General features: G+C 41.5%; 6 protein-coding genes and 1 non-coding gene across 8 annotated transcripts in view; 4 read left to right on the forward strand and 3 right to left on the reverse strand.

Moving 5' to 3' along the window:
• Positions 1-9256, forward strand: part of LOC138953527 (cytochrome P450 3A24-like) — a 17391-nt gene extending 8135 nt beyond the window's left edge. Inside the window, exons 8-14 of the mRNA XM_070325362.1 lie at positions 370-497; positions 2546-2624; positions 3992-4149; positions 4567-4658; positions 6282-6419; positions 7296-7461; positions 8255-9256. Of these exons, the coding sequence (XP_070181463.1) occupies positions 370-497; positions 2546-2624; positions 3992-4149; positions 4567-4658; positions 6282-6419; positions 7296-7461; positions 8255-8332 (839 nt within the window). The 3' untranslated portion in view covers positions 8333-9256. The remainder of the gene's footprint in view (positions 1-369; positions 498-2545; positions 2625-3991; positions 4150-4566; positions 4659-6281; positions 6420-7295; positions 7462-8254) is intronic.
• Positions 9257-16126: 6870 nt separating this feature from the next.
• Positions 16127-39766, reverse strand: LOC138953528 (cyclic GMP-AMP synthase-like receptor 1). The gene is made up of 4 exons (XM_070325363.1): positions 39173-39766; positions 21180-21384; positions 19934-20189; positions 16127-18327 (listed from the first exon to the last, which is right to left on the reverse strand). The coding sequence occupies exons 1-4, from the start codon at positions 39654-39656 to the stop codon at positions 18148-18150; spliced, it is 1125 nt and encodes a 374-aa protein (XP_070181464.1). The 5' UTR covers positions 39657-39766; the 3' UTR covers positions 16127-18147.
• Positions 39767-39837: 71 nt separating this feature from the next.
• LOC138953529 (protein cornichon homolog 4-like) lies at positions 39838-47746 on the forward strand. Its single transcript, XM_070325364.1, has 5 exons — positions 39838-39989; positions 41543-41611; positions 42128-42240; positions 42605-42745; positions 43142-47746. Exons 1-5 carry the CDS (start codon positions 39915-39917, stop codon positions 43170-43172), a joined length of 429 nt encoding a protein of 142 aa, XP_070181465.1. The 5' UTR covers positions 39838-39914; the 3' UTR covers positions 43173-47746.
• Positions 47747-58347: 10601 nt separating this feature from the next.
• LOC138951796 (WD repeat-containing protein 26-like) lies at positions 58348-76121 on the reverse strand. The gene is made up of 15 exons (XM_070323347.1): positions 75724-76121; positions 75271-75370; positions 71752-71808; positions 69410-69546; positions 68784-68881; positions 68321-68477; positions 67439-67577; positions 66880-67020; positions 65326-65445; position 65028; positions 64163-64307; positions 63527-63605; positions 62724-62853; positions 61149-61322; positions 58348-59750 (listed from the first exon to the last, which is right to left on the reverse strand). The coding sequence occupies exons 1-15, from the start codon at positions 75921-75923 to the stop codon at positions 59716-59718; spliced, it is 1713 nt and encodes a 570-aa protein (XP_070179448.1). The 5' UTR covers positions 75924-76121; the 3' UTR covers positions 58348-59715.
• Positions 76122-84271: 8150 nt separating this feature from the next.
• Positions 84272-92016, reverse strand: LOC138953917 (BTB/POZ domain-containing protein 19-like). Of its 2 annotated transcripts, XM_070325902.1 has the most exons (5): positions 91897-92016; positions 89253-89753; positions 88292-88474; positions 87526-87722; positions 84272-86000 (listed from the first exon to the last, which is right to left on the reverse strand). In XM_070325902.1, exons 2-5 carry the CDS (start codon positions 89296-89298, stop codon positions 84906-84908), a joined length of 1521 nt encoding a protein of 506 aa, XP_070182003.1. In that variant the 5' UTR covers positions 89299-89753; positions 91897-92016; the 3' UTR covers positions 84272-84905. The 2 variants fall into 2 exon arrangements, with proteins under 2 accessions (XP_070182003.1, XP_070182004.1); XM_070325903.1 differs by lacking the exon at positions 89253-89753 and having other exon boundaries at positions 91897-92010.
• A 12001-nt stretch (positions 92017-104017) lies between these two features.
• Positions 104018-104095, forward strand: Trnat-agu (transfer RNA threonine (anticodon AGU)). The gene has a single exon. It is a non-coding gene; the product is annotated as a tRNA-Thr (tRNA).
• Positions 104096-121175: 17080 nt separating this feature from the next.
• On the forward strand, positions 121176-121591 carry LOC138952818 (uncharacterized). The gene has a single exon (XM_070324554.1). The coding sequence runs from the start codon at positions 121177-121179 to the stop codon at positions 121456-121458; it is 282 nt and encodes a 93-aa protein (XP_070180655.1). The 5' UTR covers position 121176; the 3' UTR covers positions 121459-121591.
• The last annotated feature ends 3953 nt before the right edge of the window (positions 121592-125544 follow it).

The following is a 125544-nucleotide window of genomic DNA, read 5'->3' on the forward strand; positions in this document are numbered from 1 at the left end:
AAAACAAGCTCTGAAAATTAAAAATATAAAAATTATGACTAAAATTAAATTTCCGAAATCGATTTAAAAACAATTTCATCTTATTCCTTGTCCGTTCCTGATTCCAAAAACATTTGAGAGGTGAACAGAGAGAGAGAGAGAGAGAGAGAGAGAGAGAGAGAGAGAGAGAGAGAGAGAGAGAGAGAGAGAGAGAGAGAGAGAGAGAGAGAGAGAGAGAGAGAGAGAGACAAAGAGACAAAGAGACAAAGAGATAAAGAGATAAAGAGAGAGATAAAGATAGAGAGGCAGACAGACAGAGACAGAGAGACAGGGACAGACAAAGACAGAGAGTGGTGCATGTTTGTATATGTTTCAAACTTTTTGTTCTAGCCGCCTTTCCATTCCTTGTTCCTGCCTTGAAATGGCTTGGCTGCAGTGTCTTGCCGGACAAAGAAACACGGTTCGTGGTCAGCACCATTCAAAAACTGGTGGAAGACAGACGGAACCACTCAAAGAAGGTGACACGTGATAGTTAGGCCAAATAAAAATATAATATGTTGGTTTAGGGTAACCCGACCGATCCTATTTTTTCCCGCCGACCCTAAACTTTTTTGTCATTTCTCAACAAAAAAATCTACTTTTGACACATTTTGCGAACCATACCGAGACTAATGGAAGTAACTTCCTTTAAACTCGACTAAATCTTTAAAAAATAAAAAAAATAATAAAAAAATAATAAAAAAGCCGACCTACCGACCCTATCTTTTTTGGTCACGTTACCCTAAACCAACATATATTTTTGTTTGGCCTAATTAAAGATCGTGCTGTTTCCTTTATCATTGTTTTGAAGTGTTTCTGCATACTCCCTCAAGCTCAACATCCCCCACACCAAACTCAAAACAGCAGGTCAACGCTCATTTTCTTTCCAAGCACCTAGCCAATGGAACACACTACCTCTCCCCCTCCGTCAACAACAGTCCCTCGAATCATTCAAATCTGCACTCAAGATATTCCTTTTTTCCAAATAATCCATGCATTCTACACTGCCCACCCCATCCCACCCTGAATAACTGTACATATTTTAATGGTTGATGGTGTGTGTGTGTTAGTGACTTTAAGTCTCCGTGTGTGTGAATGAGTGTATGTGCGCCTTGAGTCGCCTGTTGGTGAGATATGTGCGCGTTATAAATATTCGTATTATTATTATTACATGTACATTTTTTGTGTGTATGAAAACGCAGCCAATGGAAGGAGAAGCATCATTTTTAGTTATCTCTAAATACCAAATGTGTTTTTGGGTGTTTTTTTGCATTGTAAAGCGAATATAGCTGTCAGGGAAGCGCTATGTGCTCTATTCTGACAGGGAAATTGTATGTTTCATGTTGTAGGTTTTATGTCGTACGCTTTATGCCCTACATTTTATGTCATACTATAAAACATATCGACATATTGCGTATTGCTACAGCCGAGTAACATGTGCCCCTTCTGTTGCATTTATCTAAAATATGATCATGGCCAACACATTTTTGTGATTGAGAAAGCCAACACTATGATAACAATGGAAAAGCCGGCACAGTTACTTTGATTTTGATTTGATTTGATTTGATTTGAGCCAATTGTTCAGGGGGGTGTGGGTAGGATGGGGCACGAGCCAATCCAAAAGACTTTATGTAAACAGCGTGTATGGTTCAATTCAAGGGTACTGGTAAGCTCCATTAAGAAGACAATTTTTACATTGTAAACATGTAAGCCTGATTCAGACACGTTGACATTCAGTAAAAACACACTTAAAGTCATATTCAACAAGACATGCTTGTTTTAAGGCCGTGGGGTAGCTCATTCAAGGAATGAAAGTTCACATCCGAAAATCGGGAATTCCTCATTTGAAAAATGATTTCCTGATAGTTTTCGTGTTTTTCAAACCATTCGAGGTGTCCAAAATCATTGAGCAAAGCTTGAAAATTCAGAGCTACCTAGTTTCCAGAAATTGTTTCCTAATTTTGAACTCTACCACCTGGGACAGTAGGGGCGACCACCCCCAACCAGGCGCGTTCACAGGTGGCGGATAGTGTGATGGCCTTCAGATATGGAGGTTAGCTGCGAAATAAGCCAGGCTTGCCAGGACGAATAAGCAGTCGCGGACCAACTGGCGGTGCTTCCAACAGGATGGGGCGGGGTAACAGGTGGCACTGTTACACTCAAGAAATACCCCAGGTCTCCAATGACGGGAGCATCATGCGATCAAGAGCCGCATCTTAAGTTCTAGCCCTGGGGAAGGTCACCTCAGATAAACAAACCAGCCAGCTATGGCCAAATAGCCGGGTAGACTGGACTCGACAGCCCTGTAAAGCCACCAGTCTAGGAGAAGGACCACTCCGATATAAAAACACGCTGAAGCCGGATGAGCTGGGCCATGTATGGCGCATAACGACAGCTCAACGCATCAACGCTCATATGACAGACGACAACGGAACTCTACCAATTTCGATCCCGGTCCTTCCGATGTTGTTATCAACTTTTCAGTCGCCCCTCGTATGTGACAGTCTTTGATTGTGTCTTTCTGCAGACAAGCCCAGATCTGATGCAGCTGATGCTGAATGCTGAGGCAAGCGGTGCAGAGACAAACAATAACTTACACGAGAAAAGTGAGTGACTTCAACCTTTACCAAATATTTCTCATGTCCATTCAGTATGTTGGGTATCTGATAAACAAAAGGGAAGTTGTATCTGATCAACAAAAGGGAAGTTGTTGTATCTGATAATCAAAAGGGAAGTTGTTGTATCTGATCAACAAAAGGGCAGTTGTATCTGATCAACAAATGGGCAGTTGTTGTATCTGATCAACAAAAGGGAAGTTGTTGTATCTGATCAACACATGGGCAGTTGTTGTATCTGATCAACAAAAGGGAAGTTGTTGTATCTGATCAACAAATGGGCAGTTGTTGTATCTGATCAACAAAAGGGCAGTTGTTGTATCTGATAAACAAATGGGCAGTTGTTGTATCCAATATACGATGGAAATGCAATTAGTGTGTTGCGTAGTTTCTCAGTCTCACTTAAAAAGAAACGATTTCGTGGCAGTTGGAAAGTGTGTTTTTATGCAGGGATGGACCCTTGTCAATTTCTATTAATGATTCTGATACGGTATCGTTCTTCAAGAAGAGCAGGTGGGTTCACTTCATCTAAACACCGACACAAGTGCGACTCTGGTCCCTGCTTGGCTTCCATCTTCACTGAGAGAGCGCGACCCGAATTTTTGAGCATTAGAATTATAAAGCAAGAAAATTACACACACACACACATACACACACACACACACACAAACACGCACACGCACGCACATACACGCACGCACACACACATACAAACACACACGAACCGTGACACACACAATCACACACACACACACACCACACACACACACACACACACACACACACACACACATGCGAATAGACGATGTTCGGAAATAAATCTGTCAATGTTTTATGGATTGTTGAAGAGTTGCTTTCCCTTGTTTTAATGTCCGGAAAACGATAGTAGCAATGAAAATGTCGACCAAGACCCTACAATGTCACATGCAGCTTGCCTCAGTGTGTCTATGGGAAAGCAAGGACAAACAAGGGAAAGTCTTGCAACTCCTCCACAACGCATAAAATCCTGACAGAGTGGGTTTTTCCCGGAAATCGTCAATTGAAATTTATGCACAAATTGTTTTCGAAGGCCGGGAAGGAAGACATCTGTCCTGCAAATAGACGATTGTAATAATAAAAAATTCCGTCGGGTTAGTATGGGTCAATTGTGAAAGAGTGAGTACCCTTGGTTTTCCTCTGACAAATAACTTGACACGTGCTCCTGTCCACGTGTTTCCGACACACCCCTCGCTAGTGATTGGCCCCTCCAATGTTCGTCCGAGTAAAAAGCAAGGGCATTCAATCTTTCACAACCCAAACAAACCCGACAGAGTTATTTCCGGAATTGGTCTGTTGAAATTGAGTCGTAGCATGCACAGGTCTGTCGACGGACGAGATAGTGTCCCAAGGCATCACGTTCTTTGTGGCTGGATACGACACAACGTCCATCTCCCTCCAGTTCCTCTTTTACCTGCTGGCCACCAACCCCCCTGTGCAGGAGAAACTCTACCGCGCTATTGTGGATGAGATCGGAGATGTAAGTTCTTTAATTGATATATCTGTATGACTGTTGTTCTCTGTGGCAGATTTGCCTCTGAAGCTGCGATAGGTTTATCATCGCTTTGTCTTCTGTCTCTGTTAATGTTTATTTCTCTCTCCCTATCTGTCTCTGTATAGATCTCTCTGTCACCGTGGCACACACACACACACACACACACACACACACACACACACACACACACACACACACACACGCACGGACACACACACACCGCGCGTGCGCATACACACACACACACACACACACACACTGTTTAAGATATTGCACTGGTTCGCACGAGTGAAGTCGCTTATTGCATCGACGAACCCGCCGAATAACTGAGATTGCCACTAAACAGTTGTGTTTCATGTTCCAACAATTTCTGCATTGTTGTAAGCTTCTAAAATATTTCAGGAGAAGGAGGCAAGCTATGAAAATGTGAAGGACATTCCATATCTGGACTGCTGCTACCGTGAAGCATTGAGGCTCTTCCCTCCACTACCGCTGTGAGTTGCCTTTACGCTTGTTCTCTTCTTCCTCTTACGCGTCATGTCAAGGTTCAAGTTTCAAGGTTTCAAAGTTCAAGGTTTAAGGTTTCAAGGTTTAAAGGTTAACAGTTTTAAGGTTCAACGTGGTTTTTGTTTTTGTTTGTTTTTATATTATATTTGGCCCACGTAAAAGTCACACTCCTTCTCGTGAAAACAGTTGGGCTCACCGTCTCATATCTGGCCATGCTTTTACATGAGAGAAGACCATCATCCCTCCACTAAGACACACACCGAAAATCAACATCGTGGCTGCTTTTCGTGGTGAGTAGAACTAAGTGTTTTGAAGAAACAATAATTTCCTTAAATTTTTTTTTTAGAGGTGGCTTTTACGACATGAATTTCATAAAAATAAAAAAACCAATTCCCACTGTGCACAGAGAGCACGTTTGTTCGTTTGTTTGTTTGTTTGTTTGTTTGTTTGCTTAACGCCCAGCCGACCACGAAGAGCCATATCAGGGCGGTGCTGCTTTGACATATAACGTGCGCCACACACAAGACAGAAGTCGCAGCACAGGCTTCATGTCTCACCCAGTCACATTATTCTGACACCGGACCAACCAGTCCTAGCACTAACCCCATAATGCCAGACGCCAGGCGGAGCAGCCACTAGATTGCCAATTTTAAAGTCTTAGGTATGACCCGGCCGGGGTTCGAACCCACGACCTCCCGATCACGGGGCGGACGCCTTACCACTGACTAGGCCAACCGTGCCGTTCAGAGAGCACGTATAATGTTCAATTTTGGTATGTGACCAAGAGGGATGGGATGGTCTTGTCCCATGTAAAGTACCTGATCAGATCTGAGACGGTGAGCCGCACTGTTTACACGGGAAGCAATGTGCATGAGGGACGACTGACAGGCGTGTACATGGGATGAAAACATCCCGTCGCCGCTTGGACAATCAGCAACAATCAACGCCATGACTGCCTCATGTGCAGGGTGAGATTTGTTTAGTGAATGGATTTTACAGACTGACGTTTGTGTCCGTTAAGAATTGAATTCTTAAAAAAATATTCCACTTTGCACAGAAAGCAAACAAGATTTCATTCTTAGTATGTGTCCAAGTGAAGGAATGGTCTTCCCCCATGTGCAATCCTGACCAGACTGAGATCATGCTGAGTCCAGTCGTTCACACCGGAAGGGCTATACCATTAAAGCAGCTAAGATACTGGGTAGTTTGTTTTTCTTACCTTGGAATTACTCAGGTGCTTGAGTACATGTATACGACCGTTTTTTCCAGTCAGTTTATGCGAAGGTGCATGCATGTCAGTGTAGGCCGGTGAGTTGTTTGTTTACCAGGGTTTGCTAGTGTGTGATAGGGTTCGTGTCCGTCTGAAGATGTTAGTTTCTTTGTTAGTCCTGTGTTGCTCTTCGACAAGCGCTTAGAACTGTACCCACGGAATACGCGCTATATAAGCTTCATATTGAAATTGAAATTGAAAAAAAGTTCCTGCGCGTGCTTGCGTAATTTGTGCGCGCGCGCAAGTGCGTGCGTATGTTTTTGCGCGTGTGTCCTTTAGACATTACGCATAATCCTTTGTGTAAAAAAAATAAATCATTCAAGATTTGAACTTTTCACAGGATTGCTCGCAAAGCTTCAGAAGAGAGAACGATCCACGGCGTGAAGATTCCTGCTGGGTCCAGCGTGGGAACATCCATCTATTCCCTGATGAAAGATGAACACTACTTTCCCAATCCCCATGTCTTCCGCCCAGAAAGGTGAACGCCATGGTGGTCGATGGCTGATTATACATGGGAGTTGTATGCTGAATTAAATTCGTGACACCATTGTTTGTATTACGATGTCTTCTCGAACGTTTGAGGTCAGAGGTTTAACTTTCGAAGTCTTGGTTTGTTAAATCGCTATCGTTTGTCTTTAACCAGTCGTGTTGCAAGATATGTAACATGCATATAATGGCACATTACTTCCCGTGTAGACGATTCGGCTCTAAGTTTGTTTGTTTATTTGTTGCTTAACGTCCATGGTCCAGCCGACTACGCAGAGCCATATCAGGACGAGGAAGGGGGGGGGGGGGATGAAGGGGGCCACTTGTCAAGCGATTCCTGTTTACAAATGCACTAACCCATTACTTGTGTCCCAGCAGGCTTTAGTAAAACTAAATTAATACCTACTGGAAGATTACCAGTTTCCAGTATGTTAAAATAGGCTTAACCTATCTACTGCTGGACCCACATCAGAACACTAACAGATTAAACTATACATGAATCGCGAGACAAGCGGCAAGAGAAGAGATTTTTGGAAAAAATACAGGTGAATGAGCAAGAAGGCAGAAAAAAGAAAAGAATTCATGAAGAAAAAGAGAGCATGACAGGAAAGAGGAACCAAAAATCTACCTAACAGCAAACTAGAAAGCTCCTGCGGTTCCAAAAACAGGAGGGGCTTTTAATTTCATAACCGCAGTGCCCCACTGCGGGATTCGGCTCTAAGATCTGGCCAGGATTTTACATGGGACCATCAGCAAGCAGAGCTGAAGGGTTTTTGTTATGAACAACTGTGTCATCAATAGTTTGTCTGAATTAAAAGACAAGGGTCACGCCGACTTCAACTAGATGCATTATTTGTTTCTTTTTCAGGTTTGACAAGAAAAACCAAGACAGAATTCCAAAGCTGCTGAGTGATATTGTGTTCGGAGTTGGCCCTCGTCAGTGTATCGGGAAGCGACTGGCTTTGTATGAAGCCAAAATGGCTGTTGTTTCCGTCCTCAGACACTTCCGGTTCGTCAAGATCAAGGAGACACCGGTAAGGCCACGTAAACTGTGCAAGCAAATTATTGCACCCCAACAAAAACATTCATTCCCGTGTCATTTCAATCAATCTTTATATGCCATTAAAGGCCCTGCACTTGGCTATCTGCCACACTTTTCGGATCACAGATTTCTGTTATAGGTATCACGTGACCGCCGTCGAAGTAAGGGTAACCCCAAAATGAAAGTTTCGAAGTAATCCATTAAGTCATTGCTGAAATACAGCGCTTTTTTTGGTCATGGTACCCCTCAAAATGGACGCAAACAAATCTCGTGTTCTACTGCTCGTGCGCTCCACACCTGCATCAGTAGAAATGACATGGCACAATTGATACGCAAGATAGCAAAACAAAACAACCTGTTCTGGATTGATGACTGATTTTTCTTTCTTCTTTGTATGTAAAAGTTGTCAGGTTGTGCCTATTCTGAATTTTTGTCGATTTTTTAAATGGTACCTCACGTTTTTGTCTTCGGCGACGACGGTCACGTGATACCTATAACAGAAATCTGTGATCCGAAAAGTGTGGCCGATAGCCAAGTGGAGGGCCTTTAATGGCATATAAAGTTTGAATGAAATAATACGGGAATTAATGTTTTAGTTGGGGTACGCGCAGGGACATACGTGTTAAATGTACTTGTGCGTTTGTTAGTTGGTTGGTTGTTTTTCATGTCCATTCAACCTATTTGGCTATATGTTCGAGACCTATTAGATTGTGTATCCTTTCTCAGTTTACGTTTGCGAGTCGAATGTAATATTTGAGAGATACACGATCACTTTTTTGTTTCAGGAAACGATCAGATTGGCAGCCGATACGATGTGCACTTCTGATAAACCCATTCTGATTGGTTGTCAACGACGTCACTAACAGACAAACATAAATTATTTATAGCATGCCTTCTAATTTAAATTATTAGTTAAAAGCGCTTTGTGCTTGTGACCGACCAATCCCGGCCGCCATGGATTTGTACTTTTGAATTTTGACTGAATCACTTTCCTTTTTTGTTAATTCTGTTTTGAGCTGGATCATTTCCAAGCAACCTGTAAGTCAAATCAAAGCACCACTGCTTGGTTGTTTCGTAGTGCTCTATGATATAAATGACCAACCAATCCATTAGGGTTTGATACTTTTGAATTTGGAACCACTTTCTATAATTCTGTTTTTTGACTGGAAATGAAAGGGAGTGTTCATGCAAATTACCAACCAATCCATCAGGGTGTGGTACTTTTGAATGTTAAACCACTTTCTGTTCTTCTGTTTTTGAATGGTTCATTTCGTGTGTGTGTGGTTTTTTTTTAACACAATCAATACATATATTTACATATTCGTAAAGATGTATCTGTCTTCTGGATTAATCATTTCGTGTTCAACTTCATGTTGTCAACCATGGTTGTGTTACATAAAAACACAAAAACTGACAGACACAATTTGGGTGGCCATATCAGTTTGTTTGGTTACTGGCACAGTCCTTCGCGTGTAAACACTCGAATCTACATCTCAGATCTGTCCAGGCTTTTTGCATGGGATACGACCAACCTTCCACTAACACACATACCAAAAATCAACATCCTGACTGCTTTTCATGCAGAATCACACTTTTTTCGACATGCGTATGTTTCTTAAAGAAGCTGCTAGGAGCTTTTAAGCTTTTAATTCATTAAAAAAAATTCTAACTCTGCACAGGAAGCATTCGGATCTTTCTTTCTTTATTTGGTGTTTAACGTCGTTTTCAACAACGAAGGTTATATCGCGACGGGGAAAGGGGGGAGATGGGATAGAGCCACTTGTCAATTGTTTCTTGTTCACAAAAGCACTAATCAAAAATTTGCTCCAGGGGCTTGCAACGTAGTACAATATATGACCTTACTGGGAGAATGCAAGTTTCCAGCACAAAGGACTTAACATTTCTTACATACTGCTCGACTAAAATCTTTACAAAAATTTACTATATTCTATACAAGAAACACTTAACAAGGGTAAAAGGAGAAACAGAATCCGTTAGTCGCCTCTTACGACATGCTGGGGAGCATCGGGTAAATTCTTCCCCCTAACCCGCGGGGGGTCGGGAAGGACTCGTGCGTCTTAACTTAACAGTAAGAGTATAGCTAGTTCAGTAGTTGTTAGCGACATTAAAGTTTGCGAAAGGTAACTTCCATTAAATGCATTTCAACGGTGTCACTGTCTGTAAAATATTTATTTTACAACAAAATAAACATTCCCTTGAAACAATTTTGCACTGATAAGGCAAAATGCCCAAGTAGGTGTAATTCGAATATGTACATGAAAATTGTACCAGTAATCTCAAGTCACTTATTCTCACATACACGAACATAATCACAGGCATAAAGCTATCAAAACACAGTTTTGTAGAATGCACATAATGTGTACATCCTCACATTAGATATTCACAAATTAATCTCTGATCACATAATTTATCCATCAATCAAACATCACCTTTTGCAATATCACCCAGGGTAATTACAAATGTACAGAGGTCATCCCTCACAACTGAGGACAAAATGTATCCCACATTCCATACTATTTTCTCTAATTATTTCACACAGAGAACCTTATTCGTTTCTCAAAGCATTACGTTTAGTGAAAAACAATTGAGAGAATTCAAGCTCTGAAATTTGAAGTTCAACTTCAAGTGAATGTTCTCAAATCATATTTTCACACAAGCAGACATTATCTTCTGTCAGAATATCACACACTGCAAACATTATACATCATATATTCACATAGACACACATTATCTTCTGCCATTGGTTTCCTGCGCTACAATCAATAAAGCTCAACCACACCAAAAGCTTGTATAATAATAATGAAAAGTCAAATAAAGTCTGTTAGCACACATCTAAACTTAAAAGATGTTGCCAAAATATCACACAGAGCTTAAAAAGTTTCATACATACCTCGATCAACTTGTCAACATTCAAAAGTTTATGACAAAGAAAATACCTAATATTTTGTTAAAGACAAGGTAAGTGTGGCCAACCATTTTTAGAAACATTAAAGTTACTGCGTAGTACACCACAGAAAACAACCAACTGATGTCTGTAAAAAAGAAAAGGAACTCGAGCCATTCTATTCCCTGACCGAACTTATTTTTTTTATCTCTTCCTCCTGACTTGTTTTGAACTTACAAAGAAACAAGTCGCGTAAGGCGAAATCACTACATTTAGTCAAGCTGTGGAACTCACAGAATGAAACTGAACGTAGTCCGCTGCTAGTGCAAAAGGCAGTGAAAGTGACGAGCCTGTTTGGCGCGGTAGTGGTTGCGCTGTGCTTCATAGCACGCTTTACTGTACCTCTCTTCGTTTTAACTTTCTGAGCGTGTTTTTAATCCAAACATATCATATCTATTATGTTTTTGGCATCAGGAACCGACAAGGAATAAGATGAAAGTGTTTTTAAATTGATTTCGAAAATTTAATTTTGATCATAATTTTTATATTTTTAATTTTCAGAGCTTGTTTTTAATCCAAATATAACATATTTATATGTTTTTGGAATCAGGAAATGATGAAGAATAAGATGAACGTAAATTTGGATCGTTTTATAAAAAAATTTTTTTTTTTACAATTTTCAGATTTTTAATGACCAAAGTCATTAATTAATTTTTAAGCCACCAAGCTGAAATGCAATACCGAAGTCCGGCCTTCGTCGAAGATTGCTTGGCCAAACTTTCAATCAATTTGATTGAAAAATGAGGGTGTGACAGTGCCGCCTCAACATTTACAAAAAGCCGGATATGACGTCATCAAAGACATTTATCGAAAAAAAGAAAAAAACGTCCGGGGATATCATTCCCAGGAACTCTCATGTACAATTTCATAAAGATCGGTCCAGTAGTTTAGTCTGAATCGCTCTACACACACACACACGCACAGACAGATAGACAGACACACACACACACAAACATACACCACGACCCTCGTCTCGATTCCCTAACTTGACTAAATGTAAAAACAATCAAAAACGACAAAACTCGATTTTTCAAACGTTACAAGGACAGTTCCTCTTCTCCGACATCCAGGGGACACAGCTCCCACGATATTCGGCAAATTAAAAGTCAGCTGTGCCTAGTCTGTGTGAAAAAAAAAAATTAAACATTTTAAAAAACGACTTAACGACCCTCATTTTTACATTTAGTCAAGTTTTGACTAAATGTTTTAACATAGACGGGGAATCGAGACGAGGGTCGTGGTGTATGTATGTGTGTGTGTGTGTGTTTGTGCATGTAGATCGATTCCGTGGAAATGATTAGGCAGATCTTCATGAAACTTTACATAAACATTTGTCCAGATATCCCCAGACAATTTTTGTGCATGTGGATAAATGTCTTTCATGACGTCATATCCGGCTTTTAGTAAAATTTGAGGTGGCACTGTCACGCCCTCATTTTTTAACCAAATTTTAGTTGAGCTATCTTCGACGAAGACCGGACTTTGGTATTGCATTTCAGCTTGGAGGCTTAAAGATTAATAAATGATCCTCCTTGTCGGTTCCTCATTCCAAAAACATATAGATATGTTATTTTTGGATTAAAAACAAGCTCAGAAAGTTAAAAAGAATAAAGATATAGAAAAGAGTGCTATCCTGCTCAGCGCAACCACTACCGCGCTGTACTGGCTAGTCAATTTCACTGCCTTTTACAGGAGCGGGAGACTGACGATGCTATACGGTCTTTGTGAAAAAATGCAGTGCATTCAATTTCATTCTGTGAGTTTGGCAGCTTGACTAAATGTTGTAATTTCGCCTCACGCGACTTGTTTAACTTTGTCATATCGGAAAACAAAAACAAAATTTCTGGCCTAATAAGCCACACAGTAAGCAGTCCTGAGTGACGATTAAGTGGCAAAGAAGAAATTGAAGCAAACCACAAGAACTCATAAAAAAAAAAAAGTAATAAAAATCAAAGAAAAAGATTAAAAAAAAAAAGTCAAATGAAAAGAATGGTGAAACTCGCCCCACATCTACCCCATTCTCTAAGGGCGTATTAATCGAGCTTGTATCTGCTTTAAGTGAAAGACTAGGTACAAAAGTAAGATACAACAGCCATCTATCACTCATTTTAAATGCCACTTGAAGCTAGATGTCACAAACAACATTTTTCACTGGGAGGAAGTGACTCAAATTTCCCAGTAATCGAATAATGCAGTAATGAAGAAATGAAAAAAAATGGAAAAAAAAAGAAACACAAACTTTTGTTAATGGTTTGGTCCATGCAAGTAAAGTTATAGATCATCACTTGAGTATTAGCACAGAGCGGTGTGCATTACAAGAAAAACATGCGACCACCTTCACACAAACATTGCCATCTTATCAAACATAATATGGAAATATCATCCCAAGTCCGCAGCTACTGAGTATATTTGTAAAATTGTGATATATTGGTCAGTTACAGAATTAATTCTGTAACTGACCGATATATCACACTTGTATATAAACAAAGTAGTCAGACAAGTCAAAGTCTGCAATACACATCAAAGCTACATTTGTTATGTGATTAAATACCTAAATTGAATTACATTATTCTAAAATACTGTTTTGAAAAGAAACAAAAATCTGTTCATTTGTGACCTAACACTGCATTATCGCTATCAATAAAACTATGGCTAAGATATTATCACGCTCAACCTTGACAAAACATAAATCTTGCGGAACATTGTTTCTGTTTCCCAAACATCAACACAACTTAATAACAATAACAACATAACATCCCCACAATGTACATTCAGTTCATTCAGACTGGTGCAATTATAACAAAGTTCATACACACTGAAGTGTATTTACCAGCAGAGACCTCGTAGGGTTTGATGTAATTTGCTTTTCTGCATGGATGTGTTCCGCAAGAGACGTTGTAAGCGGCCAGTGACTCATTTTATTCCACCAAAACAATCAGCCTATGATTCATTTTATTCCATCAAAACAATCAGCCTATTATTTATTTTATTCCACCAAGGTAATCCGCCTATGATTAATTTTATTCCACTAAGGCAATCACTCAGCCTATGATTCATTTTATTCCACCAAGGCAATCAGCCTATGATTCGTTTTATTCCACCAACTCATGCGGCCAATATTGACTCATTTTATTCTATAAACGCAAGTGGCCAATGACCAATCTTATTCTACCAACACAAGCGACCTATGACTCATTTGTTTAACCGATACGATGCCATTATGAGTCTGTTTTATTCCACCAAGGCAATCTGCCTACGACTCTTTTTATTCAACAAAAGCCAGCGGCCAATGACTCATTTTAGTCTACCAACGCAAGTGGCCAATGACTCATTCCATTCTATCAATGAAAGCGGCCCTTGACTCATTTATTTAAACAATACCACCGGCCTATAATTAATTTTCTCCAACCAAATCGAAAAGCCAATGACACATTTATTTAACCAACACAAGCGACCAATGACTATTCATTCATCCAACACAATAAGCTGCCTATAATGATATTTATATTCTGACACAAGCGGCCAATGACTCATTTTATTCTACCAACACAAGCGGCCAATGACTCCTTTTATTCTACCAACTGAAGCGGCCAATGACTCATTTTATTCTACCAACACAAGCGGCCAATGACTCATTTTATTCTACCAACTCAAGCGGCCAATGACTCATTTTATTCTACCAACTCAAGCGGCCAATGACTCATTTTATTCTACCAACTGAAGCGGCCAATGACTCATTTTATTCTACCAACTGAAGCGGCCAATGACTCATTTTATTCTACCAACTCAAGCGGCCAATGACTCTTTTTATTCTACCAACACAAGCGGCCAATGACTCTTTTTATTCTACCAACACAAACGGCCAATGACTCATTTTATTCTACCAACTCAAGCGGCCAATGACTCATTTTATTCTACCAACACAAGCGGCCAATGACTCATTTTATTCTTCCAACTGAAGCGGCCAATGACTCATTTTATTCTACCAACACAAGCGGCCAATGACTCATTTTATTCTACCAACACAAACGGCCAATGACTCATTTTATTCTACCAACTCAAGCGGCCAATGACTCATTTTATTCTACCAACTCAAGCGGCCAATGACTCATTTTATTCTACCAACACAAGCGGCCAATGACTCATTTTATTCTACCAACTGAAGCGGCCAAGGACTCATTTTATTCTACCAACTCAAGCGGCCAACGACTCATTTTATTCTACCAACTGAAGCGGCCAATGACTCATTTTATTCTACCAACTCAAGCGGCCAATGACTCTTTTTATTCTACCAACTCAAGCGGCCAATGACTCTTTTTATTCCTATCAGGGCACTTTCCCCCTGGATTTTTTCCCCCCTGACTTTATCCCCCCGAATTCTTCCACCCGGATTATTTCCCCCCGTGACTGTTTCCCCCTGGGACTCTTTCCACCCGTGACTTTTCCCCCTCGGACTATTTCCCCCGTGACTCTTTCCCCCTGTGAATTTTTAGCAATGTTTTTTATATCAATTGATGATCACGTGAGAAGACACAAACATTTCCACCCCTTTACAAATTATTCGTACATTCATATTTTCACGTGAGAAGTGAGCAGTGTTAGCCACTGTAAGTGAAATCTGTGAATGTGTGAATGATCAGTATCCGTGACTGTCAACTTGATTGCCACTATTCTGCAAAATGGATCAACAAAGAGAGGCCGATTTCAAAACAACAGAGAGAGGAGCAAGATGCGTTGTTGACAAGAAATACATATATTTAAAACAGAAGGATTTGGCAGGTGGAAAGCAAAGCTGGGAGTGTGAGAGAAGAAAGATGGGCGGTTGCAAGGCCAAGATCCATTTGTTTGAGACAATGGTGCAGAAGGAAGTCAATGAACACAACCATCTTCCTGAGTCACACAGAGAAGAAATTATGGCAGTGAGGAGTTCACTGAGGCGCCGAACTGAAGAAACGGAGGAACCGCCTCAAAGACTTCTTTTCAATTTGCTCAACACATCGCTGGTCATCCTCCACCACCCAAAAGAAGGAAATACAAAGACTCTAACGAGCGCATTTTGCGGCTTGTTCGGTCATATGACAACAGGAACCTTGACACATACCTACTCGGAATTGCACACAATGTTTTCTTTTAGACGCTTCTAGATGTGAACGTAGCAGAGATTGCCAATACCAAGACTCTAACCAGCGCATTTCGCGGCATACAGTGTTTTCTTTTAAACTATTTTAGACTCTTTTAGATGTGTATGTATGTGAATGTACGTGTTTTAAACCAAAGCTGCTGAATTAAAAGTAGGAACCACACATGTGTAAGAATGCACATTTTATTTATCCATTTTATCAAAAAATTAAGCATTAAGCATTAACAAAAAAATTAAAATAGAAATAATAAAATAACGGAAAGAGTCAAAGGGGGAAAGAGTCACGGGGGAAAGTGCCCCAGGGGGGGAAAGTCACGGGGGGAAAAAGTCTCAGGGGGAAAATGTCACGGGGGGAAAAAATCTGGGTGGAAGAATTCGGGGGGATAAAGTCAGGGGGGAAAAAATCCAGGGGGAAAGTGTCCTAGAATCCTTTTTATTCTACCAACTCAAGCGGCCAATGACTCATTTTATTCTACCAACACAAGCGGCCAATGACTCTTTTTATTCTACCAACACAAGCGGCCAATGACTCTTTTTATTCTACCAACACAAACGGGCAATGACTCATTTTATTCTACCAACTCAAGCGGCCAATGACTCCTTTTATTCAGCAAACGGAAGCAGCAAATGACTCATTTATTGAACAAGACAATACAATGCATGTGACTAAGTTGGGGGATGGTCTTATCCCATGTAAACGCTCAGTCAGATCTCAGGTGGTGAGGCAAACTGTTTACATGGGAGGGAGTCTGCTTAAGCAAATATGCAAAAGTAGTTTGTATCTTTTTAAAATAATGTAAAACGTCCATCACTGGCTCGTCAGCCAGACGATATCTGTGTCTTCAAGCGTTCATTTCTTCATGTACAGTAATCCTTGCAATAAAAATCATCATTTTGCCAGCCCCTATGTACAATGCAAGGACATTTACGTGGACCATATAAACTAACGCTACGAAACACTACACCAGGATTGTTTTTTGTTCTTTTTAAAGTATGGTCACATCTTCTATGAGAATATTAGAATGCCCCTTGTATACACAACTCGTCAAGAGGGGGGAGCAGGCTGGGGGGAGGGGGGGGGGTGTGAGGAGTGGGGGTGTTGTTAAATAAGAGTTTGGGGTTGGTGGCTGAGCGTTAAAACGTGTTTTTTCAATTCATTCTTTGGAAAAAATGCCGTCTCCTAGACTTGTTTCACCAAGAACTTTGACAAAAGTTTCATTCAGACAATGATTTCATACCATTACTGGCCAATCTCCTAGACTTGTTTCACCAAGAACTTTGACAAAAGTTTCATTCAGACAATGATTTCATACCATTACTGGCCAACAAATATACATGTATTTCTGTCAATGCCCTGTCCATGCTTTGATGTTTGAGCATTGCTCTGTCATGTAGACTTTATTGTTTCTACACTGTACCTCCTAAGTTTATCATCCTTACGCACGCTGTTTTCTCTTGCCAATAAAGAAAATATTAAATTCACTCACACATTGGTTTTTCTTAAATCCAAATACCCAAAGGCAAATGGCACTTTCACACAGCATTTTTTCCAGCACAACTTTTCCCACACACACAACACAAGAGTTTCTTGAAGGTCCTACCTCTTGGATGCTGTGTACTGTATAATCTGGTCAACTTACAGTAACCACATATGCCACGTCAACAGGCAAACGTCCCGTTTCTGCGGAGTTGGCCCATATCAGGTCAACCGTCCCAATTGTGCAGGTTTTTGGGTTTATTTTGGATGTCTAAAGTTATGTTTACTGAGCGATTCCCGACCAACTTTTTCAAGACTTGACCAATTTTTTATTGGTGTAAGATCGCCCAAAAGTTGTCGCCATGTGAATTGTTCAACTAACCCGGTGATTTTTAACCGACTCCTTACGACTGGTGCCAGGAGGCATTGATAAGCAAGCTAATGAAAGAGTTCATTAGCACCCAGCTATGTGTATAAGCTAACAGCGACTGATCAAGTTAGTGGAAGTCGTTCCAAAATTGCTGGAAACCTGAAGAGTACGGTTTTGAGTCAGCTAACAGTCCGATGAAAATTTGGCGGACTGTACACATGGAAAACAACTGTTTGACAACTTTACCTTACCAACATCTTACATACTTCTGGTTCAAGAAAAATTGACTGCAAATCGGTTGAAAATCGTCTCCGTGAACAGCATTTATAGGATTCTGTCTCTACATTACAGGGACGTAGCAGACCCACAACATTTGGTACGGCGAGGGGAAAAAAAAGCCGATTTGCTTCCCAGGTCCATTGATCGACGTAATGTGGATGTGTTTGTGAACTCACTGTTTCTTCTCGCATCTGCTTTTGTTCTAGTTATTACCCCTGACTGATTTGTGAGGATGTGATCATCATCGGATTTCTTTAAATAAAAAAAGTCTAAAATTTGGTACGGCGATCGCCGTACCTACGTCCCTGCATTAACTTTTCAGCCACAGCTCTTCAACAAAACTCGTCTCACAATTGATAGAAAATTGTCCATGTAACCAGAATTTTACATTTGCAACTGTTACTAATAGCCAAGTCTTTTTTTCCTGAAAAAAAGTCTGACACAGTCTCAGCACTGCAGTCGGATGCTTTGGGTGGGGTTGTTGCAGAGTTCATCATGAATCTCGCGCAGACTCTGTGAGGTAGCCAGTAGCTCTTGCTGTGTGTACTGAGCGAGCAGGTTGCAGGACGGGACAAAGATGTGAGGCATAGACCCCTTCTCCAGGCAGACAATCAGGTGACGTAAGGCCTGCAAGACAGAGCCCGAAAAACAAGTGAAAGCATCTGTTTAACATCTGAGACAATCACCACATTTAAAACTGACACACACACACACACACACACATACACATACACACATATCATTGTAAACAAAATCTTTGCTCCTGGCCCTGGAAAATCCCTGGTTGCAGTCACATCAGAACAGAAACAAACCAAAGCTGAATAAATATCTAAGCCAGAATCACCAAGGTCTTTATTTATTTATTTATTAAGGAGATTTCTATAGCGCATAACTAAAAGCACTATGCGCTTTACAATATCACTAGGTATAAGCACACGCAAACATACTCTGATTAAATAGAACTTAGCCTAACAAGACATACTAAGAACACTAAACATTTGAGTTCATACAAAAATAGAGAATTAAATTAAATACTGGACAAACGATTAAAATAAGCTTAAGGCCTACACCGACAACAATGGACTATTTCAAATACAAAAATTTAGTTAACTATAAAAGGCAGTGCATAAAACTCCATAATCCTAAGAAGGTCGAACAAATAAAAAACATAAAAGACTATTTAACTATAATTACTTCATAAAAGTGACACGAGGGTACGACATGGATACCATCTCTGAGTCTGCACATAAAGTTGAACCTGTCCGTCCCTGTCAGGATTTGAACTCGTGACCCACAGATCACAAGTTCAGAACACAACCTACAGAACCACCCGGCCCCCAAAAACATCTTACAAGTCGCGTTAGGCGAAATTACTACATTTAGTCAAGCTGTGGAACTCACAGAATGAAACTGAACGCACTGCATTTTTTCACAATGACCGTAGTCCGCCGCTAGTGCAAAAGGCAGTGAAAGTGACGAGCCTGTACATGTTTAGCGCGGTAGCGGTTGCGCTGTGCTGCATAGCACGCTTTACTGTACCTCTCTTTGTTTTAACTTTCTGAGCGTGTTTTTAATCCAAACATATCATATCTATATGTTTTTGGAATCAGGAACCGACAAGGAATAAGATGAAATTGTTTTTAAAACGATTTCGGAAATTTAATTTTGATCATGATTTTTATATTTTTAATTTTCAGAGATTGTTTTTAATCCGAATGTAACATATTTATATGTTTTTGGAATCAGAACATGATGAAGAATAAAATAAAAGTAATTTTGGATCGTTTTATAAAAAATTAATTTTAATTACAATTTTCAGATTTTTAATGACCAAAGTCATTAATTAATTTGTAAGCCTACATGCTCAAATGCAATACCGAAGTCCGGCCTTCGTCGAAGATTGCTTGGCCAAAATTTCTATCAATTTGATTGAAAAATGAAGGTGTGACAGTGCCGCCTCAACTTTTACAAAAACCTGGATATGACGTCATAAAAGACATTTATCGAAAAAATGAAAAAAAACGTCTGGGGATATCATTCCCAGGAACTCTCATGTAAAATGTCATAAAGATCGGTCCAGTAGTTTACTCTGAATCGCTCTACTGTCTACACACACACGCACAGACACAGACACAGACACACACACACACCACGACCCTCGTCTCGATTCCCCCCTCTATGTTAAAACATTTAGTCATAACTTGACTAAATGTAACAATTAAAGCAGACCCACCTCCACTAGCCGCTCCCCCAGTTTGTCAGGAGTCCAGAGAGAATCGTCCGGTGACTGTTGACACGTGTGCAGTACCACCGTCCTCAGGTGGTAGGAGGACAGTGGTCTGAAGGCGTCTGTGTCGGAGGTGCGCAGCATCTTGAGGATACGCTCCACTTGTTTCCGCACTCCCTGGGGTGTGTCCAGGCCCCCCTCGTGTCGCAGTAAGTACTTCTCTGCCCTCACAAACGACAACCGCCACACACTTTCTTCTTGACTGGAACCGGAGAGAGAAAAACATTGATGAGGTTTGTGTTACTGTTGACTGTTTTCAGGCTTAAGGAGGGGTTGGAGAAGAGGGGTTGGATCAGGAGCGTGAGATAAAAAATTTTTTGTTAATGTGCATTCTCACTGCAAAGATGGGCGGGGATGTAGCTCAGTCGGCAGCGCGCTGGATTTGTATCCAGTTGGCCGCTGTCAGCGTGAGTTCGTCCCCACGTTCGGCGAGAGATTTATTTCTCAGAGTCAACTTTGTGTGCAGACTCAGTCTCCTCGGTGTCCGAACACCCCCGTGTGTACACGCAAGCACAAGACCAAGTGCGCACGAAAAAGATCCTGTAATCCATGTCAGAGTTCGGTGGGTTATAGAAACACGAAAATACCCGGCATGCTTCCTCCGAAAGCGGCGTATGGCTGCCTAAATGGCGGGGTAAAAACGGTCATACACGTAAAAGCCGTGGGAGTTTCAGCCCATGAGCGAACAAACAAACAAACAAACTGCAAAGAAAGCTACGACAGTACGGTGCGGTTTAAAGTTAAAAATAAACACATGAAAAGAAATTGACTTTGGTAAAGACAGAAAGGTCACTTTAATGTATTCAAAACTGACATTTTGTGCTTCTATAAATACTACGATTACAAGTTCACTATATATGTACGAATCATAGAGGCTGATGTAGCAGACGGCCACACAGAAAGGGAAGCAATCGTACTAAGACTTGAGATTTACATAAGTTTGAAAATGGACGGTTGTCTCCCTTTGCAATCTTTCCAGTGAGTTTCAGTCATAAACGTGTTTTTGATAAATCTGCGTAACCACACACACACACAAACCACACATACACAAACCACACACACACAGTGAGAAACAGTACACACACTTACACAGACACACACTCGCACGCGCACACACATACACACACACACACACACACACACACACACACACACACACACACACACACACGCGTTAAAAAAAAATGCTCACGTGAAAGGGCAGGCTAGAGGTAGAGCGAAGTAGCCCAGCTGACGACAGAAAGTGATGACCTCCGGGGTGAACCATGTCGTCATTTTCTCTGGAAGACCGAAAGAAGCGGTGCAGGACGGCCAGGCCTCGTGGAAGTACAGAGCGGGGACCAGCTGAAAGACGTACTGTTCTCCTTGCCGTTCAATCTTCACTTGTGTGTAAGGTTCTGAAATAGACACATCGTCACATGATCAAGACGACATGACGTCACATGATGAAGTCAACATAACGTCACATGATGAAACCGGCATGACGTCAGTCACATGATGAAACCGACATGACGTGTTGATTGTCCTACGCCGAAGTACCTGAAACAGATACGACGTCACAACATGACCTAATGCAGCATGACATCAGATCTGAAAGTGAATAAAAGACCTCATGTTCACCTCGGTGTTTGAATATGATTCTGAAATAGATACAAATTCCTATTATGACGTAATACAGCATGTTGTTGGATATAAAATGAGGCGATTTTCGCTCTATCGGCGTGCATTTGCGTTGATTATTTTGACCACACATCACGTGAACATATTAATGATAAAGAATAACTTCCGATCTGGAATAAGTTGAAAAACTTAACTTTTTCTTTTGCCCCTGTATGTATGATCGCATACTATTGCATGACGTCAGATCTGAAAGTAATCAGACCTCTTGAGTCGAGTACCGACCACGTACCAGACTGTTCGTTCTCTTTCAGAAAAGCTATAATTTGTACTTTTGACTTTCACATTCGTGTTAATGTACCACAAAAAGGGTGGCTCAATTGTTACAGCGATGACGCATTGTAGCCTATTTATTGTACAACCTATTTCAATGACTCCTTCTTCACAAGTCTTATATTAGAAAATTGGTTATGTGTTAAGGTCACTGCGACAACTATAAACACTCCGTGACACGAGATAATTTTTTTAAATTTCTCTCTGCGTCATATTAGACAAACATATTAGTCTTTTCAGTCAGATATGACACATCATTAATTTGACATCAGACGCAATTGTATGTCTTTCAACGTTTAACTGTTGGCGGCCGCTAGAATATGTGAGACGAGAGATACAAATTTGTTTTCTTGACTGCGATACACGCCATATAAAAAAAACACTCGTGGTGTAACATATATATACATATAATAGCAAGTAAAATAGAGGCTTGAGTCAGTAAAACAATGATATACCTGTGATGATCACACACTGACCTGCGGAGAAGCACATCACACACACACACACACACACACACACACACACACACACACACACACACACACACACACACACACACACTCACTCACGCGCACACACACACACACACACGCACAAACACACACACACACACACTGACACGGACACACACACACGGACACACACACTGACACGGACGGACACACACAACTCTAGTAAAGTTGTCGTAGCACGTCCGTCTATGGCCAAAGTGATCCGGGTTCGATTCCCGGCATGGGCGGTCTATTTTTCCTCCGGAGTAAAAATCTCGTGGTAGTAATTTTCTCGTGTTACACCGGCGCATTGATCGACCGAGCGGTCAGTGAACTCTGAGGAGACATTCACTCCCTGGTTGGTTGAGATAGAATGCCGTATCGGAGGGGCCACTTATACGTGTACGTCTGCTAACCTGCCTCAAATGCGTCTTTGTGTGTGTGGTTTTGGGGGTGGGGTGGGTGGGGTCGAAAGAGCATGCAAAAGAGAGACTGATGTAGACTTAGAGACATAGAGAGAGAGATGGAGGGCGGGAGAGAAAGAGAGAGAGAGAGAGAGAGACTGAGAGATAGGGAATATATAAGCAGTGCCCAAGTTATACGAGAAACCACATTTTTCATTTACGAAAGGCTCAAACTGCAAGTCAGCATTTTCAAGATCATCAAAGTTGGTGGATGTTTCCTGCACGTCATTATAATTCACAGGTTTTGCCCAACCATCCGGCTCATTCAACGTCCGTAGTTAGGACTAGGCGTATCCGCAACACCACTGGAGCTTCATTAGTCACTTTTAATCAACATTTCTCTATAATGCCTACATGTGTGTGTGTGTGTGTGTGTGTGTGTGTGTGAGTGTGTGAGTGTGTGTGTGTGTGTGTGTGTGAGTGCGTGCGCGCGCGCGCGTGTGTGTGTGTGTGTGTGTGTGTGTGTGTGTTTGTTTCTGTCTGTCTGTGTTCGTGCGTGTGTTCGTGCGTGTGTGAAATTAGGCATAGTTTCAATGGAGACGGTTGGAAGTGAACAAAGTTTATGCGCTTTGCAGTTGCAATGTTAGAGACGGGTAGGGACCAATCGCCCTCTTTTTGACGAAACACAAGCCATTTTTGCGACAGCAAAATCAGCGGCGAGTAATGAAGTCTCTTTTACATCCTCACTCACAACAGTGGCTGGTCCGGTAGGGAGATTTAATAAACGAAACGTCGGGACGTTTCGTTTTGAAGTTGTGGTAAACGTCATCATTTCGGGGGTCTCTCGCTGGAAAGGTGAAGGTCAACTGAAACGGAACGTGGAACGTCAAAACGCAGTCACGTTTTCCACCCCCAAAAAACGAACAATATTTCGTCAACTTTTGTGAGTATTTTTGCACACTAACAGTTTTATTTGTTGGCCATTTTATGCATTGCTAGATTCATCAACCCTTTCACAGTCTTTCAGCGCTGAGAATGTGTTCATTGGAGGTAGACAACTGTTGTGAACTGAAATATTTTGAAGGGTGCTGATCCTGGTACATTTATCCAACTTCATGGTGAAGAAAGCAAATGGCGAAGCAGAAGTAGGTCATCGCATCGAATTTTTATTCTGGCTTCGTATGTGATTTTGTATAAACAAAGTCTGTGTGATTTATTTGGACTGAAAATAATCAAAGTATGCCCGATTCTGGACCACCTCCTAGGGGTTTTTTTTCCATTCTGATCGAGGACAGACGTGATAATTTCACTTGAAGATTTATCGCCCTTCCTTCATTCCGAAACGAAACGTGAATACATCTAAATCTTGTCTGGGGCCTATGCCGTCTCGTTTCACGTTCCGTTTCGCGGGGTGACTCATTCACCAAACGAAACGAGCTGCAAAACGAAACGTGCTGTCCTTGAATCTCCCTAGTATGTAGCTAGTCATCGGTCGGCTGACCGTGAAACTGACGGTGGGTCGACGTTGAACCGCAAAAGTCAGTAATATGAGCGCGAACAACTGCCGGTCCAACTGAAAACAGTCGCCCGACTGCGGTTGGGCTTACAGGCACCTTTTTCGGTCGATCGACCGCAGTGTCTCTACTTGTTTTAACTTTCTGAGCGTGTTTTTAATCCAAACATATCATATCTATATGTTTTTAGAATCAGGAACCGACAAGGAATAAGATGAAAGTGTTTTTAAATTGATTCCGATAATTTAATTTTGATAATAATTTTTTTATATTTAATTTTCAGAGCTTGTTTTTAATTCAAATATAACATATTTATATGTTTTTGGAATCAGCAAATGATGGAGAATAAGATGAACGTAAATTTGGATCGTTTTCTAAAAACAATATTTTTTTTACATTTTTCAGATTTTTAATGATCAAATTTTCTCACCCTGTCCTTTACCACCCCCCCCAAAAAAAAAAATTTGAGTTTGGAAAAAAAAAGTTTAGGGTCGGCGCCGAAATTTAGATACCGGTACCGCCAAAACAGGACCGATGTTTACATCGGAAGTTGTAATGTTCTAAAAATACCACTGAGCGGCTGACTGTCTAGTCAGCCGACTGTCAGTGCTACCGCGCTGCACATATTACCCGTCAAAACACGGCCGGTCAGCAGACTGCAGTCAACTGACTTGACAGTCAGTCGACTGTGGTTGCTCGACCGTCCAAAATACGCTGTTCATATTACCGGCCCCTGAACAGCAACTTGTGCCCTCCCCTGTTCAAGATGTTCCAGCTGCATGGCATATGATACTCATAAACACATCTGACCCATCTGCCAGCTGAGCTGGTATTCGCTCCACCCGATCCGACAAAGGAATTAACACCTACTTGAAAACCACTGCTACATGCAGCTAGCCGAGGAATACAGAGGCAGACAGGCCGCCATATGACGTAACAACACCTGGGTCCGGTAATATGTAGCTAGTCATCGGTCGGCTGACCGTGAAACTGACGGTGGGTCGACGTTGAACCGCAAAAGTCAGTAATATGAGCGCGAACAACTGCCGGTCCAACTGAAAACAGTCGCCCGACTGCGGTTGGGCTTACAGGCACCTTTTTCGGTCGATCGACCGCAGTGTCTCTACTTGTTTTAACTTTCTGAGCGTGTTTTTAATCCAAACATATCATATCTATATGTTTTTAGAATCAGGAACCGACAAGGAATAAGATGAAAGTGTTTTTAAATTGATTCCGATAATTTAATTTTGATAATAATTTTTATATATTTAATTTTCAGAGCTTGTTTTTAATTCAAATATAACATATTTATATGTTTTTGGAATCAGCAAATGATGGAGAATAAGATGAACGTAAATTTGGATCGTTTTATAAAAACAATATTTTTTTTACATTTTTCAGATTTTTAATGATCAAATTTTCTCACCCTGTCCTTTACCACCCCCAAAAAATTAAAAAAAATTGAGTTTGGAAAAAAAAAGTTTAGGGTCGGCGCCGAAATTTAGATACCGGTACCGCCAAAACAGGACCGATGTTTACATCGGAAGTTGTAATGTTCTAAAAATACCACTGAGCGGCTGACTGTCTAGTCAGTGCTACCGCGCTGCACATATTACCCGTCAAAACACGGCCGGTCAGCAGACTGCAGTCAACTGACTTGACAGTCAGTCGACTGTGGTTGCTCGACCGTCCAAAATACGCTGTTCATATTACCGGCCCCTGCAGGCTCCCCGGCTCCCGTCTCTTTCTAGGATCAAAGACTAGTCAGAACATGGACACAGACGGCTAAGCGTGCTTAGGATCTACCGGTGACTGGACACGTGCATCTCAACATTTAACATTTAACAGATAATGGCATTACACAAAACATAAAGCGATCGGCAGCATGAACTACAAACACTAGACTGGACAATGACTGTCACACCAATATTGTGATCTCGCGCAAACGAATGTCGCGCTACCCTCCCTCCACCCCTTCCACCACCAAGACTAACAGGGGACAATGGAGTAAAAGTTTCGTACACCTGGCATGGGAAGTTAAATTGGTCGTGTTAGCTTGAAGTAATTTATTTGTTATTTATTCGTCAGGGGAGTAACATTTTTGTACGAAATGTTTACTCGGAACTCACCTGTCGTGGGGAGTCATTTTCTCGTGTGATGGGGGAGTACGTTTTTTTGTAAAGGGAGTAACATTTTCGTACGAAATTTTTCCTCCGGAGTAAACATCTCGTGGGAGTAATTTTCTCGTGTTGCACCGGCGCATTGATCGACCGAGCGGTCAGTGAACTCTGAGGAGACATTCACTCCCTGGTTGGTTGAGATAGAATGCCGTGTCGGAGGGGCCACTAGGTGTACGTCGGCTAACCTGCCTCAAATGCGTCTGTGTGTGTGTGGTTTTGGGGGAGGGGTGGGTGGGGTCGAAAGAGCATGCAAAAGAGAGATCTTTCTTTCTTTATTTGGTGTTTAACGTCGTTTTCAACCACGACTTGAAGGTTATATCGCGACGGAAAAGAGACTGATGTAGACTTAGAGAGAGAGATGGAGGGCGGGAGAAAAAGAGAGAAAGAAAGAGAGAAAGAAAGAGAGAGAGAGAGAGAGACTGAGAGATATAGGGAGACAGAGAGAGCGAGAGGGATGGAGGGTAGGAGAACTTGAGAGAGAGAGAGATAGACATAGAGAGAGAGGGATGGAGGGCAGGAGAGAGAGACTGAGAGAGAGAGACTGAGAGAGAGAAAGACAGAGAGAGAGAGAGAGAGAGAGAGAGAGAGAGAGAGAGGGATGGAGGGCAGGAGAGAGAGACTGAGAGAGAGAGAGACTGAGAGAGAGAGAGAGAGGGATGGAGGGCAGGAGAGAGAGACTGAGAGAGAGAGACTGAGAGAGAGAGAGAGAGGGATGGAGGGCAGGAGAGAGAGAGACTGAGAGAGAGAGAGAGAGAGGGATGGAGGGCAGGAGAGAGAGACTGAGAGAGAGAGAGACTGAGAGAGAGAGAGAGAGAGAGAGAGGGATGGAGGGCAGGAGAGAGAGACTGAGAGAGAGAGAGACTGAGAGAGAGAGAGAGAGAGAGAGAGAGGGATGGAGGGCAGGAGAGAGAGACTGAGAGAGAGAGAGAGAGAGAGAGAGAGAGAGAGAGAGGGATGGAGGGCAGGAGAGAGAGACTGAGAGAGAGAGAGAGAGAGAGAGAGAGAGAGAGAGAGAGAGAGAGAGAGAGAGAGAGGGAGTGTGTGTGTTTGTGAGTGTGTACGTGTGTGTGTCCACCCGTCTTCAGCACAGTGCGTGCTCATTTGCGTTTGATTTCGAAGATTGTTGTGATGTTGGGTACTGAATCAACGTATTGGCTATTACAACGTGAAACATGAACACAAGGACACCCACACTCTACAAGTGACCCTATAATTATGCTACTTAGCAAGAACGCGGACTTCATTCACAAAATAAACAACGATGATGTCACGGGAAGAGATGGGACTGACAGCGACAGACAAGTACAGCAGTGGTTTTCCTTTACTTTACCGTTCTACTAGCTCACTTGAGTGTTTTATTGTTCTGTTTGTTCAGGTGGGTGTGACTGACTGAATAGTTTATATTTTCCCCTCAGTATAATTATCTTCTTGCAGTACTTGCTCCTGTTGTCAAGTGTCTACTACTAGTAATTGTATTTCTTTTCGCTTTGTTGTCTGTCTGTCAGTCGGTGTCTGTCTATGTCAGCCTCTCTCTATCCCCTCACGCACAAACACACACACACACACACACACACACACACACACCCACACACACACACACACACACACACACACACACACACCCACACACACACACACATACACAAAACACAAAATTCACACACACACACACAAACCCACCATAAAGACCATCCCCTCCTCATCGTGGTATGGTGGTGAAACAGAACCAAGCTATGCCGTCGGAAGAAAATCGCTGAAATCTCACTGCCCCTAAAAAGTGGGGGTGTTTTTTCATTGTGAGAAGTATACCGGTAGGGTTCTCCCTTGGCGGACAGGTTGGTTGCTGGCTAACGGGGCTCTGGTGAAGACGGAGGTGTGCTGGACAGTACCGGTGTGACGGCACAGAGGCCCAAGGACACAAGCGGTCATCTCAGCAACCTCCAAACGGGTAGACTGGACTCGACAACCATGGTAGGTAACCAGTCTAGGAGAAGGAAAACTCCGAAATAGAACCACGGGCAGACCAAGCTCAACAGCCCAGGAAGGCAATTGGTCTAGGGGAGGGACCCCTCATCAACGTCCATGGCCGAAGCCGGAGATGCGGGACCCCCTGGGTGCCAAAAAGCACTGCATCACGCAAATCACAAAATGATGGAGACAAACCAACTCTAGTGAACGACGAAGAAGAAGAAGAAGACACACACAAACGAATTCAAGCGCGAACACTAAAACACACACACACACACACAAACATTTAAGCACCACAATCTCTCTCTCTCTCTCTCTCTCTCTCTCTCTCTCTCTCTCTCTCTCTCTCTCTCTCTCTCTCTCTCTCTCTCTCTCTCTCTCTCTCTCTCTCTCAAGTGTTCCCCCCCCCCCTCCTCCCGTAGCGAGAAACGATGGGGGAGGTCGAGGATTTTGGGAAACTGAATCAGAAAACACTGACGATGGAATATAGTGACAGCTATATAAAACAGTATAAGCAGATAAGGAGCAGAAAAGTCAGCATGACCACAATCCGCTCAACGTGCAGGCAGACACTGAACAACAAGATGCACGAATCGATACAGCTCATGTGCACAACAAGACTCTGATACTGACTGGCTTGCTCGGGGTTGGGGCAGGAGCTAGGTCTGGTTGAGAGTATGCCCTCCCCCCCAGTACAATATGCCTGTGGCCCTGATGATGCTAACCGTTAACGTTTATTTCTTCTCCGGAATTCCTAGACTGCAAAATCACCAGAGCATGGGTGGTAGGCCTAGAGTATATCTGTCGACTTTTTTTTTTAATTGACTTTATTTGGATTTTATTCATTTGTTTTAATTTAACTTTATTTTAATCTATTTTTCATTGTTTTATTTTTGCGGAACGGCAGGCAAATTTCACGACACATTGAGAAGACACAAGATATTGCGTCAAACTGCGGCAGATCGGAGTGCGCATGAGACACTCTGCCTATAGTTGTGATCTGCGACAGGCAACTATAAGTTTTGCCGTGTCCTGTGCAAGGCAACACCAAGCAAAACAGAAAAGTGCTGCTGCTGGGTGCATGGTCAGTGATACATGTAACAGTCTCTCAGAGACTCAATGTTTGAGTATTCTTCACGCTCTTGACACGAGTCAGGAGTTCGGAACATAGAGCATCTCCTAGCAGCAGAACAACGACCGAAAGAATTAATTCGGTTAGAAGTGGATTAAACTAGAAGTAGGACAGAGCCAATGAAGGGGGATACTAACTTGTAGTTATCATCGGCTTGTGATTCGGTGCTTTCGAGCTTTGGTCTCTCAGTTTTGCGTGTAGTCTTATATATATATACGACTTGTGTCTGTGTGTCTGTCTGTGTGTCTGTGTGTGTGTCTGTGTGTCTGTGTGTGAGTTCGCGATGCACGGCCAAAGTTCTCGATGGATCTGCTTCAAATTTGGTGGGCACATTCAGGTAGACCCGGTACAGGACACAACCTGGTCGATATTTCAACACGTGCTCTCAGCGCGCAGCGCTGAACCGATTTTGGTTCCACCTCAGCTATTTTGGTTCCACCTCAGCTACCCGGGCCCCCATACCGACACACCAAAGCCAAAGTTCTCGGTGGATCTTTTTCAAATTTGGACACCGTATTCAGCTACACCCCGGACACAATATCATCGATGAGATATTTCAACACGTGCTCTCAGCGCGCAGCGCTGAACCGATTTTGGTTTTTGTGTTCATTTCACCATTATAAGTAACTCTTCCTTATCTTCTCATCTTCTCCATGTTTTCAGCGTTTACCTCCCTTCCTTCGTATGGTGCACTATAGTATGAAGGGGGCATCTTCGGATATTCCCGGCGTTCTGTTACTATTTTTAGAAGGTCACCGCAGTGTCCAGAACGTAAATTGGACCCGTAAATTATCCTCACTGTAAAAGTGCAAAGGTCGAATCAATTTATAGCCACGCGAAAAATACACTGTCATCTATCTCTCTATAGATACGGCTTCTCTGTGTTTGTGTGTGTGTGTGTGTGTGTCTCTATGTGAGCAACACCTGTGCATTGTTCAGTTCTGTTTGTGATGTGGTCTGGCGGCTTTTGTGTAATTTTATGTGAAAGCGGACAAACACTCAAGTCCTTAATGGCTCAAAACCGTAGGACTTTTAATATTAGTTTTAACGTAATTTTATATACTGGCCTTCCTTTGAGAAGCCATAACAGTTCAAAAGGGCTTAGAGATAAGCTCTAACTTGCTCAGTCCTGTTTGAGTGGAGTTCGCCTCCAAAGGTGATTAACACGGTTACATTCGTCGACAAGGATGGGACTCGATATGGTCAGGAATGGCATTATGGCCACTGAATCATTTTCGTGCTGTTCCCATTCCACGAATCTGGGAGGGACCTAAGCTTGGCGGGTCCATTGTTCGGACCCGGCGAAGCCGGCGTACGGCTCTATGTACTTCTTTCCGGCGAAGCCGGCTACCCGGCGAAGCGGGTATTCATTCTAGTTATATCTATATATATATATATACGACTTGTGTCTGTGTGTCTGTCTGTGTCTTCGCGATGCACGGCCAAAGTTCTCGATGGATCTGCTTCAAATTTGGTGGGCTTATTCACAGAGACCCCGGACACAACCTCATCAATGAGATATTTCAACACGTGCTCTCAGCGCGCAGCGCTGAACCGATTTTGTGCGCGCTGAACCGATTTTGGTTCCACCTCAGCTACCCGGGCCCCCATACCGACACACCAAAGCCAAAGTTCTCGGTGGATCTTTTTCAAATTTGGACACCGTATTCAGCTACACCCCGGACACAATATCATCGATGAGATATTTCAACACGTGCTCTCAGCGCGCAGCGCTGAACCGATTTTGGTTTTTGTGTTCATTTCACCATTCCCAGTAACTCTTCCTTATCTTCTCATCTTCTCCATGTTTTCAGCGTTTACCTCCCTTCCTTCGTATGGTGCACTATAGTATGAGGGGGGCATCTTCGGATATTCCCGGCGTTCTGTTACTATTTTTAGAAGGTCACCGCAGTGTCCAGAACGTAAATTGGACCCGTAAATTATCCTCACTGTAAAAGTGCAAAGGTCGAATCAATTTATAGCCACGCGAAAAATACACTGTCATCTATCTCTCTATAGATACGGCTTCTCTGTGTTTGTGTGTGTGTGTGTGTGTGTGTGTGTGTGTGTGTGTGTGTGTGTGTGTGTGTGTGTGTGTGTGTGTGTGTGTGTGTGTGTGTGTGTCTCTCTATGTGAGCAACACCTGGGGATTGTTCAGTTCTGTTTGTGATGTGGTCTGGCGGCTTTTGTGTATTTGTATGTACTGGCCTTCCTTTGAAAAGCCATAACAGTTCAAAAGGGCTTACAGATAAGCTCTAAATTGCTCAATCCTGTTTGAGTGGAGTTCGCCTCCAAAGGTGATTAACACGGTTACATTCGTCGACAAGGATGGGACTCGATATGGTCAGGAATGGCATTATGGCCACTGAATCATTTTCGTGCTGTTCCCATTCCACGAATCTGGGAGGGACCTAAGCTTGGCGGGTCCATTGTTCGGACCCGGCAAAGCCGGCGTACGGCTCTAAGTATTTCATCCCGGCGAAGCCGGCTACCCGGCGAAGCGGGTATTCCTCTAGTACAGTATATGTGAAATGTGCTATTAACCTGCGCGGCATGCCCGGCTATAAGCCATATCACTATCATGGACAGCACACATTTTTTTTCTTTTCAGTGCGATGTGTTTCAGAGTCAGCTACCGGGATATCTTTCATCCCGCCGTTTGCACGATCATAAATAGGATCAACGTTAATGGCTAGATGGCTTACAATAAATCAGCGATATAAAGATTATATATATCTCCCTGTCTCAAAAAAACACGTAAGTCGTGTTCGTAACACCGTCGCAGCCATCCATTCTTGTTATCATTACACCCCCGTATATTCATGGGGGAATAGGTCTCACTCTGTCTGTTTGTTTGTGTGTCTGTCTCTTTGTCGGAACTTAGATCTCTGGTGCTTGTGGGTGGATTGAGCTGGTGTGTACTTTGGAAGTGGATACACACGCCTACAGCCAAAAATTGGGTCAGTTCATGTCTGTAGCGAAACATATAGGGCATAGTTTATGTTACCACAAATCCATTTTGGAATTCTACTTCATCTCCTGACCCCGTTTACAGTCAGCACTTGTTTCATTAATTGTCCTGATGTTAGCATGAAAATAGAATCTATCATGTGTCTTTCCAGAAACAAATTGAGAAAATGTCGATTGAGAACTGACTTGTATTGCCCTGTGGCTATTCCTTTTATAGTTCTGTTTTCAATCCTGTCTTACACCCCCCCCCCCCCCAACCACACACAAATCCCTTTTCATTTCATTCACCTAATTTGCTGTACGCGCCCAACCGCACGCGACAGGCTCGTATAACCGCACCCATGTTCTGCTGATGATTACAAAAAACTCTCTCTGTGTTTCTCTCTTCCCCCCTCTCCCCCCCCCCCCCCCCCCGGGCTCTCTCTTCCCTTTTACAGACTGACATAGCCACAGGTACAATCATCAAAAAAGCTTTCCATAAGCCAACCACAAATGAACACACACACACACGCAGCTCTCTCTCTCATGAACACAAACCACCCCCCCCCCCCCCACGCATACTTAAACCCAGAAAGGCCGACACTAAAACAGGCCCGCATTCCAGTCTAACAGAAAGGCATCACTTATCATAACAGCGTAACGTAAGTGTGCAGCCACAAATGGGCTTGTTTACTTCCAACACGAGCTGCACGTGCCAGTGACCTTGAGGCCCCCGCCTTCTGCAAAATCGATAGCCAGGGGAGTGTTCCTGCCAGCGGGTCTGGCACAGCCGGTTATCTTCAAAACAAACATCGTAAGGAGGAGATATATCGGAAAAAAATAAAAAGAAAGGGGGCAAGAGAAGAAAAATGTTGAAGATGAAACACAGACTCGTACAAAAAAAAAAAAAAAAAAAAAAAAAAAAAAAAACGGAAGGTAAAGTCGGCGAGAGAGAGAGAGAATTGAATTGAATTGAATTGAACTTTATTTAACAATAAATAGAGAGAGAGAGAGAGAGAGAGAGAGAGAGAGAGAGAGAGAGAGAGAGAGAGAGAGAGAGAGAGAGAGAGAGAGAGGCTGATGATGGAACTTTATTATTTTTTCAAGGATAGAGGTTTAAGGCGACGCCTTTTCTTACGCCGGTCAGTCCTTACGAAGATGAAAGAGAGATGAAAGGCGAAGAGAGGGAAGGGGAGGGGGTAGAGAAAGGACTGAGAAGATTGGGGAGAAAAGAAAGAATAAAACAAGAAACTGAAAAGAAAAGCAACAGACACATGCAGACAGAAAAAAATGGAAGAGGAAGAAGAAGTGCGAACGAACAAAACAAGCGAAACGCCGAGGGGCGTTAAAGCCCCGTGAGTCCTTGTCCCCAATCCCAACTTTGCCGCCATGTCGTCTGCTGCGACGACACAGGAAGATGAACCGAATCTCTCTCTCTCTCTCTCTCTCTCTCTCTCTCTCTCTCTCTCTCTCTCTCTCTCTCTCTCTCTCTCTCTCTCTCTCTCTCTCTCTCTCTCTCTCTCTCTCTCTCTCTCTCTCTCTCTCTCTCTCTCTCTCTCTCTCTCTCTCTCTCTCTCTCTCTCTCTCTCTCTCTCTCTCTCTCTCTCTCTCTCTCTCTCTCTCTCTCAATGGCCACTAAAGGTTAGGTGATAAAGGCCCAAAAAAATTCGTATATCTTTATACTCGTATATTTATACTTATTCTGGATGACTCCTTTGGATAAAAAGCTCATCTCTCAATATTTTCTCAGTTGTATTGAATGTCATCAACAACTAACATTAAAATACATATTATTTCAACTGCTATTGCACTGTTTTAAAGAAAATATCAAATCATGAATCGAAGTTATATTTGAAGCGGTGAAATACAAAAACACGTTTTTTTCGTTTTTCTCAAAACAGCAAAAGTTCAGATACTAGGTTTGTGAATTACAGCGACGATATGAAACTACAACAACCTCTTCTTGCCAGCACTCAAGCGTCGAAACCAACTGACAAACATTCAGTTCGAGTCAATGACGCGGCGCGCATGTAACCTGCCCTTGTGTCAGTCACATCTGCATAATAACAGCCAGCAACACTAACAAGCACTCACGTACAACTCGTAGAAACCAGCGGACAAACACGCAGTTCACGCTAACGAGCTCATATGTATGCAAAATCGGTTGCTTAGAAAGACCGATCAGATCCCGACTCGGTCGCCCGCGGACTTACCGTTGACGTTAAGCAATCGCTAACCACCTCCGGAAGGTGGGTGCACACCCAAAGAGGTCCAGGGCTTGAAATAGAACAATATGAAAAAGGAGGAAAGTTTTGTGTGTGGACTATCAAAATGGCATAGCAAAATAGAGGCACCCCTCTTGAGGGTCCAAGTATTGCTCCTAATCTCCCACCACGCCCCCCCCCCCCCCCCCCATTTTTTTGGTTTCAAACTGGAAACAAATCTTAGCTATATGGTGCATAACTTTGGGCGAAACAGAGAGGAGAACCGGCTTGGAGTATTAAAGGGAGGAGGAAAACAGGCTTTCGTTGGAAAATGTGTTCCAAGCTTAATTGGCGTCGGCATTCGGTATTCGGCAAAACGTCAACACTTCTTTCAAATCGCTGAAAGGGTTCCGGCCAAACGTACCAACAAAATAACAAATCCTAGCGACACCCCTGCATGGTACGGACACGGACAAAACGAGCAAGTTCTACAAAGCTTTTTCCCAGAAGATCTATATAAGACAGTTGTCATCATGAATACAGTTTACGTACAAATGAAATTAAAACTTGAAGTCAGCATTTTTGATTTTATCTCATCATCTCAGTGGTTCTCCTAATCACCACAAAAGTCAGAATACCGACGGCACCCCACCCCCCCCCCCCCCCCCCCTTTTTTTTAATAGAATGTTGTTGTTTTTTAAATCAATAAAACAAAATCGACATTTCATTCGGATAAAAATGACAACTTTTGTTGCGAACTGCTTAACACATACGGATAATCCGAGATAAGTCTACATTTAGATGCCTTTCTGGTCATGTTTAACTAATCTCCAATGACGAACACGCTTCCGATGACGTCGAATTATGACTGACTGGGTAGCTTACGGTAATACTGCTTTTGTACGCAGTAAACATAACTTCTCCTCATACGCATTACGTGCATGTAGCAACATGAACTTTTTTTAGGCCAAAAAAAAAAGAGGTCTGTTTACGGTAACATAGGCCAAAAAAAATAGGGTCGGTAGGTCGGGAATTGTTTTTGTTTTTTTTTCCAAAAAACCATATTTTTACGTTATTTTGCAAAAAAAACCAAAAGATTTTTTTTTCTTTTTTTCCCCTAAATGCCAAAAAAAAGTCTAGGGTCGCGCGAAAAAAATAGGGTCGGTCGGGTTACCGTAAACAGACCTATTTTTTTTTGGCCTTATGTCCGTGTCACAAATGCGATTTTCAGCACATATTTTTTTCATTCCATTGAATCTGTTTTCTTGTTGATCATCTCGACAGTTGTTCAACTTGCTTTTCAACTGAAATAGACGAGAACAAGAAGTTTAACTTGATGTGTTGTTTTTCTGCGGAGGGAAAATCACCCTCAACTTTTACATGCCCGCGAAGAATCTGTCACACACGAAAAAGAACTTTCGCTAAACAGCTATTTGTGCTGATAAGATGGACGCTATTTGTTCTTTCTTTCTTTATTTGGTGTTTAACGTCGTTTTCAACCACGAAGGTTATATCGCGACGGGGAAAGGGGGGAGATGGGATAGAGCCACTTGTCAATTGTTTCTTGTTCACAAAAGCACTAATCAAAAATTTGCTCCAGGGGCTTGCAACGTAGTACAATATATGACTTTACTGGAAGAATGCAAGTTTCCAGTACAAAGGACTTAACATTTCTTACATACTGCTTGACTAAAATCTTTACAAAAATTGACTATATTCTAATACAAGAAACACTTAACAAGGGTAAAAGGAGAAACAGAATCCGTTAATCGCCTCTTACGACATGCTGGGGAGCATCGGGTAAATTCTTCCCCCTAACCCGCGGGGCCGGGGAGACGCTATTTGTGAACTTAGATATCAACCGGAAAGAATATTCTGTGTTTGCAAAAGAAACACCCGGCCACATTTGGTTAGTGAATTGAACAACAACAACAACAACAACAACAACAACAACAACAACATAACATCCTCCAAGAGAGCTCTCGTGTTAAACAAGCATTGTCAGCTTTTTTCATCCATACGATATTAACGACATAACAGAAAACACAAAGCAATAAAATAATAACAGTCTTCTGGACATCGTCAATTATTGCTCACAAGGGGAACAGTATTCGCCGGCACGTGCGAATCGATTCTGCACACACAAACAAACAGACGCACGCACAAACAAACACGCACAAGCAAACACAGACACGATATTCAGGGTCCTTCCCGCGAGCTCTCCAGGCACGGTCTCCTTTTTTCACGCGTATCATTAATCTGGCGACAGAACAGGACACACAACAACGCCGTAAAGCGATACATTAGCAATTACCATAACGGCGTACCGGACATTCAATATTACACATTACAGGAGCAATATACAACCCTGCACGCAACGTACGAATCGATTCTACGCAGTTACAGAACGCTGGCTATTGGTGATGACTTCGTACAGAACCTTTTTCGTTTGCTGTTGCTCGTTGTCTGTCTGTCTGTCTGTCTGGAGAATTCGTCTGAGACAAGTAACTTTGTTCATTTGTTGCTGCTCTTTGTCTGTCTGTTTCTATTTCTGACCGTCTGTCTGTCATGTCTCTCTCCTCTTGGCGGCACGTGAAACTGAGTGAATAAAAACCCACATAAACACAAGAGTTGTTGTTGCAAAATCAAACTCTCATTTTTCAGGTATTAAATTCCGGAGCGAAAAAACACGACGACTGCAGCGTTTCTTGTGCTATTCAAATGTCTTTGTTTTTCATTCTTGTCTCTATCTGTATCGAAATTCATACATCCGATGTTTTCTTTGCGTAATGCCGGTAAACATCATTCAGTCAAGGCTCTCATACGAGATTAGCCAAGCTTCAAGCTTTGTTAATAACTGTCTATTTCCATTTGTCTATTTCTACACAATGTCAAAACAATGTCCGGCGACGTTTGTCTGTGTTGCGAAATAAGTCCAAACAGCGAGAAAAAAAATAGCCGTCAAGGTAATGGAAGTTTATTTTGAGGGCAACGAAATTTCCACGAGACTGATACGTCAGTGACTGCCACTGAACATATAGGGATTCCTTGTTGTTGTTTTGTGTGTGCGAGAGGGGGGTGTGTCGAAGCTTGAATGTGTGGCAGGCTCTAACGTGGGAATACTATCGTTTTCACAGCTCAATCTTCCCCAGCCAGACGACGTGCGGGGGGGACTTTTAGAAGTTTAAATTGGTGACAGAATGAACAGTCTATAGCAGGGCCGTCTAAGGTACCCTTTTCTTCCACAAATAGGTAAGAACATCACAGGATAGTTTGATAAATGAGGCAAAACTCTGTTCCACATCTGCTTAATTGTTGGGATTTGTTATTCTTTTATTAATTTTCTATTTGTGCTAATAAGTGTCCAGTAACTCCCTCAATAAAAAGCTGATCAGTTGTATTCATATATATAATTTGTATACAAGTTTTGGATCAAATTATAATTTTGATTCTGGAGGTGCATTAAAATCAAAATTCTGATGTCATCAAGATGATTTGCAGAGGTTGGGTTCTTTGGTACATAATATTATAATTCTGCTTGTATAGCCAGAAAACATTTTGACAAAAACTGGAATACTGATCTGAAACAGCAGATATAATAGAACCTGTGTGATATATGAAAAAAAATTCTCATTTTATCCAGTTCAGATCATGATTTTGGTCTCAGCTGGTTGAGATCAGATTACTGATTTTAAAACTAGGTTCTGATTCTGACAATCTGAGTCAGACCGGCTCATGACTCATATTTTCACAATTATTATGAAAAAATTTATTCCGATAGTTCTGTTTCTACAGGCTAGTCCTTAAGAGGCATTACACTGTAAGACAGGAAATTTCTTCATTTTTGATAGTTCTTTCTGTAGCACCAGATAATGTTCTTTTCAAGTACAGGTTTCTGTTTTGCATCCGATCGATACAAACTGTGACAAACAAATAACAATTTACTTCAAGACATAAGCATGGCTATCAGTGCGTAGTGTATGTTTCAGTTTGCTGTATTTCATGAACTTTGGACATTCCAGTGCTGTGTATTAGCTCACATGTCCAACTGTCAAAATCAAAAAACAAAACTGCACAATGGCATGCCAACAAGAAACAAAATACATACATACCAACAAGCTAAGGAGACTTAAACTACAATAAAGATGTAACAGCATACAAACAAGCTATAAGCCTACTAAAAGTACACCAATGTCACAGCAAACCAACAAGCTCAGGCTTATGAACAAAAACATCCAAATAACACAACAACACCATTATAAATTAACAGACTAGGGCCACTAAAACGACAATAACAAGAACCTGACCGCATACCGATTACCACTACTTCAATAGGCTGAAGGGGAGTGGCTATTGGCTAACAGTACAGAAGAAGGCCGTGGCAAAAGCTCACCTTTGTAGGAAACTTGCACGGTACCGTTGTGGAATATATCCGCAGCTATCATGCTGACAAGTTTGGAAAAATACTGACGGATTTTGGTGGCTGAGAGAAAAGAATGAGGTCCGTGGCGCACAGGTACACACAAGTCGACCGCCCACATGTCGTTGCTAAAACTATGGGCGAACATCACCTCTCCGTACCCAGACAAGTTCGGGTTGCCTTCCGACAGATCCCTGAAGGACTTCATGCTAACAAGGCTGTCCAGGACCACGATCAGTTCGAACTCGTCACTGGCCGACACTTTCATGGCCTCGAAGTACTGGTCGGTTGGTAAGGGCACATAGCACTTGAACCTGGCGTCTGCTCGACCCAGAGCCGCCACGATGGGTTGAATGACCGAGTTCATGCAGTAGCCGATCGCATCTCTCGACACTCGACGAGAAGCCTCCACCACTTCCACGCTGAACCTCTGCAGCAGCGGAGTCAGCTCGTCCATGCTGATTCCTCCACTCTTTTTCTTCTTGGAGTCAAAAGATTATTGACGGTCGTGTCCGCTAGCTGCCACACGCACACAGGGAACACGCCGCGCAACTGCGTACAACAGTGTGTGTGCTCTGTGAGTAAACAACATGCCAAGGTGATAAGAGTTACTGTTCCTGCTACGACTCGTCAGAGTAACGTCCCTTGGATTCCGGTTTCGAACTCTTCAAGACTTTTGAGATTTTGTTTGCGGAATAAGCCAAGAACTGGTGCCATGGGTCCTGATGGGATGCTTTTCATCTTCTGCTTGTTTGATGAAGCGTGTCTGTTATTTCTCGCCGTGTACTTTGTATCCTTGGAACACTCGTGGGGATTTGGGATAATAAATTAAGTGGGACCACCTAAAATCAGCATTGTTTGGGTGCTACTCAGTACTTGAGTACAGCACCTCTGTAGAGACAGAGTTGTCATTCTTTCAGCCCTCAGGGGCACAGGCATTTGCTCAGGTGTAATAACGACTAAACTGCGCGAAATACCATCAGCGGTAGATCTATGATTCTTATAGCAGTAATGTGTCTGGTTTATTTTGTGATCATTCAAGTTTCCCGCATGCGGCATGGTTGAGTCAGAGTCACATGTGATGTATGCTATGTCATCACTAGACCTGCATACTTGCCTGTACTTTCATTGTTAAGGCTGAAGCTGAAGGGATCAAATTCGACTAAGTACACCCTTAATAGGCGAATTTATATATTTGACAATGTCAAATTAATCCCATACATAAGGAGGGATGCACTTGTAAGTTGTTCGGTACAATTGAGGTCTAACGAATGACGTCTCACAACGTGCGTGGTCGTCCTTGGCGGTCAAGAAAGCCGCCGCGATTATTGCGCAGACGACACTTCTAGACCGCCAATATTTTGTGTGCGCATCACGTGCTCCACATAAATCGGCTGGAAACGAAGCAATTGGAAAACCTGGATTCTTAATTAGTTATTTGAAGTACCGATTAAGTGACTTACATTACAGTTTACATTCACACAAAAATCATTCCCACCTCAAGTGTTTAATCTAACTATTCTTCCCTATTCTTGATAACGAAGTCGCAAATCATTATGTGATTGTGAATTAAATCATATTTGTCTTTAAATTTTAAGTTTATTCTACAATTAGGCCTAAAAAAAAATAGGTGTGGTTACGGTAACCCGACCTACCCTATTTTTAGGGGCCGACCCTATAACTTTTTATTACATTTGTCCAAAAAAACACAAGAAAACGAGTGCAGAAAACGCAATGAAAGCGAAAGCGCCCGAGTCGCACACTTATTTCCCTGTCAAGTAGGTTTAATTTGTACACATTAGACGGGCGCTGTGGCGGGGTGGTAAGATGTCGGCCTCTTAATCCGAAGGTCGAGGGTTCGAATCCCGGTCGCGGCCGCCTGGTGGGTTAAGTGTGGAGATTTTTCCGATCTCCCAGGTCAACTCAGTTATGTGCAGACCTGCTTGTGGCTTATCCCCCTTCGTGTGTACACGCAAGCACAAGACCAAGTGCGCACGGAAAAGATCCTGTAATCCATGTCAGAGTTCGGTGGGTTATAGAAACACGAAAATATCCAGCATGCTTCCTCCGAAAGCGGCGTATGGCTGCCTTAATGGCGGGGTAAAAACGGTCATACACGTAAAATTCCACTCGTGCAAAAAACACGAGTGTACGTGGGAGTTTCAGCCCACGAACGCAGAAGAAGAAGAAGAAGAAGTACACATTAGAAAAAAAAGTTTAAAAAAAAACAAGTGATTGCCTACCTTCCTACCCTATTTTTTTTGGCTATGTTACCGTAACCACACCTTTTTTTTGGGGGGGGGCCTTACAACAATAACGGCAGATACAGCCTTAACCCTCCAGGTAATTACTTTGTCAGATCTTGAGTGTGATTACCTGAACGCCAGAACATGCTGCGAAAAACTCAACTTTGTAAGTACATATATATATACATGTATAGATACATGTTAAGAATATTAAAAGTGAGGTTTTAACATTAAGAAATGACTACCGTGATTTTGCGGTAGGAGTTGGTAGGTTCTGAAGGTTTCATGTTTGTTCTGATAAATGTTTTGTTGTGTACAACATTTCTTTACTTTGAAATCTAGTTGTTTATCAGTTGCTTATGTCATTGAGAGTGTGAAGAACAGTATTTGTTCTTGTTGTGATTGGTTTATTCATCTGTTTTTACTTTTTACAACCTCTTGCAGTTTTACACAGCTTTTTCATAGATCCTGTACTCTTTTTTTTTTTTACTTCTCTGATTGTAATTGTAAATAAATCTGAAAACAGACCTGTACAGAAAATTTTGCAATGTTGAGGAAAGCAAGGTTTTAAAAACCGTGTCCACTACTCCAAAATCACATTTTTTCAAGACTATGTCTGAAACGGTATTTACAGCACCTGGGGCATGTTGAAGTCACTTACAGTGTTGTTTTGTCTTTGCAGTGGGTGTTGCCCGAGGTGATAGCTCAAGACATCCTGGTTGTGCTTCTGTTGATCACGGGTCATTGGTTCATCTTTCTCCTCTACGCTCCACTCGGCTGCTGGCTCACTTACAAGTAAGATGTGTTTTTGTACAAGTTTGTACATAGTTATTGATGACCATTTCTATAAGTACCTCTTAGTCTTATGCTGGAAGAATAGAAACTACTATGATACTGTTTCTTTTCAATCATTATTGTCTTGCTGTTGCAGATCTTAAATAGTATGAGGAAAAAAAGCTTGTGTTCGTACTGTTACAATTAGTATTACATGTACTACTACTAGTGTTACTGTTAGCGTTAGCATTAACATGCACAGGATTGCTTCCTGTTTCTATTCTACTTCCAGCGTGCTGTTTTTGTGTGCAATGCTGGTGATCATGATTCTACTCGTTCCTTGCATATATCTGTAACCCTGTGGTGTACGTGTCCTGTGTTTCAGACTTGTGATGAAGCCATCAGGTGACATTGGCATGTTCGATCCCACGGAAATCCACAACCGCCAGCAGCTCAAAAACTACATGCGAGAAAGTCTTATACGCCTCGGCATTCACTTGATATTCTTCTTCATATACCTGTACATGTATGTGTGCTGTTTTTCCTTCCATGATAAATTTAGTGGTATTTTGGCTGTAAATTATGAACAATTTGAATTGAAGGAGGAAACGAGGGAAGACTTTAGACTGTTGAAAAAGGGATTGATCTGTGGTCAAATGCAACAAATGGTAAGTCTGACAATTGCACAGTGGTATTTGCTGGATGATATTATCATTGCTCATATTGATTTCCATACAATTATGAATTCTAATTTTAGAAGGAAGGTTAACGGGGGTAATTGTCTTCTTCACAAATCAATTCTTCACTTGAAGGAAATTAACAGGATGTTGGTTTTGATATTAGAATATATACTGCTGTGGTGAGAAAGTGCGTCATCCATGATATTTTTTTTCTGAATCTTTTTTTCTACGTTTGATTTCAGGATGATTTATTCACTGGTGAAGGGAGACTAGTGATGCCAGGAGCAAGCGACTACACCAACATTACAAACAGTATTGTCCCCCTTCGATGTGTAATGTGTGTGTTGTATTTTCTGTGGTCCTTGGGAATGCTGGCTGGTTTACAGCTGAACCTTACCGTCATGTTCAGAAAAATGTCAAGGTGTCCAGTGTTCCTTTTTTTTTCGATTAGTTTTTATACAGGTTGCCTTTTACGAAGAAAGATGAGTTTTGCCAAATGTATGTTTCAGTCTGGCTTCTCAACATTTCATGGTACAATGTACTTTGAAAAGTCATGAACTTTGTACAATGTAGTACTGTGAAATAGTGAAAACTCTGTCCTGTGTAATGATGCGAAAAGGTGAAATGCACAATGTAGTGAGGATTGTATATTGCTGATAGTTTTCCTTCTGCTGTGTGACTTGAGTTAACTGAATGCGTGCTTGGTGACTTGCGACTTGCTGAAATGATGTACGTGTAGCTGATATGATCCATTTTTCTTGTGTGACGTGAGCTTACTTGTGTATTTGTTCTTGTTTGTATGATGTAAAGTAATGTCTGTACAATTATGGTGTGTACATTAAATCTATTTTCTGCTGCCACTGAGAGTAATACATCACTTTTTTTTCAGGATGAAATTAATTAAAGTTGAATGTTCAGTTTTTACTTTGATACAATGATACCTCATGCTAATGTGTGATTGAGATTTTTTTTTTTAATGGAACCATAAAAAGCATATTTCCTCAGCTATTCGTTCAGTTGCCCTTGTGGCGGTAGTTTGATAGCGATTCAAAGATAATACAGCCATTCTTCAGTAAGTCTGTCCTACGTTCTTTTTCTTTTTGAGTCACTTGAGAAAAAGTGACTCTATGTAATCGGTCAGTGTTAGTCTGTCCGGCCGGCCGGCCGGCCGGCCGGCCGGCTGGCCGGCCGTAGACACCACCTTAACGTTGGACTTTTCTCGGAAACTATCAAAGCGATCGGGCTCATATTTTGTTTAGTCGTGACCTCCAATGACCTCTACACTTTAACGATGGTTTTGTTGACCTTTGACCTTTTTCAAGGTCACAGGTCAGCGTCAAAGGAAAAATTAGACATTTTATATCTTTGACAAAGTTCATCGGATGTGATTGAAACTTTGTAGGATTATTCTTTACATCAAAGTATTTACATCTGTAGCCTTTTACGAACGTTATCAGAAAAACAAGGGAGATAACTAGCCTTTTCTGTTCGGCAACACACAACTTAACGTTGGGCTTTTCTCGGAAACTATAAAAGTGACCGGGCTCAAATTTTATGTGAACGTGACTCATTGTGTTGTGAATAGCAATTTCTTCCTGTCCATCTGATGCCTCATATAATATTCAGAACTGCGAAAGTGACTCGATCGAGCGTTTGCTCTTCTTGTTAATTTTAGCGTTCAACGGTTGTGTCAAGTCTGTCCTACCATTTAAGATTGCATTTGACAGTTTCTCATGCAAGAAACAAATTTGCTTTGGCATTACAGTCTAGTTTGACCAGTTGCAAGAAGCATGTGACAGTATTTTTTGTTACGAGACATCTGGCTGTATTTTTATTACGATGTACTGTATTCTTCTTATCAATTAGTCAATACCAGTCCCCCAAACACCTAGCATGATCACTGTGTACTATTTACATGATCAAGGAAGGGCTTGAGATTATTTCTTGTGGGAACATTTGAGTGCAAGAAAGCCGGCAGTGCAGCATTGAGTTTTAAATTGGTGTTGACTAAGATTTGTTTAAACTTATCTAATCTCTGGCAGAGTGGCCTCAATGCATGAGAGCGCATTGATGTATGTTTGTGTGTGTGTGTGTGTGTGTGTAAAGAATAAGAGATACACATCCCTTCTTTCCCTTGTTTACGGTCACATACATCACCACAGATCTGCCTAGGCTTTTTACACAGAAATAAGAGCATCCTCTGCTAGGACACATACCAAACATCAACAGTCCGTCTGTTTCGTGTGGAGAATTGGGCCTTTTTGATGAATACATTTTTCTCATTAACGTAGGTGTCAGATACTAAATCAACTCAGACAAAATTGCCATCAACTCAGCAAAAAATGCCACTAAATATGCTCAGAAAACAGTCAGGCTGTTAAACTTTAGTATTATTCTGTATAAAGGTAAGGATGACTTGGATGTTCTTATTCTCTGTAAAAGCTTGGACATATCATTGGTGGCTTTTAACCCTTAAACTGGTGCAATTCTGTAACACGTTACATAGCCACTGGTGAATTAACAGAGAGAGAAATAAAGAAAAACGGTCATATAGGTTTTCACATCCATGGGAGGTAATCGGAACCGATCAAACAGACTGAGCCAGTAGCGCGACATATGTCGTGACAACCAGGTGACAGTATACGTAAAGTAGCGCATTATATGTCGCGACAACCAGCCCAAGGGTTAAGATGTTGTATGAGAAGTAAGGTATGGGGGAGTAAATAGTGCAGGTGTACATGTAACATTATGTGTCCTAATACAGTTGTTTTATTGTGTGTTGAACGTGTAACACAAACTGGATTTGTCTGGATTATTGCACTTTTTCTGAGTGTCAGGAGCATGTCTGTATATTTGTTGTTTTTGATGTAGAGCAATGTCATTCTTCACCCCACCATAATGTCCACACTGCCTTTCTATGGTATTTCTACTGCTTGTCGATTGTGTGCATATCGTTGTAAAAATAACAAGAAGTTGGGTTGTCATGTGTGTGTTGAACAGTAATTGCATTAGTTGTTGAGCATAGAACAGTTTGCATAATTTCATGTTTCAGTATTTGTGAAGTGTAACATGTAATGTTGAAGGCACATGCACACTCCTTCCCATGAAAACAGTCCAGCACACTAACTCAGATGTGGCAAGGATTTTACATGGAATAAGACCATCCCTCCACTTGGTCACATACCCAAAATGAACAGCATATACATATGCTCTCTGTTTATGTGGGAATTTTTGTGTGAATCAAATTCGTATATAGGTCACTGGTGACTTTTTAAGGACATTAATTTGTCAAATACTTCCAACTTACCACAGCAAAATGTTGATTTTTGGTATGTGTCCAACTGGAAGGATGGTGTTATCTTCTGTAAATTTCTGGAAAGATCTGAGATTTAGTCAGCCAAACTGTTTTTACGATAACGAGTGTGGCTTTAAACTTACACTTGTATAGAAATACGGATGTTCCTGATAACGCACTGGGGCGACACTTTTGGAGTATCATTTTTATTTTAGGTTGGCGTTTTTCTGTTGGTGCAATTCATGATGTGGCATTGTAAATGTGTAACTTTGGGTTTTGTGCATGTGCGGGAGGTTATGATTACCTCAGCATTTTACTTACCCCCCGCGGGTTAGAGGGAGTCCCATATTGGTTGGGACGAGAAAGAATTTGCCCGATGCTCCCCAGCATGTCGTAAGAGGCGACTAACGGATTCTGTTTCTCCTTTTACCCTTGTTCAGTGTTTCTTGTATAGAATATAGTCCATTTTTGTAAAGATTTTAGTCAAGCAGTATGTAAGAAATGTTAAGTCCTTTGTACTGGAAACTTGCATTCTCCCAGTAAGGTAATATATTGTACTACGTTGCAAGCCCCTGGAGCAAATTTTTGATTAGTGCTTTTGTGAACAAGAAACAATTTACAAGTGGCTCTATCCCATCTTCCCCCGTCGCGATATAACCTTCGTGGTTGAAAACGACGTTAAACACCAAATAAATAAATAAACTCAGCATTTTACTTAAATTTATGTGTGAGTGTGTGGGTACAACATAGTTACTGAGGTTAACATTGTTCTAGTGATGTATTGTTTGCATCCAATTCTACTTGCTGGCAATCTAAGGTGCATGAACTTTTTGTGTGTTAGGAGTGAAGAGGGATATGTATTCCTAAGGTTATAATCAGGCTTGTGAAAGATACCTTGAATCTTCCAGTAAAAACCATGTATGTCTTGATAGATCTATACATGGTTGTTTTTACATTGGAGAAGAGCTTATTGCCACTTTGATGTATACCAAAAATCTACAAGCTGGCTGCTTTCTGTGCAATGGACCTTTTTTTCTTTTCATTTTTTTGTTTTTGTTTTTTGCTGAAGTGTTTTGTCGTCTGTCATATGAGCGTTGATGCGTTGAGCTGTCGTTATGCGCCATATATGGCCCAGCTCATCCGGCTTCAGCGTGTTTTTATATCGGAGTGGTCCTTCTCCTAGACTGGTGGCTTTACAGGGCTGTCTCCCGCAGTGGGGCACTGCGGTTATGAAATTAAAAGCCCCTCCTGTTTTTGGAACCGCAGGAGCTTTCTAGTTTGCTGTTAGGTAGATTTTTGGTTCCTCTTTCCTGTCATGCTCTCTTTTTCTTCATGAATTCTTTTCTTTTTTCTGCCTTCTTGCTCATTCACCTGTATTTTTTCCAAAAATCTCTTCTCTTGCCGCTTGTCTCGCGATTCATGTATAGTTTAATCTGTTAGTGTTCTGATGTAAGTCCAGCAGTAGATAGGTTAAGCCTATTTTAACATACTGGAAACTGGTAATCTTCCAGTAGGTATTAATTTAGTTTTACTAAAGCCTGCTGGGGCACAAGTAATGGGTTAGTGCATTTGTAAACAGGAATCGCTTGACAAGTGGCCCCCTTCATCCCCCCCTTCCTCGTCCTGATATGGCTCTGCGTAGTCGGCTGGACGTTAAGCAACAAATAAACAAACAGGGCTGTCGAGTCCAGTCTACCCGGCTATTTGGCCATAGCTGGCTGGTTTGTTTATCTGAGGTGACCTTCCCCAGGGCTAGAACTTAAGATGCGGCTCTTGGTCGCATGATGCTCCCGTCATTGGAGACCTGGGGTATTTCTTGAGTGTAACAGTGCCACCTGTTACCCCGCCCCATCCTGTTGGAAGCACCGCCAGTTGGTCCGCGACTGCTTATTCGTCCTGGCAAGCCTGGCTTATTTCGCAGCTAACCTCCATATCTGAAGGCCATCTCACTATCCGCCACCTGTGAGCGCGCCTGGTTGGGGATGGTCGCCCCTACTGTCCCAGGGCTGAAGTGTTTTAATATTTTGCACCTTTGTAAATCTGTGAAATAAATTCCGCACAACAATCCTACTCTGCACAGAAAGCAACCCAGCTGCAGATACTTGGTATGTGTTCAAATTAAAGGGTGCTCTTAAGGTGTCTAATAATCACCAGAAAAGATCAATCAATCAATCAATGAGTCTTATATCGCGCATATTCCGTGTGTACAGTTCTAGGCGCTCTGCAGTGATGCCGTGTGAGATGAAATTTTATACGGCCAGTAGATTGCAGCCATTTCGGCGCATATTTACCTTTCACGGCCTATTATTTCAAGTCACACGGGTATAGGTAGACAATTATTAACTGTGCCTAAGCAATTTTGCCAGGAAAGACCCTTTTGTCAATCGTGGGATCTTTAACGTGCACACCCAATGTAGTGCACACGGGGGGAGGTTCGGACACCGAAGAGAGTCTGCACACAAAGTTGACTCTGTGAAATAAATTTCCGCCGAACCTGGGATCGAACTCACGCTGACAGCGGCCAACTGAATACAAATCCAGCGCGCTACCAACTGAGCTATATCCCCGCCCCAGATCATTGGTAGCCGACATAATGGTTTAAAGAGGAAGGAAGGTATCTTTAAATTAATTTGGTGGGCATTGTCTTGACTCAAAACCATACGCCTGTTCCTCTTTCGTATCATTGGAACTGATTTCATCATTGCATTTATGTCGTAGCACCGGCTTAAGGGGAAGGCAAGCATTGGTTTATCTCTGTTGGATTACTCGCTGTTATTAACTGCTTGCTCCGTACTTTTAGATTTCTAAACTTGTAGGTAAATTTAATCATCTTTCTCACCATTTGACATCATAATCATTTCAGGACATGATAAACTTTAGGTGAATGTAATAGTAATTCTTGTCATTTCACACGTGTAAGTTCAACTCATCTCTGAACTTGGCAAAAGCACCTGTATAAAAACCCCTTCCACCACTGCACTGGAATTGCACACATACCTTTTTTCTACTTAAGTTACCAACTAACCTAACCTTTAACCCTGTTAATAAAATTTGGCAGGGTTGAGGATGCAGAGGGTTTTTTCTATATATATATCAGTCAGTCTGCCGATATACCTTTATCATCTCAATGTTGTGTATGTACAGGTACCTGAACAAAAAAAAAATGTTATAGATTCACATTATAAAATATGAAATTATATAAGAAACGTGATTTTAAGCCAGAGAAGAATGAAACTTGATTGATGTTTCATTAATATGTAATGACGTGAAAGCTTCATGTGTTACATCTAGCGTGATTTTCCCATGGTCAAGGTCACTAATGAAATTTGGGTATTCATTTTATGCATTGTCTCTGTGGAGAATGAAATAAAAGAAAAGATACATTAAAAAAATACAACTGAAAAAAAAGGTTCAAACCTCCGGCCAGATCTCATTTACATGGTGCCCTTAGGTGAACTACAACTTCAACTTGAATTGTTGACATTTCTGTTAGCATCCTGCGCTTTGTAAAATCCATTTCACTGTTGTTGTTTAGTTGTGTGTGTTTCTGTTTTTTCTAGTTTTTTTGTGTGTGTGCGCTTATGTTGCTGTCACTTGCCAGTGTTGAATATTACGTAAAATAGGTAAAGTACCTTCTGATGCCAAGAATCATATAACATGTTTGTTTAGGGGGTACGAATACATGTTCAGAACTCGCGCTTGGTAAGTATGAATCTGTGTAGCTTGGCGACCATATTTTTGTAATAGCACGCTGTAATTATGCAGATTCTCCTGGGATTGAAAATCTTGACAAAAACACATTTATTTTCCTGTTTGTACAGCTAATTTTTAAAATTAGAATGTCATGTAGTGTCAGCTTCAGTTCAAATCTGTGTAGTCGTTTCCTGTTTTGATTTTTGGAACAAGTAATGAAACCCTTTCCCTTTCTAGTGAAGAGGTACGATACCTGTTTTGAAGATGTGGAGCGCCAGGCCTTACCCACTCCACTTGTTCTGACGGTCTGTGTTGTATTACTGTCAAACCTGTCTACGACATCCAACTAAGGCTGATGGGGTCTATGTCGACCAAAAGAGTGGGATTCCCTGTAGGTGGAGGGAATACAGGGAATACCATATCGCTGAAAGTCACGTGATGCTTGGCGACATCGGTAGAATTTGATGGTTTTCAATCTTTTTTTATATTTCTTAGAAATTCGAGTATGGTTTGCAAGTTTTATTGAAAAACTCCACCCTGTGGGATTCCCTGTATACAGGGAATCCCCCTCCAGGAACTCCACCTACAGGGAATCCCACTCTTTTGGTCGACATAGACCCCATCAGCCCAACTAAGGGACCGACCAAAACTGGTCTTTATAGACAAGTGGTCGCTATGGAAAGGTGTTTTTTTTTAAATGGAAACTGGGGATCCTTTGGGGATGTTAGGTGTCATGGTGGGTATAAGTAGTCATTAGGCCTAAAAAAAAAATAGGTGTGGTTACGGTAACCCGACCTACCCTATTTTTAGGGGCCGACCCTATAACTTTTTATTACATTTGTCAAAAACAAAAACAAAAAACAAACAAAAAACGAGTGCAGAAAACGCAATGAAAGCGAAATCGCCCGAGTTGCACGCTTATTTTCCTGTCAAGTAGGTTTAATTTGTACACATTAGAAAAAAAAGTAAAAAAAAAAAAAAGTGATTGCCTACCTTCCTACCCTATTTATTTTGGCTATGTTACCGTAACCACACCTATTTTTTTGGGGGGGCCTTATTGAGATGTGGTCACCAGGGCAGGTTCGACTATATCTCAACAGTGGGTGGTTTTTTTAGTTTGTATATGTTGTACTTTGTATTATCTTTTCAAACGGAAGCATTTAGCTATAGCTAGTGTTTGATATAAGTTAGTAAATGTATAGAGGGGGTTTTAACGAACAGAAACAATGATATGCTATGAAATGCTCACAATTGTGTATGTTTTGTAAAATGTCCTGAATAGTGGTGGTATTTCAAGAATCCATGGTTTGTATTAAAACAGTGTACTGTGTTTCGCTTGTGTGTATGAATGAGACATAATCGGGAGCACTGAAACCACAACTTCCATGTGCTAGTGTGAGTATGTAAGTTCAAATTAGTGGAACCCTCCTATTAACTCTTAGGCTGGTTGTCGTGCTACTTTACCTATACTGTCACCTGGTTGTCACGACATGTCGCGCAACTGGCTCAGTCTGTTTGGTTGGTTCCGATTACCTCCCATGGATGCGAAAACCTATATGATCGTTTTTCTTTATTTTTCTCTCTGTTAATTCACCAGTGGCTATGTAACGTGTTACAGAATTGCACCAGTTTAAGGGTTCAGACCATTCTTTCTCAGACGTTCTGCTCATAGCCTCTGTAAGACTATCCCCTTACAGACCTGATTTTCTTAGATTTTGACGGTTGTAAAAGGGAGGGGGGGGGGGGGGGGGGGGGGTTCCACTGCATACATTTACATCATCTGCAAAGTTTCACTTAAAGTTGAATTCCATCTCCTTGAAATGATAGTGTAAAGCACCACAGATCTTTCTAAGCTTTTACATGTGATACGAGGATCCTTCAACCTGGACACATGTCAACCATCAACAGCCTGGCTGCTTTGTGAACAGAGTGCCCCGGGATCATTCGCTGAAATAGTTGTGCAGGTTGACACAGGTTACAGTATTAAAACTAATTCAGCAACAAAATTCTCACTCTACGGAGAGCAGCTAACCAGGCTGTCAGTGGAACCCCCTTTGAAGAACTATCAAAAAACAAAAAGCTAAGAAAATTGGGTCTTACAGATGTTATGAACAGAACATCTGAGAAACCAAGTCTTAAATTTGGGGGTTCTTACAAGATTTTTTTTACAGTATGTGTTTAAATCGACAGATGCTCTTATCGCTTGTAAAAGCTGGATGGTGAAATGGCGATGTACATCATGATCATCATGGGAAGGAAGAGGTCTCTTTAAAAACAAACCAAAGCTGGGATATGCATATTATAGGCTTTATTCCTTTTTATCAGATGATATACTGATTAAAGATAATAAAATTCAAAGGCAAAATGAAAAAGCATACATTACAAAATTTTCAACCACAGTCAATCAATTTCTTCCAGCATCAGTTGATAATAATAGCATCCATGGCTATGCTAACAAACTTCATGACAACGATCATAAGAACAAGGGGCATTATAAAAAAAATCTATGCCTAGTCTCTCTCTACATCTCATTTACACGCTCTAAACATTGAACTTTTTATTTTCAATTTCATCTTAAGACCAACATGATTTTTGACCACGCTGGAACAGTTATGCATCCATGTTCAAAATGATGGAACGAAACACTCGCACACACAAAAACACAGTGAGGAGATGTAAAATCACAACTGCATACCTACTGAGGAAGATCTTTTATTCACAGGCAAAAATGGCAGGTCAATGTGTGTGCATCCATGAGTGTGAATGTGTTTGTGTATGTTTGCAGTGTGTGTATGTTTGCAGTGCGTGTGTGTCCATACCTGTCAGTATGTATGCACATTACTAAAAGAAAGTCATGTTGAATAATATGTTGACAATCAAAACTTATAACCTGTGACTGTCCTTGCAAACCTTTTACTTACCTATTAATATACTGATGTATTTAGCATATACATTTGTTTTGATATTGTTTTCAAATATGTTGCTTCCCCTTTCACTTCACTAATCCCTTAGACAGCAACAACTGATCGAACCAGAGCAAAAGGAAACATCTTCAGGCCCATACTGTTTTCCCAAAACTAGCCCTGACATGGACAGTAGAGAACTACCTCTGAAGAAAGGACACCCTTGAGACCAACCAAACGTGTTCCCACTTTGCAGGTGTCCTTTAATAGCAGGTAAACTTGAGTCAAGTTTATAGTCTAAGGGACAACATGTGACCTTTAGAAAGAGGTGTACTCTGATCAGAGGGGCTTCACATGGCATTGCAGGCACCACTGTAGTTTTAATAATTCATCACAGCCTTGCAGTTCCTACGTGCGCACTCCTTGCCATGATTAATTACCTTTCAATTTCTGTACTTTCCCTGACAGTGTGAACTCGCACAAAACACATCACAGCCTCTTCAAGGCAAATAATAGGCACACCAAAACTCCATCCCTGCTGAGTGGGCTGTTTGTTTATTTGTTGCTTAACGTCCAGCCGACTACGCAGAGCCATATCAGGACGAGGAAGGAGGGGATGAAGGGGGCCACTTACTTGTCAAGCGATTCCTGTTTACAAATGCACTAACCCATTACTTGTGTCCCAGCAGGCTTTAGTAAAACTAAATTAATACCTACTGGAAGATTACCAGTTTCCAGTATGTAAAAATAGGCTTAACCTATCTACTGCTGGACTTACATCAGAACACTAACAGATTAAACTATACATGAATCGCGAGACAAGCGGCAAGAGAAGAGATTTTTGGAAAAAATACAGGTGAATGAGCAAGGAGGCAGAAAAAAGAAAAGAATTCATGAAGAAAAAGAGAGCATGACAGGAAAGAGGAACCAAAAATCTACCTAACAGCAAACTAGAAAGCTCCTGCGGTTCCAAAAACAGGAGGGGCCTTTAATTTCATAACCGCAGTGCCCCACTGCGGGATGAGTGGGCGGTACATATCTATATCTATGCAACTCTTGAGAATAATAGATGAAATCCGGTAATACCTCTGAAAGAGTTATTCCCAAACATTGTTTATTCTGTCCTCTGCGAACAAACTCCACACCATATACAATTTGTCACAAATACACACCCGTTACAGCATTAAAAAAAAACACTCGCTGTTGAATACAGACAAGATGGAATATACACCACAAACAATGAAGGCAAGTTCTCATATATCAAAATCAAGTTTGCTGTCAATGAACACACCAACACAACACAGGGATGGCCCTCCAGAACAATCCGGAGGCCACGGTCATGACGCTAAAAGAATTCTACTTTGAATGGTTGGTTAAAAAGGAAACCATGCATAACACACAGTACTTGCATGCACATTCCAAATGTCTGTACTGTACAGGCAACAACAAAATCATGGCTCATGACTCAAATCAATTCATTCAACACTCAAAAATACGGAAATGGACTTAGAACTCGGTTTCGATCAAATAACAAAAAAAGCGCGCTCTTCATTGCTTCCTATAATTCAGCATATCCACTCTTACCATTACAATCAAAACCAAAATAAAATGAAAGAAAAAACAGAATGTCAAAAAAAATACACCAAATGCCCTCACTCCCATTTCACATTCATATCAGAAAATCAGAGAACACAGTTGTTAGACTCGAGGAAGAAATGGCACAGAGTACTGCATTAGTTGTCTTTCTCCTCCAAAAGGTGTCGGTGAGCATGTACAGATTGCTATAATATATAGGAAAAACTAGATATAATAAAGGCTCCATTCTACAATGCACACTGGAAGAACGGAGCTATCTGTGGTCCAACTGATCAAGGCCTGAAACTTGGCGACTGTTGTGTTAAGTGCCTTCTCAGTTCCTGCTCAGTCAGCGTGTGTGTGTGTGGGATTTAGTGAGAGGATTTTCGTGTGCGAGTTTATGCATGCGTGTGACAGTGTGTGTGTGTGTGTGTGTGACATTGTGTGTGCATGTGTGAGTGAAAGTGCATGAGTGTGTGTGTGTTTTTGTGTGTGGTGCATCTGGATACTGGCAAGTTTTAGAGAAAACCGCCTTCTAAATCATAGATTCATCCAGAATTAAAATAATATTTTAAGCTCCACAAACACACCTGCTCTGCTATATATTATATTCCTTCTCTCATTTGATGATCACGTATTTTTTTTAACTGTGTTGTACAGCTGACACCAGTTTATTCACTGAATAAAAGAAGCCACACAGTCCATGCAACCTTGGTTTAAAGTCATCTTTACATCTCACACATGTGTAAAACATAATAAAACAGCTCTACATCGAAAATAAAATGCACACTTCTCACACAGATACACACACCTCATATCATTATGACTATGTATGTGTGTCCATGCATTCGAAATGATTATTTAACAATGAAGTGTCATATCCATGTTTTTATCACCCCTTCCTCTATCTTCTTCTCCATTCCATGCCAAACAGTATTTTTATAAAAAAAAATCTGAAATCTGCAGTCTCCATCCAGAAAAGCTGAACTCTGCTGTAAAATGTGTACCCTGATCTTCATCTAGTACAAGCTAAACAACACAGAGAACTCTCCACTGTAAAGTAATCCTGATTATCAGTAAATGAGAATCATAATCAAAATTGGAGATAAAAGTTTGCTTGTTCATTTCAATGCTTTTTATTCGCTCAGGTGCCAGGAGACCAGTTTGGCAAAACACACATGCTAATGCTACCGTTTATATTTAGAGCGCAGACCTCATTTCTTGAAACTTTGCAAATGATGAATGAGAATATCTGCAATAATTCAGTTGTTGTTATGGCTGTTTCAGCTCAGGATTAAGGTCCACTTTACTTTTCTATGCACATCCAAACCACATGATATTCCATGATAACTTCTACCTAATTTCTACGAAAGAAACAGGCGGTTTCGTGTTCGCTATCCATGAAACCCAGCACCCACTTCTTTTTTGTAGACAAGAACAATCTTAATTGTATCTCAACATTAATTATGTGTCTTTCTTAAAGATATACTATCTCCATCTTTCTAATCCATTCACGATATTTCCACAGTAGTTAAACTGCAGCATCACAACTTTTCGTCCGAGGTAGGGTGAAAAAACAAGCATGCACACACTAAGAACAATGTCCGTTGGTGGAGAAACAAACATTATATCCTTATACCATTTACACAAACATCCCTTATACATTAACCACTAGCAAAACTTTCACATTCAATCCTTTTACACAGACTTCTAGCAAAAAACATGTCATATTCCATCCCTTGTTCACAGACAAATGGAAAAAAAGTTCAGTACAACTGTTTGTATTGAGCGCTTGGTTGTCCAAGCGCTATCAGTATCACCACCTCAGCAATAAGAAAGAAACATGGCACACTGATACTTTGCAACGCACGCCTTCAGATGCTTTCGTGTTGTACTTCATTAATGTGTTTGGTTATCTGTTCTTTCTGAATTCTGTCCAGTATAAACGGTCAGAAGCCGTATTCGACACCTGTCATTCCACAGCTTACAAATTTCATCACTATGTGAAGGTAAGCTGATTATCTTGAATCGTGGATAGTCAGAAGTGACACAGCACTGAGCTTTCATTTTGCACAGTGGTACCTGTGGTGTGAGAACCATCTAATAACAGTTCAAAAAATGGAGAGCGCTTGCTGTCCAGTTGTCAATCAGCTTAAAGGTAGACACCTTCCTGTGAAGACCATGTTATATGTGACACTAGATACACTCAAGGTTTCACATGGGATAAGAGACCCCTTAAACTTGAGCACTCTGTCAATCACCCACAGTCAACAGCCTGGCTGCCAGTGCTATCTTTGCTCAGTACAATTATAACTTAGCCCGACGTCCACTTTACAAAGACTTTGCGACGTCTTTTTACCAAAAATTCAGTGCTTAAAGCTTAGTGCAGCCAACTTTGTGGAGAGAGACTTCGCGAAATCTACTTCGCCCAATGAATTTGAGGCTTAACAAACACCTATGTCAATCCACAAAATAGATCTACCAAAAAATGAGTGCTCTGCACAGGAAGCAGCCATGCTGTCGTTTTGGTATTGGTTCAAATGGACGGATGCTGTTATCCTATGTAAACCTAACAGCCGTAAAAGATCTGTGGTGTATGACAAGATGGTCTACACAGAAAGGAAAGTGCCTTTAAACAGCGTATCCCTGTCAGAGATACCTGCAGTATAGGCCACAGTTTGGCTAGTCTCAGGGACAGTCTCTCATCACAGGTACCACTGTATACACCAACAAATCAAGCTTCTGAGAACAAGTCCAATCAATTCAGTTCCAAATCAGGTCAATGTCAGACTTTTCTCAGCTTCTCCATGCTAGTCATATTTCGTTAATATTTCCCTCCATCCACTATCCACGTCAATGCCATGCTACGTACCATCAGTCTTCGTAACCTTGTCTATCTACAGGCCGTCACTGCCTGCAGGTACCAGTGTAACTGACAACAATGCCAAACACAGGCATTTTTCCGAGAGCTTTCGTCTTTTCAGTTTTGCAAACTTGCTGATCAGACAGCACAGAAAATCTATCACTTCTGCGATTCAAAATGATCGCCTGAATCATGTTTGGATACCTTGAGCTTTCATTTCTTTTCCATCTGCTTGTTAGACACAACTTACAATGTTCATCACCTGTGTTTCCACCTCACATACTAAATATAGCCTTGATCTTTCATATTGTGCATGTGTGAGAGAGTTTCTTGCCCAATAGACACAAGCATTCATATCCTCTCTTCCTATAGAAGCAGCTGCACTGCAAAGTCTATGGCAGATTCCCTACCTCATGAAAAGCCTTGCACAATCATCAAACTTTCTTGCATTAGTTATTTTACCCTTTAGGAGACTTGATGCAAGGTGCTGAAAAGGGGTGGAGTCTCTAAAATTATGAAGATTCAACAAAATCGGCTTGTAACATAACGAGTTTCTGCATCTCCATCTCTACCGGAATTACGTATTATGAGCAAAGCAGCATTTTGAAAGTGATGATTTTGGACACCAAAAAACCCTTCAGCGCTGGATTTGAAATGTATAGCAAATAACGTAAAAATATCATGTCTGCTTGATGGGCTGGGGTTGCTCCTATGCTGCTTTTTGCTCAGCATCAATCTTTTTGTTCAAGTTATACACTATAAACCATTCAGGGGAACGGATATGGAGACTTGAAAAACAAGGTAAAACTATGTTCCATAAAATTAGCTGTCGGGTTTGCATGGGTTATGAAAGAGTGAACAGCCTTGCTTTTAGGGAGACAAACAGTCCACAGGCCAATCACTAGCGAGGAGTGTGTCTGAAACACGTGGGCAAGGAGCATGTGGGAATAATTTGTCCCCCTCAAAACAAGGGCCCACAACAAGGCTGATTCCTTAGCGCGGTGTGGTGGTTTGAGTGCCTCGATGACCCGGAGAGTGTAAACAGTCCTGGTGGGGCCACCCCAAGCTAGACAGGTGAAAGGGTAGAGGTCAGACTAACTCAGCCACCTCTCCCTGAGGCTAATGGGGTATGAGAAGGATCACTCAGACAAAAAACCAAGGACGGGGGACGTTCTGCAGCCATGGACGGCAAGTCTCCTACGACAAGGAAAAGTCGGAGAAGAAACCACTGCTGAAGACGGATGCGCTGGGCCAAAGTGCGCGTAACGACAGTGCAACGCATTTCACTCCCATGATGGACAACGACGATTCAACACGTGATGGTGCTCTACCTGTGGAGTCCCCCCGGGCTGGTAGAGTGCCGGGCCCTATGCCTCAAAGGGGCCCAACCCAAGCTACCGGAGGTCACCCCGTCCCGCCGCGAGGAGCCAGGCTACGGAGGCGGAGGGTAAATGCTACTGGCCAAAGAAGAACAACAAGCGCGCAGGAGACTCCTCGACCGCTGAACATTCTTCAATGGAATGCGGAAGGAGTGTACAACAAAAAGCTTCCTCTCACTAATGAACCACCACCTTTTCACCAAGTTCAGAATTGGCCAGTCAGACCAGTGCCCTTGTCAAACAGGAAGCATGACAACGGAACACCTGCTGCAGACTTGCCCACTACACGATGGCCTCAGGAACCAGATCTGGGCGGAGGCGACCACGGTGCAAGGGAAGCTCTATGGCAGTCTGGACGACCTACAGCGCACGGCAACATTTGCGCGGAGAACCGGCGTTTCCATCTGAGTGATCGACAAGAAGAAGAAGAAAACAAGGGCAGCATCTTTTTCACAACCCATACAAACCCGACAGAGTTATTTCTGAACTTCGTCCATTACGAGCTCTGCCATGATTGAGCACTTTCGTTCTCAAAGGTTCACATCTAACATCGAATTCCAAGCACTTATTGTAAAATCCATCTCGCTTTCAACTTAATAAGTTAACGGTTCAGGCTTTCCGATCTCATCACAGCAAATCAAGTATCTTAACCCCTCCTCCTCTCCACCTTCCCAGACGTCAGTTACCAAGGCAACCAAGCCATTTCCTTTTCTTCAGACATAGTTGCCAAGGTAAATATGCAAGACTATATTATCTTCTACTCGCATCAGTTCCCAAGATAGCCAAGTAGGACAATTTCGTCTTTTCCACATGTAAGACATGACATGCAGTCACAAGAGTTCTTCCCTTCATCTCTGAATGTCACAGTTTCTTCAATCAACTCCTTGGTTCCCCGGGAACATAGGCAGGTGTTAGGAGATCCAGTTTATCAGTATTTCACTCTGTTTTTACAGTGAGCGACCCCGGCCACGCCTATGTGTTTGTGAGTGTGTGCGCTCGTGTTGGTGAGCCTGGAGCAAGAAGAGTGTGTGGAGCAATGTGGACGATGATGATGACGACTTTGGTGACGACAATGATGAAAGGATGATGTTTAGCCTCGTGACTTGGGTCATACGGGTGTGCTCCTGCCTGATTCGCTGTCATCTGAAAACATTACACAAAAGTCATTATTAGATCAGACAGAAAGAAAGGTAGCGTACAAGCATGCATCTGCACTTGCTTGTTTTATTTTCATTACTTAATAGTCCCATCGCTGGGAAATTCAGGTTGCTTCCTCCCAGTGGAAAGCTAGCAGCAACAGAGTCGTGCTACCAAGGTGTCTGCTTTTTTAGGTGTATTCAGCCACCTGCACTTATGGCAGAATAACTGAGGTCTTTTACATGCCACAGTGGTAACAAGGGGGTGGAACATGCATACCGTCTCTGAGACTGCACATAAAGTTGACCCGTGTCCGTCCCGGCCCGGTTTTTAGCTTGCGACCATAGGATCACAAGTCCAGTGCTCTACCAACTGCGATACCAGGCCCCCGTGTGTAAGTGTATGAGAGCGCATTTGCCTTTCCTTTGCATTTCCTGCCTAATAGACACAGCCTAACATTGTACTTGTTTTTACCCATTTACTTTATGGGGACAAAAGTTCTAAATGTAATAGATATGAGCTCACATGTTACATTCGGTTACAATGTCCAAGTCATATTTTCAAGACACATCAGAAGAGGTGCGTCCATTTTTTCAAATTCTGCATTTGTAGTCACAGTATTCTCCATTGTTAGATCACTTCTTTTTACTGACCACAGATCTAAATAATTTATGTTAATCAAAATTCAAAAATAACAAAAAAAGAGAGAAAGATAAAAAGAAAACCATCAAAAGCTGAAAAAGTGAGAGATGGACAAAAGATGATATCGAAGAAAGGGAACACAGCAAGAGCTGATTCCAGCACACAACCACTGCAAGTTAAGAATGGCAAAAGCTTAACTCAAAACGTCCAATAGCTTTGACAAGTGTGATGTCTTTTGAAACAACGATGGGCGGGCGCAGTGGCCTTGTGGATAAGACATCGGCCTCCTATGTGGAAGGTCGAGAGTTCAAATCCCGGCCGCGGCCGCCTTGTGGGTTAATTAAGGGTGGAGATTATTCTGATCTCCCAGGTCAAGTTATGTGCAAACCTGCAAGTGCCTTATCCTCCTTTGTGTGTACACGCAAGCACAAGATTAAGAGCGCACGGAAAAGATCCTGTAATCCATGTCAGAGTTCGGTGGGTTATAGAAACACAAAAATACCCAGCATGCTTCCTCCGAAAGCAGCCTGTGGCTGCCTGAATGGCGGGGTTAAAAACTGTCATACAAATGAAAATCCACTCGCGCAAAAACATGAGTGAACGTGGGAGTTTTAGCCCATGAACAAAGAAGAAGAAGAAGAAGAAACAACGATGTTTTGCAGCCAGGACATTTTACCAATACATATTCTTAATCCAGGTCCAACTGACCTGTTGTACTCTACACCTGAGAACAACACTGTGTAACTAATCATTGTTTCTCACCTTGTCGCACTTTGCTGAGAGGCCCCCACACACGCACAGTGCCGTCATCGGATGCCGACACCAGCATGCTGGGCACCTTGGGGTTCCAGTGGACACAATTGACAGTATGCGAGTGACCCTCCAGGGTCACCACGGGCTGGTCTCGTTTCGAGTGCCAGATGTAAACCTTGTGGTCTGCACATGAGAATGCTGGCAGTCAGTTTCAAATAGCATTTCTGTTCCACTATCCTTCCCTTTGCAAGAAAGCATCCCATTGTCGGCCGATGGCTAAATGCCTGATAAATGTTTCAAAACGCCATAAACATTGTGGCGGGACTGCTGATTTTTTTTCACAGTTGAAGAAAGGCATTGCAAAGAACTGCCTCATATTCGATATAACTTCAATGGGCATTTTGCCAAATTTGTACAAGAAAATATATTCTACAGACATGGGATTCTTCCGTAAAATTACGGAATTCCGTAAATTTTTAGGCTCCAGGGATCATTCTTGAGATTCGTGCAAATCCGCTGAGAAAATGTTGGGGTATATGTAGGTAAAGACCCAAGTTTTTCGGCCGGTCCGCTGATCGCGACGCTCCATTCCATACTATTCTTGAACGGTTGGTTCCTAAAACGGTCAGACTGTTGCTGGTCGATCCGTATGGGAACGCGCTCTGTGTCTTTGTCTCCTACAGTCACCGTTTCAACGTAGCTATCGGGGATTCAGTATAAGCTAAAGCATACCGTATGAGAATGATTCGGCGCCATTTTTACATCGCTTTGAGCCACTTGCCAAAATGATGAGGAAGCTAAAGCGAGACGAAACCGTTCTATCCCGGGAAATTGACCAGCAGAAGTACAAGAAAAATCTCTGGAGATTCGACTGGCTCGATGAAGTTGTATCATTGAGCTGGAAATACGAGAAAGGCCAGAAGACACAAGACGTGAAACTGAAAGTTGGCGATGCTTTTGCTAAAATCAACTTGCCGGGAAAAGCTTAGTGCACTTTGTGCAACGATGTTAATGTTATCAACTACGGTTCCAATGGAAAGACTGCCCTCAAAAGCCACTTGAAAAGCAACAAGCACCTGACTATCCTGAAAACCCAGTCGTGTAATCAGTCACTGGGGTCGTTTGGCACCGACAAGGTAAGAACATTGAAACCACACCGTCACACGCCACCACCCCCCCCCCCCCATCCCCGCCTCTCTCTCTCTCTCTCTCTCTCTCTCTCTCTCTCTCTCTCTCTCTCTCTCTCTCTCTCTCCTCCTTATTTTGAGTCTTAGCGTAAAATTAATTTGAGAAACATGGGAAGGAAGAGAAAGGGAGGGGGGGGGGGGGGGCTATGATTAAGCTGAAATATGCATTTCAGGGCCATTTTTGTGTGTCTAAAATACTAAAAACCTTCAGCTTCTGGGGGCTTCGCCCCCAGACCCCGACCAGGGGCGTTGCCCCTGGACCCTACTGGGGGCCTTCTGCGGCCCCCAGACCCCCACTTTTTTTTTTCTAAATTATCACTTTTTCTGAATCCCATGTCTGATTCTAGCAACGTGGCCGACAGAACATTCACTTCCTAAATGCGACCTTGGCCCTGACCTTCACTTCCGCTTGCGATGAAGTCTTGGTTGAGCCCCCCGAAGCAGGAGAAGATGGTGTAATAGCCCTGCGTCACTCCCTGGAACTTGCGAACCAGCACGCGGTCCTTCAGGTCCCACAGGTGAACTCCCTGCACAGATAACACACCTATGAAAACACACACCAACACGTACTCCACTTAAAATCTGTTTTTCACTGCAGTCTGATGCATAATACTAGACCCACATTTTTTTAGTGCAGTGAAGAGCAACAAGACGACTTTCTTCAAGATAGAGCTTTCATTTAGTAACTTTCAGCAAAAAAACACACACAAAAAACAAACAAAACTAGCAAAACTCTGAGACAGCTTCAGAAAAAATAGATTATGAACCCCCCCCCCCCCCCCCCTTTCAAAAGCATTCCAACAAATAACGGTTCCAAAATTTGGAAGACAAAATACAGTTTTGACCTGCGAGTACTTCTTCTTCTTCTCGTTCGCTCCTTTTGTCACCTGCGAGTCATTTAAAAATTCTCCTCCTTACAAACTTTTGAACTGGAATTATACTGTATGTTGCAAGGTCACGAAAGGATCTGAAAAGAGAGCCTGTCATCAAAACAAGCCTCATACAACAATTAGCCAACCTATCACAAAACTGTGTGCACACAACAAACTGAAGCTGAATTTAGACTAGCTTCAGCACCTAGTGTTGTTACCTGATCAAATACAAGGCTTCATGAGTGTACATTCCAATACACTGTTGAAATACACCTGAACATAAATTCCAAGAACCTCACCAAACCATTGTGAACAAAGCAGCTCTCACCTGAGTGGCTACATTCAATAATGCTAATCGTCCAGTGTCGTTAACCGAGAAAGACATTATGGGATGGTCTTCTTGTAATCTGCACACACAAAACAATAGTCCATCAATACAAAATGTCATTCATTTTGCTCTGAACTGGACTATAAGGCAACTACAACAGAACCAGTCAAAACGTTCACACAGAGAAAAAGAATGTCTGTCAACAAAAAGTCAATCGGTGACAACTGATTTGCTTTCAAACTGGCAACAAGGGACTAGGGCAACTACAACAGAATCTGTCCAACCGTGCACACAGAGAAATTAAAGAATGCTTCAATCAAAGCCAGTAACTTACATCGGAATGTCTAATCTGCACACACAAAATGAATGTCTATCAATACAAAACATCACTCAGTGATCAAAGGTGTGCTCTGAAACTTGTTACAACAGATTATATGTCAACTATAACAGAATCAGTCAAAACGTGCACACAGAGAAACTACAGAATGCGTCAATCGTGGCCAGTAAAACTGACTAAATGTCTATCAATACAAAACGTCATTTGGTGACCTCCGGTTTGTACAGAAACTGGCTACAGTAGACAACAGAATCAGCCAAACCATGCACACACAAACAAACAAAATAGTTTGGACTTACATCGGAAAGTCTGTTAGATCCTCAAAGTTGTATCCCCTGATGCGATGATGTGTGTCGGCGGCCAAGACCATTTTGCTGTCTGGCGCGCACACAAGGCACTGCACTCGCACCCCTTCCCAGTTGTCCTGTATCGTTCCATCAATATCTTGAAATAAAACAAGAAGAGCAAACGCTCGATCGAGTCACTTTCGCAGTTCTGAATATTATATGAGGCATCAGATGGACAGGAAGAAATTGCTATTCACAACACAATGAGTCACGTTCACATAAAATTTGAGCCCGGTCACTTTTATAGTTTCCGAGAAAAGCCCAACGTTAAGTTGTGTGTTGCCGAACAGAAAAGGCTAGTTATCTCCCTTGTTTTTCTGATAACGTTCGTAAAAGGCTACAGATGTAAATACTTTGATGTAAAGAATAATCCTACAAAGTTTCAATCACATCCGATGAACTTTGTCAAAGATATAAAATGTCTAATTTTTCCTTTGATGCTGACCTGTGACCTTGAAAAAGGTCAAAGGTCAACGAAACCATCGTTAAAGTGTAGAGGTCATTGGAGGTCACGACTAAACAAAATATGAGCCCGATCGCTTTGATAGTTTCCGAGAAAAGTCCAACGTTAAGGTGGTGTCTACGGACGGCCGGCCGGACAGACTAACACTGACCGATTACATAGAGTCACTTTTTCTCAAGTGACTCAATGAGGTAAGGCAAATCAGAAATGATGTCTGCAGTCCCCATGTATTCATCATTCCATGGAAGTTATGCTACTGGTAACTAAATGAAATTACAAAACAACACTCAACTGAGTCTCTTCGTAATCCAAAAGTCTGCTGTTATTGACAATTATCCCAATCACAACATGCACCCTTGCTAGAAACGGCTCCTGTGAAATTGACAACTTATCTAACTGATGAAATCACAAAGATAAATATTTCAGCAGTGCTCTACCTAGCAGTCATGGCTACCTATCTTTATTATCAAGAAAACATCAGCAGTTTATGAACTAAAACATATTTGTCCACTGAGGTTCTTTATTTCAGAGCATTCTCTGTTACTGAATTGAATGACATGTGCCAATCAGAAAACACACTAGGGATTACATTACAAGGTTATTTTAAATCAACTTACACAGCATAGCAAAAATAGCCCCTGAAGACACTTACACACATGTAGAACTGGCCCCGCGTGCCGCCAGTGATGAACTTGCGGCTGTCGGGTTGCCATGCTGCACTTGTTAAGCTGTCCTCTGGAGATTGACTCACTTTCTGTCGTAGTTCTCCCGTCTGCAAAAATAACACACACAAAACATTGAACTGAAGTGCTCAATAATTAATTCAAGGGAAATATTATTCAAGGAAGTGTCTGGAAAAACAAACAAACATCAAAGCAGAAGGGAAACAAAACAAAAGAACCAAAATGTCTTTTGAACAGCAGTAAGCACAATGTAAAAATTCAGGTTATTTCAGTAGAATGCCAGGGAGAAGAATATGAAACAAGAAGGGCAAAGCCCATACGACTCACATGCTTGACCTTGACATGACCTTGACCTTCAGGGTCAAGGTCAAATAACTCAACCTAGCAATGACATCATACACTAAGAACTGCTTTACACATTTTTCCTACCAAAATACATGTGACCTTGACCCAAGGTCAAGGTCATCCAAGGTCATGCAACACAAAGCTGTTAATTCAAGACATAGGAAGTACAATGGTGCTTATTGGCTCTTTCTACCATGAGATATGGTCACTTTTAGTGGTTCACTACCTTATTAAGTTATTTTGGTCACATTTCATAAGGGTCAAAGTGACCTTGACCTTGATCATATGTGACCAAATGTGTCTCATGATGAAAGCATAACATGTGCCCCACATAATTTTTAAGTTTGAAACAGTTATCTTCCATAGTTCAGGGTCAAGGTCACTTCAAAATATGTATACAATCCAACTTTGAAGAGCTCCTGTGACCTTGACCTTGAAGCTCCTCCGAAAGCGGCGTATGGCTGCCTTAATGGCGGGATAAAAACGGTCATACACGTAAAATTCCACTCGTGCAAAAAACACGAGTGTACGTGGGAGTTTCAGCCCACGAACGCAGAAGAAGAAGAAGAAGAAGACCTTGAAGCAAGGTAAACCAAACTGGTATCAAAAGATGGGGCTTACTTTGCCCTATATATCATATATAGGTGAGGTATTAAATCTCAAAAACTTCAGAGAAAATGCGAAAATGTGAAAAATGGTCGTTTTTAAGACAACAATTACGGCCCCTGTGACCTTGAACTTGAAGTGAGGTCAAGTTGCCGCACATGTTTTTTGAGATCTTGTAACCATACACCATCAGGCCACATCAGGTGTTGATAGACTTAATAGTGTCCAAGAAAATCCAATGTTAAAGTTTTCCGGACGGACGGACGGACGGACGACTTGGGTGAGTACATAGATTCACTTTTGCTTCGCATGTGAGTCAAAAAACGACCTTGGCTAATTTGAGGGTTGAAAGTGAAAGTGAAAGTAGCAGGAAATGCAGGGAGAACGAACTGGCTGAAATACCTCCTCCCACTACACAGAACACTTAACACCCCACTTCCCCCCCCCCCCCCCCCCCCCCCCCCCCCCCCCACTATCGTTATCAACATTACTGACACATGGGCACCCATTGTACCATCAAATAATGCACCAGACAAAGGAACACAAACAAACTCTCTCTCTCAGAAACTTACGTTGACGTTCCATATCCATAGCTCTGAGCAGTCGTCAGGTCCACAAGCAATGATGTGAGAACTGTCTGGACTCCAGGCAATGAACGCAACGCCATATGAATGGTTTTCTAAGGCTTTGTTTTTCTTTATCTCGTGGGTTTCCTGAAGACAAGAAAAAGATCACAAAATTACTTTCTTTGTACTCAAGTCAAGCATTGGCATCCTCCTGTGTCAAGAATTCACAAACCTTATTATGCATAAACGTTTACTGAATTACAAATCGCAAACTAATAAATGAAATTGCAAACTAATCAAAAATTACATTCACTGTTCATAATTAATAGCTGTCTGTCTTCAAACTCCAAATCTGCCTTTGATCAATAACTATCTTACACATCCGCACAGAGTTCTGTCACCTGCAATGTTCTCAAAATTAACCAAAGATTTACATACAGCTTAGCTTCACATCATAATTCACATACACGTACATCTTTCTCAAATGAAGTTGTTTAATAATAAGACCATCAGGTGAACATAATCAAGGGGAATTGTAATTGCTGTAAGAGAGAAGCATTTTTACCAGATCTACGTTCCAGATAATCAAGCTGCCATCCTTGGAGCCGGTGGCGAGTTTGGTGCCATCTGGTGAGAACTTGCAGAACCACACCTCATCACAGTGGTCGTTCAACACCTGGGTTGTGAAACACGGAAACTGGTCTCTGGAAAACATCATCATTACATTCAGCACAAAAATCACCTGCCTCTCTTCAAGTTGTTACATATTATGCTCAAAAGCAAAATACAAGTTGATAAAAATTCAAAATTTTAAAACAACTACATCATTAACTGCCAAAAAGACAATACTGTCAGGCCTGGGAATGAGTAAAAGTGGTTTGGGCGTACTGACGGGAAAATGTTGCGTTTTAAGCATTTTAAGGGCACGTGGAGGCTCTTTTTTTTACACAATTAGAAAAGGACTTTGTCGTATTTACAACGAAAGGTGTATCATTCCCAGGCCTGACTGTGCATAGGTACAGTGTTGTTCTATGGCCTCAGTCTTTGTTCAATGACGCATACTTTTTTTTAATCTGAAGCACTGGTCCGACACCTTGACGGTCAATCGTCAAGTTTTGACATGTAGGAGGTCTTCTGACTGAACTTCCCTTCCGGGTCAGTACATTCAGACAAATATTTTCAATCCAGGTCAAACTGACCTATTGTCCTCTTAGTCTGGGAACAACATTGTAGGTACATACAACCATCCTGGTATGTATGGTAATAACTTTGTTTCAAGTCCTTGCAGTATAAATCAGTTCAGTCTCTACAGTTAACACAAGCATGCAATCTTGTAGAGGTATCTTTTAAAATACCACAGCAAAATCATTCAGGAAATCATCTCTTAAATTAGAGGCTTAAATGCTTTCATCAAGGAGTCATGTAAGAGGGGTTTCACTGTACTCACTTGCTACACAGGTGGTCGTTGAGAAGGCAGATGGCCCCTGGGTCGTTGTCGAGGTGTGTGTTGTGGAAGGGGCAGCGTTCTCGCTGTTGGTCGATGGCTTGGTTCAGCAACGTCAGCAGTCGTCGCGGAGGCAGCATCACACTTGGAGGAAGGAACACTGTACAACAATACAACGCAATTCCTGAAGAGATTTTGCTAAAATACTGAGTGTGTGCAAACAAGAAGGAAGGTTGCTTTCAGGTCGTCTACTTTGAGTCTGATACTGATAGTTATGATACTGATTAATGTTTACCAATGCAATAACTGTATGAATCTCATGTAGCATAATACTGAATACAGTTTGTGAATACAGTGAGTTTCATGAATTTAACACTTTGCATTCTGCACATCCACAGTGTATTCTGTGCACAGGTGTAAATTAGTAACTAAAGCATATGATCAAAGATGCCAGAATTAATCTTACTTTGCAGGTTTTCGATCAGTTTTTGCCGTGAACCGTGTCCTTTCCCTTCCCAGTTGGCCATTTCCCGCAGGTCCTCAGGACTGCTACACATCATGTACCTACACATAACACAGAAGTTTACCATGTGCACACCAACCAAAACAATGACTGCAAGGAGATACAGGTACACTGCAATGCTCCTGTCAAAGACAGCTTAGTCCTCTTAGCTAAACATATTGCCTGCAAAAATACAAATATACATTCAATTATTTATTTTGTGTTTTACAGTTAGTTTCAACAAATTGTTTTATATAAGTCTGTCACTCTTCACACTCAATTTTAACATCTGTCCTTCCTGCACATGACTCATTAATTGCAACCAAGTAAAAACAACAATAGGGTAAGTATCACTTCCACAACTACTAGTTCTCGATTTGCATCATCTCATTAAAACAGCAAACTTAACACAGTAAGTTAGGTTTGCACTTGATTTTAACAACAAGACATCTACTAAAGTGCCACAGAATCCAAAAGGCATGTCAGCTCAACACTGACATCACCCAAAACACCTCACACACCACACCGTAAAAAAAAAACAGCAACAAGATTCCAAACATGTTAGAAACAGACAGATGTGGTATACATACGTGCTAAGCATGTGGACGCGTTCGGTGTTGTGTTTGAGTGGTGTGAGCTGGTAGCGAAGGCAGTTGAGAGCCTCCAGTGGGCGACTGTCTTCCAGGTATTCAAGGTACTTCTGCTCCAGCAGCAGGAAACGCATTTTCTGCACACAAACCAAGCAGTCGTGAATTTTTTCCTCTCAGATCAGTCTGCAACTGGGTATAATGTATAAGGTCTGTCTTGCAAAGAAAATCCACAGAAGTTATGAACAGAACCTCCAAGAACAAAAAGGCCTTGAAAGACAGGTTAAACTATGCTCAAAGTAAACAGTCAACAAGTCAGAGCTGCCACTTCATGTTATTGCTGAAGATTTCCCACCCTGCTAAAGCACATTACTAATTGGTCACCACATGGACAGGTTTGACTTGCCATTGTGACATAATTATAAATAAATAGTAGTTTATAACAAAACACACTTACAGTTGGGTCATTCTCAGAAGTAAAAAATAAAGTGTCAAGAAATACAAAATAATTGTTTTTACTATGAAGTCTATTGTTTGCTATACATAATAATGCAAAAATTAGACAAAAAGAGTAATTGGTTGCTGAATAAGAGACGTTTTTGGCTCACGTAAGTGTAGCCTATGCGATGATAAACTTTGTCTGTCTGTGCGTGCGTGCGTGCGTGCGTGCGTGCGTATGTATGTATGTGTGTATGTCTGTGGTAGAAACTTTAACATTTCCGAGTCTATGGATTACGTCAGTCTCGGTCAAAAGTCAAAAGTTCGACGTGTGTGATAGAAACTATTTGAAGACGTCACATTATGACGTAAGAGGGTTAGACGTCACGCAAAGGAATTACTGAAAGTCTCGGTCATTGTTATTGTGAGCGGGCCGAGACTTCTTGGCAGATCCAGGGTCTCGCTTTCTTGCATAGTTTCACCTATGCTTACTGTGTGTGTGTGTGTGTGTGTGTGTGTGTGTGTGTGTGTGTGTGTGTGTGTGTGTGTGTGTGTGTGTGTGTGTGTGTGTGTGTGTGTGTGTGTGTGGCGGAGTGATTGAGTTTGTGTTACTGTTTGTCGATTTCTTACGTGAGCTTTGAAGGCTTCGCCTCTTGTAAAGTGTTGTATTTACGTGATGAATGTTGTAACATGGAAACCAAATTCCAACTTTAAACCACCTAAGCCTTCAATCCTTTGTGCATTTTTTATCAGTTCTGCAGTATTTTTGTGTTCTACCCAACACATTCTAGTTATGAAAGGTAAGGACTTCAACTAATATTGGTAAAAAAATGACATTTGGAACTGACTAAGGTGAATGTCGTAACACAGAAACGAAATGCTTGAACCACTTTCGGTTCCTGTGCGACAGACATGAATCTGCACTGTTTGGCCTTTCTTGCCGGCAAAACCTGTCTGACCCAAAATAACTACACAAAACACAATTCGTCAGAGTTTGCTGTATTTGTTGAAAGTTCCTGTTGCGTTCAGATTACCCATTTTAAGTACTTGATGAATGTCGAACATCGACGATCAGAAGATACGAGAACTTCTTGGCTACTTTGTTGCCGCTAAACTTCGCGCGTTGAGAAACTGTTGCACTCGATATCTTTCCGACGCTACATTGTCGCCAACCGCGGTGTGTAAGTTTGTGACAAAGCTTTGCAGGCTCGACAATTTAGTAAAAACCATCTTCAGTCGTGACGTAGGTCAGGAAACGACGCCATGAGTTTCAGCAAATGATATGATTCTGGTGTTTTCTGTGAATATTTGGCTGTGATTCAAAGGACTATTTTCTTGTTCGAACTTCCTGCGCGCCAAAGAGCTAAAAATAGCCGTGATGTGGCAAAGTCATGGAGCACATTGCTGTCCGATGTTCGGGCATCGAGTCTGGAAACGATGCGTTACGACATTCAAAATTTTTTGTTCGAAGCCCCTAACTTCAAATTCAGCATGAGTTTTTGCAAAGATGTGTTGCTACGTCCAATACTGAAGTCCTGACTGTCGATTGCAGTAATTTGTTGGTGTTTGCATGTTTGCATTTAGCCATGAGACTGAACATATTGTTGATCACGAAAGTCGTGTAACGCTTCGGCGATCCGGAAACGGCCGAACTTTGCAATTGAAAACCACACAAAAACAACACCAACGTATAGAAACCATTTTTATTGACATACAACAATGCTTTAATGTCTCAGGAATAGATTCAGATGAAAAAAGTCGTGGTAGAAATAATTTTAATTTACTTTTTCATGATTTCAAATGTGTCACCCCTCTCACTCTCACTGTACCACCATTTCTGAGAATGACCCAGTTACAACCATAATAACAAGATGACCACAAAACAATCGTTGTGGTTTTGAACTTACCAGCATACCGTGTGGTGATGCCACCATTTCTTTCAGATCTGCCATTGAATGTTCTGCCTGCAACAACAGAACACACAAAACCAAGTCTTACAGAAAGTATAGACTAGTATGATGATACTATTTTTTTTATAGTGCAGATATGATCAACAATGTATGCAAGACAACACTCCCCAGGTCCCTGACCTTCCTTTTCGGCAATTCAAGTTAAAGAGTTATCAGATTTGTCACTGCTTGTCAACAATGTCATGATCTTGCCATGAAACGCTGCTGCATCAACTGCAAGTAAGACAGTAAGGCAAAAAACAAAACCAAACAAGTCGCGTAAGGCAAAATAACTACATTTAGTCAAGCTGTGGAACTCATAGAATTAAACTGAACGCACTGCATTGTTCCACAATGACCTCAGTCCGCCGCTCATGCAAAACGCAGTGAAATTGACGAGGCTGTTTAGCGCGGTAGTGGGTGCGCTGTGCTGCATAGCACGCTTTTCTGTACCTCTCTTCGTTTTAACTTTCTGAGCGTGTTTTTGGCTCACGTAAGTGTAGCCTATGCGATCGTAACTTTGTCTGTCTGTGCGTGTGTGTGTGTGTGTATGTCTGTGGTAGAAACTTTAACATTTCGTCATTTGAAGACGTCACATTATGGCGTAAGAGGGTTAGACGTCACGCGAAGGAATTACTGAAAGTCTCGGTCATTTTGGCTCATTATTTTGAGCGGGCCGAGACTAGTTGGAAGGCACTATGGCGGAAAAGAGAGTTATCTTTTCATGTCTTGGCGTCTCAAATCTTATTAGTCAGAAAGCGCATGCACGTAGTCTCGACCAGCGCGTGGTGTGCTTCTTTCTGAGTACTTTACGTCACAAATTGTACTTTACGTACTTGATGATGACGTAAGTTAATTGTATGTGTTCTATTTCGTTGACTGAGCACGGCCGGGACCAGTTGGCGTGAGCGCTGGGATTTCGAGTTTCATTCGACATGTCAATGCATCGCAGTATGAAATAATACAGGTAGGAGGTTAGTCGATATCGACCAAAGTCGATAAGTGCATTCTTCACTATGGTATTGAGTCTGATTTCGTCGTCCATCTTGAATCAAAAAGCACTCTTCTTACAAAAAAACAAACAACTTCGTTGCGAGCTACGGCGAAGCTTCGCATGTCAAAACTTGAGAAGCGATGTTGGGGTCAAAGTACCACGCCGTAGCTGCGGGTTTTTGGTATTAAGACTTTGCGAAGCTTCGTGTAGTCGACTACGGGCTCAATTAAGGACAGGCTTAAGTAGGCTAGATCTAGATCTAGTGTCTCGCTTTCTTGCACAGTGTCACCTATGCTTACTGTGTGTGTGTGTGTGTGTGTGTGTATGTGTGACGGAGTGATTGAGTTTGTGTTACTGTTTGTCGATTTCTTACGTGAGCCTTGAAGGCTTCGCCTCTTGTTAATATATAATAATAATAATAATAATACGAGATTTATAACCCAAACATATCATATCTATATGTTTTTGGAATCAGGAACCGACAAGGAATAAGATGAAATTGTTTTTAAATCGATTTTGGAAATTTAATTTTGATCATAATTTTTATATTTAAAATTTTTAGAGCTTGTTTTTAATCCGAATATAACATATTTATGAACAAGATGAACGTATTTTTGGATCGTTTCATAAAAAACAAAATTTAATTACAATTTTCAGATTTTTAATGACCAAAGTCATTAATTAATTTTGTAGCCACCAAGCTGAAATGCAATACCAAAGTCCGGCCTTCGTCGAAGATTGCTTTACAAAAATTTCAATCAATCTGATTGAAAAATGAGGGTGTGACAGTGCCGCCTCAAATTTTATAAAATGCCGGATATGACGTCATCAAAGACATTTATCCAAAAAATGAAACAAACGTCTGGGGATATCATACCCAGGAACTCTCATGTAAAATTTCATAAAGATCGGTCCAGTAGTTTACTCTAAATCGCTCTACACACACACACACACCACGACCCTTGTCTCAATTCCCCCTCTATGTTAAAACATTTAGTCAAAACTTGACTAAATGTAAAAACCAACAAACTGACGTAAAACAAAATAAAACAAAACTTGACTAAATGTAAAAATAAGGTAGCCATCACATAATGATAAAGTAAGTCTGCGGCCAGTTTGTTCTTTCTTTCTAGTATGCCTAAGTCATCGATCCTGTGAATTTGTTTCCTTTTGTTCACGGGAACAAAAATTAGGTGGGCAGGCAACAACAAAATGATGATCAGGTTAAATTGGGTAACCACAATTTTTAGTCTAAGTCAGTGAGTATGCACTAGTAGATCTAGAGATTAAAATGAAAAAGTCTTTGTCTTTGAACAAATCTAGCGGCCCTAATTTTTTTATTTTTTTGCCTTGTCATTGAAAACAACACTTATTTTGTGAGAGGGGGGGCCTAAAAAAATCCCAGTTATAGTTATACTATATATAGAAAGCACATATATTCATACATGTATTACTTCTTCTCGTTCGCTATACATGTATAATAACTACTATGACTCACAGTGTGCTTATATTCCAGAGAACAGATTTCAGGCATGCGATAATTTCTGTAATTTTTAAGGTGCTCTGAAACCAAGAAACGCACGCAAACATAACAAAATAAAAAATTAACACTACTAGCAAATATATAATTAACTTACACAAATTCTGAAGTATTGGAACTTATGAAGAAACTCCATTATTATGCAATTTCTCCACTGACCATAAAAATTAAACTTTAATAATGTATCATTATATGTTCAGCTTTAACTGAAAGTATTTTGATAAAAGAATCTTGAATGTTTTATGTGAAAATGAAAGGAGAGGATTGAGATGAAATCTTAACACAATCCCTCCAGAATTCTATCTTTGTCTCTTAGTCTTAACTCTTATAATTATTAGTAAAGTCTTAGTATTCCTGCTCGTGACCTACTTTCTTTCATTTGCAGTTTTAAGTAGGTCAAACTAGTCCACAGTCCTGAACCACAGACAAAGAAAATATGTGGGCAAAATAGTGTCAGCACACAAAGCTTTGTCATCCCAGGGGAGTCTGATCTACTTTCTGCTGAGGTAAAGTTTCAGGTTACTGAATCTGTCTTTGTGTGGAAAGACCAAAACATTGGTCATGTGATATGCAAATGAAACAGCTGACCCGAGTAGCTGGAGTTGTCAAGGCCAGTGACTGTCTCAAATGACTGTTATGATAACTCCACATACTATTTTTTTTTCAGTTTGGTAAATCTTGATTTCTGGTTGCTATTTATCCAGTTCATCTACTTTCAATCAAAACAAATTAATAACAGGTGTGAACAGAACCTGCCAGAATGCATGCACAATGCCTTCAACTTCAATCAAAACAAAGCAAATCCAACTTCTACGATTCTGAATCAGAGAGAAAAATGTTGATGCCTGAAAGTGAAATATGTGTACATGTTAAAAGGAGAGTTTTCTTATAATAACTGTGTTTAACATAACAACACAAAACAGCAACGAAAAGTATGGCCAACCTTCTCCCAGTTGCCTTCCATGACGTGAGCTCTCAATTTAGCAGCTGAAGGGTGCTCAAGCGTACAGCCAGACTCGGCAATGAGCTGCTCTGCCGTTTGACTGAAAAAATCAAAATAAAAGATAAAAAGTGCACATCTCTTGGCTGGACAACTGCGGTCAAATTAACACGAATATGGGCGAGGTAACCGATCGATGTGTATCACAAACAGAGCTCATCGATGTCGTTCATGATAGGAAGTAAACTCGAGGAAAACTCATTTTTAACACGCACTCGGAGCAGACTGGCTGGTCAAAATAGACAGCAGCAATTACGCACATTTATAACACACAATTCTGTAATCCCTTGTTATTGTTATGCTGAAGTCACTGGTATCCAGCTGTACAGCTACAACCATTATCCATAACATTCAACACGAAATCGAGTTTCGTCACCTAGATTTCAAGGTGCTTACTTGAGTCCAAGGCCTCGTAAATGCTGCCCAATAAGACGCACAATGTCTTGGTCTGTACGTGACAAAACTTTGGTGGCTGTTGGTTTGTTGCCATTTTCGATTATTTCACCGTTCGTAGCAGAAGGACACAGCCCATTCTGCTGCGATGGTGTCGCCTCCTCGCTCTCTCCATTGTGCTGTGGGCAGCCATTGGCCTGCATGTTACCAGCAGAGATGCGTAGCTTTTTAGGCGGTGGGGGCGAAAGACCACCGTCTTCTGAGCCTGAGGACGATGCCAGTATTGCTCTACGGCAAAGCTATGGCCTGTATCGGTCAGGACATACAAACCATAGCCACAATTCAAAGATAAACAATCGATACCACAGCGAGTCAGTCTTCTGTGACCAAATTTGTTTTGCTGTGACGTCACCAACTCGAGCAGGGATGATGGGAAATTCCGACAAGAAGAAATCTCGAACTTATTGCTCATTATATGACATGTATCGTTCAAAACTAACTACACCTTCTGAAATTTGCCAGAAATTATGTTTTTCAATCCTTTATTAGTTTCGAGAAAAGAAAAACGACGAATTGCAGCCGCGAACGTTTGTTACCCTCCCTCCAGAAATGGATGCTCCCGAGTACCTATCCAACCACAAATGTACCCCCACCACCTTCAATAACAAAACAATTTAAAAAAACAACTTCACTGTGATTTGTTAACATCGGTTTTATCATAATATGTGAACAGAACCTTTAAAACTCGGATCACCGAGCAAAATAAGTTCTACTTGCAAGCACAATTTTTAAGGATAGGTACTGATAAGGCCAAAAAAAAAAATAGGTCTGTTTACGGTAACCCGACCGACCCTAGTTTTTTCGCGCGACCCTAGACTTTTTTTTGGCATTTGGAAAAAAAAAATCTTGTTTTTTTGGCAAAATAACGTAAAAATATGGGTTTTTTGGGAAAAAGAAACCAAACAACAAAAAAAATCCCGACCTACCGACCCAATTTTTTTGGCCTATGTTACCGTAAACAGACCTATTTTTTTTTTTGGCCTAATGCAATGAAAACATACTAAACAAACAAGAAAAACAAGTCGCGTAAGGCGAAAATACAACAGTCTCAGTCGAACTCACAGAATGAAACTGAACGCACTGCATTTTTTTCCGCAAGACCGTACACTTGTAGCATCATCTGTCCACCGCTTGTTCTGAGCGTGTTTTTAATCCAAACATATCATATCTATATGTTTTTGGAATCAGGAACCGACAAGGAATAAAATTAAATTGTTTTTAAAACGATTTCGGAAATTTATTTTTAATCATAATTTTTATATTTTTAATTTTCAGAGCTTGTTTTTAATCCGAATATAACATATGTATATGTTTTTGGAATCAGAACATGATGAAGAATAAAATAAAAGTAATTTTGGATTGTTTTATAAAAAAATAATTTTAATTACAATTTTCAGATTTTTAATGACCAAAGTCATTAATTAATTTTTAAGCCTCCATGCTGAAATGCAATACCGAAGTCCAACCTTCGTCGAAGATTGCTTGGCCAAAATTTCAATCAATTTGATTGAAAAATGAAGGTGTGACAGTGCCGCCTCAACTTTTACAAAAAGCCGGATATGACGTCATAAAAGACATTTATCGAAAAAATGAAAAAAACGTCTGGGGATTTCATACCCAGGAACTCTCATGTCAAATTTCAGAAAGATCGGTCCAGTAGTTTAGTCTGATTCGCGCGCTCTACACACACACACGCACAGACACAGACACACACATACACCACGACCCTCGTCTCGATTCCTCCTCTATGTTAAAACATTTAGTCAAAACTTGACTAAATGTTAAAAAAACACCTCTGTTCACACGCAAAGGTTACATAATAAAATGATTGTTGGAACTAAATTGGATACGACGTGAAGTTTAAAAAAATAAAATTGTATATAATTAACAGAAACTTTTTTTGACAATTTCTTGCAATGGCTTATTGCTCTGATTTTCCCAAATTATGCATGTATTGTATTATATATATTTTTTGCTTGTTTGCTTTAGTTTTTTTAAACTTTTGTTGTCTTTCTTTTTTGAAGGGGGGTTCCTGCTGATCCAACCACTGATGTACCGTTTTTTCAGTTATCTACACAGTACTTTTTATCATTTCCTGATTTCAAAACATATAAAGATTTGTCATGTTTACTCTGAAAAAGTGCTAAAAACTAAAGAAAATGAGTTGGAGATCGGGGACCCGTCTCAGTCTTGAGGTTTTGGCTAGCCAAGCCTTTACAAATAATTACAAGTCTCTGTGGTGACTGATCCCAGGTTTTCAGTGTTGATCTCTTAGTTTCAGGTTGACAGATTGACTAAATGTTTTGATATCCCATTACACGCCTTCTTTCATTATTGTTGCTGTATGTCTGCTGGTCATTTTATCAATTTTTGTAGCAGTGAAAACCATACAAAAAAAGATAAGTGTTGTGTAATTAGTGTTTGTCTGTGCACTTAAAAGACCGCTGGGTCGATATATTTGTGAACGTAACTTTTGTTTTGTCAATAACTTACCTTTCTTGTTTGTTTTTATTCATATATATATGTATATTATGCAAGTGATATTTCATTTTTTCAACAAACTATTTATTCCATGTAAAATGATGGGCAGATCTGTGGTGATTTAAGCACAAGATGGTTTAGATAAATAAGAAGGATGTTACTAATTACCCTTAAGCTGAGTATGTTACAGTGACTGTGGTAATATGCGGCATATAATATTAAGATGTATGTAGCCAGCTGCAGTCTAATTTACACATATGATATATAATCAATGATACACTTTTGTACTTGTTTGTTAGCATGCTTCCACATGATTGTTTCCTTCACTTGCAGTTTATGAAAAATAAAGTCCTATTTGTATGCAGCCACCGAGCTTGTTCCTTCTGTAAAGAAGACCTTAAAACACCAAGAATGAAAAGACAAACAAGTTGGTTCGTTTTTCAGCTTTTTTATTTACATTCAACAATTCAACAACTACCACATGATTACCTTAAACATATTTGATGGTGATATGCTTGCTCCCACTGAAATAAATAATCTGCAGGACTAGAGCAATCATAAAGCAGACAAAAAATAGTGGGAACAAATATTTTGCACAACCCTGTTTTGCAGATTTGTATGTACTTTCAACCCAACTACTAATGAGAAGAAACATAATTTTTGGATTTCAAGCAGGGTGATGATTGTGAAAAGAATGAAAAAAAATGCAATCAGTACAATGTACCCCTTTTCAAACAGAAATGCTAATCAACACACAAAACTGAGTCTGTTTAGGACAGCAAAATAAAATGTATTGAATGCTGGCAGAAATGTTCAACATTGCATCTCAAAACTATTAAAACCTGCTGTGGGAAGAAAGTCTGTCCCAGTTAAACATAAAAATAAAAATAAAGTATTTATGGAAGGTTTACAATGAACAAATTCTGACGAAAATGATCAGGTGTTTATTAATCTTTGTAAACAAATGAGAACACATCACATTTTTGCACAACTGCAACTAAGAATACATGTATAAAATATTGTTCATCTCTATTTAGGGGGAAGTGGAAGGACTTTATGCAATAGATAAGACAAAGAAACAATGCAAAGATCATGAAGTCTTGCTCGAAGTTTCAAAGATGAGAGACAGTAATTTAAGCAGTACATGTACTATTTGAATATTCATAACGCAAATCTGTGAATAAAAAAACTAAAACAATTACCACTGAAAACAAAAGTTGTGGCAATTTATTACACAGCATGACTGAGTTGAATTTAATAAGTTCATAATCATCTTAGCCTGTGTTCATAAAGTAACTTGATCACCCTGTGAAACCTCCCACACAGTTCAAACTATTGACTGACTATACAGAAAATGACCAGGCATTCTGCAGCAAAGAGAATGCTTATTATACACATGCACTCATTACCAAAAATATGACTTAAATCCAAAAATGCAACACACCCTTTAAACCCATAAAATAGCACAATTAAGAGTGGGCTTATAAATACTTTGCCATAAATTCTGAAGTTTCCCAACCAAAACAGTTTAATATCACTTGAACAAATGGCATTTGTGTCAATGTGCTTGTAGATTAATTAGAGCTTAATTCCTAAGATGTATATACTGTTTATGGATGTGCATGTGAGTGTGCACACGAGACAGATGAATTCATGCACATCATGACTACATCAGCTGTACAAAGCAAGATATGCAGCTTTATAACAAATAGCATGTTTGTCAAGCAAAATGAGTTGATGTGTTTATTTCAAGAAGAAATAAGTCAGGTCCAACATTATAAGAGTGCAACCTCTTTTCTTTAAATCAAAGATATTACATGTATTTAAATTTGGGAGGGATATTTTGGCAGATTTTGAACAACATTTTGGCAAAAAAAATGATCTGCTACAATTTCATTAAAATGACTATATTGATTAGCTCCATCACAGTAATTAGCAACTTTCAGCACAATTTGTAAGCAGAATTAATTAGCAGAACAGTGTTAAAAAAACACTGTTTACTTTGTCAGATCTGTGCACTTGAAGCAACTGTAACATATAATTAATTCAGATGTATTTTCACATATAAAAAACATAATTAAGCTGTTGAAGATACTGAATACAGCTACAGAAGTTGTATTATCATGGTCAAATTTCATGCTTTTGGTTGATTACTAGAGTACCAGATTCAGCCGAAAAGATCAAACATTGCATGTGTTTGATCAAAAAAATTCAAAAAATTCATGAACTGTGCCATGTCATAATTTTGAAGATATTGAATTTTATTCTTGCTGCTTTAAAATTTGTCTGAAAAGAAAACATGCCTCTATCTTTAATTATTACAAATGACAGAACCTGATAAATATTGCTGTTTTATTCACAAAGAGGTCTTTCCACATATACATGCACAGTACTGATATCTGAAGAACAATATAAAATGCGAAAAACAGAGACAGTTTCCTCAATCTGAACTGTGCAAATGAAAGCAAAACCACACATAGACACACACAAAATTGCAAAGGGGTTTGCTTTTCCATCTATAAATAATATCAATTATGCACAGATTTCAAATATATGACTGTACGTTTTACTGCATTTCTCTCAATAATGATATGACACTTCCACTGTTCTGAGATATATTTCCCTGGCGTAAGTTTCCCATCAAGCCTGTTATTAAACATAACTTCACGTTCATGTCCGTTACATCTTGCAATCGTTCTAACTTCTATTTACACACAAAAAGTATATCATATGATAAATTTAATGTGCACAAGTTACCAAGACGTGCAACTGACCACACCAAAGTTGAGCCACTTATAAATTGATTACGCAAGACAATACCGCCTCCAAATTATCCCCAACAGCATCACAGACAATGATAACCAGTTGTAATTTTCACCAAAACAGTTACGTCATGTATTTTGCACAAATTGACACACAGCCCAAAAAGGAAAAAGAACACGGAGATAAAAAATAAAAATGTGGAACAAGTCTTCTATACGTCCAAACTTGTTTTCAATTCAAACAAAATATAATACATGTTGTTAAAAATCAGGTTTTGAAGCGGTTCTCATCCAACAGAATGTTTGTTTGTTTGTTTGTTTGTTTATTTGTTTCTTAACGTCCAGCCGACTACGCAGAGCCATATCAGGACGAGGAAGGGGGGGAAGGGGGCCACTTGTCAAGCGATTCCTGTTTACAAATGCACTAACCCATTACTTGTGTCCCAGCAGGCTTTAGTAAAACTAAATTAATACCTACTGGAAGATTACCAGTTTCCAGTATGTTAAAATAGGCTTAACCTATCTACTGTTGGACTTACATCAGAACACTAACAGATTAAACTATACATGAATCGCGAGACAAGCGGCAAGAGAAGAGATTTTTGGAAAAAAATACAGGTGAATGAGCAAGAAGGCAGAAAAAAGAAAAGAATTCATGAAGAAAAAGAGAGCATGACAGGAAAGAGGAACCAAAAATCTACCTAACAGCAAACTAGAAAGCTCCTGCGGTTCCAAAAACAGGAGGGGCCTTTAATTTCATAACCGCAGTGCCCCACTGCGGGACAACAGAATGTTAAACATTTACTAATGGGATAAAAGTTAAGAGCAATAAACAAAGATAATTGAATATCTCATCTGGTTTTCAGAGATACAAACTGGAGGTAACTGAATTTCTCTCTGATATAACAAAAAGTGATTGTATTGTCTTGCATTGTACAGTGGGACCTCCATTTAAAGACCTCCACAAATCTGAGAAAATCAGGTCTTAAAAAGGTCTTACTATGGAGGTTAATTTACAGACATTATGAACAGAAGATCTGAAAAACAAGGGTTTTCAAAGAGGTGAGATCTTTATATTGGGGGGACTTATAAGGATGTTCCAATGTACCTGAACAGTGAACTCATGCGGAAACTTGTGATCATCATTAGAAGATCAACAAAAATGCAAGAGACTCCTATATACACCCTGTATCCCACAAAAGTTTTTATTGTTTTAAATGTGCTGTAGCAGTAACAATAACAAAATGTAGACTTACAAAGTTACAGTCCTACTGCACATAAAAGTCATATAAAGTAAACATCTTTCTTTGGGGAAGAATAAATCAAGGCGCATCCCCTTCCCTTGCAGTTGAAATGACCTTCATTTTTTATGCAATTAAGATTCAAAATACAGTCACCAGAATCTATTTTTCTTCAGTACATTGTAGCACTACACTGTACAAGACTTCTATGCAATTTTTCTGCCAAATGTCACAGCTCTGTGGTACGTACTTCAAGTCACATGAATACAATGCAACACTGACAGAGATGGTGCATAACTCTTGTATGTGTGCATTAATTCCTTAGTCAACTTAATCACTCTGTAACCACACAGTAACAAGCCTTTCAAAAAACTATCCTAGAATAATTATCAGATGTACAAAAATACATGAAGGAAAAAGAAATGCTGCAGAGACTTTTGTTTCCCAAGACAGCCAAGACACAATTTTCATTTTCTGTTTTATAATGCTTCATTTTCTGTCTTATACTACAGCTTCAAAGGAACTATCTGAAATTCCAACGGGGGGAACTAATTAACAACAGTAAAACCATCATTAGTAAAATCAATGCATTCCAAACTTACACAAAAATGCTCACAACCATTTTTGTTCAACCCTGTGATCGTCTACGTGCCTCATTCACATTTTCGACTGAAGTTTCATAATGCTTCACAACTGGGGACATATATGACTAGATCAGGTAAAACTTTTAAAAATTATCAGGAAGAGCTAAAACACAAGCAAAGTATATATACAAAAAACTGACAGTCAGGAAACACAATTTCTGGAATATATAAAATAAAAACTTCATAACACAGTGACTAGTCAGTAACACCAAACAAAGAGATAAGTTACCATGAAATAAGGAGAGAGAGAGAGAGAGATAGATAGAGAGAGAGAGAGAGAGAGAGAGAGAGAGAGAGAGAGAGAGAGAGAGAGAGAGAGAGAGAGAGAGAACCATGAAAATAGAAAACACATTTAGTATCACCATCTACCATCTTTGCACTTAACAAAACAATATCCATATATATATAAAATTTCTCCTACACGTACAAGGAGAACACACTGAACTGCTGATATTACTGAATCAATTTCTCCGTAGTTGTTTTTGCCTTCCTCAATTTTTTTTAATAAAGACAAAACCAGCTATATCATTCAAGTTGATAGGAAAAATGCACCTACACTTCAAAAATGAACTGAACAATTACAAAAAAAATGCACAGAGTTCAACTGCTATTACCATGTGACAACTGGAGACTTTCTTTCTTTATTTGGTGTTTAACGTCGTTTTCAACCACGAAGGTTATATCGCGACGGGGAAAGGGGGGAGATGGGATAGAGCCACTTGTTAATTGTTTCTTGTTCACAAAAGCACTAATCAAAAATTTGCTCCAGGGGCTTGTAACGTAGTACAATGTATTACCTTACTGGGAGAATGCAAGTTTCCAGTACAAAGGACTTAACATTTCTTACATACTGCTTGACTAAAATCTTTACAAAAATTGACTATATTCTATACAAGAAATACTTAACAAGGGTAAAAGGAGAAACAGAATCCGTTAGTCGCCTCTTACGACATGCTGGGGAGCATCGGGTAAATTCTTTCCCCTAACCCGCGGGGGGGGGGGGAGACAACTGGAGACAACGCAAACAAACCCATATTGCAAAAAATAGAGACAGTTAAAGGATCACACAAAGTCAGAGCAAACTGAACCAAGACAAGGCCCGCAGATCTAGAAAAACAGTACCGTTTGACGTTAGTCAAACAAACTAAGAATTAGTGCATTTTCATCATACAACACAAACGATACAACAGAAGAGTGTATATGTATTGTGTGAAAATGGAGACAACTAAGCCAGACACAAAATAAATTACATCACAGGCCACTGCAGTGGAGACTCATTCTACTCACTTCTAAGACCAAGAAAATCAGGTCTCACAAGAGAGGTACATAACAGATTAAATGGTTTTAAAAAGGCGAGGGGGGGGGGGAGGGGGGGGGAGTGTCACATTATTCCTCTTATGTGCTGCCTCAATGGCAAAAGACACAGCACATTCCTAAATAGGTGTAAACGGTCCTCACATACACCAACAAAATCGTCTCACGCCATTGTCAAGGAAAGGTAAAAACAGGAAATGTCCATCAAGAGCAAAAATGAAAAACGACTCTTTCAATTCACCGATCCCACACCTAAAAAGACACTTAAAAAAGTGCCTTCAGATTGAAATAAATACAAACAAATAATCTGTAAAGTCAACAACACAACCCAGAGACATGCAAGAAGAACTAAACTCAACAAAAACATATTAATCTGCTGGTCTCAAAGTTTAAAAAAATCAACTTATTGGTCATAAAGTGAATAACTATGTCAAAAATATGTCTTCTGGTCTAAAAAGTAAACCAAATATAAACAAATAACTTTGCTTGTTTTAAAGTGAGTAACATTGGAAAAAAAGGGGTTTGCAGATCTTCAAGTAAACAAATATGTTTGTACAAATCAATCCGCTGGTCCTTAAGTGAACTACAATGACAAATATATATGTCAAATGGTCTTGAAGTGAATAAACACCAACAAATCCGCCTTAGAATGTACAAATACAATTTTTTTAAATCTAAAATCATCATTCTGCTGGTCTTAGAGTGATCTGCAGGATGAGCGAATCATCCACGACGAAGGGCGACCCCGGCTCCATGAGTTCCGCTACAGTGATCTTCTTGTCCATCTCAGTGTCTGTGGTGTACCGCGTCTTGGAGAAGGTCTTGCGTCCGCACACAGACTTGAGGATCTGGTGATTGTTGATGATGGAGAGATAATACTCCACGGGGCGAGGCTGGTCCAGGATGAGGTTGGAGTAGAGCAGGATGCGGAAATCATCACTGGTGGAGGAGAACCCCTTGGGGTGGACCTTCAGCTCCCACTCCCACGTCTGGGCCGGGTAGGCAGAGGCTCGTGTGGAGAATCGGAAGCTGACCTCCGCGCCTTTAGGATAGGCTGAAAAACGTTGGACCACGAAGCGCTTGTCCCAGCGCAGATCGCTGTAGTTGCGTAGCAGGAAGTTGGACTGGGTGAAGTCCTTGTTCTTGGCACGCACGGTGAGAGGGAGGGCCAGGAACTTGTAGGCCTGCATGATGTGCCGCTGGAAGAGGTCTGGGTAGTTCTCCACCAAGGGAGAGGACTCCAGCTGACACAGCTGCTCCGCTGTCATCATTGGGAAGCGAATGTACTCCAGTATATCGCTCAGGTGCGTCTCCAGGTTCTCTTGCCGCTCCGGGTGTGATGGACACTGCAGCCAGCGCGTGACGGCCAGCCACAGCTCGTACTCATCCTTGACCCTCAGGCTGGACGACCTCAGGAACTCCACCAGCTGGTCGCGGTCAAGGTTCACCCACTCGTCGTTCCACTCTGCCGAACTCATCAGCTCGTCCATCTGACAGGCTAGAGCAGATACGCAGGAGAGAACAAGGCCATCGTGGAAGCACTTGGTGGCGTACTGGAACCACACGTGGAACACGTCCTTAAGCTGCAGCTTGGGGATGATGAAAGAGCGAGCAAAGTCGATGCAGACGTTTCGGAGGTCGGTGACATTGTACTTGTCAGCCAGAATGAGAACCGGTAGCGTGGTGTCCATGTTGAGCTTGACGTGGCAGCCGTACAGAAAGCGCAGGAAGCGAGGGAACACTCGGGCACAAACGCTCTCTTCCACTAGGTTCACGTCCTGTTTGGACAAAAGAGACACAATCAAGATGGACATTTTTGGTTGTTGGAGTAGATTTAGGAAAAATTAGTGAGCTAAAAGCAACATGAATAACAAACACTTAAGTGAAAATCTGTTCCAATTTCTTGAACTGGGAAATGTTAATCTTAAAACCAGGTATGGGAATTGATTGAAAGAAAAATCTTGGAAAACTAGGGGGGTTCCCCAGAATGTTTCTGTAAACTAGTTTAAAATCTGTGCTATCTGGCACATTCTGAGAGAATGTTTCATGAACTTTACACACCAAAAAAACCTGACCAAATTTAATACATGTTTTGTATTACCAGTAACCAACAATCATTTTAATCCTTTAACTGAATTAATATTATTTGGACACACTTGCTCTTTGTTTGCAAAAGTGACTCACTAAAAGAGGGGACAATTTTATGGACGACATTGGTCATGTTCAGGGCAAAAAAAGTGAAAAACTTGAAAGGCCGTCCACGGCGGCAGGGCCAACGGTCAGGTAGGGGGTTTGGGGGGCATTGCCCCCCCAGAATCTGAGGCTTTTGTTTTTTTCTTGTAAAGGCAAAGAACAGCCTCTCCTTGTACCAAAATGTATGTTAGTAAATTATAAAATACAGGGGTGGAACTCTCTTGTGATGAAAAAAGAGGAAATTCCTTTTTTCTAGGGGGGTTCGGGGAATTTTTTTTAAATGGTACATTAAAATCTGTGCAATCTGGTGCCTTCTGAGACTAAATTCAACTCGTTTGGATCAGGTAAATAAGGCATTCTCCTTACTCTCCCCCCCCCCCCCCCCCCCCAAAAAAAAAAACCAAACGAAAAACACACTTTCACAAAACAATGGTAACATTGTAATGGTGCATACTTACGTAATGAACTATGTATCCGTAATCCAATACTGGCAATAGTATGATTCAATGCATTGAAGCTCAAAATGACTATTAGTTATTACGGAGTTTTCAGTCAGCACAATTTAACTCTCAAGCCTCCAGTGTTCTGTTCCATCTTCACTTCTCTACATATCATTCAGTTAACAAGTTATAGATACTGTGATGAAATGGAACGCGGAAAAATAGATTACTCCAGCAGAATTCGAAAGTTGTGTGCGTGAAAATCCGCGTATAAGTCCCACCCCTGAAAACAATACACATTTTGCCTCCTTCAGCCATCCAAACTAAAAAAAAATATTTTTAAAGTTTTACTGCAAGAAACAGGATTTTCCGGTTTAAAAATGTTCAAAAACCGGATTTCCGGCAAGAACCCGAAAGGTGTTAGCCCTGCATACTAGGCCGATTGTTTTGCCTCGATTTTTTTTTCTTGAAAGAGGATTTTTTTTTCTTGGAAATGTGTAGCTTTTCTCGGAAATCATCTGATCCGAGGAGAAATCCCATGCCTGTAAAACATTTGTCAGGGGGGAGGGGGGAGAAGAGGGGCGGGGGAAGGGTGAGGCTTTAAAAGGAGAGGGTTTTACTGTATGGATAAATCTGAACAACATCACTTCAGCCTCTCAGTCTTTCTCACCTTGCTCTCCATGCTGGCGGTGTCCCACTCGGAGCTGAACATGCGCTCAAAGACATCGCTTGCTCGCACCAACACCAGCTTGTGAGCAAAGTATCGCTCATTCCCCACCACCAGGGTTACGTCGCTCAGCAGAGGATTGTTGTAGAACTTGGCCTGCTCCACCAGGGCCTGTCGCTCATTGCCATGACAATCAATACCTTACAAAACACAAAATACGGAACATATTATCATGACCCAGTGACACCAGAAATTTGCCTTGACGCTGTGGTAAAAGCTTACACATTCACACTGAGACAGAAACAACATCAAACAAATAGTACAGATAAGCTCAAACAAATAGTCGATGGGATCAAATCATATAATGCATGGCAAAACATAAATACTGCAAACAATTCACAAAGCTGGCCAGTTACAAAGCTACATGAATAATTTAGCCCAATATATCAGAATCACAGAGTTGTTAAATTTCCTACATCTGGTTGAAATCATTAAATAAAACAAAAACCACACTAAGCATAATAATTAAAGCACATATATATATAGTGTACAGATAAACGGTTGCATCACCAAACACACACAGACAATTATACAGTGGACCCCCCCCCCCCCCGCCTTTTTAAGACCTCCACCGTCCTTTTTAGGCCCTCGTTTTCCAAACATTTTGTTAACCTCTGTATTGAACTCCATTTTAAAGACAGATTTTTGGAGGTCTTACAAGTGAAATTCCACTGTACACACTATACTACAATCACACACACAGTCACACCTTCAGGACTTTCTAGCGCAAGCGACAAAGACGCTGGAGATTGTGGGGAAGAGGACGTGTTGGAGGAGGAATTTGGGGCCTGGTCAGCAAGGTTGTCCCCCCCTTCTCCCAGCAGCAGGTCGAGGGGGATGATGGGGGCTTGACGAGGAGGTGAGGCCATGTTCAGTTGATAATTAGCAGCTTCTGTAATCAGAAAAGCAGTCAGGCGTTAACTAATACACCATAGTTTCTATAATTTGCAAAGTGATCAGGTGTGAACTAATAGCTTCTGTAATTAAGCAGCAAAGCTGAGGCAGACATATATCAGGTACAGTTGTATTATAACTATTTCGGTTATATAATTCTATAAAGCAAATAAAAATTGATAAAACAAGCAACCAGACTCCAGAACAAATGCATTCACACAGAAGCACACATATATAAAACTTATAAGCATGTCACATTTGTTTCATGTGTCAATTGGCCAGAGAGGGGGAGGGAGAGAGAGAGAGAGAGAGAGAGAGAGAGAGAGAGTCTAGAGAGAGAGAGTCTAGAGAGAGAGAGAGAGAGTCTAGAGAGAGAGAGAGAGAGAGAAAAGGAGATTGGTGGAGGCTAAAAAGGGGGATTGGGGGTCACAGAAAGAGACAACCAGCCAATGCAAAAACAAATAAAATAACTGCTGTAGCTGTTGTATTCTCACATTCCATGTCAGAGCTGAATTTACGCTGTTTTCAATGAAAAGGTAACAGCTGCAAAAGTGTGAAATGAAATAATATGTCCCGTCTAATCACATGTGCACAAAAGATACTCAGGTTGAACTAGCTATGTCCTGAGATCAGAATATATATATATATACTAGCAGTTAAGCCCGGCTTCGCCCGGGAGTAAGCGGAGCCCTGTAGCAATTTAAGACGCTCGCTATCCCATTATCATTAGCTTTACCTCCTTTGTTTGGATACAAAAAAAGAGTTATCTCCCTTACCTTCTAGAAATTTCCGGAACTGTCCAGTTAATTTTTCATTCTTCATTTCTTCCCCTCATAGGAGCAATAGCGAGTCTCTAATATCACTGGCATGATGTGCTTGCTACAGGTGAACAGTAGGCACTGAACTGGTCTTGCACCATATAGGCTGTATTCAATAAATGGGAGGTCCATAATCTGAAAAAGGAAACAATGAATCAAGAAACTAAAACCCAGGTGCACATCTGCGGCACCTAGGGAGTGTACGTGCACACTATCTTGTTCCTGCCTCTTGCCATCTCAGAGGTATGGCGACCACAGACAAAAAAGAGTTATCTCCCTTACCTTCTAGAAATTTCCGGAACTGTCCAGTTAATTTTTCATTCTTCATTTCTTCCCCTCATAGGAGCAATAGCGAGTCTCTAATATCACTGGCATGATGTGCTTGCTACAGGTGAACAGTAGGCACTGAACTGGTCTTGCACCATATAGGCTGTATTCAATAAATGGGAGGTCCATAATCTGAGAAAGGAAACAATGAATCAAGAAACTAAAACCCAGGTGCACATCTGCGGCACCTAGGGAGTGTACGTGCACACTATCTTGTTCCTGCCTCTTGCCATCTCAGAGGTATGGCGACCACAGACAGACAGACAGACACACACACACAGACACTCTCTTTTATTTATATGTATAGATATATATATGGAAATTATGATGTTAGTGCATGTACATTGTATTTATAACTATTCACATATGATGACAACATCAAGCAAGTGACCAATGTGCATGCATTATCTGATTGCACCTGGCAAAACATGACTGAAATAATTTTGTACCTGTGGACATCAAAAATAAATATGCTAGACTGACAGCCCAAAAACCTTGATCCTACACTTATCGAAAACTTCTGAAAATCAAAATCAATTGTGGCTCATTTATTACTATGTTAGTTCTTTACAAATCAAATCCACCTCATATTGAGGAACTATACACAAGTAAACATATATATTAAAGCAAAACACACTATGACATTCCCAATGCACGATCACTGCTGCATGCATTATCAACACAATCACATTATTATTACACAAGTGTTGGCTGTTTGCATATAAGACCTCTCTCTCTCTCTCCTATCTGTATCTGTATCTGTATCTGTAGGTTACGTCGCTAGCATCCAGATTGCTGGCTTTGGCGCGACGGGTGGGTGTGCGCAGCGACGTCGCTTATCGGCGGCTGGTAGTCAGCGCCGCCTTGAATGCCTCAATAGAGGCTGAGTGGACAACTGTGTTGTCCAGGTGATTCCACTCTATTGTGGATCGTGGGAAGAACGACTGCTTGTATTGTTCAGTGTTGCAGCGTGGTACAGCGAAACACCTGTTGTTATTTTTTATGTAATTGTCTATGGGGTTGCTACCAACGTAGTCTGCTGTTTGTCTTCTGGGTCGAATCATGCGGCCAGCACGTTGAGGGGTCAGGAATTTGTCTGGAGGCATTGCCGGCACCAGCCCCTCAACCACCTTGTAGTAGAAAGTCAGGCGGAGGTTTACTCGACGTTCCTGGAGAGTTGGGAGGTTGTGGCGTGTCAGGAGGCCCGTAACAAAGCCAGGACGTCTTGATCGGTAGTCGTTGGCGATGAAACGTGCTGCTGTGCGCTGTATGCGTTCCATCCTATCGATGTCCTGCGCTTGGTACGGGTCCCAGACTACTGCTCCGTACTCAAGGAGGGGTCGGACGAGGACCAGGTAGGCATTTCGTCTGCAGGCTGCCGGGCAGTGGCGGAGGTTTCTGCGTAGGAAGCCAAGAGTGCAGTTCGCTTTCTTGGTGATGCTGCTGATGTGGTTTCTCTCTCTCTCTCTCTCTCTCTCTCTCTCTCTCTCTCTCTCTCTCTCTCTCTCTCTCTCTCTCTCTCTCTCTCTCTCTCTGTCTGTATGTATCAGTGTATGTTGTTCATAGCATTTACTTTCCAGAAGCTTACTTTATTTTTATTTTTTTGAAACAACCGGGATGTTGCTATAACTGCATGACTGCCTGAATGGCGCAGGGTAAAAACGGTCATACGCGTAAAAACCCACTCGTGCAAAAACATAAGTGAACGTGGGAGTGTCAGCCCAATAACGAAGAAGAGGAAGAAGGTGTAGGCTAAATAATAAATTAATTCTTGTGCACTAAAACAATGTATTGACTGCTAATTTTTCCTATTGATCATAATCATATAGTACGTAGTAATAGCCTTGCATGCGTGCAAAAGCCAAAACTTCCACTGTAACAGTTTTTGCACCATCGGTATCAAGTTACATTGGTCACGCGCCCATGACAATTTTGAAATGCCAGCTTCACGGGCTTTGAAGCTGGAAGGACAAAAACAGCACCACCGACATCATCGTTCACGAATGAAAATACATGCACCAACATTAGAAGGCTCGGGCAGCGTTTAAGAGCTACTGCTGCTTTTAAACAACAGGAGCATATGCGGGTATTTGTACTCACGCATACACAGAGGAAACTGAAAGAGCACAAAGTCTGTTTTGTAAACAAACCCACGAGACAACGCTTTTGTTCTTTTCGCGTGAACTCACTTGTCACATCTCACTCGCCGTTATTCAAGTTATTGTTCTCACAGAGACAACACAAAGCGCAGAAGAATGTTTCGCTGAATACTTACGCCCTGAAAGAAAAGTTTGCAGATCACACATGCACTGAGTGCATTGTGTTTGCCTTGAATAAATTAATTCAGCATGAGATCTATTTTGGTTCGAATGAGGTAAATCGTCAGCTGTTTCCCTTTCTTCAACTCTTTGCGCCTTTTCAGAACAAAGAGCTCAATTTGAAGGGAAGTAACAAAGAGGGTCAATCGGCCACCAGTTACAGCCCTTTGACGTGATAAGCGCGTGTCATGTTGTTATGTTGTTGTGAAATGTAGGCTACTTGAATGAAAAACTGCCAACATTTATTCAAAAAGGAGAAGGAGAGACCGTGTCAGTATGTGTGTGTGTGTGTTGTGTGCATGCGTTGCAGCCGCTTCGGCGCGCTCAGCAGAGTTTTCTGGTGGCAGTATCGGAATCAATGGTTTGTGGTCTGACTCGACCTCCACCTGTCGTCCAAAACAATAGCGTTCGAAACGCTCCAAACCAAACACTATCGCCAACATCTCCTTTTCAATCTGCGCATAGTGTCGTTCTGTTTCAGTCAACGCTCGTGACGCAAAATGTACCGGTTGACCATCGGTCATCAGGCAAGCACCAAGACCAAACTCTGAAGCATCACACTGAAGAGTCGTCTTCCCCTCAGAACTGAAATATCTGAGAACTGGTGGTTCAGACAGCATTGCTTTGATCTCGTCAAGTGCTTTGGTGTGGTCCTCATTCCATCTGAACAGGACGTTCTTTTTGACTAGTTCTCGCAATGGCGCGGCTTTCTCAGACAACTGCGGCGCAAACTTTTGCAGATAGCCAACCATACCCAACAGACGCTGAACATCAGCCTTGTCCTCGGGTTGTCGAAATGAGTTGATTGCATCAACTTTCTTCGGATCAACTTTCAACCCCTCTTTCGAGATCACATGACCCAGGTACGATATCTCTGTCTTCTTCAATTCAACCTTCTGCTTGTTCAGCTTGACGTTCTTCTCACGGCGACAACGCTGCAACAGACTTTGGACGTTTCGATCATGATCAACTGAGGCCTCTTCATCTGTATCACCCTTGCCCCAGACAATGATGTCATCATGTACGGCAAAAACTCCGGGCAAACCCTGAACTGCCTCGTCCATTCGACGTTGGAATTCTTCTGGCGCCACTGAAATTCCGAAAGGCATGCGCAGCCAACGAAATTTTCCTTCAGGCGTCTCAAACGTAGTGAGCAAACTGCTCTCTTCATCCAGGTGAACATGCCAAAACCCATTCCGTGCGTCAAAATGACTGAAATAACGCGCACCCTGAAGCTCACCAAGTACGTCGTCTATCGTTTTCATGGGGTAGTCATTGCGTTTGAGCGCTTTGTTCAATGGTTTTGGGTCAAGGCAGAGACGTACTGACCCATTGGGTTTCATGGTAACAACAACGCTACTAACCCAGTCTGTTGGACTGTGTACTGGTGTTATGACCCCTAGTGCTTGCAGCCTGTCCAGCTCTTTTTTGACTTTGTCGCGAATTGCGAGTGGCCATTTTCTGCATGGTAGTTTGACAGGTGGAACTGTGCTGTCTGTCTGTATGTGTAACACACCCTGAAGATCACCTAGCTCCCCTTCAAAAACGTCATTAAACTGCCCCAAAACTGACTGATCAACCACTGCAATGTTTTCTGTGACCACTTTAATCAGCTCCATTGCCTGCACTGCTCTGAATCCCAAAATTGGTTTGGATTCCCCTTGCACTACTTGGAATCTGACCTTGTACACTTGTTTGTTTTTTGGATTTGTTACCTTCATGATCTTTTCCCCCAGTGGCCTTACCTCCCGCTCATCATACATGCGCAGCTTTTTGTTTGACCTGTCAAGCGACTTGAGTGTTTTGTCCCCTGTGACCTTAGTGTATGTGCTTGTTGACATGCAGTTTGTGCTTGCACCACTGTCGAGCTGGAATGAAACTTCAACCTTGTTGATCATCATTTTAGCATGCACTGCATTCTCACTTCCACCCACATGCAACACATCAAGGTCAACATTATCATCATCATCATCACACAACACCTCATCACAATCATGACATTGACAAGTGTTCATTTGTTTCTTTTCTGTCTTCAAACAGACAGTCGCAAAATGGTTCGGACCCCCACACCGTCGACAGGTCTTCTTGTACGCCGGGCATTGTTCTTTCACCTGCGCATGCTTGCGCCCACAAAACTTACAGTCCACCTGTGTTGCACCTGCCTTTGGTGCCTTTCTGGTCGTCACACCTTTTCTTCCTGAAAAATCACACACTTTATGAACTTCCTCCCCAGTGGATGACATGTCCTTGGCTCGTGTTGATGTGATATCATACAAACGCACAATGTCAATGGCCTTCTGCAGGTCAAGATCCTTCTCCTCCAGAAGTTTCCTTCTGATTTCATCACTGCAGATGCCTGCCACCAGTCTGTCCCTGATGAGACGGTCCTCCATCTGCCCGAAACGACAATTCTTTGCCAAAGTACGAAGCACAGTCACATACGTGTTGACACTCTCATCTTCCTTTTGAGCTCTCTGGTTAAATTTGTAAGTCTCATAGGTCTCATTCGTCTGCACTACACAGAACTGCTCAAACTTCTCCAACACTTTCTCAATGTTATGCCTGTGCGTGGGATCGTCAAACTTCCATGTCTCTACCAACTCTGCCGCATCCTCACCTGCGACAGTGAGAAACACTGCCGTTTGAAACTCGGACTTTTCTTCACTCAACCGTGACGCAATCGAATAGTTCACCCACTGCCTTTTCCACTTCTTCCACTGGGACTCCAAATTGTCTTTCGCCGTGTGGAAATCTAAACTCCCCGGCGGTTTCAGTCCCGCTCCCGAAAACCGTTTATCACGAGTAAGCTCCCTTTGAGCTTGCTCGGCGTTTTCTACCATCTTTCGCAAGTTTGAATACAGTTTTAAACACTAATGAAGAATCTGACACCATGTAACGTTAGTGCATGTCTGTAACAAACCTCTCACACTGGATAATGTCAACAAAGACGGTATTGGAGTTTCTCTTGACTCTGGTTTATTCCACGACACAGCGTCGCCATGCTCCTCGCATGCGCCCCCTATGCATGACGGTCACACAACGTCTTATTAGCCAAAACCAAGCCAATATCGTATCAAGATTGAGAGACTGATAGAGGGGCAGGACAAGGATGGAACGCATAGCCTACAGCGCACTGCAGCACGTTTCATCGCCAACGACTACCAATCAAGACGTCCTGGCTTTGTTACAGGCCTCCTGACACGCCACAACCTCCAGACTCTCCAGGAACGACGAGTACACCTCCGCCTGACTTTTTACTACAAGGTGGTTGAGGCCGGGCTTGTCACAGTGCCGGCAATGCCTCCACCGGGGCTGAGACACTGAAACTTCCTGACTGGCCCTCAACAGTGATGGATGATATCCACATTGACGAAGGTGGTGTCCGCAAGCTCCTGAGGAACCTGAAGACGGACAAGGCAACTGGACCAGACTCCATCCCAGCCTTCATCTTGAAGATGGCTGCTGACCAACTGGCGCCCATCCTTGTTCGACTGTTCCAGCTCTCGTTGGATACTGGGGAGGTCCCGCTTGACTGGCGCCAGGCCTGGGTGGTGCCTATCTTCAAGAAAGGGGAACGACACCTTGCAGCCAACTACCGCCCTGTCTCGCTCATCTCCATCACCTGCAAGATACTCGAGCACGTGGTGCACAGCTCCATCATGAAGCACTTTGACCACCATGCCATCCTTACCAACTGTCAACATGGCTTTCGGCGTAAACGCTCATGCGAAACCCAGCTCATCGTCACAGTCCATGAAATTGCCCGGCAGCTAGCAGAGGGAGCCCAGGTCGACGCCATCCTGTTGGACTTCTCCAAAGCCTTCGACAAGGTGCCCCACGCCCGCCTGCTCACGAAACTGGCTTACTACGGAGTGAGAAACGACACCCTCAAGTGGATCTCTGCCTTCCTCAGTCAGCGTCAACAGCAGGTGGCCTTGGAGGGCGTCCTATCGTCTCCAGTCGGAGTGCAGTCCGGAGTTCCGCAGGGGACCGTCCTGGGTCCTCTCCTGTTTTTAGCCTTCATCAACGACCTCCCTGAATCCGTTCAGTTCAGCAGCGTCAAACTCTTTGCAGACGACTCCCTACTCTTCAAACGTATATCCTCTCCAGCGGACAGTCTGCAGCTCCAACAGGACCTATCCAGCCTCGAACAGTGGGAATCAACATGGCAGATGGAGTTCAACCCCAGCAAGTGCACCGTCATCCGCATTGCCCCGAACAAGAAGAAGCCCATCCTGCCAACTTCCTACAGCCTCCATGGACAGACTCTGGAAACAACACCATCCAGCAAGTACCTAGGGGTCTTAATCTCCGATGACCTGTCCTGGAGCAGCCATGTGCAAGCGACTGTCAAAAAGGGCAACAGAACTGTGGGCTTCTTGCGGCGGAACTTCCGGGAGTGCACCACCACCGTCAGAGCTGCTACGTACAAGGCCATGGTCAGACCGGTCCTTGACTACGCCTCGCCAGTCTGGGACCCGATCTCTCAGAAAGACGTCACGGAGCTTGAAAAAGTCCAACGCAGAGCAGCCCGTTACGTCCACAACAACTACAGCGATCGGACCCCAGGCTGTGTGACCAGCATGCTGAAGACCCTCCAATGGGAACCACTCGCCGACAGAAGACTCGCCAACCGCCTCACTATGCTCTACAAGATCAACAACGGCATAGTCGACATCAACAAGGCCGAGTTCTACACCTCTGGCGACAGCCGCACCAGAGGAGCCCAGAGACTGTTCCAGGAGAGGGCATCCCATCCTGTTCTCTTCAACTCCTTTTTCCCCCGAACACTGCGTCAGTGGAACAAGCTCGACCCTAAGACCACAGTTGCTCCTTCACTGGAGTCCTTCCAAACTGGTCTGGGTCGTACCCACGGACTTGCCTCGCTGACACAGTAACCCTGCAGCTCTTCGTGTAAATAGTTTTATACTTTTAACCATCTTCTCGGAGTTATTGGGTCACCCACCACCAGTAACCAATTACTCAGTACTCCGCCGCTGGACTACAGACGTTCGGATGAACCCAGTCCATACCAAGAAAGAAGAAGAAGAAGAAGTGCTGGCCGGCATCATAATAATTCGACCCATGCAGAAGACAAACAGCAGACTACGTTGGCAGCAACCCCATAGACAATTACATAAAAAACAAGTCGCGTAAGGCGAAAATACAATATTTAGTCAAGTAGCTGCCATTTTTCAGCAAGACCGTATACTCGTAGCATCGTCAGTCCACCGCTCATGGCAAAGGCAGTGAAATTGACAAGAAGAGCGGGGTAGTAGTTGCGCTAAGAAGGATAGCACGCTTTTCTGTACCTCTCTTTGTTTTAACTTTCTGAGCGTGTTTTTAATCCAAACATATCATATCTATATGTTTTTGGAATCAGGAACCGACAAGGAATAAGATGAAAGTGTTTTTAAATTGATTTGGACAATTTAATTTTGATAATAATTTTTATATATTTAATTTTCAGAGCTTGTTTTTAATCCGAATATAACATATTTATATGTTTTTGGAATCAGCAAATGATGGAGAATAAGATAAACGTAAATTTGGATCGTTTTATAAATTTTTATTTTTTTTTGCAATTTTCAGATTTTTAATGACCAAAGTCATTAATTAATTTTTAAGCCACCAAGCTGAAATGCAATACCGAAGTCCGGGCTTCGTCGAAGATTACTTGACCAAAATTTCAACCAATTTGGTTGAAAAATGAGGGCGTGACAGTGCCGCCTCAACTTTCACGAAAAGCCGGATATGACGTCATCAAAGACATTTATCAAAAAAATGAAAAAAACGTATGGGGATTTCATACCCAGGAACTCTCATGTCAAATTTCATAAAGATCGGTCCAGTAGTTTAGTCTGAATCGCTCTACACACACACACACACACACACGCACGCACGCACACACACACGCACATACACCACGACCCTCGTTTCGATTCCCCCTCGATGTTAAAATATTTAGTCAAAACTTGACTAAATATAAAAACCAGGTGTTTCGCTGTACCACGCTGCAACACCGAACAATACAGACAGTCGTTTTTCCCACTGCGATGATCCACAATAGCCTCGCCTGCCTGACAGGGCCGGACTGACTAGGCGGCTAAGACTGAGGAGGGGGGGGGGGGGGGGGGTTGCCAGTGGTGGTCCAGGGGGATGTTCCCCCTGGCGGGGTCAAGGGGCAGAGCCCCTCGAGGGGGTCAGGGGGTGAATCCCCCTGAAGCTGATGGGTAGGTCATATTCTGAGATAGGAAAATGGTCGCTCTTTGCATGAAACGGCATAAAATAAACAATTATAAAAAATGTTTTAAATAAGTGAGGTACATGTTTAGGCTATGGGGGGTGGGGTTGCGCAACGGTAGTCCGGCCCTGTTAGAGTGGAATCACGTGGACAACATAGTTGTCCACTCAGACTCTACTGAGGCATTCAAATCGGCGCTGACCGGGCACCAGCCGCCGCTAGACGACGTCGCCGCTGCACACACTCACCCGTCGCGCCAAAGCCAGCAACTCTGGATGCTAGCGACGTACCCTACAGATACAGATACAGAATCAAATCAAATCAAATCAAATTTTATTTTTCGAGGGTTGTGGCATAAGCGGCAATACAACGAGCTTTCGGGGAAGCATGCCCCCGAACCCCCCTAGAAAAAAAGGGATTTCCTCGTTTTTCATCACAAGAGAGTCCCACCCCTGGAGAGAGAGAGAGAGAGAGAGAGAGAGAGGGAGAGAGAGAGAGAGAGAGAGAGAGGGAGAGAGAGAGAGAGAGAGAGAGAGAGAGAGAGAGAGAGAGAGAGAGAGACTGAGAGAGAGACTAGTCATTGCGGAGTGACACTCGTCTGACACGTAGGCTTACATGATGGCGTATAAAGTCACTATCACTATGATATTTACTTTCTTTTTCTTTTCAGCCACACCTGCTATCTAAAACACAAAATCTTTGAGAAAAAAAATTAATAATTTAAACGCACACAAAAAGGGACGAACAATTCAAACTTTTTTTCATTCTTCAAGACAAAGACAGCACGATTCATAAGTCAAAATTGTGACAGTGTAGGCTTCTTCGAAAAAAACATTCAGGAAAAGAAAAGCAAAAAAACACACACAAAAATGTTACGAGTTTGGAATCAAGATGATGGCAAGACTTGATTTCAGCTTCCACCCATCCCTGTGACCCAGTGTTCGCACACCATTTAGCCTCAGACGTTGGTTTCAAGTTGCTTGTCGAGTTTCTCGTTTTTTTAAATATCAATTTTTTTTAATAACTATATATTGTTTCACAAAGGAGGTTGTTTCAGTCACCCAGAGGACACTAGTTTTGAAAACTAGTACATTTTAATCACACAGTCTCTCTCTCACTCTCTCTCGCTCTCTCTCTCTCTCTCTCTCTCTCTCTCTCTCTCTCTCTCTCTCTCTCTCTCTCTCTCTTTCTCTCTCTCTCGTCTCTTGGCAATATAGCAACCACACCCAAAGCCCTCAATACTCTCACTCACTGTGTCTCCCTCTCTCTCTCCCCCTCTCTTCCCCCTCCCCCCCCTCTTTCTCTCTCTTCGTCCAACGCACCATTTTTCACATTCTCACAAATCAGCAGCCACTGAAAGACTAAAGGTTGTACTACTAATCTGTCCCGCGTCACATAATTGACAAGAAGCAGAGATCTGTAGATCGTCAATGCGAGCGACATTACTAACGGCAGTACAGGTGGCAATAATTCAACCGACGTGAATACCTAGTTTCTAGTCACAAGTGACATGACTGATAGCCATGAATTAATGAATTTGCACTTGATCTCTGAGCTGAAATACAAGTAGGCAGACTAGCAGACTGATTTGTGAAAAGTTATCAAGAAAACCGATATAAGCCTACATATACATGGTGTTGAGGCAAAACGGTATTTTAAAGTCATATATTATATATAATACAACAAAATAATTTTTTAAAAAGCAGACCAACATTCAAAGTTCAGATTCATTTTATCTTTATTAGTTTTTACATTAAGTAAGCCTCCCGTAAACCATCACAGATACTGTTAGGCTTTTACACACAGTACAAACACCCTTTCATTTAAACACTCACTGCTTGAGAACATCCTAGGTGCCCTCCGTAAAGAGCGAGCAATTTTCAAAGAATTTATTTTTGCGTGGTTTATCTTACCCCTGAGCCATCGTGAACCCGTGTGATCCAGTTTCCTTTTTTCACAATGTAGTCATCAGTTTGTAATTCGCTGTGAGCTTATCTGCAATAGCACGTTATTATGTACCTCTGACTATGCACGAAACAAACCGCTGTGGTTCACAAGAACTCTAGCAATGGCTTTTGACTGTTCAGAGGAACTGGCATATTCTGTCGTCTGCTACGAGAACCACGACCTTGCGTGACCCTGCTTCCGGGCTTTTCTTTTTTCAAACTTTCAAAACTTCGAATTGTACTGATCTTGTCTTGATGAAAAAATACTTCTTTTATGATTTAAGAATGTTTGTGTAACAAGCTGTCAATTTATTATTTAGATTTTAAAACTTAGGTCTAACGCCAAAACGCACCGGTACGGTCCGATTGTGTGAGGAGACAATCCGCAAAATTAATTCTTTGAAAATTGCTCGCTCTTTACGTAGGGCACCTAGGATGTTCCCGTTCGGTGAGCGTTCAAATGGAAGGGTGTTTGTACTGTGTGTAAAAGCCTGACAGTATCTGTGATGGTTTACGGGAGGCTTACTGTGCCTTTAAAATCCCCGCTACTCTGGTTTGCAAAAAACGGTCAAAGTAAGTCGACTCTGTTCCGCACGGCAAACGTTTTACAAATCAAGCTTTTCAAGTTTGTGTAATTTCGTAAAATTATTGAGTTCTTACGTAGATTTGACCACACTTTAAAAGCTTAAATTAGTAACTATTTGAACAGATGATAACAGCAACAAATGATTGGAACAAACCAAACAACTAAAACAAACAAAGTAAGTTTACACGTTAAAAAAGCGTAATATTCAATAAGAAAGAATCTCTGACTGACTGCTCAGGTTCGGGATATTTGGACTTCCAGGCAAAACATCGACGACCTCAAAAAGCGGACAAACACTCAAGTCCTTAATATCAATTTTACTACTACTATCGACGACCTCCTGCACGGACAATTAATTAAGAAGACTGTAATGACTGATCATCCTGGTAATGTTTGGTTGAAACAAGACTTTATTCAATTTTTATCATGACATCTATATATATACGACTTGTGTCTGTCTGTCTGTCTGTCTGTCTGTCTGTATGTGTGTGTGTGTGTGTGTGTGTGTGTGTGTGTGTGTGTGTGTGTGTGTGTGTGCGTGTGTGTGTCCGCGATGCCAAGCCAAAGTTCTCGGTTGATCTTTTTCAAATTTGAAGACCGTATTCAGCTACACCCCGGACACAACCTCATCGATGAGATATTTCAACACGTGCTCTCAGCGCGCAGCGCTGAACCGATTTTGGTTTTTCTCTGTTTTTCTCTGGATCTATTCCCAGTAACTCTTCCTTATCTTCTCCAGTACCGCCCTGATATGGCCCTTCGTGGTCGGCTGGGCGTTAAGCAAACAAACAAACAAACAAACAAATCTTCTCCAGTGTTTTCAGCGTTTATCTCCCTTCCTTCGTGTGGCGTCAATCCATATTCCCGTTACTACGTTACTATTTTTAGAATGTCACGATTGCACCCGTAAGTTGTCCTTACTGTAAAAGTGAAAAGGTCGAATCAATTTATAGCCACGCGAAAAATACTCTGTCATCTATCTATATATATTTTTAGACATAGATATACATATATATATATATATACGGCTTCTCTGTGTGTGTGTGTGTGTTTGTGTGTGTGTGTGGGCAACACCTGTGGATTGTAGAGTTCTGTTTGTGATGTGGTCTAGCGGCATTGGTGTGTCGGTATGTTCAGGCCTTCCTTCGAGAAGCCATAACAGTTATTCTCAATCCCGTTTGAGTGGACTTCGTCCTAAGGTGATTGTGGTGTTTTGGCTCTCAGTTACATTTCGCGTCGTCGACAGCGATGGGACTCGACATGAAATGTTCAGGCCACTGAATCATTTTCGTGCTGTTCCCATTCCACCTGGGAGGGACCTAAGTTCATTCAAAGGGGGTCGAGTGTGACAGGGAGACTACCGTCGCCCTTCACAGCAGACTCTGCAGAGTTGTTCGCCTTAGAAGTTGTGGGCTTTCCTTGCATGTACCCGTAAGTTGTCCTTACTGTAAAAGTGCAAAGGTCGAATCTATTTATCGAAAAATCCACTGTCATCTATCTCTATATATTTATATATATATAGATAGATATATACGGCTTCTGTGTCTGTGTCCATGTGTGTGTGTGTGTGTGTGTGTGTGCGCGCGTGTCACGGTGTGTGTGTGTGTGTGTGTGTGTGTGTGTGTGTGTGTGTGTGTGTGTGGAGGCAACACCTGTGGATTGTAGAGTTCTGTTTGTGATGGGGTCTGGCGACTTTTGTCTGTCTGTATGTTCTGGCATTTGAGAAGCCATAACAGATAATAAATTATAGGGCTTAGAAATAAGCTCTAAAATTCTCAATCCCGTTTGACAGGACTTCGTCTTCAAAGGTGATTGTGGTGAACCGCCACGCTGTCTGTCTCTGTCTCGCGATTCACTCCGGCGAAGCCGGGTATTCCTCTAGTAAACAATATGTGGTGTTTAGGATTTCTCACTCAAGCATAGTGCTTATTTTAAGCAATCCTAGCGAAAACATAACAGTGGTAGGCATGATGGCGGACTAAACAGAAATACTCATTTCAGAACACTATAACAAAAGCAAGATACAAAAACAAACCGAAAAGGGATGGGGTGGTAATAAAGAAGTTGGTAAAAAAAAAAAAAAAAAGGGACAACGAGAGAAAAGATATGCATGAAGGAAAAAAAAGAGGATGATGAAGACTTGGAGCGCCAATATTTGGGAAGAGTGAATCTGTAATCACCTGGTAATGTTTTCCCACCGCAGCAACGCTTTATTTTAACCCAATCATTTGGCTTTGCATTCTTATTAAAGTGCATTATAGCAGACGAAGCCAACTGCAGTTTTAGGTGCAAAAAAGTTATGTCTGCATGCACTATGGTTTTCGTCATTCCTCACAAAATGATTGATGTGTGCGGTTTGCTAAAACCAGTTTGAGCTTATAAAATGCCTGTACCGAGACAATTCACTGAAAACTTTCCAAACTCAGAATATTGATTGCAATGAGGAGAGTACGTACTCAATTCCGGGTGAAATGTATGGTTACATGGAGTTCTAATCAAATGTGATAGAATATTCCTTATTTACTATATGATGATCAAGAGTTTAAACTCAGTACTTTTCTTCCTGCACATACGATCATGTCCACTGCCGATGTTCAAACTTTTACATACATTTAGAACAAGTGCACCGTTTCACTTTGACATTCCCGCAGTCAATAGCGTGGCTGCATTCTGTGCAGATTTTTTGTTTTTTGTTTTTTGGATGAAATATTTGTTTCAGAATGACAAAATGTCCCCACTTTGCACAGGAAGCAGCGATCGAGGCTCGTGATTTTTGGCATGTATTTCTCAGACGGGCGCAGTGGCGTGGTGGTAACTGAAGACGTCGGCCTCCTAATCGGGAGGTCGTGAGTTCGAATCCAGGTCGCTACTGCCTGGTGGGTTAAGAGCCTGGAGATTTTTCCGATCTCCCAGGTCAACTTATTTGCAGACCTGCTAGTGACTTAACCCCCTTCGTGTGTACACGCAAGCACAAGACCAAATGCGCACGGAAAAGATCCTGTAATCCATGTCAGAGTTCGGTGGGTTATAGAAACACGAAAATACCCAGCATGCCTCCCCCGAAATCGGCGTATGCTGCCTGAATGGCGGGGTAAAAACGGTTATACACGTAAAAATCCACTCGTGCTAAAAACATGAGTGAACGTGGGAGTCTAAGCCCATGAACGAAGAAGAAGAAGAAGAAGAAGAAGAAGGTGTGTATTTCAGATGAAGGATGCTCTTATTTCATGGATGAGATAAGGTTACTCTTATCTGCTCAGTGTCCAGCACAGGCCTGAACAGATGCCTTTTAGTGGAGCACGGACCGCAACACGGTGGCCTAGTGGTAAGGCGTCCGCCCAGTGAGCGGAAGGTCGTGGGTTCGAACCCCGGCCGGGTCATACATGACTTTAAAATTGGCAATCTAGTGGCTGCTCCGCCTGGTGTCTGGCATTATGGGGTTAGTGCTAGGACTGGTTGGTCCGGTGTCAGAATAATGTGACTGGGTGAGACATGAAGCCTGTGCTGGGACTTCTGTCTTGTGTGTGGACCGCCCTGATATCACCCTTCGTGGTGGACTGGGCGTTAAGCAAACAAACAAATAAGTGGAGCACGAACAAGATTGTAACTTCAGTCTTTCGGATTGCAGCGCAGCGCAGTGCGGTCACCTTGCACGAAAACAACCGTAAAATCACTGTCCATCAATACTATCAACAACACAGCGTTCACTGACCTTATAAAACGAGATCGAAAAACCCGCGTCCTTATGTAAAATTCATGTCTTGTGATTTTGTATGCGCTTTCTCCGTACACTCATGTTCCTCGTCACGTATTATATAAAGTGTCAAAAATCACTGTGAAGATAAGGTGTACATTGTAAGTGTAACGATCGAAGAATAAATGCGACAGCGCATGAGAAAATGCGCCATATTGCAATTTTTTCACAAAATATTATCTAATGTCATGGACTAGTAATAAGAATGCTGAGCAATTAAAAAAAAAACGACAACAATAACAACAACAAAACACACACACACAAACAAACAAACAAACAAACAAACAAACAAAAACCGTTTTCATTCTACATTTCTTACATTTTATAAACGTCTGGATGCACAGGGACTTGGCACCTTAGTTTGTCAGAATTCAACTCTGAAAGTACGGAATTTACAGAAACTGTGCACATGGATACAGACTTAAAAGCTAAGTTGCTTATTCAGTTTCTAAAATTTCACAAAAACATTTGGTATGTTTAAAGACATGACCCTGTTAAGTAAAAAAAAAAAAAAAAAAAAAAAAAATTCAAAATGTGATAATCAGTTAATCTTCAACTGCAGACGGGTTTTAGTACGTATAATTCGAAAGCGAGTTGTGCGACATATGTCACCTTTTCCAAAACGCTGTCGCAAATATCGGTCAGCCATCCCTTGACAGTGCTCTACATGTTCTCTGTGTCAGTCGTGGTACCTGAGTACGCTAGATTCACCGAGTTGCACGAGCCTCTTGGGACTTTTCGATGTTCGCATTTCCTGACCTCGGGATAGGCCTTCTGGTAGAGATTATTGGAGTGGATTGACAGCTGCAATCAAACCGACAGCAGGACAGCAAACTGATATTGTGCTGCATTATTTGTTAGTTTGGCTTCTTCTTCATTGCGCTCTCTTGAACCCGGCGTTTCCCTTTTAATCAAACTCGCAACACGCCACAGACACTCAAACAACTCAAAATGGGTTCCTGGGGCTTCGTCTACCAGTTTGGATGATAAAAACTCGGTAAACGTCACACTACATTGGGGTGTGCACGTTAAAGATCCCACGATTGACAAAAGGGTCTTTCCTGGCAAAATTGTATAGGCATAGATACAAAATGTCCACCAAAATACCCGTGTGACTTTGGAATCGTTTTTGGAATCAGGAACCGACAAAGAATACGATGAAATTGTTTTTAAATCGATTTCGGAAATTTAATTTTGATCATATTTTTTATATTTTTAATTTTGAGAGCTTGTTTTTAATTCAAATATAACATATTTATATGTTTTTGGAATCAGGAAATGATGTAGAATAAGATGAACGTAAATTTGGATCGTTTTATATATAAAAAAAAATGATTACAACTTTCAGAATTTTAATGACCAAAGTCATTAATTAATTTTTAAGCCACCAAGCTGAAATGCAATACCGAAGTCCGGCCTTCGTCGAAGATTGCTTTACAAAAATTTCAATCAATTTGATTGAAAAATGAGGGTGTGACAGTGCCGCCTCAACTTTTACAAAAGGCCGGATATGACGTCATCAAAGACATTTATCGAAAAAATGAAAAAAACCTCCGGGGATATCATTCCCAGGAACTCTCATGTCAAATTCATAAAGATCGGTCCAGTAGTTTGGTCTGAATCGCTCTACACACACACACACACACGCACAGACAGACAGACACACACACATACACCACGACCCTCGTCTCGATTCCCCCTCTATGTTAAAACATTTAGTCAAAACTTGACTAAATGTAAAAACAATACAACAAATAAACAAACATTTCCGGAAAGGAGCGTTGAAAAACTCAAACTAATACATATTCGCATTAAATGACCAATTCAGACACAAAATCCACATATCTATTCTTTATAAAATTCAAATCACAGATGTAGGTCATTTCTGTAGGTAGGTACCTGTGACAAAAGGGCAATCTAAGCCTTTTATTAATTGGCGAACTCGACTTCGCGAAGTCCACTTCACGATGCTCGCTGCACGAAGCTTTAGCACTGAATTGTCAGTAAAAAGACTTTGCGAACCGAGTCAAGGCGAAGTTGACTTCGGGCTTAATCAAGAAAGTTCTTCAGGGCCAGCCCAAAGTGTCCCTGAAGGTGGCCGTTTTACAACGGTTATATTAAAAAAATCCCAAAACAAAGAGACTTTTTGTTTGTTTGTTTGTTTGCTTAACGCCCAGCCGACCACGAAGGGCCATATCAGGGCGGTGCTGCTTTGACATATAACGTGCGCCACACACAAGACAGAAGTCGCAGCACAGGCTTCATGTCTCACCCAGTCACATTATTCTGACACCGGACCAACCAGTCCTAGCACTAACCCCATAATGCCAGACGCCAGGCGGAGCAGCCACTAGATTGCCAATTTTAAAGTCTTAGGTATGACCCGGCCGGGGTTCGAACCCACGACCTCCCGATCACGGGGCGGACGCCTTACCACTAGGCCAACCGTGCCGGCCTAAACAAAGTGACTGCTTACGTTCCAAAATTCAGAATAAAAAAACAAACAAGAAAGGTAAATTGTTGGAACGTTTGTTATTGACAAAACAATACGTTACAATCACAGATATTTCGACCCAGCGGTCTTTTAAGCGCACAGACAAACAAATATTAGTGAAACAAATTTCTTTTTAAATATTTTATAATTGTTTATATTTCAGTCTATAATCACCAAAGGGACAACAGACGCCGTCCTTCATTAGGAGTGTCCTCTCATGTCTCGAATCGCAGGTACTATTGTATGTTTATGGGTAAGCCGTATTGTCCGTACCCCTGGTTAAAGCAATGAGTTATTCATTTAGACAGCCATTACGGTACAAGCACATTCGTCTCAAATTAGGAAACTAAAGTAAGCCTATACATTATTATGGGGGCGAGGACGCCCCCATTCTATACGGATAGTTTCGAGGTTGACCATGGGCAGCGCCATTTTGTTGTGAAATACGTCATCAGTTTGTGTACACAGGAAGTTGTGACATCCGTCACCCTATGGGAGGGGTGACGTCAAAATTGTTCATCTGTAGAAAGTTGTGAAATCCGTCACCCTATGGGAGGGGTGACGTCAAAATTGGTCATCACAGAGTTTGTGTAACACAGGAAGTTGTGAAATACGTCACCCTATGGGAGGGGTGACGTCAAAATTGTTCAACAAAAACATGATATGTCGCATTGTGCAGGGTCAACTGCAACAAACTCAAACCGAGCCATTCATACCTAGCTGTATTTGAGTGACTTATATACCCGACATTTTTATTTCTTATTTTTAGCACAGGTGTAGGAAAAATCATGAACCAAAATGTTATTTATTTTCTAATTTAACATTTTTTTACAAATATGACCATGGTCTTTTAAACATACAGTGACATTAAACATTGTTATGTTAAAAAAAAGAAAAAAGAAAAAAAGCTTTTGTGCACAAATCAGAAAATACATTGTACATTTTACCTACAGGCCAAACCGTGAGTGTCTGTGGCAAAGCCCGACCCAGGAAATTGCACTGATTTTATATTTAGATCAGAGAGAAATTGTCAAGAACAGGCGCTTGCATTTGGATGTGTCCAATGATAGTAGGTTTGGTTGTGATCAATCAGAATAATGTAGGAATAAAAATGTATGACAGTTTAGTATGATGACATGTAATTCACATATGCTGAAATATGATATTATACATCATGTAATATTATTATGGCTGTTGCCATGACCATGAAACCCAACAAAGGTTTAATGTAATGTAATTCAAAATACCAAAACCGAGCACCTATTAATCTCGTCTTTGCGCGTGAAGATTGAGGCCGTCTGCCAGTAGCGGTTAGGTCATACAGTGGAACCCCTCTCTAGCGACCTTTAAAATGTTGACAAAAATCGGTCCTTGTGGAGGAGGGTCCTTACAGAGGGAGGGGGCGGAGTCAGGGGGCCACAAAGAAAGTCAGATTAAAAAAAAAAAGAAAACAGAGAAGTTTGAGTTGCTGACGACCGTTCTCTCTGAAAGCAAACTGCTTCGATTTCATGTTTGTCCTTGGTGTCCACCAGTTCTGGTGCATGTACTACCCTGGCCAAGTTTCCTCTCAAGACATCAAAGAGACCGCCCCAGTATACTCTACAGCCTCTGGGCGAACCACCTCTCATAGCTAAAACTGGGTCAATGACCCCTGGGAAGAAGGTCAGTGTCTATAAAAATTTTACTCCTAGGCCTGCGGCCAGGGGGGGGGGGAGTATACCGGTACCATTTGAGAATCAGACCAAATGAGAATTGAACCATTTGAGAACATCCTTTTTTTTTCAATCACTACATCGAAGGCCTGCGGCCCGGGGTTCACATGGGTTGGTTTGTTTGTTTGTTTCAAACCCACACCCATATACACACATTTCCCATTTAAACCATTTGTCGGCCCCCTGTCGATATTTATCGACTAAGTTCCTTGTCGTTGTTGTTGTGTGTTTGTGTGTGTGTGTGTGTGTGTGTGTGTGTGTGTGTGTGTGTGTGTGTGTGTGTGTGTGTGTGTGCAGGGTGGTGTGTGTGTGTTTGTGTGTGTGTGTTTGAGTTTGTGTGTGTGTGTGTGTGTTTGTGTGTGTGTGTGTGTGTGTGTGTGTGTGTTTGTGTGTGTGTTTGTGTGTGTGTGTGTGTGTGTGTGTGTGTGCGTGCGTGCGTGCGTGCGCGTGCGTGCGTGTGTGTGTGTGTGTGTATTCGTCTGTGTGTGTGTGTGTGTGTGTGTGTGTGTGTGTGTGTGTGTGTGTGTGCGTGTGCGTGCTAGAGAGTGTGTATGTTTGTGTATGTGTGACTGTCGTACTAAACTATTATGGGGTTTCTCTTTAAGTGCACGAACAGTGCTGATTAAAAAAAAAAAAATCTTGGTGTGGGGCAAAATGGCCAGTTCGGTTTATGAAGAGCATCGATAACAAAGAGACAGCTAAATGGATGAGACGAGTCAAGCAGATTGAATTGCATGGTTCGTGCAAAATTAACGCTGAGCGGGTAACGGCAAACTACTTTCTATAGTCAAGGTGATCGTGAATTTTGAGTCTAATGGCCCAGACATCAGGCTGTCATAACTTGAAACACGCTGAATCCTGTTGATACGAGATGACGTCTGAAACTGCACGACGCGGCTTTCATTTAATGTTTGGAACATGTTATCACTGATCTCTCGTGTTTTCCTTTTGAGATTAATTCTATCGTTTACATGTTTGGTTGTTTGTTGGTTTGGTAGTCGGTTGGTCGGATGGTTGGTCGATTGGCGGTTAGTTCTTTCTTCGTGTGTGTGTGTGTGTGTGTGTGTGTGTGTGTGTGTGTGTGTGTGTGTGTGTGTGTGTGTGTGTGTGTGTGTGTGTGTGTGACGTGTGTGTGCGCGTTGGTGTGTGTGTGTGTATGTGTGTGGGCGTGTGTGTGTGTGCGTGCGCGTATGCGTGTGTGCGTATGTGTGTGTGTGTATGTGTGTGTGTGTATGTGTGTGTGTATAATATTATGCGTGTGTGTGTGTGTGTGTGTTTGTATGTGTGTGAGAGAGAGAGAGAGTAAGAGAGAGAGTTTGGGTGTGTGCGTGATTGCCTGATTGTGTGTTTGTGTGTACATGTCTACTTGTTTCTTTTCCCCCTCCTTATGTTGACGTTATTGTAGAGAAAAATATAAACACACAAGTACAAGTTTACCAGTTAGTCGACATTATGTCAGCACTTGAGACATACAGATTTAAAAAAGCGTTCCACTTTTTTTTCTGCTTCTGCTTCACGCGCCTATTATTGCCGTTTTTGGCTGGATGGAACTGCACTAAAACATGATCAGGAATACCCTGATAAAAGCTGCCGCGGCCTGTCAACTGAATACAAAGAAGATCCTTTAGTGAAGAGTGAACGGAGGTTGAAATGACCGGTGTTTTGATTGAAAAACTATCATCCTCGAGAACCGAAGGAGCGGCTTCTCATCCTCAGATCACAGAGGTCAAAAATCTCTCAAGGTGAGACTGAAACCATCTTTTTTTGTTTTGACAATTCTTTTTCGATGATCTAATGAGAAAACAAATTTTTTGACAATTCTCTCTCGATGGTAATTGAGAATTGTTTTTGTTTTTTGTTTTTTGAATTCTTTCTCGGGGATCTATAGAGAAAACATACTTTATTCTTTTGACAATCCTTTGTCGATGGTATTTTGAGAAAACTTATTTTAACAATTCTTTCTCGATGGTCTTTGTTATCGTAACCAGATTGTAGGTGAACGACGTAAAATGTTCTAATGATCAGTTTTAACTGACAAACTTTTTCTTGGAACATATTGACAACATACGTATATTTTAAGTTCTGCCCGACATATACAAAAGACTTGGTCAAATGTGTTTGAAATCAGATTCAGACATGTGCCAATACTCGTATGCATGCCTGAGATTAACACTGATCTGTCCGGTATGATTCCAACTCTATCAACACCAGTTCCACAGACAGACAGACAGACAGACAGACAGTATAGACAGACAGACAGACAAGCAGGCAGGCACGTACGTACGTGCACACACACACACACACACACACACACACACACACACACACACACACACACACACACGCATTTCTACCACCACCACCACAACCACCACCATCACGACCATCGCCTACTGTAACATTAGCACTAACAACAGCACCACCACCATCAACACAACCACCACCAACAACAACAGAAGCAGCACCAGCATCAACAAGAGCAACAACAACCACAAAGGATGAACTTTGATATGAGTTTTGAAAAGCATTAATGAATTAGCCGGAAAGCCGGCATGCTTTTAACATGGCGCCAGCACAATCCGAGAACACAAACTTCCACGCAAAGCCCAAAAACAGTTTAAAAAGATCAGCCAGCTCATTTGACTAGATCGATCGCAAAAGAATACATCGTTCCTTTTGAATGTTCTTCTTTTTTTCCCTCCGACCGTCCGTCTATGCGTGCTCTCTTTCGTTCGTTCGTTCGTTCGTTTGTTCCCTCTTTGGTTCGTTTGTTTGTTCGTTCGTTTCTCATTTGTTCAGTCATTGTATCTATCTAACAATCTGTCCATCTATTTATTTATTGATTTATTTACTCATTTATGTATTTTTTTTAATGTATTTAGTGTTGTGTCTTTGTTTGTTTGTTTGTTTGTTTGTTCGTTTTTTGCTTGTTCGTATGTTTGTTTGTTTGCTTTGCTCAATTGTTATAATGTACGGAAAGGGTTTTTAACATCAAGGACCGGCAAAGGGAACAAAATAAAGAAGAACAGGTGAAAAGGAAAGAAAGAAGAACAAAATTAACAAAGAAGAAAGAAAGTAAAGATGTCTAAAGATAAGAAAATATATTAAAATGTTGGATCAAACATTTTCAACAGAATGCTCTCTATTCGCTGCTTAGAAATAAAACGTTGCAGCCCTTACACGGTGCATATAATTTGATTTCATGACGGAAAGGATCATTCTTTGCCGTTGCAAAGTACTTTGAATAGAACCCATATCGTATGTTGAAATCTGCGGGAGATATTTTGCACACGCAATAATTCATTCAACCAGAATTAAGGCATTTCACTTTTTCAAACGCATCCACTTGCAGCTCGGCGAATATTACAAGAAAACCTCTTTTATTGCACAAAGAAATCTCTCATAAATGAGAACATATCAATTTTGTTGGTGCTGGTTTTGTGTGTGTGCGTTATTGCGGGGGGACAAGCAAAATATACTAATTTAAAAAAAAGACCACTAGAAGAAAAGAGGACAATAGCTGAACGAAAAGAAAGGAAAAGCAGACGAGGGAATGTTAATTTTTTTCGCCAGCAATAGTCTCCGAATCGCTCACTCCAAAGCAAGAAAACCGTGACATGTATGGAAATTAACCCGCGAGAAAATGAAAAGACTAGGATTAAGAATTTCCGGGTAGTTTGCAGCCTTGTTCTATCGATCCAGACACCTGAGGGAAGGGATGCATTATGTCCGGGGCCTGCATCGGAAATCACTAGATATATATAGCCATAGGCGGCAGTTATTTGCCATCAGTGCCATTTGTTGCAGCAGTGCTGACTGGCTTGGACTACTCTGAAAGCACGTGAGTCACCCTCGGTGTCTGGCTTTTCGTTCTGTCTGTACTGTGGGGCATTCCGGACTTCGCATGTTTGTTTTCATTGGTAGCATCCGCGTTAAACGGAAGCATTATGTTAAAAGTTTCAAAGATCATTCACAGATAACTTTAGCGTGTGCGTTTACTGGAAAAAATACGGTGTTCTGCCAGTTCCTCGTGAAATTCCGAGGGGAAAAAAGCTGTCTGTTGGTACCCCTTATCGGCTTTGATTTCAGCGAACATTTATTTTTTTTATTTCAAAGTTAACGCTGTTGCTATCTGATTTTAACTGGTTGCCGCGAAAAGTTGGCCCTTTTTTTCCCGGATGTGTTCTTCTCGCCTTATCAGTAAGGAATATCGCCGTTTATAAAACATCTAGCTCGCTTACTGTTTTTTGTTATTGACTGAAACTCAGCCTGTATGTTAAGTTCACTGATTCCCATGCTTGTTTTACTGTCAGCAAAAAACAGACATTTGTCCTATTTCTTTTCAGTTTGTATGCGTGTTATTCCTAACATCACCTGTGCAAAGAGCTTGTGTTGTAGGTCCATGGATACTTCCTTGTTGATTCACATCCTGTCGTAAAATAGAGGCCTACGTTGTAGTCAAGTTCTTGTTGCATGTCCCTTATCATTGCAGCATCTGTGGTAACAGCTTTTTTCAGTTTGTCGGTTCATGAATAGTCTTCCTTATAGGTCCACATCCAGTGAGTTGGGAAATATATATTGAGTGGTTTTTTTTTGGATTGTTTGTAATATCCGTTCAAAAAGTTTCCATCGTAAAGACAAGGATGAATCCATATTGTTAACATCCAGACTGAAAAAGAAATAGGTTGAAGAGATTTTGGAATGTTAGCAGTGCTATATTTTTTCACGTTGTTACACATCCTGTCAACCGTGAAATTTGCCGAGAGACGGAATCCAATTTGCTGAAATCTCTTGAAAATACAGTGTCCACATTGTGGTAATAGTTCGCACTGACTTCAGTATGTGATCAATAAACACGACATGGAAATGAATATTTGATCGGAGAAATGAACTTTAGTATCAATTTTCTTTCTTTCCTTCTTTCTTTCTTTCTTTCATTTTTTCTGTCTGTCTGTCTGTCTGTCTTTCTTTTCTCTTAATATTGTATGTATTCCTATACCTTTGCACTTACTTTCTAACTTATTGCATTATGTCTAACTATTATTTGTTAGATTATTGAGACCCCAAAAAAAGACACACACAAAAATAATTTAAAAAGAAAAATAGAAAACACAAAATGAAATTTTTTGATGATGGCGGGCATTGGCTATTTTTGTCGACATTTGGTAAATTTCAATTACTTATATGGCGTAGGAGATACATACCAAATAAGACAGTGTAATTAAGACGTTCGTTCCTTTTTTTCAATAATGAACCTGTTTTTGTTGTGTGTTTTTTTCAGTTTTTTTGCCCCCGTTTTTTTTGGTTACATTTAGTCAAGTTTTGACTAAATGTTTTAACATAGAGGGGGAATCGAGACGAGGGTCGTGGTGTATGTGTGTATGTGTGTGTGTGTGTGTGTGTGTGCGTGTGTGTGTGTGTGTAGAGCGATTGAGAGTAAATTACTGGACCGATCTTTATGAAATTTGACATGAGAGTTCCTGGGTATGATATCCCCGGACGTGTTTTTCTTTTTTTCGATAAATGTCTTTTATGAGGTCATATCCGGCTTTTTGTAAAAGTTGAGGCGGCACTGTCACACCCTCATTTTTCAATCAAATTGATTGAAATTTTGGCCAAACAATCTTCGCCGAAGGCCGGACTTCGGTTATTGCATTTCAGCTTGGTGGCTTAAAAATTAATTAATGACTTTGGTCATTAAAAATCTGAAAATTGTAATTAAAATTATTTCTTTATAAAACGATCCAAATTTACGTTCGTCCTATTCATCATTATTTTCTGATTCCAAAAACATATAAATATGTTATATTTGGATTAAAAACAAGCTCTGAAAATTAAAAAAAATAAAATTATGATCAAAATTAAATTTTCGAAATCAATTTAAAAACACTTTCCTCTTATTCCTTGTCGGTTCCTGATTCCAAAAACATATAGATATGATATGTTTGGATTAAAAACACGCTCAGAAAGTTAAAACGAAGAGAGGTACAGTAAAGCGTGCTATGAAGCACAGCGCAACCGCTACCGCGCCAAACAGGCTCGTCACTTTCACTGCCTTTTGCACTAGCGGCGGAGGACAACGTTCAATTTCATTCTGTGAGTTCGACAGCTTGTAGTAATGTAGTAATTTCGCCTTACGCGACTTGTTCGTGCATAACGTTGAGGAGGGTGTAAAGCTTACAATATATTTGGACGGGCTTTCAAGAGCAGACAAAAAGAAGAACAATTTGAATTGAAGGGAGTTGGGGTGCCGACAAAAATAAGAAGTAAAAACTGGTTTTTTTTTTTTTACTGGGTTTGATCTTATCATGTTTATATATATTTATGCAGCTTCGTTTTTTTTCGCTGCGTTAAATGTTTTGTTTTTTATATCCGTATTTTGTCTAATTCAATGTGCGCGGGCATGTTTGCACGTGGTTTCACTTACACTGACGCAGACACTGACAGACACACAGACCGAGAAACAGACAAGTGCATAGACACACAGACGCAGACACACACTCAAAGACACGAAACACACGCAGAAACAGACAGACAGACCGACACACGCACGCACGCAACCACACACACTGTGACACACACACGTGACACACACACACCGCACACACACACACACACACACACACACACACACACACACATTGCCGCCCCCCGCCCCCTTTACACACACACATACACAAACACATAAGAAATAGGCAGTATCCATTCATCTGTATTTCTTTCTTTCAGCAGTTTTACGTTTCCGCCCGGAGCTGGCACGTGTGACTACTCGGAATTCAAAACCCATATATTGCTCTCCGCCATTTATTTGTGTTACACCTGCACCCTGCAGGAACCACCAATCCTTCTCTGAACCCATACAGGAGAAAGATTTTAATTGGATCTGACTGACCCTGGTATTTATCATCTGTCAACGAAAGTGCAGAACTACACTCTAATCGCGAGAGAGGGAAACACGACAAACATCAGCCAATTTTGAGTTTAAAGGTAACTGAGAACCTGCTGTCTGATATTCTTCTAGCCTTTGAAAGAAAATGACGACAGTTATCACGATGATTCTGTCACAAAATGTTGAGATCTTCGGCTGAATTACGTGTATAGCAGTTGCAGTTCTTTTAAAGCCTCGTCGGGAATTTGTCTGTGCAGTGTGTGTTCTCCCTTCCTGGCTTTCGCCGCATCACAACAACTTTAGCAGGAAATTCGGCTTTCTGTTTCTGTGGCAATACTTGCACTTTCTCAGACAGTTTTTATTTCCTTGGACTCACACAGTTTCAATCATACCAGACATTTTGTATTCTCGAAACTTTTATTGTGATTTAAACTGCTTTTGTCTGAACATTTTTTAAGTGTTGGGAGACTACGCCTACAATTTTGATTACCTTTGAGTCTCACAGCTGAAAAAAAAACAACGTCCCTAGCTGCATTAATAATCAGGACTTTCACCGTGACGTTGCTGCTTGAAAGTCGCATATAATTTTTATTGCCTTTGACTTTCACCACTAAAGAACACCCTTGACTGTTTTAATCAGTATTCAGAACTTTCACCGTAACGGATGCTGCTTGAAATTCGCCTAACATTTTGATTGCCTTTGAAAAACATCACTGACTGCTTTAATAATCAGGACTTTTACCGTGACTTGTGCTGCTTGAAACGTCCCTGACTGCTTTAATAATCAGGACTTTCACCGTGACTTGTACTGCTTTGAACATCGCTGACTGTTTTACTAATAATAAGGACTTTCACCGTGACTTGTGCTGCTTGAAACATCGCTGACTGTTTTAATAATAATCAGGACTTTCACCGGGATTTGTGCTGCTTGAAACATCGCTGACAGTTTCGACCAGAAGTTCCAGTTACCACTGTACGTTTGTCCCAGAGCGAGTTATTTGCTGTGTTAGTAGATTATTAAAAACGTGTGTGGAAACTTAAAAACATAAACTTGTGTCAATTAATTCAGCAACAGGATGGGCTGTGGAAACAGCCGTGAGACGACAGTGTCTCCTCGGAAAACATGCATGCAACCAAGAGATATCGAGGACGTCCAAAACATCTGGGCCATCGTCGCTGGACAGAAGGAAAAGTTCGGCGTCTTCGTTTACAACAAGTACGATCGGTTGGGAAGGGATTGCTAAATCAGTTGGAAGAGTGTTTATAATGAGTGAGTGAGCGGATGGGTCCGCGATTGATTGATTGATAGATTGATTGCTCCACTGATTGATTGATTGAATGGATGAAAGAGTGAGTGAGTGAGTGAGTGAGTGAGTGAGTGAGTGAGTGAGTAAGCGAGTGAGTGAGACATTTATTGAGTGAGTGAGTGGTGGATTGATTGAGTGACGGGTTAATTGAATGAGTAATTGGTCGATTGAGTGATTGGTCGATTTTAGTGATTGAGTGAGTGAGTGACGGTGAGCGAGTGAGTGAGTGAGCGAGTGACGGGTTAATTGAATGAGTGATTGGTCGAGTGATTGAATTAGTAAGTGAGTGAGTGATGGATTGATTGATCGATTGAGTGACTGGGTCAGCAGGTGACGGACTGATTGAAGGAGTCGAGTGAGTGATTGGTTGGTTGATTGGATGATTGATTTAGTAAGTGAGGGTGTGCGTGAGTAAGGGAGTGGGTGGCTGAATGAGAGATTGAGCGAGTGGGTGAATGATTTATCTTTAGATTGACTGATTGACCGCTGCCTTTTTACATTTAGTCAAGTTATGACTAAATGTTTTAACATCGAGGGGGGAATCGAGACGAGGGTCGTGGTGTATGTGTGTGTGTGTGTGTGTGTGTGTGTGTGTGTGTGTGTGTGTGTGTGTGCGTGCGTGCGTGCGTGCGTGTAGAGCGATTCAGACCAAACTACTGGACCGATCTTTATGAAATTTGACATGAAAGTTCCTGGGTATGATATCCTCAGACGTTTTTTTCATTTTTTTGATAAATGTCTTTGATGACGTCATATCCGGCTTTTCGTGAAAGTTGAGGCGGCACTGTCACGCCCTCATTTTTCAACCAAATTGGTTGAAATTTTGGTCAAGTAATGTTCGACGAAGCCCGGACTTCGGTATTGCATTTCAGCGTGGTGGCTTAAAAATTAATTAATGACTTTGGTCATTAAAAATCTGAAAATTGTAAAAAAAATAATTGTTTTATGAAACGATCCAAATTTACGTTCATCTTATTCTCCATCATTTGCTGATTCCAAAAACATATAAATATGTTATATTTGGATTAACAACAAGCTCTGAAAATTAAATATATAAATATTATTATCAAAATTAAATTTTCGAAATCAATTTAAAAACACTTTCATCTTATTCCTTGTCGGTTCCTGATTCCAAAAACATATAGATATGATATGTTTGGATTAAAAACACGCTCAGAAAGTTAAAACGAAGAGAGGTACAGAAAAGCGTGCTATCGTTCTCAGCGCAACTACTACCCCGCTCTTCTTGTCAATTTCACTGCCTTTGCCGTGAGCGGTGGACTGACGATGCTACGAGTATACGGTCTTGCTGAAAAATGGCATTGCGTTCAGTTTCATTCTGTGAGTTCGACAGCTACTTGACTAAATGTTGTATTTTCGCCTTACGCGACTTGTTCTGATCTAGCTTTGTCAGTGTTGCCTTTTACTTCTAAATTGTGTTCTTGTGTTGTTATTATTAGCTTGTTCCCGTCGCGATATAACCTTGAACGGTTGAAAACGACGTTAAACACCAAATAAAGAAAGAAAGATTAGCTTGTTATTTTCTTCTTGGTACTTAGTATGGGTGAATTTTGTTGCTTTATTTTGGTGTACAATTTCAGAGGAAAAAAGCAACATTGCAAAATAGTTAACGAATCAGAACGGCTCAGATATAGGCTAGTCACGTGTCCGCTAGAAGGGGTCCAGAAAACTAAATTTGTAACCAAACACCAACCAATTCACCGACCGACCAAATACATTTATTTTACACATGTTTTGTGATAATCATCTGGGAAACAACGCATATATACGCACTCATTGACACACCAGCACGCACGCGCACTCGCAAACGCATGTCAATTATTCATAACAAATACCAACGAACAAAAGACATTGTGTGACTCGAGCGGTTTTACCCTTCAAATTATCCAGAACCGCTTTGTCATTAGCATTGTTCACAACGTGCAATATATTATCACGGAGAACTGATCTGGACCAAAAGCCCCCGGATCATCGTAAAATCGGTCGAATTCCATCGGGCATAAATAATGCATAAACAACACACATTATGAAAGATGTAATTGGCGCAATAAAAAAATATTCTGGTTTGGGAATCTCATGGATGGAACATAATGACAGTAAAATGTTGTTAATGCCAGCTTCAAATGTAGATGGTCTTCCTTAATTGCTACATAAAGTTCATGGACTGGCAAATTCACCGCTTTTATATATATTCAGTTCACCTGTTCCGGTTATCTGTGACCATGGTTTGTCGGAGTGAATCTATGCATAATGTCGCTTTCATCTCCCATGGACAAAACGCTGAGCCAAATGAAAATCATTAAAAACTGAAATAACACTATAGCCTAATGCTTTTTAAGTTCACTCGACTGTAATTTACGGCACTGGTGACCTCGTGAAGTAATGTTCTCGCAGTATCCGGAATGAGTGGGACCTCGTCTCAGTCGGTGAATCCTCTTTTCTGTGATAAATCCCTTGTTTTGTCCGACTAGGACCTATATTTCACTTATTTACCTTTATTCTTCAACAGGCACGGGAATTGATTGAAAGAAACATCTCGGAAAACTAGGGGGGGGGGGGGGGGGGGGGTCCCCCGGAATTTTTCTGAAATCTAGTTTAAAAGATGTGCAACCTGGCGCATTCTGGGACTATATGTTTCATAAACTTTACCACAGCAAAATAAAACGGACTAAATTTAATACATGTATGTTTTGTATTGCCAGTACCCAGCGATCTTTTTAATCCTTTAACTGAATTAATATTATTTGAAAAACATACTCTTTGTTTGCCAAAGTGACTCACACGGGCGGAATCTTACTCAAAGAAGGGGAAGTTTTATGGAGGATATTGGTCATACTACTTACTAGGCAGATTGTCTTTTTCGATTTTTGTTCCTGGTTTATTTTGGTCTCCAGTTTATTTTTCCCGGAAGAGGACTTCTTTCTCTCTCTCGGAAATGTGTAGCTTTTCTCGGAAATGTGTAGCTTTTCTCGGTAATGTGTAGCTTTTCTCGGAAATGTGTAGCTTTTCTCGGAAATGTGTAGCTTTTCTCGGAAATCCTCGGATCCGAGGAGAAATCCCATGCCTGCTCCATGGGTTCGGATTATCCTTCGATTATTTCAGGTCCTCGACTTAACAGAGGGTTATCACGGGGCGAAAACTTCTTTTCAACAAGAGCTTATAACCACAGCAATATTGTTTTTGGAGCGACTAATTCATAATTTGACACAACACGGCAACAGATCTGTCACTGTTTAATCATTGCTGTGAGTTTTAATTAAAAGTTCAACATGACTGTCTCTTGTTTCTGAGTCGTTATTTGGAAAATTCTGTAGCCTACAGCTCTTCGTAGAACTAGAGAAAAAAAAGGCGAGAAAGGTTAGTTTATATGGAAAGGTTAGACAAAATGAAACATTGTTCCGTAATTCAACAATCCGTAAACTAACGTTTTTTTGTTTTCTTCTTTTTATTGGACGTTAGCAGCCAATCTGTTTCGGATTTTTATCTGGTTTTACTTTTAATTTAATTTAAAGGCAGAGTAAGCCTCCCGTAAACCATCACAGATACGGTCAGGCTTTTACACACAGTACAAACACCATTTCATTTAAACACTCACCAATTGAGAACATCCTAGGTGCCCTCCGTAAAGAGCGAACAATTTTCAAAGAATTTATTTTTGCGTGGTTTATCTTACCCCTGAGCCATCGTGAACCCGTGTGATCCAGTTTTCCCTTTTCACAATGCAGTCGTCATAGTTAGTCATTTGAATGCGACTCGACGTGAGCTTATCTACAATAGCACGGTTTTTTTATGCACGAAACAACGGCTGTGGTTCACAAGAACTCTAGCGATGGCTTTTGACTGTTGAGAGGAACGGCGATTTGCACTGATAAACCGGCCGTCGTCTGCTACGACCCTTGCGTGACCCTGCTTCCGGGCTTTTCTTTTTTTAAACTTTCACAACTTCGAATTGTTCTGATCTTGTCTTGATGAAAAACGAATTCTTTTATGATTAAAGAATGTTTGTGTAACAAGCTGTCAATTTATTATTTAGATTTTAAAAGTTAGGTCTAGCGCAAAAACGAGGCGCCGTTGTTGTTAACGGAACAAGTCTACGAAAATAAATTCTTTGAAAATGTCTCACGCTCGACAGAAAGCAGCCAGGATGTTCCCGTTCGGTGAGCGTTCAAATGGAAGTATGCTTGTACTGTATTTAGACGCTCGGGGAGCTCTGTGATGGTTTACGGGAGGCTTACTGTGCCTTTAATGTTTTAATTTTTTCAAGTTTTTAACGTGACACTTTATATGCCTGTCCACAGTTTTCTGTCCAACGAGAAGGAGGTGCGGAAACTGTTCCCACGTCTGGTGATGGAGAACGGGAAAGAGAAGTTCAGCGTGAATGAACTGGAGCTGAGGCGTCACGCTCTGCTGGTGATGGACGGATTGGGCTTGGCGGTTGAGTGCCTCAAGGACGTGGACAAACTCAGGCACTTCTTGCACATCGTGGGCGTCAGGCATTCCAGGGTTGGTGTCAAGTCTGAAATGATGATGGTGAGTCGAGTGACAGTCCGACTGGGGATGATGTAGTTGATGGGGTGGGTTCAGTTTAAATATGGCTGGTTGGGGCTATATATGTCACAATCTGAGGTATATAGGCGGTTTTGGTGAATACAGTGGTACCTCTGTTTAACGACTTTGGAAATGTAACCAACATTCGGTCGTTATACGGAGGGTGGTATTATAGACTTTGGGTTTGATACATCATGTCGGGGTCACTCATTGATATGATCCGGAAGTAGTCTCCAGGTGGGGGGAGGGGGGGGGGGGGTGATAGAGTTGGAGGAGGGATTGAAAGAAGTGACCTGAAGCGTCTCACTTCTCGTACATCTAGCGTATCGGACAGTCAAAATCTTGCAAGGAATTTGACAGGAGAATGATGAGGTAGGGGAAGATGATGTTCGGGGGCAGGGCGAGGGGCGGCGGTGGGTATAGCCTGTGGGGGTGTGGTCGGAAAACCGTGGCACTGGAACACGAGGTGGATTGCCTCAAGGACTTTGACAAACTTGGTTAGTCTGCACGACGTCATGTGCAACAGGCATCAGTAAACTTGAGGGCCCCAAAGGGGGGGTATCATCACGATCACGGGAAGGGAAATTTTCGCTTTCACGATCACAGTTACCTTGATTTTTGTTTTCACGATCACGAACACCAGTGGCAAATCACGGTCACGGTAAAAGTTGCATGTACAGAAAGCACGTGTCAAAGTAAACACAACCACACAGTAATTCGCTCCTCTGGATCTATTGTTTATTCAACACAAAGTGACAACTGTTGCACTTTTTTATAATTATTTTTTTAATTCTCTTTCATACACACATAGAAATACATATCATGATTTGTAATCAGTAACAAGAATGTTGTTTTCATTGGGTTTTCTCTCTCTCTCTCTCTCTCTCTCTCTCTCTCTCGTTCTCTCTCTCTCTCTCTCTCTCTCTCTCTCTCTCTCTCTCTCTCTCTCTCTCTACACTCATACACATTCAACCCCCACACCCTCACTCACACACATGATATGAATATATACTTGCACAATTTCACATTTCCAGAGCTAAATCTTGTAAACCCATTTTCTCAAAAACTATTGGGTGGATTGAAATTAAAGTACATGTATGTGTGATGGGTTTTTTATTTTCAACTTTGCCGTACAATTTGAGGTACACCATCGCCTGGTTCCATGGCCTTGAATAAAAGAACAGGAATGCTACAGGCCAAAAATGGTTTTACCTGAAAGAAGCGCGCAGTGCCAGTGGCGAAGCCACAAGCCTCAGCCTGCGAAGCAGGCGAGCCAACTAGGGGGGTCCGGGGGCATGCCCCCCCGGAAATGTTTTCAAAAAACGGTTAAAATCTGTGCAATCTGGTGCATTCTGGGCATCATTTTAGGGGTTGTAATAGTGTTGTGATCTTGTTAAAAATCCCATTTTAGCCTCCCCCCACCACCATTCAACACACCTCCAAACTGGTGAAAACAACACTACTGTGCGCTGGCTTCATTGAGACCGGCGCCCGGTCGCGTTGCGCGATATTCACACGGATCGTTTTTGCGGAAATTTTTCAAGTTCAACTTCACCGGAATAAATTTGACTTTACCGGATTTTGAAAACGGCTTTATCGGATTTCCGGCAATTACCGGAAAAGTAGCATGCCTGACAAAATCCCCAACGAACATGACTTTGATCGTCTTTGACATGAGGATCAAGTGACCCAAACTGGCACGTCTCCACGCCATTGTTTCTGAATTTAACCAATTGTTGATAATAAAGTTTACAGGCGCTAAAATAAATCCAAGCTTAATGCAAAGAAGCGACAATTAGAATCTATGCCAAGCGTGTCCACGTTGCTGGGATGAAAAACACATTTCTAGTTTCGGTTTTGGCTAAACGCAGACTCGATCTCGAGCCAGTCGAGGTCACACTGAGCGAGTGACAGCCGGACGTGGCAATGTCGACAATGTCAATGATCTCACTCAAACTCAAAGATCTTGAACAAATTTCAAGATCTTTGCCTACATTCAGAACAGTCATAGAGCAACATAGATCAACATACCTTGGTATTTCGTCTTCAGAAAGACCGACCCGTAGCCTGACCTTTCCACCAAGGAAGGCATTCTCGCCGCCTGCTTTGGTCTGGCTTGAATCCACAAAATATAACAGAAGTTCGATGACAGTACCGCTGCACGCCATTTTTGATCTTCGAATTCGAATTTCACTCAAAACTTTTGCACGAAGCCCTTCCATTGGATGAAGTTTGGTAGACTTTTGCAATTTGCCTTCCGATTGGATCTCTTTTTGTCAGTGTGTAATTGGTTCTTTTAAAGGGAAGCAATCGCTCTCAAAACCATATTTCTGAATGTGTTGTTGCTTCCCTTTCAATCGGGGTTGGCTCCTTACCGAATAGACTAGAGGATCATAGAGTGTAATACAGCTGTGAAAAAATGTACGTTGAAAATAAAATGCTTTGCAATAATGCCTATCACGATCACGAAAACAAATGACGATCACGATCACGAGACTTGATTTTTTTGTCATCACGGATCACGGGCAAAGTCCCATCACGATCACAGAAATGGAAATTTCGGCAATCACGGTCACAGAAAGGTCAAAAAACGCCAATCACGATCACGGTTTTAAACCCTTTGGGGCCCTCAAACATGTCAAGATGATGGTGGGTTGAAGGAAAGGGGAACTGCAGGGGAGGTATGGTGCTGCTTTTAGAGCAGAGGACAGATATTGGCACGGAGCTGGCCACGCGTTTGTGTTTTTTGTTACATTTAGTCAAGTTATGACTAAATGTTTTAACATCGAGGGGGGAATCGAGACGAGGGTCGTGGTGTATGTGTGTGTGTGTGTGTGTGTGTGTGTGTGTGTGTGTGTGTGTGTGTGTGTGTGTGTGTGTGTGTGCGTGCGTGCGTGTAGAGCGATTCAGACCAAACTACTGGACCGATCTTTATGAAATTTGACATGAGAGTTCCTGGGTATGATATCCTCAGACGTTTTTTTCATTTTTTTGATAAATGTCTTTGATGACGTCATATCCGGCTTTTCGTGAAAGTTGAGGCGGCACTGTCACGCTCTCATTTTTCAACCAAATTGGTTGAAATTTTGGTCAAGTAATCTCCGACGAAGCCCGGACTTCGGTATTGCATTTCAGCTTGGTGGCTTAAAAATTAATTAATGACTTTGGTCATTAAAAATCTGAAAATTGTAAAAAAAAAAAATTGTTTTTATAAAACGATCCAAATTTACGTTTATCTTATTGTCCATCATTTGCTGATTCCAAAAACATATAAATATGTTATATTCGGATTAAAAACAAGCTCTGAAAATTAAATATATAAAAATTATTATCAAAATTAAATTTTCCAAATCAATTTAAAAACACTTTCATCTTATTCCTTGTCGGTTCCTGATTCCAAAAACATATAGATATGATATGTTTGGATTAAAAACACGCTCAGAAAGTTAAAACGAAGAGAGGTACAGAAAAGCGTGCTATCCTTCCCAGCGCAACTACTACCCCGCTCTTCTTGTCAATTTCACTGCCTATGCCGTGAGCGGTGGACTGACGATGCTACGAGTATACGGTCTTGCTGCGTTGCATTGCGTTCAGTTTCATTCTGTGAGTTCGACAGCTACTTGACTAAATGTTGTATTTTCGCCTTACGCGACTTTACTTTACAATCATGCCTCATTTCTTCTTCCAGAAGCTCTACCCTGCTACAGAGGACGCTCTGCGTAAACTGTTGGGTCGTAACTTCAACAACCGAATACGTCGCGCGTGGCGAGCGTTTTTCGATTATATCGTCGACTGCATGAAGACGGCAATGATTCAGGAGGAAAGGAATGCTTGCCGGGAACAAATGAAAAACATGGTCAAGTGAGTGACGACGGTCATACCCTCTGTGACGTCAAACCGTGCCTACCCTCTATGGCGTCATGCCCTCTGTGGCATCACTAATTGGTCTGACTCGCCGTGAGCGCGAGGCATGCTGTAGGAAGATAAAATGCTCATGAAAAAGACGTCTCAGCAAAGTGCCTGCATACGGCAGCTTATTTACTTCATGGGCTTCGTCGACCATTTTAGGTCATGTGCAGAGATTCGTAGTACTTGGGAGACAGT

This window comes from Littorina saxatilis, linkage group LG17, assembly GCF_037325665.1.
Source record: "Littorina saxatilis isolate snail1 linkage group LG17, US_GU_Lsax_2.0, whole genome shotgun sequence".
Lineage (NCBI taxonomy): Eukaryota > Metazoa > Mollusca > Gastropoda > Littorinimorpha > Littorinidae > Littorina > Littorina saxatilis.

What these genes read in the sequence shown, in the direction of transcription:
- LOC138953528 (XM_070325363.1), bottom strand. Translation starts at nt 39,656, where the DNA reads ATGGACGAGCTGACTCCGCTGCTGCAGAGGTTCAGCGTGGAAGTGGTG. An exon ending in CGTGCAAGTTTCCTACAAAG is followed by an intron (nt 21,385 to 39,172) that starts GTGAGCTTTTGC and finishes TGTCTATTTCAG; the next exon opens with AACCTTACACACAAGTGAAG. An exon ending in TGGGGGAGCGGCTAGTGGAG is followed by an intron (nt 18,328 to 19,933) that starts GTGGGTCTGCTT and finishes TCTGTCTTGCAG; the next exon opens with GCCTTACGTCACCTGATTGT.
- LOC138953529 (XM_070325364.1), top strand. Translation starts at nt 39,915, where the DNA reads ATGGGTCCTGATGGGATGCTTTTCATCTTCTGCTTGTTTGATGAAGCG. An exon ending in TATTTCTCGCCGTGTACTTT is followed by an intron (nt 39,990 to 41,542) that starts GTATCCTTGGAA and finishes TTAACCCTCCAG; the next exon opens with GTAATTACTTTGTCAGATCT. An exon ending in TTCTTCATATACCTGTACAT is followed by an intron (nt 42,746 to 43,141) that starts GTATGTGTGCTG and finishes GTTTGATTTCAG; the next exon opens with GATGATTTATTCACTGGTGA.
- LOC138951796 (XM_070323347.1), bottom strand. Translation starts at nt 75,923, where the DNA reads ATGCAGGCCAATGGCTGCCCACAGCACAATGGAGAGAGCGAGGAGGCG. An exon ending in TGGAAGGCAACTGGGAGAAG is followed by an intron (nt 71,809 to 75,270) that starts GTTGGCCATACT and finishes CTGTTGTTGCAG; the next exon opens with GCAGAACATTCAATGGCAGA. An exon ending in TATTGAATGTAGCCACTCAG is followed by an intron (nt 62,854 to 63,526) that starts GTGAGAGCTGCT and finishes TTATCTGTGCAG; the next exon opens with GGAGTTCACCTGTGGGACCT.
- LOC138953917 (XM_070325902.1), bottom strand. Translation starts at nt 89,298, where the DNA reads ATGAAGAATGAAAAATTAACTGGACAGTTCCGGAAATTTCTAGAAG. An exon ending in GTTCCGGAAATTTCTAGAAG is followed by an intron (nt 88,475 to 89,252) that starts GTAAGGGAGATA and finishes TTCTGATTACAG; the next exon opens with AAGCTGCTAATTATCAACTG. An exon ending in CCGCCAGCATGGAGAGCAAG is followed by an intron (nt 86,001 to 87,525) that starts GTGAGAAAGACT and finishes TTGTCCAAACAG; the next exon opens with GACGTGAACCTAGTGGAAGA.
- LOC138952818 (XM_070324554.1), top strand. Translation starts at nt 121,177, where the DNA reads ATGCCTGTCCACAGTTTTCTGTCCAACGAGAAGGAGGTGCGGAAACTG.